Source organism: Physella acuta, unplaced genomic scaffold (assembly GCF_028476545.2).
Source record: "Physella acuta isolate Inbredline_101_S28 unplaced genomic scaffold, ASM2847654v3 ptg000249l, whole genome shotgun sequence".
In the NCBI taxonomy this organism is placed as follows: Eukaryota; Metazoa; Mollusca; class Gastropoda; family Physidae; genus Physella; species Physella acuta.
In genome coordinates this window covers 374-144,552 of record NW_026731768.1, presented here as the reverse complement: position 1 = coordinate 144,552, position 144,179 = coordinate 374, and the positions used below count along the sequence as shown (strand labels likewise).

Here is a 144,179-nt window from a genome sequence, read left to right as displayed (position 1 = left end):
CAATGTTTTGAAATGAAAACAAACACAATAGAACATACCCAATTTTTTCAAGCCTCAAAAATAATTACTTCGTTTAAATTGGTTCCAACAAAATTGGCTTTTCTCACTCTTTACTTTCTCGTACATAGGAAGTATAGAGAAAGTCTTGTAATCGTGCAAAAAAAAACCCAGATTTTTGCAAACCTCGACTTTTTAGGCTCCCTGAGTGGAAAAAACATAGTTTTGCAATCTTGTATGTGTGTGTGTGTAAACACGACAACTTGAGTACTGTTAGCTAGGTTGATGAAATTTCATATATCAGTATATATATATATATCAAAATCGTAGATCCGTATCAACTTTTGAGCGATGTCCGATAACCGGAAGTGGAACTTTTTTTTACTTTGAATTTTTCAGAAGCCTATACCATAAAATGAGTACTATTTCAGATAGATAAATGAAATTTCACATGTAAGTAAAAGTTCTAATTCTCTGCCTTCTTTCAAATTTTGAGTAATTTCCGTCGACCGGAAGTATTAATTTACGCTATTTTCGATTTCTAAAAAAAAAAAAACGCGTGTGAATTTATAAAGTACTAATAATATCTCACACTATTATGCACATTTTATTTGGCGTTCACTTGGTGTGCAATTCTTTTTTTTTACGAGATTCTATTCTATTATAAAAAGTTTAAGTAATTAAAAATGTATTTAAAATATTGTCTATGTTCCGAGTTGCTTTTCCCCGTAGTGTTATATTAGAGTATTCGAGAAAGTTTTGGGGAGATCACTCCCGGTTTATTTTTTATAAAATTAAAAAGTGGGTTAAAAGTACACGTAAGATGTTCTGATTCAAGTACGAGCATACAGTTATATGCAAGTTTAGGGGACCCAGAGATGTAAGTACCCAATTTTTCCTTGGAAATCTATCTTATTCCATCTGAGAAAAAGTTTCCGGCGAAAATAAAAATCGATACTTTCCCGTCGATGGACTTTATGAAAAAAAAAAACGTCCGAAATCTTATCAGCCGATCCATTTTTCCTTTTTGATACCCATATTCCAGTGGTCGCATCTTGCCCTCCTGCTTTATGACAGTTTTACTGTTTACATACAAATACCGTTCACTCTGTAACTAGTCTATGTCATTCTGGGATGTCTTATAGTTGGTTCCCAGAAAAATGCGCAAAGAGAAGAATGCGCAGCCAGAACATGCGCAAACAGAACATTTCGCACACAGAAAAATGCGCAAAGAGAAATGCACACACAGAAAAACAGGCAAATTAAAAAAAAACTGCGCACATAATCCTCACCAATGAGGATTAAGGCAATGTGTGTGTGGTTATGCGTGCATGATTGAGTTTTCACGTGCATATGTGCATACATAGACAGATATATTTTATTCCAATGTCTGTTTATTTTTATAGAATAATGAATGCGTACTCACTTTCTAAAATAAATAGAATCATGAATTGCTGAGGTTTTCTTATTATTTTATAGATGTTTTTTGAAGACAGCCAGTTGTTGTCCGCGTGTGTTGATCACATGTGATTTGACCATTGGTGATTTGCATGATTAAGCCTGCACCTACACTTACCTATATACCTACACAGCTAAACGTATACTGACAACTACCGCCTACCAAAGGACCAAATAATTAATCCACCCTGTGTACCTGGCTGTCTGTCTGTCCATACGTCCGTCAATACATCTAGATATCATGCACATTCTATTGTCATTGGAATAACAGTTTTTTTTGTTAACTAAAAGAGAGATGTGCTATTGTACACAAAGATATCAGTACCTCTATTTGAACATATGTCTAAAAATAACCAGGATGGACTGATGGTTAGCTCGTGTAATAACTAGCAGGGACCCTTACTAATGGGTGACTTGAGTGTTCTAGAGACCGCAGTCTGTGATACAATTCTTAGAGAAAAAAAATGTTGTTCGTTCTGCTCCACAGTCACCCACCTCCAAGACTCCCTGTGATTTTGACTTTGGTACAGTACCGAATTTACGTATAAATTTAACAAACTCTTCCTTAGTGCCCTTATTTTCTTAACCCCCCCCCCCCCCCCCCTGGCGAATTTTTTTTTAGCGGTGAAGAAAGAGAGAGTATGGAGAGAACTGACGGACAGGCCGGCGGGTGGTCTGTCGGTCGATGGTCAATGTGGTGTAGGCGTAGTCGTACAAACCACGTTTGTTCATATTCGTGATTACAAACTGCCTGTGAAAAACCCTTCACTCTTTTCAAACGTGTCCGCCAAAAATCTATGGTCGAAGCAACTTCGGTCAACAGCATCTATAAATGTATAATCGGAAAATCTTAGCAATTTATGTTTCTATGCATTTTAGAAAGAGCGGTGGTATTTTGTTGTTGTTGTTTTTTAAATTATACAAAAATGAGAAAAAAAAATATATTTATATTAATAAACATACCAACTTAAACATGAAGCGTAAACACACATTGTCATATTCTTAATTGTGTGAGAAATCTGTGTCCTTTTCTGTGTGCGTAATTTTCTTATTTGCGCATTTTTCTGTTAGCGCACTTTACTGTTAGCGCAGTTTACTGTTAGCGCCTTTTTCTGTGTAAGCTAATTTCTGTTTGAGCATTTTTCTGTTCGCGCATTTTCCGTTGTGCATTATTTTGTGTACATTTTTCCGTTGCGCATCTTTCTGGTCACCGTAATAGTTAGTATACGGCGTTTAAACTGTGTTCGTGTGAATGTGCTTTAGCTAGGCCCTATATATATATAAGTTATTTATTGAAAGATTGATCAAGCTCTGTGTACCTCTCGATTTTACCCACTATTTTTTCATGAAGCTATTCTGAAGTTGCAGGCAGTGCTGAAAACAAAAATTATTGGAGACGTGGGTGGGGCTAAAGACCGAATTTTTATGCCATTTGTTTGTGGCTGCCCAGCTGTTAATGACGATATAGTTTGGGATAAAATTCGGCTCGTTAATGTGACGTCATTTATGTACGACCGCTTGGCTTAACCAACGTGGTTCTTTATAAGATTATCTCCAGCAGAGATATAACTTTTCCGTTTTACGGCATAAAAGAAAAACGGCGGAAAACTTTTTCGCCGACCTAGACTATTAGATTCGTGGTTGCGCTGACCGTGAGCACATACTACAAGCGCTTTTATTCATCTAATTTTAACGTGGTTATTTTTTAGTTTTTTTTTTCTTAAAATTAATTGGATGTAGGCTTACTATAGTGTGGTTACGGGGCCTAAAGCTAATGGCCTTTAAACTTTTGTAAAAAAAAAATTAAAAAAAGAACATTGAATTATATGCTGCCGTCACTGCGCAGGGATAGCGGTTCTTTGACTTTTAATTGCCCTTATGCTTACAACATCAGACGTTCATCAGAACTATAATAGTTAGTAGTTACTTAGGTATATACCTTGTAAAAATATGCAATCAATATTATTGAGACCACCGTAATGGTGGACATCATTTTATGAGGACAGTAATGTGAATTAAAAGGATGGTTTGCAATGTCAAATCGAGGCGGTAAAAGTTATTCGATAGACAGACCTACGTGTACATATTGTGGACAACACCACATTATTATGAAGGAGCAATTCCTGGTTGGTATGGGGTCAAACTTGTAACCACCGTGAAAAGAAAAACCATTTTACGACCAATTGCAATTCAAAGAATGGATGTAAAGTATGCTGCTGCTAACAATGGCGACTGTTGGTTTTTAACATCCGACGATAACATTTTGCTAGCGGTCACTGGTGAGCAACACAAATGATCAGAGCATACATTTCAATTGCTGGAGAGAAAATTGTGTGCAAATCGATTATGGAGTAAGTGTGAATGTTATCCCAGTTAAGTACATACACAATGTAATGACTATAACGGAAGCCCACTTTTGCCAAGAGAGAAGGTGACACTGGTTTATTTTTAAAAGATTCATTTAAAAACTTGCATTAACAAGCTTTTGCGTAATGTCTTTAGCACAAAATTAAACTGGTGCTTATAATACGATCATATTGGTTATAATTGATAAGAATTTTTTTTAACAAAGCTATCCGTTTATAATTAGGTTGATTGATTCCCTCATAATTGAATCTTCCAAATTGTAAGATCTTTTTATTAATTTTAACTCATTTGAATGTTTACTGTTTCAAAAGAATCTTCCCAAACTGATAACAGTGGGGGACGACAAAGAAGGAGGAATGTTTGTCTTTGCAGGACCCGACCACCTAGTTCAAGATTTAGGGAAACAGTAAGCTTTATTCCCTCGCTGAAATTAGTCTAGTTGTTGTCATATGTAGTAAATTTGTTTTGTTCCTACTAATTTAGTTGTGCCTTCAAGTTGAAGTTGTAATCTTATTGACGCAATTCAATACTTACCTTCTGCTAATACGCTTCTATTTTTTTTAATTTAGGATTTGTGATGTGTTTGAAGGCAAAGGTGCTCCCAGCAAAAGCATGTTTCGAGGCAAAACTTCCAAATTGGCTAACAGAAAAAAAGCTGAAAAGCTTATTCGAGAATATTTAAAACTTGAATAGATGCCTTCACCTGTTAACGACTTTTTAAAACATAATCAAATAAAGCATCTGACTAGTCCAGAGGAGGACTAAACCAACCCTTAATATACTTTTTTTTAATCAACTGTAGCTTATTTTTACTTTCCCGTATACAGAGTTAAGAGAAGGTATTGTAATCGTGCACAAAAATCACATGAAATTTTGACAGTTTTCACCGCTTTACACCTCAGTCCTTCATCACATCCGGAGTCTAGAGGACTTATTTTAATCGTGCATAAATTATAAATCCAGATATATCAAAATTTTGGCGTTTTATGCGTAATCCAGTCAGAAAAACTGGACTTTGCAATTGTGTATGTGTATCTGTAAACACGATAACTTGAGTACCGTTACAGTTAGGTTGATGAAATTTCATATATAAGTATTATATCAAATTTGTAGTTTTGTATCAAATTTTCAGCGATTTCCGATAACTGGAAGTGGAATTTATTCTACTTTCAATTTTTCAAAAGCCTAGCTATAACTTGGGTACTGTTTCATATAGATAAACGAAATTTCACGTGTAAGTAAAAGATCTAATTCTCTGCCTTCTTTCAAATTTTGACTAATTTCCGTTAACCGGAAATAGTAATTTACGCTATTTCCGATTTCTAAAAAATAAAAACGCGTATGAATTTATTAGGTGCTAATAATATTCCGCACTATTTTGCACATACTGTTTTTCGTTCACTTGGTGTGAAATAATTTTTCTACGAGATTTTATTCAATTTTTAAAAGTTTAAGTAATTAAAAATCATGTCTATATCGTGATGTGCCATCTCCCTTAGTGTTATATAAGAATATTCGATAAAGTTTAGGGAAGATCACTCCCGGTTTATTTTAATCAGTGGCGTAGCCAGGAATTGGTCATGGGAGGGGTTCAAATATTTTTTCCACATGTATAAAATCATATATATAGGGGTGTGAGTCCATCGGAGGGGTTCTAACCCCCCCCCCCCCCCACCTTTGCCTACGCCACTGATTTTAATGAACCATAACAATTTTTTTTTAGTTTGTAGGCCTACTTGAACAGGTATAAGATTTTTGAGATACTGCTAAAAGAGGTATTATTTATAAATTATATTTATAAATACTTGACCAGGCCGTGTACTAGCCTCTGTGAAAAACCTATATGTAAAGGGCAAAGACTTGTGTGTTTATTAAGCTGGTATTGCCCGGGTTTAGGAAATATATTACTTTTCAAATGAACCCTAACTACAACCAACCGAAACGCAAACAAAAACACACACACATGTATATAGGAAATATTACAAATTCGGCACCTTTTGTTTTTGCTATTTTCGCTCCCCCTACACCGAAAACCTGGATACGCCTCTGCTGGGATTGTCTGGGGGCCATTTTGAATTTGTCGATTCATAATTTTGACGTGATAGTCTAGATAAACATTATTAATACGATTATACTACCCTTTCATCAATCCCATTTGATATATTTTAAATAATTAGTAAACAGTAGCAAATAAGGAGAAAATGGCGCTGGGTGGGTCACACACTGCGAAAGGCTCACCCAAATGTTACACGCCAAGCGCTTGAGTGGAACGTTAGGGTTAGGGGGAGCGGTAGAGAGGGTGCCTAAGACAGACCTGGAGGCGGAGTCTTCTTGAAGAACTGAAGCCAACATAGATGTCTTGGGAGATGGCAAAATTAATAGCCGGGGATCGGAAGAAATGGTGGAGGCCCTATGTTCCATAAGGAGCTAAGAGGATCAAGTCAAACAATAGCATCTAATCTAATTAGGTAATCTATCGTTTTAGCGTAATCAATTCGGCGGCAGTAGTAATGTGCCGGGTAAAACCTGGGTGTGGGGAAAAGCGAAATGGCGAGGCGAAAACGGTCGGTCACGTGACTTCTGCGAAAAATTTACCGCACTCGATTTTCAGTGGTATTTGGTCCAGACTTGAAAGACGTTTCGTTTACATTTAAAACTTCCGATTTTTCCGTCGCTAGACATACTGATGATTTGTGAACTCCCCCCATCTTCATATTCGTGTTCTGTGTTAGCACAGTATAAATGGGAGTCTAATGAACTGGGTTGGATGTACTATGTGTGAAAGATTGTGTGACGATGTGTGTTTGATTAGTGCTAGGACTGTTTCAGAAGATTTTGTTTGTAAATTTTGTTTGTAATTAAAATTACTTAATAAAAAAATAAATTACACTTTTTTAAATTGTTTATACTTTTATACGGGTTAGATTTTTAAAATTTATGTCGACTGAGACGGGATTTCCCTCTCGCTAAAGAGAGCGGGCGATGACAGTAGCACAGCAACGATGTTAGGATTTTTTAATAGATCTAGATCTATCTATCTTCTTAGTATATATATATATATATATATATATATATATATATATATATATATATATATATATATATATATAATATCTAGGTAAAAAATAACAACATACAACATTCGTGTTAAAGGGTATGGCTACATGCTAGTTTATTTTTTTTAAAAATAATAATTTAAATAAATAAAGATGAAAAAAGCTTTTTTCGCAAAAAGTGTCACGCTATTTACCATTGATTCCGCAGGTATGTCTCGCATTATCTTCTCGCATTTTCCCGCCTCGCCATTTCGCTTTTCGCGTCTCGCAATTTCCCAACGCCCGTAAAACCTTAGTTTAGCTTCGTAAATTCCAACGTGAATAGTAATGAATATTTCTTTCATTTGGCCATATTCATGACATATTTTACATAATATAACAGATAATTAAATAATAAATCACAATCCATGACCAAACCAGTCAAAAATATTCTGGAATAAACTTTAAACTACCCTGTTCGTGACAACGATGAGTAAATACAAGCAGCGGCCACGTTTCAAAAACAATAATAGAGTAGTTTTCCTTGAAAAATTGTCTATTCGCATGTTTGTTGTGTTGATTTTGTGGTTTAATATGGCTTTGTATTGTTTTAATATATGCATGGTAAGTAATTTTTCTTTTTTTTTTTCAATATATTTAAAATGAATGACTAATAATAGACCTTTTCAGACTTAATAGTGTGCATCCTAGACCACAAAAAATTGTTGGGAGGTCGAACTTTTGACACATTTTTGCAGTAATCAAATCAATATTAGATAGCCCATAAATGACGGCGCTTTTACGGCGTAAGAGCGACGTTATGGGGTTAAGATAGTTATGACAGCGTACACTATTACTATTACAGAACAAATATAATGATGAACATATTAATTTAGATAGAAATTGTGGTGGGGAGATGTTGAGTAAAATTCAACGATGTGATTTTGAGACGGGTCAGGTTTTTTTGGTGAAACTAAACTGGGTATGGTTGTGGGAGAAAGACCAGCTGTAGAAGTATGACGCGTCATTCATTGGTGATCCATTTTCTCAGTGGGGACGATAGAACTATCAAGAAGGGTCAAGAAACGTAAAAAAGCATGCTGAGTCGTATTTCTAGAACCCCGCCTTTTCATTCCCCCACTTAGCACATCGTCACAGAGTTAACGCTCGCGTGTGACGTCATGTACCGGTACTGCCGACCGTTTAGCTAACTTTAAGGGGGTGGAAAAAAAAACCAAGAACTGCCGTTTTGACACTTATGCGACGTTTAATTTGATTACTTATGTTGGTGTTCAATAAAACAGCCCCTAACCCATCCTTCACTCGTCCATCACGTTTAATTTTATTACTTATGTTGGTGTTCAATTAAACAGCCCTCACCCATCCATCACTCGTCCATGACGTTTAATTTGAAAACTAGAGATTTGTGATAAGATAACACGCTTTGGGATAAGATAACACGCACTGAAAGGGTGGAGTGGCTGAAAAATTTAGATGATGTTTTACGAGGGAATATGGTGGATAATACATTTTGTCTATTAGAGCGCTCTCCCCAAAACTTTCTCGAATATTCTTATATAAAAAAACAGGGGATGGGAACTCGGGATATAGACATGAATTTTAATCCATTTTAAATACTTAAACTTTTAAAAATAGAATAAAATCTCGCAGAAAAAAGAATTGCACACCAGTGATCGCCAAATAAAATGTGCATAATAGTGCGGAATATTATTAGTACTTTATAAATTTACATTCGTTTTTTTTGTTTGTTGAGAAATCGGAAATAGCGGAAATTACTCAAAATTTGACAGAAGGTAAGAGAATTAGATCGTTTACTTACATGTGAAATTTCATTTATCTAATTGAAATAGTACTCAAGTTTTAGGCTTTTGAAAAAGTCAAAGTAAAAAAAGTACCACTTCCGGTTATCGGAAATCGCTCAAAAGTTGATACGGATCTACGATTTTGATAAAATACTTATATATCAAATTTCATCAACCTAGCTCTAACGGTACTCAAATTATCTTGTTTACAGACACACATACATACGGACAAGATTGCAAAATTATGTTTTTCCGTATCAGTGAGGTGTAAAACGTCGAGATTTGAAAAAATCTCGATTTTTTTTTTGCACGATTACAAGACTTTCGCTATACATCGTATATACGAAAAAGTAAAAATGAAAAACCTTTATTTTTGTCAAAATTATGGCGAGAGACTTAGATAAAGGCAGAGTGAAACGTAATTTTTTACATTATGACTTTTTGAGACATTGACAACGAAAATATGATGGAGGTTGGTGTTTAATTAAGGTAAAGAGAAGTAATTTTTAATAAAACAGTCAGAAAAGGCAGAAATAAAAAAAAATGCTTTGCAGGCCGATGTAAATACAAGACAATCATAATTAAATATATTTCCATACGAATAGAAATGAAAGGGACACTACTCTAAATAATATTTTCTTAATATGGCTGCTGTTTTTAATAGCAAATTTATTATCTCAAACAGGGTTGATGAAAATTAATTTCAGGATATTTAAATTGATTTAACCATCAAATGATCAATGGTGATCTTTTGTTCAATTATCTATAATACTTAATTAAAATATACTAATATTTAAAGTATATTTATGTCAAATTTTACAAAATATTGATTTTTACAAAATCGATTGAAAATAACAATCAATGACTAAAACAATTTAAAATTCCATGAAACTAACATTAAACAAGATGTTTGAGATCAATAATAGTAACTAAAACAGCGGCCATCTTTCCCAACAAAAATTAGAGTAGTTTCCCTTGATAAAAATATCTATCCGTATGTATATTGTGTTGACTTTGTTGTTTAATATACATGATAACTGTCTTGTTTAATATAAGTATGACAGTGGGCCGCCTGCTTGTCTTTTATTTCAATTTAAATGAAGGCAATACATTTCAATACAAATAGAAATGAAAGGGAAATGACTGAAAATAATCTGGAACATCATTTTCAAACGTTAATTTAATGACATTTTTTAAATATTCAATTATCTTTAGTATTTTAGTACAATCTGCAAAAATATATTCTTATTTATGCCATATTCATTAGTTACCTTATTTAAACCTAATTAAACCAAACGAACATTAAAACGTAAAATTTATTTATTAAAATGGAAATGAAACTTTAAAAATGGTACTTACAATTTGTTTGAAGGCTCTAGTAAGGGTAAAATCCGTTTAGCATCATCGGTCGTCATCCCTTAAAGCCAGGGGCGGAACTACAGTGCCGCCAGACCCCGCAATGCGGGGGGGGGGGGGGCACGTCATTTAGGGGCCCAAAGCCGACCATAATACATTTTTTGTAGTTAAATTTTTTAAAAAGTTCTTGCATTTTTTACTTGATGGTTGTTTTGTAAAAAGATTACCGTAGCTGCGCTTAGATTATCTTTATTCTATAGACACCACCCCACGCTCTTGTATATTGTTTTATTCTTTGTTTTTAAACCACTGTGAAAGGTCGAGGCCTTTCTCTCCTACAATCAAACTTATCAAAGATAAGCAAACGTTCAAATCACTTCCATGACTTATTTCCCTTCTTTAAATTGTCAAATAGGGGTGCTCATAAGCTCCTTTTAATAGATTTGTCCTAAACAAATAAAAAAGCAATTACTTCTCTTAATTATTATTGTTTTACTTACCAAAGAATGACATTGTATAAAAAGGAAATGTATTTATAATTAATAATATAAATACATAAAAATAAACATAACACAAGACACGATTACTCATACAAAGCTTTTATGTTTTATATTCCTTTGACCGACTAGAATAAAGTTAAGAGATTTGTAGCAGAGATAATAAAACTGATTTTCTAAACTTACTAATGCACTTACACACATGCCAAGTTGTTGTAATTTGTTTCAATTGAAAAATAAAAAATTATTCAAAACCCGAACAGGCTAGCACTGAGTATTTTGTGTTCGTATTTTGTGTTCGTACTTTGTGTTTGTATATATATATATATATATATATATATATATATATATATATATATATATATATATATATATATATATATTGTTACGACCCCCTTCTCTAATCCTTTCGAATTAGTCAGGGAATCGTAAACAAGAAGAAGAAAATAAAAATAAATAAATGCCAACTTCAGTGATCTCTATTTATTGCCACAAATTAAAACACTTAAAATTAACCCGCCACCACATGGAACACAATAAGAAAAATACACAACTATCTACAACAACTAAAGTCCTTCATTCGAATGCCCTACTTGTCCCTAACTATCAAGCCGAGCCTAGGTCTAATACATGTCGTGGCTTTCCACTAGCCCACAGAGACGACCCATGTCTGTCTCCTCTACACCTAGCTATCCGAGACGAGTCCGTCCGTCTCCGAGTGTGTGAGTGTCCGTGTGTCTCCGTGTCCCCCTGGTCTGCCGTCTACCCTCCTAAAGTACTCGTCCCCCGTGCTTCACCGTGGGAACAATTTTAATTATAGCTGACCCTAGGTCAGATCCGTCCATGACCATCCACTAGGCCCCCTCCGATCTGGAAGGTTTTCCAGCCGTAAATCACGGACTGTTGGCCACGTTAATAGCCGAGTCCCAAAGACTACAATTCTGCCACGCCCACCGCGTGGAACCTAATCCGTGGTATGGCCGTCAACTGCCTCAAGACCCCTAGACTCTCACGGCCTATACTTGCCAGTGCATTAACATGCCTAGGCATTTCATTTTAATTACCTGGCCCTCCTCGATGGGGCCAAACACAGGTAAAGATCCCTTGGGATCGTAACAATATATATATATATATATATATATATATATATATATATATATATATATCATTGGTGTCTTCAACATGTACAGTAAGGCTGTATCAATTCGGGGAAATAGTGTACGAATTTAGTATTCTAAGTGTTCGAAAACTTTTCCTCCAATTTGTAAAAGTGGTGCTTTTTCTTCTTCTCAAAGCGAATTAATATTATGACGACGATATAATCATATCGTTTTCCTTTCATATTAGCTTCATTATCATATCTCTGACCTCGACATTCACCAATCTCTAAGCCATATTTCTTGAGTGCTGCTGACAGTCAAGCTAAGTATCTTTGCCTGTTGTGTCTTTAGTGATACAAAAGTTCTATGAAATATTCCACAGGTTAAAAGTTATAGGTAAGGTATTCTTTGTTGAATTAAATTGGGGAAAAACTAAAGGTCAAAGTTCACCATTGTTGATTGTTACAACTGAGACCACAATTGATGTGAGTTATCACCCACCTGAACTGCGATAGGAAGACATTAGTGTCACACCTCGACGTGTGCAGGGAAAATTAGTACGGGTCGCCTGGTAATTGTTTGAAATGGATGGCGATGGGTGGACTTGAGTGAGGGAGCCATCCCTCCCACCTTAAGCTTGGTATGTAAATTTGCGAAAACACGTAATGTGATACCCTACTGTATTCGGAACAATGTAGAAGTTTTTTGTTTTTTTTGGATGCCTGTACTAGGTACAGACCTTAGAAATGCTAGTCTTGTCTCGTACGTCGAAGTAGTCGGATACGTAGGAATAAAGCGTCACTGTTTCCGTCGAGTCTAGTAGTTTTTTTTAATCTTTTAAAAAAAATGTGTTTAATCTACCTATGAATAAATCAATAAATTAATTAACGTCTTTAAATAAATTTGTGATTAACAGTCTGTCTTAAAACAAAAATTGTTCTCTACCTACATACTATTTTACAGCTGTCCACGATGAACAGAACCATTGACAATAATCGATCAGACAAACAAACAAACAAACAAATAAATATTCAAACATGTAAACAAACTTGAGTTTTAGTAGTATATAGATTTCAAAATCGTAGATCCGAATCAATTTTTGAGCGATTTCCGATAACTGGAAGTGGAACTTTTTCAAAAAGCCTATAACTTGAGTACTATTTCAGATAGATAAATGAAATTTCACCCGTAAGTAAAAGTTCTAATTCTCTGCCTTCTATCAAATTTTGAGTAATTTCCGTCGACCGCAAGGACTAATTTACGCTATTTCCGATTTCTCAAAAAAAAAAAAAAAAACACAAAAAAACGCATGTGAATTTATAAAGTACTAATAATATCCCGCACTATTATGCACATTTTATTAGGCGTTCACTTGGTGTGCAATTATTTTTTTTACGAGATTCTATTCTATTATAAAAAGTTTAAGTAATTTTAAAAAATTCATAAAAAAACGTTTTAATAACAAGCTTTTATGCAATAATGCACTAAAAAGTAGAAAATAAATTATAGACTATTATTTAAATAACTATTAAGTAAAGCGTGGGTCACTTTAGTATTTATTGGACACCTTTACTAATGTTAAGGAAGACACCCACGCTTTTCTTTATAGTTATTTAAATAGTAGTCTAGGATGATTATAGATACCGGTGTCCTATAATAGATTCTTCCATAAAATAGGTGTGTTGGTTTGTTAGTAGTATTGTAATCTGGACTAATTTTATTGTTAGAAATTAGGGTTAGGCGTATGTGGTAGGTCCAAGGTTGGGGTAGGTACAGGGTTAGCATTGACATTAGCCAGCCATGTGTGTATTTAGTTAACTACCAGTTAGATATCACCCCTTTTTAAAGAAGATTCCATAATCGGACACCGGTGTAAATATTCTCCCACTAGATCTAGATACCTAACGTAGCAAAAGTCCACTAATATTGTGAACAATTGTTCCTAGGTTTCTAGATCTATGCTCAGGTCTAGCGGGATTCAAGCCATGGTAGGCCTAGCCTAGCTTACTTGGCGTACTGCATAATAATTTGTGGTAATCTCGCGAGAATGAGAAGCTACAACCACTTTAGGAATGGTGCAAATCTGAGCCTAGGTCAAAGTGTTTTCTTTTTTATTTAGAATTTATGAAAAAACTGCTTTAGGCCTACGGGTTTAAAACGAAATACATATCTAGCACATTGCACGCGGTTAAAGTTATTTGCATATTACATTAACGACCACATACATTTGTGTTATGATTAAAGTGAGCGATTAACCTTCGTTTTGTTTTATTATTATTAGTTCTACTTCTTAAAGAAATGGGATATGATACAGATCTAGATATCTAGATCTAGGCATAAAACTTACATTAAGAGTGATTATTATTTGTTTTGAAAAAAATCGTATTCAATACAACAAACTTAATAGGTTCTGTAACATATTCAGGTAAAAAAGGCCAGTGTTGGTAGTTAATCTTCTAAGATTCAAACTCCATTCCGGTAACTCACATTTTCATCGTAACACTGAATCTAAAATTAATTAATAATTAGGTAGAAACATAATTGTGTGATTCAAATATTAGAGTGTGATGGGCCAAGCGTTAGGCCATTTTACTATAATATGATTTTTAAAAAAGATAATGCCTTTATTTGATTATTATTAAAATATTGGCATTAAAGAGCTTGGCCTGAAGGTAGGCCTAACAATCTGCATAAAAAATGCCTCTTGGACCTTTGTAATTAGGCCTCCTAGGCCTAGGGGGCCTATGCTATCAACCAATATTCCCAGATTTTCAATTTTTACTTGGAGCAATTTCTTGATCTCATTTGAATATCCACGTTTAGCCCGTATAGGAATCCTCTTTCACAACTGGCGTCATTTCTTAGGGTCGCTTCTTTTTGAATAACTAATTATTGTATCTTTTAAAACCATGCCGGGTGTAAGTATTTCTTTTGAAAAAGAATATGCATTGCATTTTTTAGTTAGTGAGCATATTATATTTAGCAATAATTTTGTTGGGAATAGAAATTTATTTAGAAATCTTAAGTTTTGAATGCTGCACTACTGCACGCGTGGTTTACTTGAGGTCGTCGCCATATTGTTTGCAACTTACCGCGTCGGGGAGGTCACTCAAGAACATGCTGACCTTATTTATTATTACTTTAAGAAAATACTAGATCTAGATTCTAGATCTAATTACTTTAGTAATTCAGAAATAAATCTTACATCTAACATCTTGAAAGTATAGTATTAGGCCTACTCGTAATAGCCCGACAATAGACTCTTAAAATAGGTGTTTGGTTGCCATTAATTAATAATTATTTAATTATGACTAAGGCGTCACTAAGGGTTAGGGTTAGTGTGTTAGCATGTGTAGGGTTAGCACAGACTAGATCTAGAAGAGTCTAGAATCTCTAGATCTAGTACCTAGAGTAACTCTGCCTGGCCCGACTATGCGCCTCGAAACGAACAACAACTCTGTAACTCTCACTTTGAATACTAATTACTAATTATTGCACTGTTATTTGAATGTTTTATAGAGAAACATAATTGGTAGCAAATATGTCCATTTATAAGTCCATTTATATCAAACTTTGATCCATTGAATTACCCGCAGTGGGATATGAGCAATTAAAAGCAACCCCTCATGTAGGCGGCCATTTTTGTTTCCGGGACAAGCAAAGCCTCCTCCCGACTTAGCATCTGTTTTAAACGTTTATTTTTTTTTCAGAAAAACTGAAATTGAATGGGATAGGCTACAGGGTAAAACTCCATTTTAGCGTATTTTATTCCGCGCTTCACGTTCACCTCCAGTTGAGCGTATTTTATTATAAACACAACCGAAACACACAAAAACGTCAGAAAAACACTAGATCTACTTATTTTTTTCAATGAATGTGATTTTTAATTAGAAAAGATAAAAAAAACAACATAAAAAGCATTAGAACTGTTCCAATTAAATATCGAATCTCGTATAATCGTCAGCGGGAGAAAAATCCTTACACGGTCGCGGGTTCACTGTGAGCTCACATTGACATTGAATTATCAGCATACGTCATAGCTCGGGCAATTGCTATTTGAAATTGTGTGTTGGCCTCAGTTTTGGGATCATTGTAAGTTCATTAATGTTTATTTATAGTATCATGCCCTGGGAGATACTTGTAACAATACAAACTTAACCGCCTTGCAATTGTGAGCTACGTTTATGTACTTCACCCATTGCCATGAAAATTCTGACACACGAACATTGCACATTCAATATTCTAAGTTTGGATTTTTCTCAAGTTTTAACAAAACTAAATTATCAAAATCTAAAACAAAGTCACTCTCTTTATTTTTTTTATTCATTTTTATTAATTTGTTAAAACAAAAATACAATACAAATAAACGAATCGTGTTTTGGTTGTTTCGGTTGTTATAATAAAATACGCTCAACTGGAGGTAAACAAGCAGCGGAGAAATGAAATACGCTAAAATGGAGTTTTACCGGCTACAGAACATAGATCTATATGTTTATAGAAAATGCTTTTTTCTTTACTAAATACATTTTTTTGGGGTTAGTCGTAAGGAGGGTGAAAATTTATGTGTTTTGCCTGGACCCAACCACCTATAGTAAACCATGACACAGTAATAACTCTAGCATTTTATTAGAAAGAGTTATCTCCCCTATTATTTTTTGAATGATTATACATGCCGGTGTCCGATAGTGGAATCTTCTTTATAAAAGGTGTGTTGGGTTGTTAGTAGTAACTGTAATAGTATTGTAATCTCGACTAATTTTATGGTTAGAAATTAGGGTTAGGCGTATGGTTGGACCAGGGTTGGGGTTAGGGACAGGGTTAGCATTGCCATTACCCAGCCATGTGTGCATTTAGTTAACTACCAGTAACCTAACACCCCTGTTTTAAAGAAGATTCCATTATCGGACACCGGTATAAACATTCTCCCGAAACGGAGACTCCTTTCCGGTTCGAGACACCTAATTCCGTTACTATTTGACATAGAATGAAAACCAAAGCATAGAAATACTCTCCAGCAATATAACTTTTAAATATATGCCCTCGAAACAGACGACCCAGTCGTCCTGGACCCGAATACAATTTTCCCGGTTTTGCCTCCAAACGACTGGTCTTTCCTCCATCCGACCAAGTCATATTTTTGCTGTTTTTTTTTTCAGCTCAGATGAATAAATAATCTTGTACTATTAATATTTTATGTGTGTAGTTTTGTGTTTCAGTGTGTGATTGTTTTAAAATGCCAAGAATAAAATAATTTATAAACAATTGGAAAAAAAATAATAGGGGAGATAACTCTTTCTAATAAATTCTAGAGTTATTACTGTGTTATGGTTTAATATAGGTGATTGGGTCCAGGCAAAACACATAAATTTTCATCCTCCTTACGACTACCCCCCAAAAAAATGTATTTAGTAAAGAAAAAAGCATTTTTTATAAACATATGTTCTGTAGCATATTCCATTCAATTTCAGGTCATTTTTTCTGAAAAACAAGTTAATAAAAAGTCTAGTGACAATTTAAGCGCTATTTCCTTAATTTAAAAAAAAATGATTAGGCCTAGCGAAACAAAACCTTGTAATTGTAACTCCCTATCACTCTCATATAAATTACAAATAAATTAATAGGGTACAAAAATAACGTTTGAATTAATAAGTAAAAAAAAAAGACAACTATACAAACCTATAACAACGGAAATAGTTTTATTTTAACGAGTAGGCCTACAAGATGCTCAGCTTAAACAAGTTAATTAAAAGTCTAGTGACAATTTAAGCGCAATTTCCTTATGTTATCCATAACAATTTTACATCGAGATAAATCATAGCTCCTCCTCCTTCGCCTGCGTCTCGTACAGTTCGCTGCTAAGCCAGCCAGGTCCTTCGCCTTCCACTGCATTCTTTGCTATATAGTACTGTAATGTATTATGTATAATGTAATTTTAAATAATGCGGACGGGTAGGGGGTGTTTAGTTGTCGCACTTTTAAAAAAATTTTGTGACCGAACCCCTAACCCCAAGGATATTTTTGAAAACTTTCTTCAGCAATATTGTTCTAAATTATGGCAGGAATCGATTGGTAAATGTTTCAAGTCGCTAAGTGGTCTGGTTGCCGAGATATGGGCCAAAAACTGCATTTTTTCGAGGTTTTTTGGCTTTTCCGGGAAATCCAGGAAGGAATTCCGGAAATTTTTTTTTCCTATGTTCATCCTTGGAACTTGCTTAACATATTTGCTTTTGGAACTAGTCCTCGATATTGCTTCGTTGAGGAGGAGATACGACTTAAAGGCTGCGTACACGCATCCATCCAGAAATGACGAGTTAATAATCGCAATCCCAGTATGGAAATTGCGCTAAAAACTAAACATTTTTTAAAAAGACGCTATGACGGGATGAGGCTTCGCTTGTCCCGGCAACATAAAAAAAGCCGCCTACATGACGGGTTGCTTTTAGTTGCTCATATCCTACTGGGTAATTCAATGGATCAAAGTTTGATATGAATGGACTTATAAATGGACATATTTGCTGCCAATTCTGTTTCTGTATAAAACATTCAAATAACATTTCTATTACTATTCAAAGTGAGAGTTACGGAGGTGTTCAGGTAGAGGCGCTGACTAAATATTTCACCTAAATCGTGGCCATTGTTATTATTCTGGTTTGTTATAATTTTAATATCACGCGCTAGTAAATTTACAGCAATACCAAATTAGTTTGTATTCAATGGTATTAAATACTTCAGTAAGTGTAATTCTGAAAACTTAAAAATAAAATGTAAGTTTTTCAATATTTGCAATTTTTTAATACAATAATATATAAGAAAATATAGCTCAAGGTCATAATTAAATATCTATAAATACTACTTAACACCCCAAAGTCAACAATTGTTTCACCATAAATAACCATTTAACATAAATATTTGCATCTGTGTTTCTCACTAGTGTCCAATAAATGTGACGTTTGTGTAACAATCTGCATAAATATAGGTCAAGGTCATAATTAAATATCTATAAATACTACTTAACATCCCAAAGTCAGCAGTTAACAAAGTCAACAATTGTTTCACCATAAATAACCATTTAACATAAACATTTGCATCTGTGTTCTCGCTAGTGTCCAATAAGTGTGACGTTTGTGTAACAATCTACATGGGGACATTCGTTGCTAGCGTCCCACTTATGGGACGCTTGTTGTACACGATATAACAAAGTTGTTAATTTTTATCAAATAGAAATATGGTACTGCTAAAAGTTTCAAATGTATTTTGCACTTAAAATGCTAATATTTTAGAAGATATGCATTTTCCTGTGCGCATGTTTTCTTTTTTCCGCCATTTTGACAAGTCCTGCAAATCCGGCACTATAACATTTTTCTTAATTAATTTTTTTCACAAAACACATACAAATTCAATAGTCTAGCCATTTTCAAATACAATGAAACATAATTTTTGTTTTAACTAGTTTTTAATAAATTTTAGCAATTTTTTTAACAAGCGTCCCATAAGTGGGACGCTAGCAAAATATGGGTTAAGATAAACTTAGTAAAATTCCGGACAAAACCGAGATATCATTATTGTTCATGATAACTCACGTCAATCTGTGCGTGACAATGACTCCCGTCATTAATGAATTATTCCCACATCAATTGACGTGACAATGACTTCCGTCATTAATGCTCACGACAACCGGCAATACAGCTCTATCTCTCGTCAAAATGGCTCTACAAATAAACGCCCGTGGATATAGAACCAGATGCTAATTTTGTTAGCACTCACGGTACATGAAGTCCACAACATTAGTCTTAAATAATTCATATAGACAGAACTGCGATTACAATCAGAACAGAGCATTGACAACGTTAATGTTTTAAATCCTTCATAATAAACTACCGTAAAGAATCTTCCATACGTGACTCATTACCCCTCCCCTTATCCTCATAGGTACACTACATCACCTTTCTTAACCCCAACCCTCAAAGCTCATGTACATCAGTCAACCTTGGGTCAACGCGTCGTTCCGTGACGTCAGTGGACTGAGGACAGATTCCGGGTGAACGCAGTTAATTTTGGAGGGGAAAAACAATAACCATCAATAATAATGTCAGTTTTGCTTGTTGGTTTAGTAGTGGGCCATCCATACAATAGATCTACATGACGTCATGGAACTGGAGCCTAATAAATAACTAAATATCTAAAATTCCGACACATTTAAAATAAGTCTACCAATACCTATTAGATAAACCAAATTATTTACATTATTAGTCAACACAACACCATTTTAAATGCACACTGATTGTCTTAAATGATTCCTTTAAAAACTCGGCTGTTCAATGGTATTCGTGTTATTTTAAAAATATGTATTGCTCTTGGCTGAGAAAATAGTATACATTTCTTAGCGTACGTCTTGATAAGTAGATCTAAATAAGATTTGAATGAAATAGTTCATTTCTTTATATTCTACAATTGGAAGATCAACACCATTAGTTTTGTGTCCTCTTCTAGTTTAAACATGTGGCATGTGACGTCATTGTTTATTGTGTTCTTGTCATGACAATAAACACTTTTCCGGCTGCATAGTTGAAAATGTGTTTCTACATTCGAATATGACTTTTTTATTTTCCTTCTTTAAATAAAATTTAGTTAATACATTTATAACATCCACCATATTATTTTCAACAATAGTCGTATCTTCAAGTTCTCCATATATCGCTGAACATAACAATCACATCGCCTAAAAATGTTGCGGACATAGAGAGAAAGCAGTGCGCACATGGGCTTTTATAGATTAGGATATATATATATGTACTTGTGTATATGTATGTACTTGTGTATATATACATGTACTTGTGTATATATATACATATATCTGTGTAAAATAAATGTAAATTTAAATGTGTACACCAAAATAAGCCCACTGAACAAGCATTGTCTAAAATACAATTTTATTTCATATAGATATATAAATGTGTAGGCTATGCATCATTAAGCTCAAGGTCAACACCTGTTATATTAGATGAAACTGTCGTGGGGGGGGGAGACTGGAATAGCATTTTATTTAGATCAACAGTATTCTGGAACAGTATTCTAGCGGTAGAGAGCTGGACGGCTAACCTATTAGTCTCTAGTTCGAATCCGGGTTCAAGTCAGTATACCGTACCAGAGTCCACCCAACTCTATAAATATATTATTACAGCAAGTTTGGTATTTTGACTGTTACTTGCTTACTTCACGGTTTGGGTTATACTATTGACGGGTAGGCAAGTTTCCCTCAGCTTAATGTTTTCACTATATGGAGCAGCCAGGAACAGGGCATTTCCCCCCTGTCAATTACCCCCCGGATATTTCCCCCCCCCGACATTACCCCCCCCCCCCCCCCCCCCCCCCCGGACAGGGTTAGGGTTAGGTTTTAGGGCTAGGGTTAGGGTTAGAGCTAGTTTTAGGGTTAGGGTTGTGTCTAGCTTTGGTTTTGGTTTTGTGTGAAGTTTTAGGCTAAGGTGGATGCTTAGGTGTTGGTCTTTTTCTTAAGGTTTGGATTAAAGTAGTATATAGGTATAAAATTCTAGTTAGAGTTAGGATTTTGACTTGAGAGGGGGGGGGGTAATTCCCTGGGGTGGTAATTGACAGGGGGTAATAGCTCCGGGGGGGGGGTAAATACGGGGGGGTAATGTCCTGTAGCCGGAGCTGCCATGGAATGAGCTTATTTCAGAAAGTCTTATTTTGGCTTTTTTGCTTCAAATTCCTTTTTTATGTAGGATTTTCTACTTTTGTTCACCAGCAAATAGTATATCCTAAATCCATTTCAATACTATTTAAAACAGCTATCCCAAAAAGTAGTCCCTGTGATACTAAAAAATTAATTACTGGATGGGTATATTTTAAAATAATTATTAAAGCGGTTTAAGATAATTTTAATTACATTACATATTATTTTAATAAGCATATCTGCCTTCCTGTTACTTCAATAATTGTTCTCATTGTTTGTAATGTATTTGATTTCAAACCTTACAGTACCAACAGAGAGGTTATGGTGGTCCTCCAGCCAGCGGATTTAGGAATCAAAATCGTTATGGAGGTGGTGATGGTGATCCTGACCCAAATTCTGAACAGTTCAGAAAATTGTTTATTGGTGGTCTCAGCTTTGATACTGATGAAAATAGCCTAAAACAGTATTTCTCAAAATGGGGTGAAATTGTTGACTGCATAGTCATGAGAGATCCAAACAGTAAACGGTAATGTTTCAAAGTTCTTTTGATAATACATAGTTACTAATTTCTGCTAGATAAAACTGTCGCGTAAAAAATGATTGGCACCAGTTTTTTCTAGTTCGACACTCAGATTACAGAATGACTGTTCAGCAAAGCTTACGTTGTTGTCTTAATCATCTGAAAATGTTGGTTAGCGTAAATTTGTTGGTTTTTCGTGTTAACATTTGTTATCTGGTTTGTTTTGCATTTAAGCTGTGTAATATGTCCAATGTCATCGCAGATGGGAGTCATTAGGTCTCTGTTGTGAACGTTCCGCTGTTAATGATAAATATTATAATTTCAGTTGCGCTTGGATGATAGCTCTAACAAAATTTTAAGTTCGTTTACTCTTTTTTCAAGAAAAATAGTCCAGAGGTTTAAACCATAAAATACACTGAGAGCGTATATGTTTATAAATTTATCAGGGTGTGGATCTTCTAGATATGCTAGAAGAAAAGTTTCAACTAAACACAGCCCACCTAAATCATGAGTGTTTAAAAAAATCTTTCTTGATCTAGATATTCAAGAAATATGCAAATTCTAAATAAGTTATACATATTTGTGGCAGAAAAAAGGCAAATTCAAAGGGTCACTGGGAGTATACATTGGTTTTGCAGACATGCCTACCGTCCCGCTTTTTCACCTCAAAAAGTAATTTGTTCTGTCATTCCGATTTTGACTCGGTTTGTTAAGATTATTTTTGAAGAAAAAAAATTAATAAAGACAGGTAATAAAGTAAATTGAAAAAAAGGCAGGGAAAAGCGATTATTTCCCTTTGGCATATGTTTCTGTTTTCTAGTTTACTTACAATATTTACAAGTATCATGTAATACTAGATCTAGCTAGTAGTGTATCTACTATTTATTACTACTGGATCTAGAATTGTAACTAGATCTACTAGTAGATACTGAAATAGTGAATACGGATCTTTCTTGTCAGTTGTAACTTAACTAGTAACTACTATTATGACGAACTTAGTAGGAAGTAACTAGGACTTTTACTACAATCTATGTAGATCAAGGATCTTTGCTCTTAACTTAAATATTACATATTAAGCCTTCAGCATTTGTTATTCCTATAGATTATAACATAAATAATCAAATCAATAATGTTATGTCAAATGTATGGTGTGGGGGGGGTCTCTGGTTACTGGCTAACTTTTTTTTTTTTTTAAATGTAAGCTGACATTAAGCAGTATTTAAATCCAGCCTAGACTAGAGACTAGTTCCTACTAATGTCATTAGAGTAATTTTTAATTGATTATTTTTAATTTTGACTTAGTAAAGTAGCATCCACGGGTATGTTCCTCTTTTAGGCTACAAATTTCTCTTTTTAGGCATGACTGTTCCTACTTTTGGCTGACAGGGGTAGGCATGTCTGGTTATGATATCAGAAAAATGCTTTTTGTAACACTTTTTCAAAAATTCTACAAGGATCCAGCTAGATTTAAATCACAATTAGTCCGTTTCTTTACAATCCTGGTTTGAATAATGTAACTGGTTGTAATAGTTATGCAAGTTTTGTGTTATGTTTTTAAAGATTGTTACATAGATAATTCTACTGAAGGACAGTATATTGTACAATTATGAGTCCAATGTCCTGATTCAATAAAATGTTAATTTTATAAATATTACTCCTCCGACGTCAAGTTTCAGGGTTAAAAAATTTCAAGTTTGTTTCAGGATCGTAAAAATTTTGGGATTCACTTAAAAATGACAGGCATCCCTGTCTTTTTAAAACTTTTGTTTATGTAGTAGTCTTTTGTTCTGTTCTAATATTATGTAAGTAAAGTTAGATTTCTGAAAGCTTATCAATTTGTAAACATTAAAATTTTTAAACTTCAATTAAATCTATTTTTAATGAAAGTGGTTCAGTGAAAGTTAATGAAAGAATAATATGGCCTAGTTTAGAATGAGCGATACACATTGATTTAAATGTTATATTTTTTTAATATAGATCAAGAGGTTTTGGTTTCATTACATACAAAGACAAGGACAGCGTAGACAATGTCCAGAAGGATAGGCCACACAAAATTGATGACAGAGAAGTTGAAACAAAAAGAGCAATGCCAAGAGATGTAAGCATATATTTTTAAAAATAACAAATAGTATTACTTTTCTTTGACAAGTTACTTAACATAACTGGTATTTATTTCAGGATCCCAGCATTAACAATCAACAAACTGTTAAAAAAATGTTTGTTGGTGGCTTAAAAGAGGATACAACAGAAGACATGATAAGAGATGTATTTTCAGAGTATGGTGACATTGAACTTGTTGACCTTATTACTGACAAAAACACAGGAAAAAGCAAGGGCTTCTGTTTTGTTACCTTTAAGGACTATGATTCTGTTGATAAGTGTGTTTGTAAGTTATTTTTACACATACCTGTTCAGTAATTTCAATTATACCAAGTTCATTTTTAAAGTATAGCATATTTATTTCATGTTTGGAGAGCAATACTTTTGCTTTATTTCAGTGAAGAAACGTGTCAACTTAAATTCAAGAAAAGTTGAGGTGAAAAAAGCCTTTGCCAAAGGTGAAATGGATGCTCGTGGTCGAATGCCAGGAATGAACATGGGAATGGGAATGGGTCTGCCTATGGGCCGTGGAGGTATTTAGTTTTTACTATCATTCCAATGCTGAGCATTCTAGCCAGGGGTGCCACTTCTCCGGGATATCCCGGATTTGAGAATCATATTTTTTCCCTTTGGGTTAGGGTTATTTGAGTTTGAAAATTTCCGGGTTTGCAGTTTTAAAAAAAATTAAGATCGTTTTAAGCTTTAAAAATTTTTCATGGTTAAAATTGTTTTATCTTCAAGACTCGCTAACGGCCCTTTCCGCCTTTCGCGCATGCGTCGAAGGTACATATCCACTTCTGTATAAACCTAGAGTCAACATTGTTACGCTGTCACTTTTGTGGCCTTTGTCTACCCGACATCAGCAGACGTTTTTGTCACTGCGACCTTAGAGGGTCTTCTAAGTCTATCCTAACTTACCGTGACCTTGCAGTATAGTATAGTGGTGGATCTAGACTAACTATTAACCAACAAGATTTCCTAATACTACTAGGCCTATTTATTACGTTCGTGAAAAAAAAAACTAACAGCAAATGACGTCACAGACAATCTCAAATACAAATCGGCTGTATCAGATGGGTGAGGCTGTGGATGGAGCTTTTTGATATTATTAAAAGAAAAGAAAAACATTTAAAAGACTGTTTTATGTATGTTAATGTTTTATGTGGCTGTTAATAATTAACGCCCTGAATAACTACAGTAAGTCAACCCTGTAGTGACAATCTTATCATGGGTCATGCATATAACGGGCTTATTATTCAATAACAACACTTAGAGGTTAGCAAAATATTTGTTACTTAACAGTTGACTGACTTCACACTTTAAATCAAGCTAGGAAGTTCTAAAAAATTAAATACTTATAACAGCAGGCATACAACTGTACATTTGTATTGTAGTAGGTACTCCAAATTGATTTTTCAAATCAGTCACACAATAATGGCTTTGGTTTTTCTGCATAGTACTAATTATTCTAAGAACATGGATACCAACTTTATGTCTGTAGGACAATTAGAAAAAAAGTTATGCGCTTAAGAAATATGTTTTTTTTTTACCTTTTTCGGCCTCATGAGAACCAGACTGTAGCACAGATTTTCTCAAAATCTATAACAGCTATACCCATTCTCTAACTTCATTCCAATAAAAGAGTAGATAAATTGAAGTCTCATTTTTTTAAAAATTAGTATAACAAGTTAAAGATCAACATTTTTTGTCTTAAAAATCGTACTACACCATATTTACCAAAAATTTGACTGGGCGAAGAAAACTAAAAAATCACCAACTTTCATAAAACCACTAGAATTCTTCTATTGCATGCACAATAATCACCTTTATATCGATTTAAAAGGGAAAATGTCACCTAATTATGTAAATTAAATTGAGTGCTATAAATCATGCAGTTAAATGTCCAGATTCGAGGAAATGAGGTGGGGGTGAACATTTTATACCTCAACACGGCTTTAAGTCACTATTTTAAAATTGAGAAAGAATTACTAAAACTTTACGGATATATAGAAAAAGTTATTTATTTGTAACTACAGTTAATCTACATTTAAAAAGAAACATTCTCAGTAAAATAATTTAGTGTTAAGATCGCTGAAAAATGTTAATAAAAATGCACGATTTCAGGATAAAAATCGGGCCAAGATTAAAAATAGAGACCAATTTAAGACCCGTAAATGAAGAAAAAAGAAACACAGGGTGATAAAGTTTACCCATAACTGTAAAGACTAATCGAATTATATATTTAGCAGATAGTTTGGACATTTTAAATCGGATAATCAGTTCTTTTTTGCGTTTTTTTATCGCAATTTTCTGTAGTTTTCTCTCGAAATGTTGCTGGTCGAAAAACTAGGTCAGCATGACATTTTACTAAATATATTCAAATTTTACAGATAAAGTTTAGTTTTAAATTATAAATACTTAAATATTTTCATATTTAATTATATTCTTTTTAATATTGAACTGTTTTTATTGTGATATAATGCGTAAGAAAAAATAGATTTCTATTCAAACACGTCAGGGGTCTGATCCGGGCCGGGCTTATATTTTCTTTGTAAAAAATTTCGTGATCGCGTCTGCGGACAGAAGTTACACATGGTTTCGTTATCGCGCTTTGCCATTCATGCCATCTTTGCTATTGTAAAGATATTTTCGCATTTAAATAGAAAAATGGACGATATTTCTAACCATGCTAGTAGAAAATTTGTATTTTTAGTGAATTTTGGTGAAAATTCAATTTTTGGTAGAAAATTTGGGAATTAAACCGTTTTTACTAAAATAATTTAACATTTTATACGAGACTAAAGGTCATTCAAGCCTGCGTACGATAAGCTATGTTAAGAATTCATACGTCACGTGGCGCTGAAGCGCAAAGCGTCAGAATGCGATAGGGGTAAAAACGAGTCTGTCATTTTGCCGACAAAAATCGCTGCGGTGATGTTTTTCAAGCTACAAAAAACATGTATTCTTCCTTTACCAATATAAAAACAAACAACACATTATTGTAGAGCTTAAGTTAAGCTCTCTAACCATACCATTTTTATTAGTATACGCTTAATTTTTATGGGAGAACTTAATGATGGAAAGTAGTGAAAAAGTAAAGAAAATGAGCAGAAACCTCGATTTTCGGCAGTTTGGAGTACCTAATTGTAGGTCTACCACTTGTTGAAGTTCAGGCCTACTAAAGTAGTACTTAGATATTTCTACACATTTCTTTATTACCATCCAAAAACAAAGTGTGACTACTGTCACTATACTATAAACATAGTATTAGTAACATAAACGGGTGTTATGTATTGTGGCTTACATACATGGGGGAGTTCTACAATAACACATTATGGGGTAGGCCTAGAGATGGGACTAACATTGTAAACTAATTTTGTTGTATGACAATCCTTTAAATATCAATTTTCATTTGAAGCAGCTTACAAAGAAAATAAATCCATGTTAAAGGAATGTAGATTGAACATGATGTGAAACAAATCTTTCAAAAATTAATGAAATAATAGTCTTTTATTTTGAAATTCTGCGCAAAATTAAGTTTCAGGGTTTTAAAAATTTCAAATTTTAGTTTCAGGATTGGTAAAATTTTGGGATTGATTTTCAGGATTCACTTAAAAAATGAGTGGCACCCCTGATTCTAGCTTTACCTTAAAATTTGTAAACCTGCTTTTGCCCAAGTGTTTTTAAGTTGAAAATATGGTATTTGGGGTAAAGCAGACATGCCTAGTCAAGAGCAGAATAGCTTCATGCTTTTTTGCAAAGGAAAGTTTAAAAAAAAACAATTCCAAACTTTGTGCGACACATTTTTCAAGGATGTGACTTTACCTAAATTTTGTGCTGTATTCAGTTAAATATTTGCCAAAAACAGTCAGTATTAAAGTCCCTGTTCTTTGAAGGAACACTGAAAAGGACGTCATGTCTAGGCCTATTATAATTTGACCTCAAGTGAACTCCCTGTGACCTTTCTACAGTGGGGTGGGGGGGGGGGGGGGAGAAAACTACCAATGGAAATTAGTAATAGCAGTCTTACTACTATTAGACAAAGAGCATGAGTAATGATGCCGCTTGGTTGCTATCGAGATGGTTCTTTTATGGCTCAAATGTTTTTTCTTGCGTTAATTCCAAAACTATGTTTAAAATAGATAGTAGACCCCATCTAATTTAAGCTCATCTGGTCTAGATCTATTTCATTTTCCATCACATGAACTAAAACTTTTAGGCAAAAAATATTTGAGCTCGACAAACAGTAATTATCTGAAAAGCCTGTTTTCCAGTCAGTATTAAAAATACCAACGCCATTGCACTTAATCAATCCCCGCTAATAATTGTTTACAATCGTAGAGCCGGGTTTAGTGACGGCTATTAGGGGCAGATAATGTAGTTTGAACTATTTTAAACTTAGGGGAGGTAACTAAGAGAAGTTTGCTTTCACAGGGGGGGGTGTAGGGGTTGGGGAAAGGAGCGGGGGGGGGGGGGGAGGTGGTTATTGTCCTTAACGAGCTACTGATAGTGTTTTAAAGCAAATATTTTCAGTGGCAGCATTAGTACTGTAGAATTCACAATTTATGAATTACCGAAAAGTAGAAAATAAAACAACTAAATAGCGGCGTATGATAACGGCGCGGATCGGCTCGTATTTTATATTACATATGATGAAGCCTTCAGCATTTGTTATTCATATGTCAAAGCTGTAGTTATTTTGGGGGGGGGGGGGCTCTGGTTACTGGTTAACTTTTTTTTTTTTTAACTGTAAGCTGACATTAATAAGCAGTATTTAAATGTAGCCTAGAGACTAGTTATATATGACTAGAAGCCTACTAATGTCATTAGAGTAATTTTTAATTAATTATTTTTATTTTTTACTTTATTTTTTGAGTAGCGCCCGCGCATAGCGGCGCATATGTTCCTCTTTTTGGCTACAAATTCCTCTTTTTAGGCAAGACTGTTCCTACTTCTGACTGACAAGGGTAGGCATGTCTGTGATTAAGATTGAATATAGGTTAAGATTCAGAATATCTGCAGATTTCCAAATTTAGCGGATTGTAATCAAACTTTTATAAGCATAAAGTTTATCCTTAAATTGCTGTTTGTTGTCCAATAATAATTTATTTGAGACAACTTTAAGAAATTAGTTTCTGATTATTCATTAACCTAGTATACTCAACCGTGATGTCCTTGGTACATTGATTTCTTAGCCTAAGTAACAAGTTAATGTGACCTCGCAGGTGGTTGGATCTAAAATATACCAATTCCCTAAAAGCCAGACCAAATAGTAGGCTAAAAATAGGGGTCCGGTTGGATCAGTAAAGCTTATGGTTGCTAAACTGAATGTCAAGCTGCTGAGGCTCCCTAGCTTGGGACAACAACCTAGAGAAAACTCAAAAATCAAACAGCTGTTGCCTTGTAGTTTGTTCTTGGAGGGACATACGTTATGGAAACAAATCCAAAAAGAAAAGCAGGCCTAAATAACAGTGTTGACAGATAATTGGGTTGGATGAAATCAAATCGGACATTACAATTATGAATGCAGAAAAAAAAGAGGCCTAAATGAAAATGGGCCACCTACAACATAAGATGGATACCAATATAATAATGTTGACAATATTCATTCTGATATCTATTATAGACTTTAACATTTCCATTTCACCATAATTATTGAATCTCAAAAATTTCAGGTCGTGGTGATTTTGGATTTGGTGGACAAGGCTATGGCGGTAAGGGTAAATAAAACATTTTCCCATTTGAATCTACTCACATCTTAATAAACTTTCTATCTTGGAGCTATTTATTTTCCAACCTCTTGGTTTCTATATTTCAATTATCCTAAATAAGGAGACTGATGTCTCATTGCATTTTGTGTGCAATGACATCAGCCTAGTTATTATTGACATGGGTTTAGAAATGGGATCAAAGCTTAATATAAATAAAGAGGGAGTGATCTCCCCTAAACTTTCTTGAATGTTCTTATGTAATGCTACAGGGATGGCAACTGGGTATATAGACAGGATTTTTAATATTTTTTAAAATACTTTAACTTTTATTTTAAAAAATATAGAATCTTGATAAAAAAAGAATTGCACACAAGTGAACAGCAAACAATGTGTTTATAATAGTGCGGAACATAAGCACTTGCAAAGCCCAGTTTTTCCGACTCGATTACATGTAAAACACCAAAATTTTAATAAATCTGGATTAAGAATTTTGGCCCGATTAAAATAAGTCCCCCTATTCTCAGTGTATGATCAAGTACTGAGGTATACAATTGTGAAAACTGTCAAAGTTTCATGTAATTTTAGTGCACAATTAAAATACTTCCTCTATACGAGAAAGTAAAAAATTTAGAATTGATACTTTTAAGTTTTAACAGTTTGCTAACTCAGGTAACTTAGTGTTTTTTTATACATAAAGGCTACATTTGGATGTACCTTATAAAAATACTTACAGGGGTGCCACTTCTCCAGGTTGTCTCAGAATTCTAGAATCCAGTGCTATATCATTTTACTTAATTGCATTCACAAACCTAAGACTAAAAATTTCTGGGTCTTCAGCTTAAAATAGTTTTAAGTTTAAAAAGAATTTTTATTACGGATTAAGTTTTAAAGCTTTCAGGGATGCCACTTTTCCAGGATTTGCAAGATTTGAGTTTTATAATATCCAGGTTTGGAGGAATAATAAGGGGTCATCCATTTATGACGTCCACGGGGAGGGGGGGGGGTCGTCCCGAAAAATATTGACTTTTAGACACTGGAATTTTGTTGAAGTGGGGGGGGGGGTTCCAAAATCCAAAAAAATGTGGATGTCATAAATGGATGACCCTTAAACAAATTAAAGACCAATTTAGATGTGAAAATCGTTTTTATCAAGACTTAAGACAGTTTTTACAGCTTATGGCCATTTCAGACATGCCTACCGTCCCGCCAACATCGGAACCGTCCCGCTTTATGTTAGTAAGGTAATGTGTTCCGATTTTGACTCAGTTTGTTCAGATTTTTTTGAAAAAAATACTTAATAAAGAAAGTTAATAAAGTGTATTGAAAAAAAGGCAGGGAAAAGCGATTATTTCCCTTTGGCATATGTTTTCGTTTCCTAATTTACTGACAATATTTACAAGTATCATCTAATACTAGATCTAGCTATACTAGATCTAGATTCTACATCTACTAATAAATGTGGACCATCTAGCTACTGAACGTTCTTTTTAGTATTTGCAATGGAACTGTAGATTTAAATTATGCCTTAAATAGCGTGTAGGGAGAAAAATACAATACAATCTTGATGAACACGCTAATTTCTAGATCTAGATAAGATAATTGTTGTAAGTAGATCTAGTAGTAGTAGTAGTATATTTTAACTAGATCTACTAGTAGATACTGAAATAGTGAATGCTGGTAACTTAACTAGTAACTTCTAGTAAGAAGGAACTACGACTAGGTAGATCAAGGATCATAGCTCTTAACTTATATTTTACATTACAAATGATGAATGCTTCAGCATTTGTTATTCATATAGCCTAGAACATAGTAAGGTACAAATAATCAAATCAATAATGTTAGTCAAAGCTATGGTTTTTATTGAGGAGGGGGGTCTCAGGTTACTGGTTAACTTTTTTTTAATGTAAGCTGACATTAAGCTGTATTTTTATGTAGCCTACTAATGTCATTAAACCATTAGAGTAATTTTAAATTAATTATTTTTATTTTTGACTTAGTAAAGTAGCACTCGTGTGTATATTCCTCTTTTTGGCTACAAATCCCTCTTTTTAGACTGTTCCTACTTTTGGCTGACAGGGGTAGGCATGTCTGCCCTTTCTGCTATTCGCACATGGATAGATGGTACAATAGCCACTGTTGTGTAAACCTCGAATTTTATATAATCGTTATTACGCAGCTACATTATTTTTCTTAGCTGACACATGAACTTAGTAAACAGAATCAGCTGACAGTAATGTTTAGAATGCAACTGTTAAGCTGGATTAAAACATTTATTAATGCTACTCTGGCCATGACTGACTTGCTTACAGCTAGGTCACTGCAACCTGAGATTTTCAGCTGAACCTACCGTGACCTTGCAGTGTAGTCTAGTGGTAGATCTAGATCTGTGTAAATAACTATTAGTTAAAACAACAAAATTTGCTAATGGCCAGTGTGTGATGCATTTGTTAAGAAGCTACATGACATTAATGGGAAATCTTTAGTCTAGGCTTGTAAACTTCATGTGAATATGCTATGACTATTTTAAATTTTTTTTTATTCTTCTTGATAGTGATCTCGCATGGACACTACCTCTAGATTTTACCTAAAATAAAAGTTGAAATAATGTAATTTAGTGGTCAGAGGTAGCTGGCAGTGGTTAAAAAAATAATTTTTTGTTGGTGAGAGGGGGGATCAGTGGGGCTGTAAGAGTAAGTGTAAACAACTTTTTCATGTTATTCTTGTTGTGACTGTCTCACAGTCTGGCTATTAATGACAATTTGATTCGGGGTAAAATTCACTTTACTTTAATAGATGACTTTCTTTTCAATCTACAAAGTTTTTTTAAAACAAAAAAACTTAGGCCTACAATCATTTGGTTACAGGATCTATTAGATCTAAATTTGTTTCTTAACTTATGGTTCAAGTGTTATTAAATTTCCTTAACTACCTTAAAATGCTGTCACTGCCCCCTCTAAAATTTGCTTTAATTTACATGATGTTCTTAATGGACTACAGCTAAGGCTGTTGACAGCCTTTTTACTTTCTCATATCTAATTCTCTGCGTTCTATGAAATTTTAAGTTTACCGTAAGTAGTTATTTACGCTATTTCCGATTTATCAAAAAACACATGTACTAATAATATTCCGCGCTATTATACTCAGTTTGGCGTACACCTTGTGTGCAATTCTTTTTTACTTTCTCGTATATACGAAGTATAGAGAAAGTCTTGTAATCGCAACCTTGTAAACTCACTGATACGGAAAAACATAATTTTGCAATCTTGTCTGTGTGTCTGTCTGTCTGTGTGTGTGTGTAAACACGATAGCTTGAGTACCGTTACAGCTAGGTTGATGACATTTCATATATAAGTATTTTATCAAAATCGTAGATCCATATCAACTTTTGAGCGATTTCCGATAACCGGAAGTGGTACTTTTTTCACTTTGATTTTTTCAAAAGCCTATAACTTGAGTACTATTTCAGATGGATAAATGAAATTTCAAATGTAAGTAAAAGATCTAATTCTGAGAAATTTTTTGAGTAATTTCCGTTGACCGGAAGTAGTAATTTACGCTATTTCTGACTTCTCAAAAAATGCTTGTAAATTTATAAATTACTAATAATATTCCGCATTATTATGCACATTTTTTTTTGCGTTCGCTTGGTGCGCAATTCTTTTTTCTATGAGATTCTATTCTATTTTAAAAAGTTTATGTATTTAAAATGGGTAAACTCTTTAAGACCGTAACAACGCTCCCAGCGGTCGGTCCGCCTTCCTGCCATACCGTAACGACGCTCCCAGCGTCCGATAAAATTGTCTCTATTTAATTCGTTGTTTTTCAGAATCCAAGTTTTGAATCGTAAATCTAGGTCATGATAATGCTAGAGCGGCCATTTTTCATTGTATTTACTTCTTGTAGTTTTCTCGTTACATCGATTATGTATTTTATAGAATTTTTTTTGTAAAACAACTCGAAAAACTGCATTTTTTAACACTGCGGATTGCCGTTCAGCGGCCGCGTCTAAACGTTTACGTCGCCGCATTATAAAATTAACGAAAATTAAAGTATTTATACTAAGACTAATCCGATCCATGATTTTTGTAGATAAATGGACGTACTTTCGTTTTCTATGAATAAGAACTCATGAAAAGTTATTCTTATTATTAATTTTCCCGACAGACGCGTAATTTTTGCACGAAAAAATCAACTCTTTATTTTTTCTTCTTTAAATCTAAGTAATTACCTTTCTTCAATAAATAAATAATTCCGTAAAGTTTATATCAGTGTGTAGGGTATTCTATTACGATTCATTTCAATCAATAATGTGTGGTGTTTAAATTAACAGGTAAAAAGATATGGGTCATTTAGCCGCAGTGGTGCTGAAAAAAATGAGGGGAAAAAAATAATTCCGGTATAAACGTGAAAATAATTACGGGCTTAAAGAGTTAAATCATAACTATATTCCGAGTTCCCATCCCCTGTTGTTTTATATAAGAATATTCGAGAAAGTTTAGGGGAGATCACTCCTAGTTTATTCTGAGATTTCATTCTATTTTAAAAAGTGTATGTAATTAAAAATGGATTAAAAATCATGTCTATATCCCGAGTTGCCGTTCCTTGTGTTATATTAGATTATTCAAGAGATCAGGGGAGATCACTCCCGGTTTATTTTGTTTAACAAAAAAAGGCAACTCATACATTGATGATATAGTTGTATATTCCTCTAGTTTTTCACATTTGTCCCAACTCCATAAATTGTTTACTGAGTTAAGGTTGAAGGTTGACCAATTTAACTATTAAAGTTTGCAAAAGAGAGTTTTGTTAAGTCACATATATAAAAAATTAAATAACTATACTTTACTAAATTTATAAACTATACTAAGGATTTTCAAATATAATTTCAAATATACTGACTTGTATAACTTCATACCAACTTAGATACCATTATAAATAATAGCGTATCATACGCCGCTATTTAGTTGTTTTATTTTCTACTTTTCAGTAATTCATAATTTGTGAATTCGACAGTACCAATGCTGCCACTGAAAATATTTGCTTTAAAACAATATTATGGACGATACCCCCCCCCCCCCCCTCCCCCAACCCCTACCCTATCCCCCCCCCCCCCCCCCCTGTGAAATATTCTAGATCTAGGCTAGATATATGCAAAAAAACTTTCATGTCTCATAAGGTGCCTAAATAGCTGAGATGATAGTGTAATTGATTTAGAATATAAAGAAAGGAACTATTTCATTTAAATTTGATTCATAGTTCTATAGATCTACTCATCAAGATGTACGCTATGAAATATATACAATTTTATCGGTCAAACTAATACAAATTACTTAGATTTTTAACGGAATCATTTAAGTCTCTTAATCAGTGTTTGCATTTAATACGGTGTTCTGTTGACTAATAATGTATATAATTTGGTTTTAATTTTTCGAATACGTATTGGTAGTCTGTGATTTTAAATGTGCCGGATTTTTAGCTATTTAGTTATTTGTTTTGTCACTAATATCTCAATGTGTAGTGTTGCATTTTTGATCAATAACTATTTTATAATTTACGAGCCAACCCGCTGCGTATCATACGCCGCTATTTAGTTTTTTTTTTTTTCTACTTTTCAGTAATTTATAATTTGTGAATTCGACAGTACCAATGCTGCCACTGAAAATATTTGCTTAAAAACACTAACCCCCCCCCCCCCCCCACGTGAAAGCAGCCTCCTCTTAGTTACCTGTAAGTTTAAAATCGATTCAAACTAAATTATCTGCCCCTAATAGCCGTCACTAAACCCGTCTCTATGATTGTAAAATGTAGACAGCGTGAACCACAGCTCACCAGAATATGTAAGGGGATGGGGGTCGTAGCGATAGAGAGGAAGAGAGGGGACTGTAAGGGGCGCTTGCAGCTTGTTTTCTAACGGCTCCCAGAATAGAATTATATATATAGATTATTTCCAAATATGTATAACATTAAAAATATATAGGCCTATTATTCACGTGAAACGAGTACCGATGGCTAGTATATATAGATAAGCAAAGTGCATGTAAGGTTTCCTTCAAAAGTATTTAGGAGTCCTGTTGTTGCTTACACAAACAATACATATTTTTGGCAGGCCTTTCTTTCTGTTTCCACTTTCTTTTATGCTAATATCTTGCTCTGTAAGTAGAATATTAAAAGTAAGGCTACTCAATGCTTTTTAGATATAAATGTAAGCTATAGTTCTACTACTAAATATCAACATGAAAGCAATAGGGATCTAATTTTCTAAGTAGATTAAGAATCTAGATCTAGAAACAATTTTAGACTAAACTATTATTGAAGGGGGGCTACATTTTATTTTAAGTCATCAGTTCAATAAAGCTAGCGATAAAAAAATTTAACGATCATAATATTCTAAAATTTAATGTAATTACTGCATTTATATAGAATAGTTAACCATTAAATTAGGAAAGACAAAATAAACAATGCTACAATAAATTAAAAGTAAACTGTTACCTGCTTTGGTAATATAATAGTTAAACCCAACACTATGAGAAAGTTAAAAAAAAAACAAAACAATGGTCATGTTTTCTTTGGTGTAATGTATACATATGCTTGACATGAATATATTTTAATACTTACCCTTGTTGAAGCTTTTTAAATCAACAGCTTTAGAGACATTATAGGCAGCTTAATGAAAAGAATATTAAATTTAATTTTGCAGGTGGTTATGGTGGGGGATATGGACCAGGTTATGGTGGAGGCTATGGTCAAGGAGGGTGGCAAGGAGGCTACAATGATTATGGGAATTATGGCCCTGGGGTCAACCCTGGTAACCCACGTAAGTTGTTTTAAAAATCTTTAATCTTCTGCTTGCTTGTTGTCTGACCATCCTGGATGATTTTTTCTTTCTGTCAAAATGTTTTAGGTTATGGTGGCAACAATTACAATGGAGGTAATGGTTATGGAGGGCATGGTGGATTTAACAGACGATGATGAGCAGTGCTCGTCCTTATTTTTCTCAGGTATCTACAACATTATTTCACTTTACATACTGTTGCATTTTAAAGCAAATCTTTTCTTTTGTTTAGTACATGCTTAAACACTTAAAAATTAAAAATGGGTTTTCTACGCAGTCTGGAATTTAGAAAAATTAATTCAATACTTCAAAAAGTCAGGAAAATTGCTAGGTTTTGGGCTGGATTTTTAAAAAAGTCTGGAATTTTATTTTAGAAACAGTTTCCACAAGGTCCATATTTTTCGACTAACAAAATTCTTTAGGGTATTTTAATTTTTTACCTGTGCGACACTCATGACCTAGCAGGTTTGCACTCATTTACATCTTTAAGAGATGGGCAGGGGAGTGTAAGACTTTTTTTTTTTATTGCTGTTGTCTGGGTTTGGTATTTAAAAATGTTTAATGAAAGAATAATGCATGGAAATGTTTACCTTGATTTCACCCGCTTCTTTTCATTAAGTTCGTGCAGGAAGTCAAAACAAAAAATTATGGGGGTGGCGTGTGAGTTGTATTCGAGGTATAATTTATTTTTAATCCATTTTCTGTTAAATTTAGCTATCAATTCTACCAGTTCCCGCTGCTTTCCATTTAATTTCAGAACCTCAAATTTAGTTTTAAAATCTTAGCAAATGATTACGATTAGGACTAGACTTATCCGCCCCTCCTTGTTACTACGGTCACTGAAGTCTAAGCAAGTGTGAACTCACCTTGACATTGAGTATGTGTTTGATACTGCTTGTTTGGGGGGAAGTTAGAGGTGACATCACAGTCTATGCTATGACCTATTTTACAGTCTTACTGTGACAAAATGGTGACAATTTTTAATTGCACCCCAGTTTCTCAGCTTTGAGTATATTGATGTCGTTAAGGCCTGCAGAATGTTTATTTCTGCTCAAATATGCTTTTTGCAAGTAGCCTAGTATTTCCGAACACGCTAGGTTGAATCATCTACGCCATTTATGTGACATGACTACTATTTTTATAATAATTAAATTGGAAATGTTGCAAATATATAATAAATTACATTAGCTAAATGTCGGAAACAAGATAGTTTTATGTTAATCAATTGTTTTAATATTAAGCTTTGGAGGGAGGCATCATTAGAAAAGTTAATTAATAAATGTTAGCTAAAAATAATTGTCATTATACTATAATTAAAATTAGTGTACAAATACACTGTTTAATAAATTAGTCGCTAAAACACTTGTTTAACCCATTCAATCCAGTAACGGCAGTATCCGTCCGCTACCGTGTCAATCCCGCAACTGCCAAATCCGGCCGCAAAATATATGGCTCTGAGATGATAAATAGCAATGGAACTGTAGCCTATAAATCTCACGTCTGCGAGACTGGGCGAGGCCAGGGGAGATAACTAACAAATTTAGTAGCGATTGCATTGATCCATGCCGGTGATACCGTAGTTTTAAAATTTTCTAAAAAGTTAGATAAATCATGGCTCTGGACCCTATCATTTGGGTAAGGATATTGATCAGTATGATAGAGTCTGATGTAGATTTAAATAATAAATGATGAATAAAGTGGCAATGTGTGTTTTAGTGATGAAGATAAGCACTAGGCCAAGAACGAATGAACAATTCAATGAAGATGGTGATCCAGGCCGGTCAACGAGTTTGACTGAGGTACAGCTTCCAGGGTTCCCACGCAGCCGGGAAACCGGGAAAAAACCGGGAATTTCAAGATTTAATTTCCCGGTCGTGAAAACCGGGAATTTCGATGAATAACCGGGAAATATCTTTAAAAACCGGGAAATCTTGCTTCCCATGGTTTTTTCTTTCGTGTGTCGCGAGATTTGAACCGGGTTTAGGCCTATCCAATCGCTAGTCTCGCCACATCTCGTGACCTAGTTTTGGCGTACAAAACTAGTCTTGCCGGTTCTCGTGGTGCCTCTTTACCGTTGATCTGTTTTCCGCCCATCACACATGTGTACATGGTACATCTACTGCTATGCTTCAACATGTAGGACCATGCACTACAATAAATGCTGATGATTCTTTCACAGCATTTGTTTACTTTTCAGTATTTATTCCTGAAGAGTTTTATGGACACTGTGTTTCTGAAACAAAACCGCTATGCATTGGAACGGGCTTTTATAAAGCCAGATACAACATGGAAGCCTGTGGACATTGCAGACATCAAACTGTTTATGTATATAAACTTTATGTTTGACATTCATAAGTTGCCCCATTATAAACTCTATTGGTCTACAAATAAACTACTAAATGCTCCAGCGGCGTCCAACGTTTGAAGCCAGAGAAGGATATTTCTATTGATGAAGAGATGGAAGCCTACACTGGAAGACTTGTGTTCAAGCAGTACATTAAAAAATAAGCCAAGTCCCTGGGGCATCATGTAGTGGTGCCCCCCCCCCCCCCCCCCCACAAAAAGGCCCATACAAACCTCTAATGGATGCCTTTTTTGCGAAGTTCATTTATGTAAAGGACATTGCTTTGCTGTACTTCACAACAATCTATAACTAAAATAAAAATGTTCTTGTGACTTTTTACTTCAAATATTTGCTCCTCATTTTTGTCATTACATCATTTGATTGCCTGGCACATAAATTACTGCAAAACAAAATTATCCAATGATAATCTTTCATGTGGAGCAAACAATACTTAATACATAACTTCTTGTATTTATGATGCAAGGTAGTTGCTATTAATTTTGTCCTGAACCAACCAGTGTAAATTGCAGAGTTATTTCCCTTTGGGATTTTAGAATATATTTTGGAGTGTCCGGGATTGAATGGGTTAAAGTCTGAAATTTTTCTGCAAATTCTTGAATTACATTTTTTAAAATTTGTACTAACCCTGTAAATCAGTAGGCCCTACTCTCGTTCATTTTTTAAATTAATCCCCAATGGCTTTAATTTTAGCCCTTACTTTCCTGTGCAACCAAAGAACATTTAGAAGCCTGACAGTTAAGGTTTGATGATTTAAAATCAGAAAACGAGGTTTCTGCTTATTCTCGTTACTTTTTCACTACCTTCCACACCAAAGTTCTCCCATAAAAATGAGGCGAATAGTAATAAAATGGTATGGTTAGAAAGCTTAACTAAAGCTATACAATAATATGTTGTTTGTTTTTACATCTAGCGACAAAAACAGACCTGTCTTTACCCCATCCCCCATTCTGACGCTTTGTGCTTTGGCGCAATGCGACCTATGCCTACTAAACTTAGCTTAACGTATGCAGGATTGAATGACCTTTACTCTTGTATAAAATATTTATAAATCATCATGGTAAAAAGGGCTTATTTCTTAAATTTTCTCGGAAAAATTGAATTTTCACAAAAATTTACTTACAATACAAAAATTTGACTAGCATGGATAGAAAGATCGTCTATTTTTCTATGTAAATGCGGAAATATTTCCACAATATCAAACATGATGTGAATGGCCAAGCTGGATAATGGAACAATGAGTACAGACGTGCGATCACAACATTTTTACAAAGGAAATGTAAGCCCGGCGTGGTTGAGATCCCTGACAACTTCCAATAGAAATCTAGTTTTTCTTACGTATTATTTAAAAATAAAACTGTTAAATAATTAAGAGATTATATTAAAATAGTTTATATTTTTAATTTTAAACTAGTTTTAAATGTGAAATTTGAATTGTAGAAGGTCACTGTGACCTAGTTTTTGATGTTAGTGTGGCGAGAGAAAAGTACAGGAAATTGCAATAAAAACGGTATTAAATATCCAAACTAACAGCTAGATAAATTATAGTCTATATGTTTTCTTCATTTGGAGGTTGTAATTTGCTACAAGTTATAGTCAAAAATAGGTCCTCACTTTTAAACTCTACCGTGCTGCGTCGAAACTGCCCCGCCGAAAGGGCCAGTGACATATGGGCCCCGTCATATAGGTTCCTGACAAATTGGATCGCATTTTTTAGGCTCCCAATGTATAGGCTCCAGTCATATAGGCTCCTGACTAAAGGGTTCCAGTCACTGAGCTCTTGAAAAAACAGGCTAACGTCATTTTGACTCCCGACAAATAGGCTCTAGTCAATTTGGTGGTTGTAATTTGCTACAAGTAACAGTCAAAAATAGGTCCTCGCTTTTAAACTCTGTCGTGCTGCATCAAAACAGCCCCGACATAAGAGCCCCGCCAAATAAACCCGGCCAAATGGGCCAGCGACATATGGGGCCCATCATATAGGCTCCCAACAAATAGGCTCCACTCAGCTCCCGACTAAGGGGTTCCAGTCATTGAGCTCACGACAAAATGGCTAAAGTAATTTTGACTCCCGACAAATAAGCTCCAGTCCATTTGGCTCCCGATAAAAAGGTGAAACGTCCTCATTGAATAAAAACCAGCCAGTTTCACCCCTTTATCAATACTCTTAAGAGTTATCTTAGCCAACACTCTTAAATAATACAGTGTATGCATCTCTTGTTCAGCAAGCTTATTTAATTTTATATGGAGTATAAGAAATAGCATGTTTTAAATTTAAGGGTCTTCTACCTATATGACTTTATTAAATGAGTTTGTTGTAGACTGTTCCGACTCAGCATGTGAGAAGACAGCTCCATGCTGTACATTCCTACCTGCTGTATGCTTGTAGGTTATCAAAACAAAATGCCGTTATTCTGTAAACATCATGTATATCATACATTTAAACTTCTGCGCTCACTTTTAAGCAACAGATCTTTACTGTTATAAATTAAACATCAAAATTTTATAATTGTATGGACTTGATCTGTTAAGGGCTCGATTTTTTTTTTTTTTTTAATTGCTGTTTGTTTATAGTTTTAGTGGAGGTATGACAAAATGCCAATAGTGGTCATACAATTCATTTGTCTGGAGCCAATAGGTTGGGAGCTAATATGTCCTAATTCTATATGTCGTGAGTCATTATGACGGGAGCCCATTAAGTCAGGGCCCGTTTGACAAGCCTATTTTGACTGTCGTTTTATTGGGGGTCATAATATCGGGCCGTTTTGCCCCGGGCCATTTTGACCGTGCACCGAACTGCCTGATTTCAATTCAGAAATGGTGCATCTTAACGTTCTTTACCAATCTAACACTTAATTATTGTACACAGAATATTTTTTAAGTAGGTTAACCATATTTTTAAGTAAATAGCTTTTTTTTACATATATGTATTGTTCTAGTAATTTTTAATGTTTTATAACACTGACTAAAAGCCATGTTCAGGCATACAAGTTCCAGCTCCACCTTATTTTCTTAAACCTAGACATTTAACTGCATGATTTATAACCACTCATTTCAGTTTATATTAATAAATGATGTTTTCCTCTTCAAATCAATATAAAGTTGAATAATGTGGAGGCAATAGAAGAATTATAGTAATTTTGTGAATGTTGATTATAACGTTTTTTTTTTTGGTCCATTCAAAATGTTGATGCAAATGGTGAGGTACGATTCTTAAGACAAAACATTTATGTCAAACTTGTGATATTTGTTAAAAAAGTTGGGTCTTCAGTCCATCCATTTAAGTTAAAGAATTAAGTTAATGAATGGGTACAGCGTTTATAGATTTTGAGGTTATTGGTGCTAGAGTCGGGCCCTTACGAGGCAGAAAAAGGTTTTAAAAAAAACTACCAGTTTCTAAAGCGCACAACTTTTTTCTAATTGTCCTATAGACATACATTTGGTATCCATTCTTATAATCATTAGTACTATGTAAAACAAACTAAAGCCATTATTGTGTGACTGATTTGAAAAATCAGTTGAGTACCTAATATAAATTCCAATAAATGTGTAAGCAGCCAGAATTCCAAGTTTTTTTCAAGCAGATAATTAGATAACTTAGACTTTAAGAAATGGCATCAATGGCATTCTTAATATTCAAACCCACGTTTTAATATTTGTGTTTGTGTTTACATTAAATTGGATACATCAACAGCTTAATTTATAGGCTTAAGAAAAAAGTTGGACTGGAATTTTAATACCTGTTAAGTTTGTTTTAAAATTAGCAGAAATAATACTGATGTTTATATTAAATCAATTTTTGTAATTACTAATGTGAACTTTTATTTTCAGGCAGGTTCAATGGCATTTATGCGAGAAAGGCAGGCAGGCGGGAAAGCTAGTGTGAGGTCTAGTTTCTAGTCTGGACTTGTGAAGTTGTTTGCTTAAATGTTTTGGTACTACAATTGCTGAGTGATTAAATGTAACTGTATGATGTGAGTGTAAATGACTAGAACTCAGGGGGATTTTGGATCTCCCTTAATACCCAAAGGCAGCAGCGCAGAACTAGACTAGCCACCCGTGGAAGAAGGCCCCGTCAGAAAAAAAATGTTGGATGGATAAAGGGTTGACCAGGTGTTCCTCATCCTTCTGCAACACAAAAAAAAAATCTATGCAGGCTGGACCACCCTTGAGTGGACTTCTTAACTCCATAATGCTGGTTCATCAAGTACAGGTTGCAAAAATGGCATGAAGGAGCAACTACATGAAATCTTTAGACCTAAGCCCTAGATCCACAAGGTCTTGATGAGCTTACTCAGGTCACTGCAAGAAGATGAGCGCTACGGTCAAGAGGAAAGAAGTATCATTCATTCAAATCATGTCTAGGTATTTTTTGTTCTGGGGAGTAAGATCTAGAGCAGTTTTCTATCAGGTCCTATTGATTTCTATGGGGATTTATGCAGGGCAATTCTAGGACATTATCTTTCAAGTGGGGATGCAAGCTTAGGAGCTCATAAAGAAGTGGGCATTATTTTTGTGTGTGGTTGATTGACATTCCGTTGCTTTCACCCTTCATCTAATAGTCAATTATCATGCAAATCATTCATTAACATTGTGTTTATATATTTTACATGCTTAAGATTTTTGGTCCGGTCCAGGTTTAGTTTTTGAAAATATAAAACGTTATGAGCTTCAAGGTCTTGCATCCATTCATTTGAACTGACTAGATCATTCTCAAGCTAATGACTTTAAGGTTGACCGGGCGATAGGATTATGCCAATGTGGTTATAGTTGTACAGGCTAAGAATAATTTATTTGCCTGTATAACTAACTGCTTTTTATATTTAAATTCATTGGATGGGTATAGTGATGGTCATCTGCCACTACTAACCCCATCTAAATACCAGAGGATCTAGTTTAGCTTATGGAGCCATTGCCTCCCCTCCACCTCCAGCCTCTACTACCGGTCTGCCAACCTCCATAGGGTGTGAAGGAAACGGAAAGTGAACAGACTTAAGTTTTCCATATATAATCAAGAATTGCAACATGCTCAACTTGACATGTACATGAAATGTTACACCACCATTAAGGCCAGTTGATTTTGTTTAACTGCAATGAAATTCAAAATTGTCTAGTATTAGTAATGAATTTTATAAATTAAGTCACATTGACATAAACAGTGCTTGGAATTAAATACCATTGCACAATCTTGGTTTTGCAGATCTATTTGTCATTGTAAATATTGGGCAGTTGTAATGTTGCTTGCTTTCTTGTTTCCCTCATAGATAGGGTAACATAGTTGTATTGTTAGGCTGAATTTGCTTGAGAGAAAACGACTTGTAATGTAACTAAAACTATCAGGTAGCAGTAGATGTATTCATCAGTCGTTCACTTTTTTTTTTTTAGTGTCAGTGTTTTCTTTTATTTGTCATGAGTTTGTAGTAGAGATAATTGTCACGTCTGTCCATAGGGGCACACGGAATAAAGGAGCGCAAAATACTTCTGGCTCACTGGCGAAAATGTCTTCCTTTTTTTTTGTTTGTTATATCATTCTTTTAGCATGACTTAATATTTTAATTTTATTATGAAAGTGAAAGTTTGGGGGATTTTTTTTTTTTTTTTTTTTTTGGTAAACTGCATTCCCCCATAAAACATTAAAATTATTTTCTAACTTTAACCTTGCTGTTTCAGAGATTGTTGAGGCCAGTTATGGTTAGTGCAAAAAAAAAAATTGACATTTTTGCAAATGTTGACGTTATACACCTCCCTTAGTCTGAAAAACCGTTTTGCAATCTTGTCCGTATGTGTCTGTTTGCCCTCCGAACGAAATAGACTATTAATCGCAGAAAACTTTAAAGGAGTCAAAAGAGTTTCTATCTGGCTTCTCTTTGAGGGAGAGACTGCTCCTCGTGAGTGGGGTTCTGAAGGAAATTTCACGGTCAGTTGAAGTATTCTAATATTCAGTTTTGTATTAAAATTAATGCATAAAAATAAAAGAGACGTATTATGAAAGATAAATTAGATCAACAAAAAAGTTATTAAAATTAAAGCTAGTACTAGTAGAAAAACATTGACAAATATTCGACTTAGCTTTCTTGTTGAAAAAACCCCAGCTATTTAAATAAACCGGGAGTGATCTCCCCTAAACTTTCTCGATTATTCTTATTTGAAACAACAGGGAATGGCAACTCGGGATATACTATGATATAGACTTTTAATCCATTTTAAATACTTAACTTTTTAAAATAGAATAAAATCTCGTAGAAAAAAGAATTGCACACCAAGTGAACGTCATATAAAATTTGCAAAATAGTGCGGAATATTATTAGTTCTTTATAAATTCACATGCGTTTTTTGAGAAATCGGAAATAGCGTAAATTAGTACTTCCGGTCAACGAAAATTAGTCAAAATTTGATAGAAGGCAGAGAATTAGATCTTTTTCTTTTACTTACATGTGACATTTCATTTTTCCATCTGAAATAGTACTCAAGTTAAAGGCTTTTGAAAAATTCAAAGTAGAAAACGTTCCGGTTATCGGAAGTAGCTCAAAAGTTTATACGGATCTACGATTTTGATGTAATACTTAATAACTTATATATGAAATTTCATCAATCTAGCTGTGACGGTACTCAAGTTACCGTGTTTACACACACCGACACAAACACACATATACACACACAGACATAAGGACTAGATTGCAAAACTTTTTCCGACTCAGGGAGGTGTAAAACGTCGAGATTTAGAAAAATCTCGATTTTTTTTTGGTACGATTACAAGACTCTAGTCCTACTTCCTATATACGAGAAAGTACAAATTTAAAGTACTGACATTTTTTAATATAAAAAACGTTTTAGTTTTAATAACCAGCTTTTATCTAATAATGCACTAGTATCTCTAGGATACCTTTAGTCTAGTATCTCTTGGATACCTTTACTAATATTTAGCAAGAGACCAACGCTTTTCTTTAAAGGTATTTAAATAGTAGTGTATTTAGTCAATTCATGTTCTACATTGCTTACTTTTTAGTGCATTATTACATAAAAGCTTGTTATTAAAACGTTTTTTATGAATTGTTTTTCAGTACTTTTAAATTTTTAATTAACTGCATTGAAATTGGCTGTACTCACTTTTTGATAAAATAAAAAGGGAAGTAAAAACACAGGTGACGGGGTGGTCTAGCGGTAGTGATCTGGACTGCTAACCCGTAAGTCACAAGTCCCTGAGTCCACCTAACCCACGTTAGGGAAAGTCAAGGCGGCTGGACATAATGCTGACCACACTATCTCTCCATATGCCGAGGTCACAGAAACAAGTGAACTCTACTTCACTTGCCATATAGACCGTCAGGTTTGAAAAGGGAACTCTACTATTTTTAAAAATGAAAAACACATTTTGTTCATTTTTAAATAATCACCAAAAATATCAGATGAAAGAGCATACTCGAAAAGTTAATTATATATTAGATCTATAAGTATATCAAAATGTAGGGGAACAACGCTTCTTAAGTAACGTGTATGACTATACAACAAGTACGTTTGAAACACGTTTGATCAGAAGAGTGCAGGGGTTCAAAATCTTGTCGAAAATGCGTCATTTAAAAAAAAAAATTAAAAATAAACAAATTACGACACCTATAGTAGAGCTGACTATATCGAAATACAGAATAATCAAAGCTCTTAACGGGTGATTAGTTTTTGTGTATGTGACTAATTTATTTCCAATGCAATGGTGGCTAGAACTAGAACAGTGCAAGGGTCACATAAAGAAAATATTTTTTGTCGAAATAATTATTAGTCTCTAGAACTAGAACCAGTTTTGCATTTAAAAGCTCATTTATTTAGAATGCCTCAGTCGGCGTACCTATATGTTAAATGTCATAAATATGTATTTATACATAGCTGGTTCTACAATTCTCGCGAGATTGTAGGGCTACACCAAAATACACTTGAGATTATTAAATCCACCTACGTAGGCAAAATAGATTGCTAGTCTTGAATTCTCACCCTTAAACTTAAAATCTTAAGAGTTGCTTTTCACAATTATAAAAATATGTAATCAATAATCACGGTCAACATAGAGGGCTTAGGCCTAGCAAAGTTCTTTTCGTAGACTTTCTTTTTTAAGGGCTTAAATAAGGGTTTATTTCCAAGCTGAATGCTAAGTGCAAATACATCTGCACACGAACACTGACCATTAATATATGTGCACAATGATAATAAGCATCTCACATCCACCGCTTCCACTTATCCTGGTAGGTGTAAGACTAGCCATTTATTTGTCATAACTTTTAGCCTTGTTAAAGTTGAAATTATTCACAAAATATAGAGTTAAGGAACACTAACACCAGAGGCGTAGCAACCCCTCCCGGCGCTCGGGGCCAACTATATATATATATGTATGTATGTATATATATATATGTATGTGTGCGTATATATATAAATAAATATATGTGTGTAAGCGTGTGTGCGACAGTCTGGAAAATGTTTAATAATTACAGCTTATGATTTTCGTTCCTTAAAACTTTACTCGACGCCAATTAACTTCCCATTAAGATGCGTTTTTTTTTACAAAAGATTATTAATTAATGTCAGAAAAAAATTATGCCTAATCTGAGTTAGAGTGTGGTTTGTATTTAGGGCTATTTTGTTTAGACCAGCAAGTTTTATCATTGGAACAGTGTATGTTGTGATATGGTACAAAGTTGGATTATAAGTTTGCTAGAATAAGTACATATAAGTGACATCCAAGACCTCATAATGCCGAGCTACAGAAACAAGTGAACTCTACTTCACTTGCCCCACAGACCGTCATGTTTGAAAGGAAACTTTACTTACAAGAGCAACTTATCAGAAACATTTATTGTAAGCATTGGAATACGACATGGGTATTTCGTTGACTGGTTGATGGTATAACGAAACAAGCTAAAGAAAACACTGGAATTCAACGGATGTTAACAATAACAGCTCGAAGTCTTGGATTTATCAGATGTGCACCGTCTTCTCATACATAGTCAACAACATATGCAGAACTAATTGTACTGGTTGAAGAAGCTGTAATAACCAGTTTAATGATAGTAGCTGACGCCCATGACGTTCTGATTTGAAACAGCAGCGGTAAACGCGTTTTAACATTCTAAGACAATGTGGAATTCAAATGCATTGTAAAAAAAATTCAATCAGGATCTATAGCTAAATGTGAAGTCGATTTTACTGTATGGCACGGAAAGAGAAAAGATCAAATTATTAGTTACGAAGTAGGGGGAGGCTGGATTTTAGGGTTCGATCTTTATAAAAATCAAGTGGGTCGACGAAAGTTGCCTTACTACGCCTATGCTCCCTCGCTACGCCTCTGTTCGTAGCCGGTTAAAAAACCGACTTGGTCAGTCCTTCCGTGGCCAGTTAAATCACTTTTCATATTGAGTTCATTTTTTTTTCGCTGGCACGTGGTCTGTCGTGTGCGAAGCGACCATGATGGATCAGCTGTCTGGTAGACCGGTTTGATTCATCGTGTGTAAAGATTGGCTTAGAAAAATGTCCAGCAATCTGGGGTATAGTTAGTGCACAAACTAGTGGCGCAACTAGAAAAAAAAACGCCCTCACCCCCGAAATACATTTGCAGCAACCCTCTAATAAACATACATACATATATATATATATATATATATATATATATATATATATATATATATATATATATATATATATATATATATATATATATATATATGGCGTCACATGGAACATATAGTAGGAAATATTCTAAAGTAGGAAATATTATAAAAGTACACACAATAATATGACGTCATTGATTCTAGAGTAAACAAAATTAAAAGCCAATGCCGAGAAAATACGCAATGCTGAGGTCATCGATACCCGATAATAAAAACATTGACATTGTCGCCTAAATCATTTGTCTATTCAAATCTTAAAAGTGATTTACGTGCAAAGTTTCTTTCATGCATCTCTTCGGTTGAACGTCTATCCTCACCCGCCTCCGCACCAAACGAAATATAATGTAGGCCTATATAGAAAATATGTATTTTTTCCCCGCTCGGAGAATTTTATTGCCCCTGCAAAAATTCAAGTGCTCCATCCCGAGAAAAATGTCTGAAAGAAACACTTTCTGCGGGAGTGAAGTTTTGCAGCCAAGTAGGAAACGGGTCTAGATTATAGAAATAGGATCTACAAATTCTACAAGTTATTCTTTCTGTCTTTTTTTTTACCCTGGAGAGGGGGAAGGGCATACGGGGGAAGGGGGCGGATATTGGTAAAAGTATATTAACACGTTTTTCTTAACTCAGCTTCGCGTTTGTTTGGTTGTTTGGATGTTTGTTGTTAAAATTGACATCGAAAATTAGCCCACTTCTGATTACTCTATAGATCTGAAATTTGGCATGCAGGCTACTTTCGCCTAACAATTTCAGATGCAATCATAAAAACTAGCAATTAGAGACCGTAATTAGCTTAATTTAATTACGCCCTAAGGACCATACAATTGAGGACATGATTTCTAAAGATACCAACAAGACTGAAGGCCTATTGACACAGTTACTTCGGCCCCAATCGATGTGAGCGCGCTGGCCGTGATCGTATAGTGGTTAGTACTTCGCGTTGTGGCCGCGACAACCCAGGTTCGAATCCTGGTCGCTCAAGATTTTTAGTCCGTGTATTTATAAACACTTAGTCAAGTCATACTTAATCAAGTCATTGGATAAAGTAGAAAATAAACTATATAAAAAACTTTTTAAAAAAACCACGTTTTTCATGTGTAGCAACGGACTAAAAAGGAGAAAATAAAATACTTTTTTCAGGGGTCTCAAACGCCTGTTTTATTGTTAGAAAATTATAATTTATATTATAATTTTATTTATTTTATTCACTGAACGTACTGTTTACTAATTAGAATTTTTATCAACTATTCCGCACTGTTATAGACGTGTCATCACGTTCATTAGGTGCGGCATGGTTTCAGTCATGAAACTCTATTATAAATTTTAAAAATTTAAAGTACTGGGAAAAAATGCATGAATTGATAAAGAGCAATATGGTAGGTAAAAACGAATATTTTAAATACTGCCTTTTATTTTATACACTGAACGTACTGTTTTCTAATTATTATTTTATCTTTCGGTTTGCGGACAAAGTAAACCAAGACATGCGTCATTCGTTCAATTTTCAAGGGAGGTAACTTTTTAAAAATAATTATTTTTCAAACATAAACAGAAAATGATGAAGTATAGCATTTGTTTCTCAGTAAAAAATTAAGTTGTTAATTAAGGTACGTATCCTAATTAAATAAAGAAATTAATTTTAAAAGTCAATGTAATATAAATTATGAGATATACTGTTCATGGAACCTCTGTAACTCTAATTCCATTTTTGTCATACATTGCGAACTTTTCAATATTTTCTTTGAAAACAACCAACAACAACAACATTTTCTCTAAATTAATTATTAGATCTACTCCACATTGCAGTTGTGAAAAACATTGGAGAATCAAAAGGAAGAGCATAGCAAAGAAAAACAAGAGCAAACAAATATGATGATGCCTAAATTGGCTCAGATAGCAGATAGATTTGGTAATGTCATCCTATTTGGCAATGCTGGAGACCCCTGGCAAGTTTCCAATAGGAGCTGAAAATGACGTCAGAACTCCGCAGAACACGAGATTTGGAAATAAGAACAGATGATGTTTTGATTTGTTCTTATCCTAAATCAGGCTAACACTGGCAGCAGAACGGATGATGTTTTGATTTGCTCTTATCCTAAATCAGGCTAACACTGGCAGCAGGAGATCATCAACATGTTGATAAAAAGACATCAACAATTACAGATGGAGAAACTTCCCTTGGACATGACGCCCATTGAGCATTTCAGTCAATTACCTTCTCCAAGATTATTGGTTACACATGTGCCGTATAGATATGTTCCAAAACAAGCATGTGAAAAAAAAAGATCATTTACTTGGATAGAAATCCTAAAGACGTTTTTGTGTCATTTTAAAATCACACGCATAAGAATATTCCCCTATTTAATTATGCTGGATCATTTGAACAGTTTTTTTTTAAATTTTTTTTTTTTACCTTAATATAGAGGCTGCATAGATGTATGGGGATCTGTTTGACTACAGAATGAAATGGCAGAGAGGAATAGAGTCTCATCCGGATGGTTCAGTTTATAGATGTATGGGGATCTGTTTGACTACAGAATGAAATGGCAGAGAGGAATAGAGTCTCATCCGGATGGTTCAGTTTTTACCCCCATCTATGAAGAGATGATTTTGTATCCCATTGGTGGAGAGCTTGAATAGATACTTGGATACTGGCTGTTCAGATGAGTTATGTGAAGAAATAGCTTTAGACTGTAGCTTTGACAATATGAAGCAACACAAAGAAAAAACAGCCTGAATTACAAGCTATGTTTCAAGAGAAAAAGATTTGATAGAACAGGTGGTGTAGGAGATTGGGAAAACTGGTTCACTCAAACTATGAATGAAGATTACGATAGGGAGTACAAGAAAAGAATGTCAGAATATAAAACTGTTTACAAATATACTTTAGACCAAATGTAGAGTGAATAATAGATTAGATCACAAAGTAATGACACAATAATTCATATTAAATAACATTTTTAATTCCATCAAAACTTGATGCATATAAAATCCAACAAATCAAAATTATCACATCATGACCTGTTATAAAATTAACATTGTTCTTCTTATTACTCTATTTTAACCAGTGTAACTTACTTTCAATATATACAACTCTCGTACCCAAAAAAAAAAATAAAAAAAAATTCAATAGTCCTATTCCACTGGACATACCAGCCTCACTTGTGTTATACAAGAATGTACGAACAAGTTTAGGGGAGATCACTCCCACATTCTGCTTAAAAAATATTCTGTTTGAATAAAACGTAAACTTCCCTTTTCAAACCTGACGGTCTATAGGGCAAGTGAAGTAGAGTTCACTTGTTTCTGTGACCTCGGCATATGAAGAGATAGTGTGGTCAGCACTATGGCCAGCCGCCCTTACTTTCCCCTAACTGAGTTAGGTATCCATCAGAGTTAAGTGGACTGAGGGACGGTCTACTGACTTGAACTTACGGCTTAGCAGTCCAGCTCTCTACCGCTAGACCACTCCGTCCCACGATTGATTTGAATAGGTGTAAGTGAAAAGTAATCCCCCCCACCCCACGCCCCCATCCCCCCCCCCCCACCCATGAGCACGCGTCAACAGATCTCCATTTGATTTCGCACCAAAGTCCAAAGTGTATACAGGGGAGTGGCTGGGGATTGGGGTGGGGATTGGGGTGGGGATTGGGGCTGGGGCTGGGGTCGGGGCTGGGGTGCATCTAGTTGGTGTTTTGGTGTGATGAATGACAGCTTGGTTAAGTAGCAACATATTAAAGCATCTCCTATACAACAATTATATATTTGAATGTCTTCTGACAACATGGTTAGTTTCTTTATTGCTCTACCAGGGGAGGTCAATGCCGCCGTCCCCTGCCACTCTCACAAGATCTGTCGAAGACAACTCTTGTTCTGGAAGGCTTCGCTCCAAGTTGGGTTAGTCATGAGAAACTCAGTCAATCAACGTAGACACAAACTCTGCGCTCAATGAAGGAGAGTAGACACATTGTACAGTCTACCCACAAAGTAGTAACTGCGAGCACCAAGCGACTAAGCTATGTACCACACGACACCAAGCTATGTACCACACGACACCAAGCGACTAAGCTATGTACCACACGACACCAAGCGATCAATCTATGTACCACACGACACCAAGCGACCAATCTATGTACCACACGGCACCAAGCGACCAAGCTATGTACCACACGACACCAAGCTATGTACCACACGACACCAAGCGACTAAGCTATGTACCACACGACACCAAGCGACCAAGCTATGTACCACACGACACCAAGCTATGTACCACACGACACCAAGCTATGTACCACACGACACCAAGCGACCAAGCTATGTACCACACGACACCAAGCGACCAAGCTATGTACCACACGACACCAAGTTATGTACCACACGACACCAAGTTATGTACCACACGACACCAAGCGACCAAGCTATGTACCACACGACACCAAGTTATGTACCACACGACACCAAGTTATGTACCACACGACACCAAGCGACCAAGCTATGTACCACACGACACCAAGTTATGTACCACACGACACCAAGCGACCAAGCTATGTACCACACGACACCAAGCGACTAAGCTATGTACCACACGGCACCAAGCGACCAAGCTATGTACCACACGACACCAAGCGACCAAGCTATGTACCACACGACACCAAGCTATGTACCACACGACACCAAGCTATGTACCACACGACACCAAGCGACCAAGCTATGTACCACACGACACCAAGCTATGTACCACACGACACCAAGCGACCAAGCTATGTACCACACGACACCAAGCGACCAATCTATGTACCACACGACACCAAGCTATGTACCACACGACACCAAGCGACCAAGCTATGTACCACACGACACCAAGCGACCAAGCTATGTACCACACGACACCAAGCTATGTACCACACGGCACCAAGCGACCAAGCTATGTACCACACGGCACCAAGCTATGTACCACACGACACCAAGCGACCAAGCTATGTACCACACGACACCAAGCGACCAAGCTATGTACCACACGACACCAAGCGACCAAGCTATGTACCACACGACACCAAGCGACCAAGCTATGTACCACACGGCACCAAGCTATGTACCACACGACACCAAGCGACCAAGCTATGTACCACACGACACCAAGCGACCAAGCTATGTACCACACGACACCAAGCTATGTACCACACGGCACCAAGCGACCAAGCTATGTACCACACGGCACCAAGCTATGTACCACACGACACCAAGCGACCAAGCTATGTACCACACGACACCAAGCGACCAAGCTATGTACCACACGACACCAAGCGACCAAGCTATGTACCACACGACACCAAGCGACCAAGCTATGTACCACACGGCACCAAGCTATGTACCACACGACACCAAGTTATGTACCACACGACACCAAGCGACCAAGCTATGTACCACACGACACCAAGCTATGTACCACACGGCACCAAGCGACCAAGCTATGTACCACACGGCACCAAGCGACCAAGCTATGTACCACACGACACCAAGCGACCAAGCTATGTACCACACGACACCAAGCGACCAATCTATGTACCACACGACACCAAGCTATGTACCACACGACACCAAGCTATGTACCACACGACACCAAGCTATGTACCACACGACACCAAGCTATGTACCACACGACACCAAGCGACCAAGCTATGTACCACACGACACCAAGCTATGTACCACACGGCACCAAGCTATGTACCACACGACACCAAGCGACCAAGCTATGTACCACACGACACCAAGCGACCAAGCTATGTACCACACGACACCAAGCTATGTACCACACGACACCAAGCGACCAAGCTATGTACCACACGACACCAAGCGACCAAGCTATGTACCACACGACACCAAGCGACCAAGCTATGTACCACACGGCACCAAGCGACCAAGCTATGTACCACACGACACCAAGCTATGTACAACACGACACCAAGCGACCAAGCTATGTACCACACGACACCAAGCGACCAAGCTATGTACCACACGACACCAAGCTATGTACCACACGACACCAAGCTATGTACCACACGACACCAAGCGACCAAGCTATGTACCACACGACACCAAGCTATGTACCACACGACACCAAGCTATGTACCACACGACACCAAGCTATGTACCACACGACACCAAGCTATGTACCACACGACACCAAGCTATGTACCACACGACACCAAGCTATGTACCACACGACACCAAGCTATGTACCACACGGCACCAAGCGACCAAGCTATGTACAACACGACACCAAGCGACCAAGCTATGTACAACACGACACCAAGCGACCAAGCTATGTACCACACGGCACCAAGCGACCAAGCTATGTACAACACGACACCAAGCGACCAAGCTATGTACCACACGGCACCAAGCTATGTACCACACGACACCAAGCGACCAAGCTATGTACCACACGACACCAAGCGACTAAGCTATGTACCACACGGCACCAAACTATGTACCACACGACACCAAGCGACCAAGCTATGTACCACACGGCACCAAGCGACCAAGCTATGTACCACACGGCACCAAGCTATGTACCACACGGCACCAAGCGACCAAGCTATGTACCACACGACACCAAGCGACCAAGCTATGTACCACACGGCACCAAGCTATGTACCACACGACACCAAGCGACCAAGCTATGTACCACACGACACCAAGCGACTAAGCTATGTACCACACGGCACCAAACTATGTACCACACGACACCAAGCTATGTACCACACGGCACCAAGCTATGTACCACACGACACCAAGCGACCAAGCTATGTACCACACGACACCAAGCGACCAAGCTATGTACCACACGACACCAAGCGACCAAGCTATGTACCACACGACACCAAGCGACCAAGCTATGTACCACACGACACCAAGCTATGTACCACACGACACCAAGCGACCAAGCTATGTACCACACGACACCAAGCGACCAAGCTATGTACCACACGACACCAAGCGACCAAGCTATGTACCACACGACACCAAGCGACCAAGCTATGTACCACACGACACCAAGCTATGTACCACACGACACCAAGCGACCAAGCTATGTACCACACGACACCAAGCGACCAAGCTATGTACCACACGGCACCAAGCGACCAAGCTATGTACCACACGGCACCAAGCGACCAATCTATGTACCACACGGCACCAAGCGACCAAGCTATGTACCACACGGCATTAAGCGACCAAGCTATGTACCACACGGCACCAAGCGACCAATCTATGTACCACACGGCACCAAGCGACCAAGCTATGTACCACACGGCACCAAGCGACCAAGCTATGTACCACACGACACCAAGCTATGTACCACACGGCACCAAGCGACCAAGCTATGTACAACACGACACCAAGCGACCAAGCTATGTACCACACGGCACCAAGCGACCAAGCTATGTACCACACGACACCAAGCGACCAAGCTATGTACCACACGACACCAAGCGACCAATCTATGTACCACACGACACCAAGCGACCAAGCTATGTACCACACGGCACCAAGCTATGTACCACACGACACCAAGCGACCAAGCTATGTACCACACGGCACCAAGCGACCAAGCTATGTACCACACGGCACCAAGCGACCAAGCTATGTACCACACGACACCAAGCTATGTACCACACGGCACCAAGCGACCAAGCTATGTACCACACGGCACCAAGCGACCAAGCTATGTACCACACGACACCAAGCGACCAAGCTATGTACCACACGACACCAAGCGACCAAGCTATGTACCACACGACACCAAGTTATGTACCACACGACACCAAGCGACCAAGCTATGTACCACACGACACCAAGCGACCAAGCTATGTACCACACGACACCAAGCGACCAAGCTATGTACCACACGACACCAAGCGACCAAGCTATGTACCACACGGCACCAAGCGACCAAGCTATGTACCACACGACACCAAGCTATGTACCACACGACACCAAGCGACCAAGCTATGTACCACACGACACCAAGCGACCAAGCTATGTACCACACGACACCAAGCTATGTACCACACGGCACCAAGCTATGTACCACACGACACCAAGCGACCAAGCTATGTACCACACGACACCAAGCTATGTACCACACGACACCAAGCGACCAAGCTATGTACCACACGGCATTAAGCGACCAAGCTATGTAGCACACAGCACCAATCTATGTACCACACGACACCAAGCGACCAAGCTATGTACCACACGACACCAAGCTATGTACCACACGACACCAAGCGACCAAGCTATGTACCACACGACACCAAGCTATGTACCACACGACACCAAGCGACCAAGCTATGTACCACACGACACCAAGCTATGTACCACACGACACCAAGCGACCAAGCTATGTACCACACGGCATTAAGCGACCAAGCTATGTAGCACACAGCACCAATCTATGTACCACACGACACCAAGCGACCAAGCTATGTACCACACGACACCAAGCTATGTACCACACGACACCAAGCGACCAAGCTATGTACCACACGACACCAAGCTATGTACCACACGACACCAAGCGACCAAGCTATGTACCACACGACACCAAGCGACCAAGCTATGTACCACACGGCATTAAGCGACCAAGCTATGTAGCACACGACACCAAGCGACCAAGCTATGTACCACACGACACCAAGTTATGTACCACACGACACCAAGCGACCAAGCTATGTACCACACGACACCAAGCGACCAAGCTATGTACCACACGACACCAAGCGACCAAGCTATGTACCACACGGCACCAAGCTATGTACCACACGGCACCAAGCTATGTACCACACGGCACCAAGCGACCAAGCTATGTACCACACGACACCAAGCGACCAAGCTATGTACCACACGACACCAAGCGACCAAGCTATGTACCACACGGCACCAAGCTATGTACCACACGACACCAAGCTATGTACCACACGACACCAAGCTATGTACCACACGGCACCAAGCGACCAAGCTATGTACCACACGACACCAAGCTATGTACCACACGGCACCAAGCTATGTACCACACGACACCAAGCGACCAAGCTATGTACCACACGACACCAAGCGACCAAGCTATGTACCACACGGCACCAAGCTATGTACCACACGACACCAAGCGACCAAGCTATGTACCACACGGCACCAAGCTATGTACCACACGACACCAAGCTATGTACCACACGACACCAAGCGACCAAGCTATGTACCACACGACACCAAGCGACCAAGCTATGTACCACACGGCACCAAGCTATGTACCACACGACACCAAGCGACCAAGCTATGTACCACACGACACCAAGCGACCAAGCTATGTACCACACGACACCAAGCTATGTACCACACGGCACCAAGCTATGTACCACACGGCACCAAGCTATGTACCACACGACACCAAGCGACCAAGCTATGTACCACACGACACCAAGCGACCAAGCTATGTACCACACGGCACCAAGCTATGTACCACACGACACCAAGCGACCAAGCTATGTACCACACGACACCAAGCTATGTACCACACGACACCAAGCGACCAAGCTATGTACCACACGACACCAAGCTATGTACCACACGACACCAAGCTATGTACCACACGACACCAAGCTATGTACCACACGACACCAAGCGACCAAGCTATGTACCACACGACACCAAGCGACCAAGCTATGTACCACACGACACCAAGCTATGTACCACACGGCACCAAGCGACCAAGCTATGTACCACACGGCACCAAGCTATGTACCACACGACACCAAGCGACCAAGCTATGTACCACACGACACCAAGCGACCAAGCTATGTACCACACGGCATTAAGCGACCAAGCTATGTAGCACACAGCACCAAGCGACCAAGCTATGTAGCCTACCACACGAATCCTCACATGCTGAAACCACGAGAGTAAAAAAAAATAAAGAAATAATTTTAGTGTCGTTGTAAGATTTCAAGCTGCTCTTCCTTCCTTCAGCCCCAGTTAGAACTGGCCAGTCACATAAATGTCGGCCGCTTCCGGTGCTAGGTTGTTAAACCTAGAACGGAGGGGGGGGGGAGAAGGGGTGTTGCGTATATTGCGCTTGACGTAGCATCGCAAGGGGTTAGGGTAAGCTGCCACATCCAGGCTTATTAGCTGTTAAGATTTGGCTAGAGTTAGCTAAGATTTGGCTAAAGTAAGCTGTTAAGATTTGGCTAGAGTTAACTAAGATTTGGCTAGAGTTAGCTAAGATTTGGCTAAAGTAAGCTGTTAAGATTTGGCTAGAGTTAACTAAGATTTGGCTAGAGTTAGCTAAGATTTGGCTAAAGTAAGCTGTTAAGATTTGGCTAGAGTTAACTAAGATTTGGCTGAAGTAAGCTGTTAAGATTTGGCTAGAGTTAGCTAAGATTTGGCTAGTGTTAGCTGTTAAGATTTGGCTAAAGTTAACTAAGATTTGGCTAGTGTTAGCTGTTAAGATTTGGCTAAAGTTAACTAAGATTTGGCTAGTGTTAGCTGTTAAGATTTGGCTAAAGTTAACTAAGATTTGGCTAGAGTAATCTTTTAAGCTTTGGCTAGAGTAAGCTGTTAAGATTTGGCTAAAGTTAACTAAGATTTGGCTAGAGTAATCTTTTAAGCTTTGGCTAGAGTAAGCTGTTAAGATTTGGCTAGAGTTAGCTAAGATTTGGCAAAAGTTTACTAAGATTTGGCTAGAGTAAGCTGTTAAGATTTGGCTAGAGTTAGCTAAGATTTGGCTATAGTTAGCTAAGATTTGGCTAGTGTTAGCTGTTAGGATTTGGCTAAAGTTAGCTGTTAAGATTTGTTGGTGTTAACTGTTTGTGAATTTTTATCTTTGTGAGGTTTTTAAAACTTGATTGATTTAAAACGTGTAAACAGCGCGGGCATTGTATCTGATTTTAGTTGTGGGGACACCTGTTTGTTGACTGACCACTGGGGCGCCTGTTTGTTGACTGACCACTGGGGCGCCTGTTTGTTCACTGACCACTGGGGCGCCTGTTTGTTCACTGACCACTGGGGCGCCTGTTTGTTCACTGACCACTGGGGCGCCTGTTTGTTGACTGACCACTGGGGCGCCTGTTTGTTCACTGACCACTGGGGTGCCGGCATATGCGCCTGGTACTGTTTGACCGTTTCAATCAACATTTCGCAAGTGCTAAGATAACCTCCGGGAAGCTAAGGGCGCCCATTTGAACATATATACTAGCTGCATACCCGTGCTCCGCCACGGTGAATCTTTTTAAATGTACCAACTTGGGAACAGAACAAAACTAAGCACAAACACAAAAGAAAGCACAAACTCAAGTACAAACACAACGCAAACACAAACAGAAAAGAAAATTCAAACACAAACACAATGCAAACACAAGCGCAAATGCAAACGCAATAAAATACAAACGAAATCGCAAACACAAACGCAACACGGATCCATCTATCTGTTTTGGAACGCTTTTACTATAGAGAAAACACAAGCAGAGTAAAACATTCATAGTAATACGAAAAACGTGGAGCATATAATAGGACATTTTCTAAAGCCGGGAATAATATAATATGACGTCATTGATTCTCTAGTATACATTGAATTAAAAAGCCGATTTTGTCTAATCTTTTAAAAGTTGTTTGCGTGCAGAGTTTCTTTTATGCATCTGTCGGGGTACGAGGCAAGGCCCCTTCCCCCCCCCCCCCTTCGGTAGATCGTCTAACCCCCCCCCCCTCCAAAACAAAATATGATTTATTTAGAAAATATATACCTTTACCAGTGTCGGAGACTTTTATGCGCCCCTGCAAAATCCTAACCCTAACCCTAAGTGCCCCACGGGTCTATTTCATAGAAGTAGGCTCGACTTATAGTCTGTATGATCCAGTGCTTCTTTCAGACTTGTTCCTTCCCGGAGTGGGTGGGGATACTTGAAATTTTCGGAAGGGGGAGGGGTGGTTTAAATTTTCTGGGAGGGGTCGGGCCCGGGTAAAAGTATATATTTTCTATACAAGTTGTATATATTTTCTATACAAGTTGTATTTCGCTGAAAAGGACGTCCTTCAGGATAGGTGGTGGGGGCCCGCCCCTCAGAGTCGCATGAAATAAACTCTAAATGCGACTTTAGTCAGGTTTGAACTTAGGTGCAAGGTTTAGGGTATGACTACGGCTATATGTAATATCAATGTGCAGTAATTACATGTATGCCAAGGTTAAATCCGGTTGTAAATGCCGTTTCTGGATAATCCGTTTTCATTGAAGTATTTCGTTTCCGGTTAAATTTGAGGTTGAGATCGTGATTTAGGTTTAGGTAAAAAGACAAGACTATCAACTTAGCGCCCGTTGTATATCTGCCTCAACTGGCATATTTATTTAGTTTAAAATAGTATTCGTTGTAATTTTACTTTATGGTGAAGAGTGGTATCAGAGTGCATAAAATAATGTTTCACTTATTGGTGTGTCTAGCTGGTTGAGATGACAATGCAATAGTTACCCTGTAGGTGGTGTGGGTTCAAAACAAATCCTTTCAATGTTAATTTTTGTTTTCATTCAATTTTCCTTCATAGTGGGAAATCAGAAATCACACGAATGGTTGTTGTAAATGATTACTAGCTTGACGTCCGATTTAACAATTTATTAATTTGTTATTCATATGAGGGCTCCAGCTGGTACCCCAGGCTATCCAATGAGTGCTGTGGAAACATTGCTATGGACTATGAATATGATGGGGTATTTCGGTCGTTCACTAAATCACAAACTTGTCCGTGCATGATAACTTGCCAGATAAATTGTCTCATAAGTTGTTATATAGCTTGAATACTATTTCAGCAGAGTCGTAGCGACCCATTCCGGCGCCCGGGGCAGATGTTCAACTTTGACCCCTGTATATATATATATATATATATATATATATATATATATATATATATATATATATATATATATATATATATATATATATATATACTTTGACCCCTTCCTATTGTGAAAATCGCCCCCCCCCCCCCTCCAGTCGGAAAGGTTTGTGGCTTTTCTTACTAACTCGTAACATTTTCTAGTTTGGTGCCACAAGAACAGCTGAATAAGTATGTAAAGCCTATTAGTCAATTATTTTCGTAACTTCGATTATGTAAAATTCAATTTTTCAGCTCAAAATGAGCATTGTTAAAATTATTTTTTAATCTCTTTGGCGCCCCCTTTGTGTCGCCGCCCGGGGCGGCTGCCCCACCCACCCTCCCCTAGCTACGCCACTGTATTTCAGTTAGGCCTACGTTGACGAAATTCGAAATATAAATTTTATATCAAGTTTGTAATTTAGTTTAAATTTTCAGCGATTTCCAATAAACGGAAGTGAAACTTCCTCTAGTACTGGTTTCTGTAACCATCTGAGTAAAGTTTGACCATGGAAGAAATTTTAAGTGTATTCGATCGCTAGCAAACGTTTCTATATAGAATGGAATGATTTTCGGTACACAGAAGTGTCACTTTATTCTATTTCCTTGGTAATACATCATTTTGAGTGCTGTTGCTGAAAAAGAAACAACAATTTTATATAAAAGCATCATATTTCATAATGGGATTACTCTCAAATTTTGAGTGACCTCTGAATTCAGGAAGTGGTGCTTTACTCTGCTTTCGGTTTTTAAAATACCGATAACACAATTACTATTTCACTTGTGTTGAATAAATTTCTAAAATAGGTATGGTAAGGTCTGGGACATTAGCCACCCCCCCCCCCGTCAATTACCACCCGGACATTTCCCCCTGTCAATTACCCCCTGAAGAATTACCCCCCTCCCTCCCTTCTTCCCCAAGTTCAAGCATCCTGAAGCTTAACTCCAACTTTGTACCTATATTATTATATTACCTTAATCCTAACCTTAAGATAAAGACAAAAACCTAATCAGGTATGATTAACAGATATCCTCTATATAATAGATTCATGTTTAATTACATTTTATTTATTTAGCATGAAAAGGGGAAGCACTAATTTATTCTTGAACTTCAAATAGAGGCCAAATTGTTCAAAGAGGCCAAATTGTTCAAAGAGGCCAAATTGTTCAAAGAGGCCAATGGCCCAGAAAATGCGTGAGCGAGTCTCGGCCAATTATCAGTTGGGTCAGAACTTGAGTGCTTGGCCCGTCAGATAATGGATGGCTGGTGCCGGCTTTCACGCCGCTACACGCAAACCGCTCGTTAAGTGGACGGGTCAGGGAACCGGCACAAGCCGGACCGTCAGGGACCGGCAGAAGCCGGACCGTGTATGACGCTACTGCTCTCAAATGTACCCAGACAAAATAACCGCACATATACAGACAAAAACACCGGCCTCACAACACATATACTTTGTTGTATGTCAATTATCAAACATCACATATACTTTGTTGTATGTCAAATATCAAACATCACATATACTTTGTTGTATGTCAAATATCAAACATTACATATACTTTGTTGTATGTCAAATATCAAACATCACATATACTTTGTTGTATGTCAAATATCAAACATCACATATACTTTGTTGTATGTCAAATATCAAACATCACATATACTTTGTTGTATGTCAAATATCAAACATCACATATACTTTGTTGTATGTCAAATATCAAGCATCACATATACTTTGTTGTATGTCAAATATCGACCACAGACTAGGTTTGAGCGAGATTTGTTCGATCAAAAGAAAAAGAATTCCTTTAAGAAATAATGGTCCTATTCTAACCCTAACACAATACCTTCAAAAAGTAATGGTCCTATTTTTTGGCACCCACGGCCCTAGGGTCTTGATTCCCCCCCCCCCCCCCCCTGACCCAGACCTGTACGTCTGTATGGTCACTGTCCAATTTCTGTCTAGTCCTATTGCCCGTGACTTGCGCTGATCAGCCACTATAAAACCATGGGATGGTTGCACGGGATGGTTGCACTGGATGGTTGCACTGGATGGTTGCACTGGATGGTTGCACTGGATGGTTGCACTGGATGGGTTGCACTGGATGGGTTGCACTGGATGGTTGCACTGGATGGGTTGCACTGGATGGTTGCACTGGATGGTTGCACTGGATGGTTGCACTGGATGGTTGCACTGGATGGTTGCACTGGATGGTTGCACTGGATGGTTGCACTGGATGGTTGCACGGGATGGTTGCACTGGATGGTTGCACTGGATGGTTGCACTGGATGGTTGCACTGGATGGGTTGCACGGGATGGGTTGCACTGGATGGTTGCACTGGATGGGTTGCACGGGATGGGTTGCACTGGATGGTTGCACTGGATGGTTGCACTGGATGGTTGCACTGGATGGTTGCACTGGATGGTTGCACTGGATGGTTGCACTGGATGGTTGCACTGGATGGTTGCACTGGATGGTTGCACTGGATGGTTGCACTGGATGGTTGCACGGGTTTGTCGTGTTAGGATATTCAGACGAGGGAAAAGATTCGTTCAGTTGATGTTTCTTACAAATCAGTTGATGTTTCTTACAAATCAGTTGATGTTTCTTACAAATCAGTTGATGTTTCTTACAAATCAGTTGATGTTTCTTACAAATCAGTTGATGTTTCTTACAAATCAGTTGATGTTTCTTACAAATCAGTTGATGTTTCTTACAAATCAGTTGATGTTTCTTACAAATCAGTTGATGTTTCTTACAAATCAGTTGATGTTTCTTACAAATCAGTTGATGTTTCTTACAAATCAGTTGATGTTTCTTACAAATCAGTTGATGTTTCTTACAAATCAGTTGATGTTTCTTACAAATCAGTTGATGTTTCTTACAAATCAGTTGATGTTTCTTACAAATCAGTTGATGTTTCTTACAAATCAGTTGATGTTTCTTACAAATCAGTTGATGTTTCTTACAAATCAGTTGATGTTTCTTACAAATCAGTTGATGTTTCTTACAAATCAGTTGATGTTTCTTACAAATCAGTTGATGTTTCTTACAAATCAGTTGATGTTTCTTACAAATCAGTTGATGTTTCTTACAAATCAGTTGATGTTTCTTACAAATCAGTTGATGTTTCTTACAAATCAGTTGATGTTTCTTACAAATCAGTTGATGTTTCTTACAAATCAGTTGATGTTTCTTACAAATCAGTTGATGTTTCTTACAAATCAGTTGATGTTTCTTACAAATCAGTTGATGTTTCTTACAAATCAGTTGATGTTTCTTACAAATCAGTTGATGTTTCTTACAAATCAGTTGATGTTTCTTACAAATCAGTTGATGTTTCTTACAAATCAGTTGATGTTTCTTACAAATCAGTTGATGTTTCTTACAAATCAGTTGATGTTTCTTACAAATCAGTTGATGTTTCTTACAAATCAGTTGATGTTTCTTACAAATCAGTTGATGTTTCTTACAAATCAGTTGATGTTTCTTACAAATCAGTTGATGTTTCTTACAAATCAGTTGATGTTTCTTACAAATCAGTTGATGTTTCTTACAAATCAGTTGATGTTTCTTACAAATCAGTTGATGTTTCTTACAAATCAGTTGATGTTTCTTACAAATCAGTTGATGTTTCTTACAAATCAGTTGATGTTTCTTACAAATCAGTTGATGTTTCTTACAAATCAGTTGATGTTTCTTACAAATCAGTTGATGTTTCTTACAAATCAGTTGATGTTTCTTACAAATCAGTTGATGTTTCTTACAAATCAGTTGATGTTTCTTACAAATCAGTTGATGTTTCTTACAAATCAGTTGATGTTTCTTACAAATCAGTTGATGTTTCTTACAAATCAGTTGATGTTTCTTACAAATCAGTTGATGTTTCTTACAAATCAGTTGATGTTTCTTACAAATCAGTTGATGTTTCTTACAAATCAGTTGATGTTTCTTACAAATCAGTTGATGTTTCTTACAAATCAGTTGATGTTTCTTACAAATCAGTTGATGTTTCTTACAAATCAGTTGATGTTTCTTACAAATCAGTTGATGTTTCTTACAAATCAGTTGATGTTTCTTACAAATCAGTTGATGTTTCTTACAAATCAGTTGATGTTTCTTACAAATCAGTTGATGTTTCTTACAAATCAGTTGATGTTTCTTACAAATCAGTTGATGTTTCTTACAAATCAGTTGATGTTTCTTACAAATCAGTTGATGTTTCTTACAAATCAGTTGATGTTTCTTACAAATCAGTTGATGTTTCTTACAAATCAGTTGATGTTTCTTACAAATCAGTTGATGTTTCTTACAAATCAGTTGATGTTTCTTACAAATCAGTTGATGTTTCTTACAAATCAGTTGATGTTTCTTACAAATCAGTTGATGTTTCTTACAAATCAGTTGATGTTTCTTACAAATCAGTTGATGTTTCTTACAAATCAGTTGATGTTTCTTACAAATCAGTTGATGTTTCTTACAAATCAGTTGATGTTTCTTACAAATCAGTTGATGTTTCTTACAAATCAGTTGATGTTTCTTACAAATCAGTTGATGTTTCTTACAAATCAGTTGATGTTTCTTACAAATCAGTTGATGTTTCTTACAAATCAGTTGATGTTTCTTACAAATCAGTTGATGTTTCTTACAAATCAGTTGATGTTTCTTACAAATCAGTTGATGTTTCTTACAAATCAGTTGATGTTTCTTACAAATCAGTTGATGTTTCTTACAAATCAGTTGATGTTTCTTACAAATCAGTTGATGTTTCTTACAAATCAGTTGATGTTTCTTACAAATCAGTTGATGTTTCTTACAAATCAGTTGATGTTTCTTACAAATCAGTTGATGTTTCTTACAAATCAGTTGATGTTTCTTACAAATCAGTTGATGTTTCTTACAAATCAGTTGATGTTTCTTACAAATCAGTTGATGTTTCTTACAAATCAGTTGATGTTTCTTACAAATCAGTTGATGTTTCTTACAAATCAGTTGATGTTTCTTACAAATCAGTTGATGTTTCTTACAAATCAGTTGATGTTTCTTACAAATCAGTTGATGTTTCTTACAAATCAGTTGATGTTTCTTACAAATCAGTTGATGTTTCTTACAAATCAGTTGATGTTTCTTACAAATCAGTTGATGTTTCTTACAAATCAGTTGATGTTTCTTACAAATCAGTTGATGTTTCTTACAAATCAGTTGATGTTTCTTACAAATCAGTTGATGTTTCTTACAAATCAGTTGATGTTTCTTACAAATCAGTTGATGTTTCTTACAAATCAGTTGATGTTTCTTACAAATCAGTTGATGTTTCTTACAAATCAGTTGATGTTTCTTACAAATCAGTTGATGTTTCTTACAAATCAGTTGATGTTTCTTACAAATCAGTTGATGTTTCTTACAAATCAGTTGATGTTTCTTACAAATCAGTTGATGTTTCTTACAAATCAGTTGATGTTTCTTACAAATCAGTTGATGTTTCTTACAAATCAGTTGATGTTTCTTACAAATCAGTTGATGTTTCTTACAAATCAGTTGATGTTTCTTACAAATCAGTTGATGTTTCTTACAAATCAGTTGATGTTTCTTACAAATCAGTTGATGTTTCTTACAAATCAGTTGATGTTTCTTACAAATCAGTTGATGTTTCTTACAAATCAGTTGATGTTTCTTACAAATCAGTTGATGTTTCTTACAAATCAGTTGATGTTTCTTACAAATCAGTTGATGTTTCTTACAAATCAGTTGATGTTTCTTACAAATCAGTTGATGTTTCTTACAAATCAGTTGATGTTTCTTACAAATCAGTTGATGTTTCTTACAAATCAGTTGATGTTTCTTACAAATCAGTTGATGTTTCTTACAAATCAGTTGATGTTTCTTACAAATCAGTTGATGTTTCTTACAAATCAGTTGATGTTTCTTACAAATCAGTTGATGTTTCTTACAAATCAGTTGATGTTTCTTACAAATCAGTTGATGTTTCTTACAAATCAGTTGATGTTTCTTACAAATCAGTTGATGTTTCTTACAAATCAGTTGATGTTTCTTACAAATCAGTTGATGTTTCTTACAAATCAGTTGATGTTTCTTACAAATCAGTTGATGTTTCTTACAAATCAGTTGATGTTTCTTACAAATCAGTTGATGTTTCTTACAAATCAGTTGATGTTTCTTACAAATCAGTTGATGTTTCTTACAAATCAGTTGATGTTTCTTACAAATCAGTTGATGTTTCTTACAAATCAGTTGATGTTTCTTACAAATCAGTTGATGTTTCTTACAAATCAGTTGATGTTTCTTACAAATCAGTTGATGTTTCTTACAAATCAGTTGATGTTTCTTACAAATCAGTTGATGTTTCTTACAAATCAGTTGATGTTTCTTACAAATCAGTTGATGTTTCTTACAAATCAGTTGATGTTTCTTACAAATCAGTTGATGTTTCTTACAAATCAGTTGATGTTTCTTACAAATCAGTTGATGTTTCTTACAAATCAGTTGATGTTTCTTACAAATCAGTTGATGTTTCTTACAAATCAGTTGATGTTTCTTACAAATCAGTTGATGTTTCTTACAAATCAGTTGATGTTTCTTACAAATCAGTTGATGTTTCTTACAAATCAGTTGATGTTTCTTACAAATCAGTTGATGTTTCTTACAAATCAGTTGATGTTTCTTACAAATCAGTTGATGTTTCTTACAAATCAGTTGATGTTTCTTACAAATCAGTTGATGTTTCTTACAAATCAGTTGATGTTTCTTACAAATCAGTTGATGTTTCTTACAAATCAGTTGATGTTTCTTACAAATCAGTTGATGTTTCTTACAAATCAGTTGATGTTTCTTACAAATCAGTTGATGTTTCTTACAAATCAGTTGATGTTTCTTACAAATCAGTTGATGTTTCTTACAAATCAGTTGATGTTTCTTACAAATCAGTTGATGTTTCTTACAAATCAGTTGATGTTTCTTACAAATCAGTTGATGTTTCTTACAAATCAGTTGATCATAATTAATTCAAAGACCTTAACTAATTTGTTCTTCACTACAACCCTAGAACAACCCTAGAACAACCCTAGAACAACCCTAGAACAACCCTAGAACAACCCTAGAACAACCCTAGAACAACCCTAGAACAACCCTAGAACAACCTAGAACAACCCTAGAACAACCCTAGAACAACCCTAGAACAACCCTAGAACAACCCTAGAACAACCCTAGAACAACCCTAGAACAACCCTAGAACAACCCTAGAACAACCCTAGAACAACCCTAGCAATAACTCGATCCTTATCATAAACCAGACCACGTGACAATATCAAGCAAGTCACAACCCACACAAATGTCACACACAACCCACACAAATGTCACACACAACCACACCAATATCACACACAACCCACACCAATATCACACACAACCACACCAATATCACACACAACCACACCAATATCACACACAACCACACCAAAATCACACACAACCACACCAATATCACACACAACCACACCAATATCACACACAACCACACCAAAATCACACACAACCACACCAATATCACACACCAATATCACATAACCCACAACAAATATTCAGAAAAAAAGATTGAAATAAAAACAGGCCAGGATTTTTAAAGAAAACTTTTTTAATCACAAAACATTTTAAAGCTTAAACTGTTTCACCCAAGTTTTTATACTTATATTGTGGCACAGGATATTTAACTGTGTTTTCAGATTCTTGACAGATAACTCGCTAACACTTGCCAGATAACCAACACTGTCCAGATAACTCACGAATATTGGCCAGATAACTTTCTAACACTGAAATATTTTCTCCATTCAGTTCTCACCATCGTGTCCAACATCGTCACACCGCGTGTGCTATTTGGTTTCCTTGTACACGTCACAGGTCATTTCCTCTTCACCAGTCTGTTTGTGTATCTGTCTGTAGGTTTAGCTGCTTGTATGTCGGTCTCATACAAGATACAAACATTTCAACTCTTGCACAAATAAACGAAGGTTTGATACACACTCAAGGTTATAATACCCATAGATCATACACACTCCACGTTATAATACCCATAGATCATACACACTCCATGTTATAATACCCATAGATCATACACACTCCACGTTATAATACCCATAGATCATACACACTCCACGTTATAATACCCATAGATCATACACACTCCATGTTATAATACTAGTAGGTCATACACACTCCACGTTATAATACCCATAGATCATACACACTCCACATTATAATACTAGTAGGTCATACACACTCCACGTTATAATACCCATAGATCATACACACTCCACATTATAATACTAGTAGGTCATACACACTTCACATTATAATACTAGTAGGTCATACACACTCCACATTATAATACCCATAAGTCAAACACACTCTGCGTTATAATACCCATAGGTCATATACACTCCACTTTATAATACTGACCACTAAATTTATTACAACATCCATATCTCGAGCTTAGGCTTCAGATATCCCAACTATAACATCAGATATCCCAGCTATAACATCAGATATCCCAGCCACTAGATATCCCAGCCACTGGATATCCCAGCTATAACATCAGATATCCCAGCTATAACATCAGATATCCCAGCTATAACATTAGATATCCCAACTATAACATCAGATATCCCAGCTATAACATCAGATATCCCAACTATAACATCAGATATCCCAACTATAACATCAGATATCCCAACTATAACATCAGATATCCCAACTATAACATCAGATATCCCAGCTATAACATCAGATATCCCAACTATAACATCAGATATCCCAGCCACTAGATATCCCAGCCACTAGATATCCCAGCTATAACATCAGATATCCCAGCTAACATCAGATATCCCAGCCACTAGATATCCCAGCTATAACATCAGATATCCCAGCTAACATCAGATATCCCAGCTATAACATCAGATATCCCAGCTAACATCAGATATCCCAGCTATAACATCAGATATCCCAGCTATAACATCAGATATCCCAGCTATAACATCAGATATCCCAGCCACTAGATATCCCAGCCACTAGATATCCCAGCCACTAGATATCCCAGCTATAACATCAGATATCCCAGCTATAACATCAGATATCCCAGCTATAACATCAGATATCCCAGCTATAACATCAGATATCCCAGCTATAACATCAGATATCCCAGCCACTAGATATCCCAGCCACTAGATATCCCAGCCACTAGATATCCCAGCCACTAGATATCCCAGCTATAACATCAGATATCCCAACTATAACATCAGATATCCCAGCTATAACATCAGATATCCCAGCCACTAGATATCCCAGCCACTAGATATCCCAGCTATAACATCAGATATCCCAGCTATAACATCAGATATCCCAGCTATAACATCAGATCTATAACATCAGATTTCCCAGCTATAACATCAGATATCCCAGCCACTAGATATCCCAGCCACTAGATATCCCAGCTATAACATCAGATATCCCAGCCACTAGATATCCCAGCTATAACATCAGATATCCCAACTATAACATCAGATATCCCAGCTATAACATCAGATATCCCAGCCACTAGATATCCCAGCCACTAGATATCCCAGCTATAACATCAGATATCCCAGCTATAACATCAGATATCCCAGCTATAACATCAGATATCCCAGCTATAACATCAGATATCCCAGCTATAACATCAGATATCCCAGCTAACATCAGATATCCCAGCTATAACATCAGATATCCCAGCTATAACATCAGATATCCCAGCCACTAGATATCCCAGCTATAACATCAGATATCCCAGCTATAACATCAGATATCCCAGCCACTAGATATCCCAGCTATAACATCAGATATCCCAGCTATAACATCAGATATCCCAGCCACTAGATATCCCAGCCACTAGATATCCCAGCTATAACATCAGATATCCCAGCCACTAGATATCCCAGCCACTAGATATCCCAGCTATAACATCAGATATCCCAGCTATAACATCAGATATCCCAGCTAACATCAGATATCCCAGCTATAACATCAAATATCCCAGCTATAACATCAGATATCCCAGCCACTAGATATCCCAGCTATAACATCAGATATCCCAGCTATAACATCAGATATCCCAGCTATAACATCAGATATCCCAGCTATAACATCAGATATCCCAGCTATAACATCAGATATCCCAGCTATAACATCAGATATCCCAGCTATAACATCAGATATCCCAGCCACTAGATATCCCAGCTATAACATCAGATATCCCAGCTATAACATCAGATATCCCAGCTATAACATCAGATATCCCAGCTATAACATCAGATATCCCAGCTATAACATCAGATATCCCAGCTATAACATCAGATATCCCAGCTATAACATCAGATATCCCAGCCACTAGATATCCCAGCTATAACATCAGATATCCCAGCTATAACATCAGATATCCCAGCTATAACATCAGATATCCCAGCTATAACATCAGATATCCCAGCTATAACATCAGATATCCCAGCTATAACATCAGATATCCCAGCTATAACATCAGATATCCCAGCCACTAGATATCCCAGCTATAACATCAGATATCCCAGCTATAACATTAGATATCCCAGCTATAACATCAGATATCCCTGTAATAATCTCATTCTCATACAGGCTTCTAATTATCGTACAGGTCTGTATGTGACGTCACAACAGGTCTGTATGTGACGTCACCTATAACCGTACTCAGACTGTCAAACAATATGAAATAATGTTCATAATGAAAATGTTCAATCAAATGAGCTGCTATGAACGACAAATCGCAATTATACACTGGATATTTGACTTTAAAGCAGCGAGATGTAACTTGTGACAAAAATTGGTCAATGTTTGAAAGATATAATGTCACTTGCAGTTTTGAATATAGGCTAGTGTGTTTTAGATTTGGTGAGAATCTTTTGTGTTTCAAAAATCGTTGGGGATCGATCAATAAACTACAAATACAAGGACACTAATAAACAAAATATTATTAAAAACGTGCATTGACACACAGATCCCTACATAAGTATATATATATATATATATATATATATATATATATATATATATATATATATATATATATATATATATATATATATATATATATATGTGTGTGTGTGTGTGTGTGTGTGTATATATATTGTATATATATGTAAGTATATGTATATATACGATATATATATATACGATATATATATATATATATATATATATATAAATATATATATATATAAATATATAAATATATAAATATATATATATATATATATATATATATAACAGCGTGTGTTTAAATATATATATATATATATGTATATATATATATATATATATATATATATATATATATATATATATATATATATATATATATATATAGAATGTTTTGGACCGAACCCAACTGTGTCGTGACCTAACCCAACTATTTTGTGACCCAACCCAACTGTGTCGTGACCTAACCCAACTATCTTGTGTCGTGACCTAACCCAACTGTGTCGTGACCTAACCCAACTATCTTGTGTCGTGACCTAACCCAACTGTGTCGTGACCTAACCCAACTGTGTCGTGACCTAACCCAACTGTGTCGTGACCTAACCCAACTGTGTTGTGACCTAACCCAACTGTGTCGTGACCTAACCCAACTATCTTGTGTCGTGACCTAACCTAACTGTGTCGTGACCTAACCCAACTGTGTCGTGACCTAACCCAACTGTGTCGTGATCTAACCCAACTGTGTCGTGACCTAACCCAACTATCTTGTGACCTAACCCAACTGTGTCGTGACCTAACCCAACTGTGCCGTGACCTAACCTAACTGTGTCGTGACCTAACGTAATTGTGCCGTGACCTAACCCAATTGTGTCGTGACCTAACCCAACTGTGTCGTGACCTAACTCAACTATCTTGTGACCTAACCCAACTGTGTCGTGACCTAACCCAACTATCTTGTGACCTAACCCAACTGTGTCGTGACCTAACCCAACTGTGTCGTGATCTAACCCAACTGTGTCGTGACCTAACCCAACTGTGCCGTGACCTAACCTAACTGTGTCGTGACCTAACTCAATTGTGCCGTGACCTAACCTAACTGTGTCGTGACCTAACTCAATTGTGCCGTGACCTAACCCAATTGTGTCGTGACCTAACCCAACTGTGTCGTGACCTAACCCAACTATCTTGTGACCTAACCCAACTGTGTCGTGACCTAACCCAACTGTGCCGTGACCTAACCTAACTGTGTCGTGACCTAACTCAATTGTGCCGTGACCTAACCCAATTGTGTCGTGACCTAACCCAACTGTGTCGTGACCTAACCCAACTATCTTGTGACCTAACCCAACTGTGTCGTGACCTAACCCAACTGTGTCGTGACCTAACCCAACTGTGTCGTGACCTAACCCAACTGTGCCGTGACCTAACCTAACTGTGTCGTGACCTAACTCAATTGTGCCGTGACCTAACCTAACTGTGTCGTGACCTAACTCAATTGTGCCGTGACCTAACCCAATTGTGTCGTGACCTAACCCAACTGTGTCGTGACCTAACCCAACTATCTTGTGTCGTGACATAGCGCCATGCTGGGTACCGCTAGCCCCTCTAAGCTCAACTGTTGGCAGCTGTCGCCGTTGACCTTCTCAAACTGAATCTCCCTCATCCGTTTCTTCTGCTTCATCCTCCTGTTCTGGAACCAGATCTTGACCTGCGTCTCGTTGAGTCCTAGAGCTGCAGCGATCTCGATCCTGCGAGCACGGGTTAGGTACTTGTTAAAATGGAATTCTTTCTCCAGCTCCGTTAGTTGTTTGTTTGTAAAGTTTGTTCGCCCTGAGCCGGCTAGAGGACCTGAGCTCACGTGGTTCCCGTGGTTTGACTGATTGCTCGGGTTATACGTGTTGCCTGAACTTGAATACTCGTTCGTTTTTCCCGCTGAAATAAAAGGTAGATATATGTAGCAGCTTTAGCAGTATGTCTGCATTATGTAGCAATATGTGTGCATTATGTGTGCAGTATGTAGCAGTATGTGTGCATTATGTGTGCAGTATGTTTAAAGTCAAATATCTAATGTGTGTGAAACAAAATTGACTTGAACTGCGTGTGAAATAAAATTGACTTGAACTGTGTGTGAAATAAAATTGACTTGAACTGTGTGTGAAATAAAATTGACTTGAACTGTGTGTGAAATAAAATTGACTTGAAGTGTGTGTGAAATAAAATTGACTTGAACTGTGTGTGAAATAAAATTGACTTGAACTTTGTGTGAAATAAAATTGACTTGAACTTTGTGTGAAATAAAATTGACTTGAACTGTGTGTGAAACAAAATTGAACATGGCCATCTCTGGATTTTGTTGATAGATCTGGCGTCAAGTTTTGGGACACGCGAATCGTTCATGGAGAACCTCATGGTGTCACCTCCCTCCCCCACACCCGAGAAGTCATTTGGTTTGGTGTGGTACCAGTCACATAAAGGCTAAATTAAATGCTATTTTAAAATACACACTATTGAAAATTAAAAATATTTCAGAATGTTTTGTGTTAAATAATTTAGCCAGAGAACTCTATAAGAGTTAGTAAAAGAAGGAGCAATGATCATATGATCAACATACACGTTCGCTCCCCGAGACCTCCCAAAAAACCCCTTAACACTTTTTTGTATGTTGCTTACTGAACGCACATGGTTATGTATGTGTGTATGTATTTATGTATGTGCGTATGTATATATGCAGTGGCGTAGGCAGGGGTGGTTAGGGGGGACACCCCCATGGACCCCTCTGTACATTTTTAAATTGTTATTTTTTTTATTAATTGTTATTAATACCACTGCTATTTATTTAAATCTATATCTGAATCAGTATACATGTATAATTGAATATGTATGTTTAGAAAAGTCATCTAAAAACTGACGCCATGTTTACTCTGAGTTGGTTATCCCCCCCCCTCCCCACCTCACCACCACAATTGTGTACAGCGACTTTAATGTCACACCTAGGTATACGCTAGGTTGGATAATTGACCTAAAGTGACCGGACAGTGTTGAATGAAGTTGAACGCACTCCCCCCCCCCCAGCCCACCCCGAACTGATCTGTTAAGTACTTTTGGGAAAACGCGTAATGATGTACCAAAGTACCATGCCGCCAGAATCATAGCTTTTGAAACGTAAAAGTCTGTGAATATTGTTTTTACAACTAGGCCTACCAGTAAAAAGGTGTACGTGCAATTCAGTGATCTAACCCATACCTTATCAATATGTTAAAAAGTGATCTTTAAAGAACACAAAAAGTCAGTAGCTAATTAAAAAAATGTATGATCTGAACTGCACATTTTTTCCCGCCTCAGACATGTAATTTACAGTTTCAGTTTGCCTTGCATGTTCGCTTTAGTATTACAGTTTTCATCATCGGCTTAGTTATATGTAGGCTATTATTCCGAACGAGCTGACCCGCGACGTAGCATACGCCGCTATCTAGTTGTTTTATTTTCTACATATCAACAATTCATAATTTGTGAATTCCCCCCCCCCCCTCAAATCGTTTAATACTAAATTATCTGCCCCTAATGACCGTCACTAACCCGGCTCTACGATTGTAAACATTCGGGGTGAACCACAGCTCACCTGACGGGTGGGGATGAGGATGGTGGCTAAGCTGCGTGGTGTTTTCTTTAGTCCTAATGAAGAGAATTATATATACGACCCGACCCGCGGCGTATCACACGCCGCTATTTAGTTGTTTTATTTTCTACTTTTCAGTAATTCATAATTTGTGAATTCGACAGTACCAATGGTGTCACTGAAAATATTTGCTTTAAAGCACTAAAACCCTCCTATCCCCCCCCCCCCCCCCGTGAAAGCAGCCTCCTCTTAGTTACCTCCCCTAAGTTTAAAATAGTTTGAAACTAAATTATCTGCCCCTAATAGCCGTCACTAAACCCGGCTCTACAATTGTAAATATTTAGCGTGAACCACAGCTCACCAGACCATGTGGGGTGGGGGTGGTTGCGATATGCCTATAGAGGAAGAGAGGGGACTGCTAGGCGCGCTAACAGCTTGGTGTTTTTTAACGTCTCCAAGAAAAGAGTTATATATATAGATAGATAGATCTAGATGTTTCTGAATGTTATTGAGAAGCGTGGTTTCATATCATCTCTGATTTCAAAAACTTTCATTATGCTGTAATACTTTAGCATTTATGGTGATAATATATTTAATTCTGATTGTAGACAACACATTTGTTTTTGTATAATCGAATAGTGTTAAGCGACTTTATTACATTCTAAAGTAATTATTGATTTGTTTTGACATTTATAATTAAATGTGAAGACATATACATATTTATATTAAGAGAGTGATTATTTACCCTATTTCGCTTGACTTAATTAATATCCCCGGAATTATTGTGTATATTTTTTTTACAAGGATTACAAAACAGATTGTGTAGCTCTCATAGTTTTAGATTGTAGTGTATGTATATATATACATATATATATATATATATATATATATATATATATATATATATATATATATATATATATATATATATATATATTTGTTTTGTTTAGAGTGATACATTTTTTGTTTTGTCGGCCCACATGGTGTTTTTTTCTTATTTCTTAAGAGTACTACTTTCAATTTATTTTATATCATAGCGAAGCAATGACATACAGCTAGAATATATATATATATATATATATATATATATATATATATATATATATATATATATATATATATATATATATGTATATATATGTATATATATGTATATATATGTATATATATATGTATATATATATATATTGATGGAAAAAAATTACCCCCCCCCATGAGACGATCCTGGCTACGCCACTGTATGTATGTGGACTCTACTTGATTTCCCTTTTACTCACCAGGCCCAAATGGGCAACTAAGAAACTAATCTATGGAGTTTGAATCCAAATAACCAGATCTGGATATCATGTACCTAAAAAAAATGAATATCCGAAACCTCCCTTCCAATAACAAAAATGTAAATCACCTTTCATACCTTTCTAGTGTAGGCGGGTAAGCAAAGACGGTCCGGCAGTTTTTCATTGATTGCTAAGGCTAGTCAATAATGTCTTGGATGCTAGCTAGTGAGATCTAATTCAGAATGTAGACCTTATGCCAAACATTTGTATTATTTTAATTTTGGTTACAACTTCACTTCACGATCTGACTAAATAACTTTCAAGTGCTGTGCATTTTTCAAAAGGCGTCTATCATAGACTCATTTGTCAGAATTAGACCGCTGTTTGTGTAGATTTAACTCTAAAATCAACCCATTTTATTGTCATAAGCCACGGGTTCCCAACCTGGGGGTCGCGACCCCCCTTGGGGGTCGCGAAGGGCTTTCTGGGGGGTCGCCAACTGGTAGACTAAAGGGGTCGGCGTGGTCGAGTCGGTAAAGCTCATGGTTGCTAAACCGAAAAGTCTCGAGTTCGAACCCCCGGGCAGATGAGGCTCGTTAGCTGGGGACAGCAACTCTTCTAGGAGAGACAACTCCAAAATTAAACAACTGCTGCCTTGTAGTTAGTTCTTGGTTGGACAAAGGCTATGTAAGCAAATCCAAAAAGAAAAGCAGGCTGAAATCGGAGTCAATGGCCTCAATGGCGCATAACCAGTTGACACGTAACGCTTAATTGTGTTGGAGGCGTGGTCGAGTCGGCAAAAAGCTCATGGTTGATAAATTTGAACAAAGTCTCGAGTTCAAACGCACTGGCAGATAATTCTCGATCCCCTTCAACACTAATAATTAAGAACGAAGAAGAAGAAGAAGAAGGTAGACTAAACTCTAGCAATGAATAGAAAACATAAATATTTAGAAAAATATTGAAATTCGGCATTACTAACATCACTGGAAATGGAATAGAGAATAAACAATTTGTACTGTGCAAAGTTGTTCTTAGTCAGGAGTCTATGAAAACTTCCAAACGTCAATTTGAGACGAGTCATTCGGAACACACAGATATGTAGCTCTTTCGTCGGCATAAAGCTAGTTGCAAACGTCAGAGACTTGATCGAACAGAACGTTTTCACCAAGAAAGCACAGCATTAGTGCAAGCATCATATGAAGTAGTGTTAGAAATTGCCAAGCAAAAATCCTCTCACAAAAAAGGAGAAAATCTCATCAAACCATGTATGCTGAAGATGGTAAAATTAATTCTTGGGGATTCCAGTGCAGTAAAGATGCAACAAATATCTCTGTCTAATAATAGAGTCCTTTCATATGACGTCACGTCCGTTCGTGATACCTACGCCCGCCGCCACAGTGGTGTACACAAGACGTAAACACAATCAGCTGTTCGCCAGCGCTGGACGTGTTCACCAGCGCTGGATGCGTTCACTGTATGTAAAGAACCGCACCCGCGGAAAAGGAAAAATACGTTAAAAAACTTGAACTCTTAGGAATTGAAGATCCTTATACTGTTATTGACAGTTTCGTATAAATAAATATGTGGACAAAATTTCTAAATAAAAATACTGTTAGTAATACTGTTTGCGTTTAGAGTTAAAGTAGCCGAATCTGATCAAATGCAGTTCTCGATACTTTGTTTCATGTAAGGACAGTAAAATAATAAACTTCATTTTAATTATAAAAGATAACTATTAATAAAACAAATATGCTCGACCTTCACAAATACTAATAGTAAAAGACAAAGTCAAAAGTAATAGGCTAATAAGAATAATAAGATCTAATAGTAGGCCTAATACCTGGCTCCGCTGGGTAGACATAGAATCTAGAATCTACTTCTTTACTTAAATTTAATTACTTTAGATCTACATTCGATTCAAAATACACCCATAATAAATCAAAAGTAGTCATAATAGGCCTAATAAAGCATTTAATTGTCTCTAAGATCTAAAATCTCGCTCTATTATCTAATCATTTTTTTAGCAAACGAAATTTTCTGAAATTGAAATAGATTATATGACTAGACTTAGATCTAGAATCTGCTACTTAAATTAAATTGTATAAACTTTATACAAGCATGTAGTTGATATTATTGTAGTAGAAGGCTTTAATAAATTACTAAGGCCTACCTACTTTGTTGTCTTTTTACAGCAATATGTATCTGATACTGGACTGAGTTTAATTAATTTCAAATTCATATCTAGTAATTGGTCTACTAAGTTTTTGTAGCCTAGTAGTACAATCTAGATCATACCAGCCAACAACAAATAACCACATTGTTATTATTTGGTTAATGATTAGGCTAAATTTTTTTTTAAATCCACTGTTTATAAAAGAAACAAATCAAGCTAGAAACATTATAAGTGAGATGGTTTAGAATAATAACAATGGACCCAGTCTACAATTGATACAATTGCAGGTCTACATAGGGCCTACAGTCTAGTAGTTTACAGTAGGCACCTAGTGTGTAGCTAGTATACTAGTGTGTAGCTGTCCAGAGTTAAGATTCTTAATGCCTTAATGCTTTCCCCTGATAAGCCGTGTGTGCTATAAATGACATAACATGACACCGAGGTGAGAAGTGTTGAGGGGAGAGTAGTGGGACTTTCCCCTTTGTTCTCCCTGCTGGGCCCTGAGGGTCAAAATTATATAAGAAATACTATCTCTGTGGGGCTGGGTATCACGGAGGTGAGACATTTTCAGGGGAGGGCAGGGCAGACTCCTCTTTGGTTTTATTGTGGGCTAGATACAGGTGGGGGCAGCCATCATGAGGGTTGAACGTCAGTATTAATGTGTCTGATTACTTCCCTGCTGGATTATAAGGGTCTTAAATTGTATAACATGCTACCCAGATTGGTTATTACCCATGGATTATATTAGCCGTTGTAGTGTGGGTTTTGTAGGAGTTAAGTGGTCTCACGTTTGCTACAGTAGATAACCTCTAATATATTACAGCATTTGATCAGCTTCGTCTACTTAAACTCTAAACGCAAACGGTATTACTAACAGTATTTTTATTTAGAAATTTCGGCCACATATTTATATTATCCACGAAACTGTCAATAACTGTATAAGGATCTTCAATTCCTAAGAGTTCAAGTTTTTTAACATATTTTTCCTTTTCCGCCGTCGCGATTCTTTACATACGGTGAACACGTCCAGCGCTGGTGAACACGTCCAGCGCTGGCGAACAGCTGATTGTGTTTACGTCTGATGTACACCACTGTGGCGGCGGGCGTAGGTATCACGTGATTTAGGTCACGTGTTTGCAAGGACTCTATACTATGCAGCAGCTTATGTTAAAAGACAAATTTAGAATGAAATCAAGCTTTCCACCATTGTTGGATTTTCAAGTTGACGAATCGACAGACGTGAGTTCGTGTTCGCAGTTGCTTGTCTTTGTGAAATATATTCATTCAGATGTTAGCAAATAAGAGTTGATGTTTTGTGAAGATATCATGGAGAAATTAAATACGTTTTTTGAAACTGGAGGATTAAAATGGGAAAACGGCTGTGGGGCTTGTACGGATGGTGCGTCATGTTTCAGTACGCTGGCTGTCAATAGGAAATGTCAATCGTGTTTTTAAATTGAAAGATGAAATCAAGATGTTCTTGGAAGTGCAAGGAAACAAGACCTTTTGATATACTTTAACGACATGGTGTGGTTGGAGAGAGTATCATACCTAGCAGATATATTTGAACACGAACATAAGCTTAACCTGATAAAGGAACGAATATTATCTCTTTTCATGATAATCTCTTGGCATTTTTATCAAAGCTGCAAAATTGGCGAGGAAAAATAAATATTTGAAATACTGCCATGTTTGAGAAACTCTGCAGTGTGGTGTGATAGATACAAATACAATTTTTAAAGGATTCTGTGCATCTTGAATCTCTTGACAACGAACTGCGGCGTTATTTTCCCCGAGCTGAAAGAAGAAGAATCTGCATTGTCACCCATTCTCTGCTTTCCTTGATGTTACCAGCATTGCCGATGAATAACAAGATGAATTCTTAAATTTGCAAAATTTAATTGTTAATGCTAGTTAATGCTTGTTAATAGCATGTAATGTTGCTCATCGTATTAAAACAGTTATCAAGAATAATTCTTATTGAAAGTCTACTAGAAAATATTAATTTAGTGCTTATTATTTTCTTTACTAATTTCGACTTGTTAATTATATGGGGGTCGCGGGTCACTTACGTTTTATGAAAGGGGGTCGCCACTCGAAAAAGGTTGGGAACCACTGTCATAAACGAACTCTGTTCGGGCTATTTATTTTAGCGAGCGTCGACTTTATATAAACAATGTATGGGTAGCAGGTGATGACAGCTGCTATTTATGCTAAAGTGTGTGCTTGAGTTTGATATTTTGAATAAAAATTTAAATAAGCTTGTTATTCAAATATTAAAACATTGGGTTTTAAAGTAAAAAAAAAAATAACCTAACAATTTCGCTTTAAAAGTAATTTTACTATGATTGGAAAAAGAAATTTGGAGGCCCCTAAAATTGGGGGCCCCTAAAAATTGGGGGCCCCTAAAAATTGGGGGCCCCAGACCGCAGCCCTCTCAGCCCCCCTCTCCCTTAATTCCGCCTCTGGATCTGTTGTAGTTTTCTGTGTGCGCTAAATTTTATTTTTGTGGTTTTCTGTGTGCGCTAAATTTTATTTTTGTAGTTTTCTGTGTGCGCTAAATTTTATTTTTGTGGTTTTCTGTGTGCGCTAAATTTTATTTTTGTGGTTTTCTGTGTGCGCTAAATTTTATTTTTGTAGTTTTCTGTGTGCGCTAAATTTTATTTTTGTGGTTTTCTGTGTGCGCTAAATTTTATTTTTGTGGTTTTCTGTGTGCGCTAAATTTTATTTTTGTAGTTTTCTGTGTGCGCTAAATTTTATTTTTGTAGTTTTCTGTGTGCGCTAAATTTTATTTTTGTAGTTTTCTGTGTGCGCTAAATTTTATTTTTGTAGTTTTCTGTGTGCGCTAAATTTTATTTTTGTGGTTTTCTGTGTGCGCTAAATTTTATTTTTGTAGTTTTCTGTGTGCGCTAAATTTTATTTTTGTGGTTTTCTGTGTGCGCACATTTCTCTTTGCACATTTTTCTGCGAGCGCAATTTTCTGATTTGCGCCTTTTTGTGTGCGTACTTTTCTGTTTGCGTATTTTTCTGTGTGCGTTTTTTTTTGCGCATTTTTCCGTTGTGCATCTTTCTGGGAACCGTCTTTAATGTCTCTGGATTCTAACGTGACTATTTGCACTGCGGCCAGCAGTTATTTTGTTAACCCTAGACCTAATCAATTTTCTGAAACAAATATCCTAATATATAAAAGCCCATGTGCTCTCTCTCTCCGCTATATTTTATGGCAAACGTCTTCAGCATGTTCAGCGATATATGGAGAACTTATAGATAAGGACTTTTATTGAAAATATTATGGTGGAAAGTATAAATGTATAAACTAAATTTTATTTCAAGGAAGAAAATAAAAATAAAGGCATATTCGAATGTAGAAACAGATTTCTAACTAAAGCGTTTATTGTAGAAACAGATTTCTAACTAAAGCGTTTATTGTCGTGACAAGAACGCAATAAACAATGACGTCACATGTCACATCTTTAAACTAAGAAAAGAACACACAACTAATGGCATCATCTTCCAGTTTTAAATATAAAGAAATGAACTATTTCATTCAAATTTGATTTACATCTACTTATCAAGAGGTACGCCAATAATAAGTTTCTATACTAAACTATTTCAGGCCTTGATTATTTAATACAAAACTTTGTTTGCCTAGCTATGGAATAGGCTAATTTGGGATAAAATTTCATTTGAAATAATGGGGCCTTTTCGCGTAACTTAAGTTTCCTAAATACCCCATTTATTCAGCATCGAAGCCAGAGGCGTATCCAGGTTTTCGTTGTAGGGGGAGCAAAAAGAGCAAAAAAAGGCGCAGAATTTTTAACACGTTCTATATACGTGTATTATATATATATATATATATATATATATATATATATATATATATATATATATATATATATATATATATACATATATATATATATATATATATATATATAATTACTAGCTGTATGTCATTACTTCGCTATGATGTAAAATAAATTGAAAGTAGCACTCTGAAGAAATAAGAAAAAACACACAATGTAGGCCGACAAAACAAAAATTGTATCAATCTAAATAAAATAAAAATATACACACACTACAACCAAAAACAATGAACGTAACACAATCTGTTTTGTAATTCATGTAAAAAAAATTTCTTACATAATAATTCCTGGGAAATTATTTAAGACAAGTGAAATAGGGGAAATAATCACTCTCTTAGTATAAATATGTATATATCTACAAATTTAATTATAAATGTCAAAATAAATAAATAATTACCTTAGAATATAATGAAATTGTTTAACACTATTCGTGTTTACAACATGTTTTTGTCTTTAATAAAAATTTAATATATCGTCATCATAAATGCTAAAGTATTACAGCATAATGAAAGTTTTTTAAATCAGAGTTGGTATAAAAATACGCTTTTCGATTGATTAGAAGAACATTCAGAATAACAGCCTACATTTAACTAAATATCAGTCTTTTAGTTCGGATCATATATTTTAAATTAACTACTGTTTCTATGTGTTCTTTTAAGATAATTTTTAACATAGTGATAGGTATGGGTTAGATCACTGTATTGATCACACACCTTTTTACTGGTCATTGCAAAAAAAACAATATTCACAGTTTTACGTTTAAAAAGCTAATTTTCTGGCGGCATGGTACTTTGGTACATCATTACGCGTTTTTCTACATGTACTTAACAGATCAGTTCGGGGTGGGTTGGGGGGGGGGGGGCGGAGTTTCAACTTCAATCACCACTGTCCGTTCACTTTAGGTCAATTATCCAACCCAGTGTATACCTAGGTGTGACATTAATGTCGCTCTACACTATTGTGGTGGTGAGGTGTATGTGTGGGGGGGGGGGGGGGGAGATAACCAACTCATAGTGAACATAGTGTCAGTTTTTAGATGACTATTCTAAACATGCATATATATTACACAAATATATATTACAGAATACATTATGGTATTATGACAATATTTGTTTTTACTGAGGGGTCCATGGAGGAGGGGGGTTGTAACTGTTTCATATAATTTGTAATCGTAATCACTATCGCCCAAACTGTAAGAATACTACTACTTCATCGTGATGATGTTGTTGACCTTGTCAAAATTTCCCCACCACTACGCAGTTTGCTCATAAGTAAATTTAAATAGAGGTGTCACATCAGTTGTATTTGTTTCTGTATTGTAATTTTTTAAAAATTAATCACACGATTCAAACTGTATATATAAAGTAATTATGTGTGAAGTTTTATGTATAACATTTTCTAATTCAATTATTCGTAAGCAAACACACTATACAGTTGCCTTAAACTTAACACCCCTCTTGCCAAGTGGTACTACCCGTAGAGGTTTTTTAAACATTGCAATGCATCGTAATGGTTATTTTTAGAATGGCAAACTGATGCAGCTGTTAATACGTGTTGTAAACGTAGACACTACTAGACTAGTACAATAATGCTTAATTGCTGTATGAAAAGAAATCTTGTGCTTTACATAGATGTGCCGACCAAAAATATTTTTTTAACAAATATCATTGTTTAAAACTTTGAGTTTAAAAAGTTTCCAAAAAGGCGCCACTTTGCTGAAAATGGCCAGAGGGGGAGCGGCCGCTCCCCCTGCTCCCCCCCTGCGTACGCTACTGATCGAAGCTAAAGTGCTTAAATAGCTGAGATGATATTGTAATATTTACCACGCGGGTGGTACGGGTTCGAAACGCACCAAGTCAATCTTTAATTTTTTTATATTTTTAAAAAGAAATTTGAATGATAAAGTTGCCTATCGGGACTTGGCGGGACACGGGGCAGGTGAAGTAGAGTTAACCTGTTTCTGTCTTCTCAGCATATGAAGCGATAGCGTAGTCAGACCCCCTGCTCAGTCGAAACATGTGTTTTTAAAAGACAAAAGCAACATAACTACATTGAACAGCCGGGTTTTTAAAAGACAAAAGCAACATAACTACAATTGAACAGCCGGGTTTTTAAAAGACAAAAGCAACATAACTACAATTGAACAGCTGGGTTTTTAAAAGACAAAAGCAACATAACTACAATTGAACAGCCGGGTTTTTATCAAAGTCATTTAAGTCTTTTAATTTTAAGTCTCTTAGTCAACGTGTGCAGTTAATATGGTATTGTGTTGACTAATACTGTGTATAATTTATTTTTATTTTTTCTAATATGTATTGGTAGTCTATGCTATTTTAAATGTGTCGGATTTTTAGCCATTTAGTTATTTCTTTGCTTTGTCACTAATATCGTTCAATATAGCGTTTTGACCAATAACTTTTTTACAAAACATTTTTCTCAAAAAGTATAACATTAAAATATATTAAAATCTATAGGCCTATAATTCACGTGTAACGGGTACCGACGGCTAGTTGTGAAGTAAACGTAGGGCGTGCAAGCTGTGTTGTGTGGCTAATTTAATGTAACGTAGGGCGTGCAAGCTGTGTTGTGTGGCTAATTTAATCTAACTTAGGGCGTGCAAGCTGTGTTGTGTGGCTAATTTAATGTAACGTAGGGCGTGCAAGCTGTGTTGTGTGGCTAATTTAATCTAACTTAGGGCGTGCAAGCTGTGTTGTGTGGCTAATTTAATGTAACGTAGGGCGTGCAAGCTGTGTTGTGTGGCTAATTTAATGTAACGTAGGGCGTGCAAGCTGTGTTGTGTGGCTAATTTAATGTAACGTAGGGCGTGCAAGCTGTGTTGTGTGGCTAATTTAATCTAACTTAGGGCGTGCAAGCTGTGTTGTGTGGCTAATTTAATGTAACGTAGGGCGTGCAAGCTGTGTTGTGTGGCTAATTTAATCTAACTTAGGGCGTGCAAGCTGTGTTGTGTGGCTAATTTAATCTAACTTAGGGCGTGCAAGCTGTGTTGTGTGGCTAATTTAATGTAACGTAGGGCGTGCAAGCTGTGTTGTGTGGCTAATTTAATCTAACTTAGGGCGTGCAAGCTGTGTTGTGTGGCTAATTTAATCTAACTTAGGGCGTGCAAGCTGTGTTGTGTGGCTAATTTAATGTAACGTAGGGCGTGCAAGCTGTGTTGTGTGGCTAATTTAATGTAACGTAGGGCGTGCAAGCTGTGTTGTGTGGCTAATTTAATGTAACGTAGGGCGTGCAAGCTGTGTTGTGTGGCTAATTTAATGTAACGTAGGGCGTGCAAGCTGTGTTGTGTGGCTAATTTAATGTAACGTAGGGCGTGCAAGCTGTGTTGTGTGGCTAATTTAATCTAACTTAGGGCGTGCAAGCTGTGTTGTGTGGCTAATTTAATGTAACGTAGGGCGTGCAAGCTGTGTTGTGTGGCTAATTTAATCTAACTTAGGGCGTGCAAGCTGTGTTGTGTGGCTAATTTAATCTAACTTAGGGCGTGCAAGCTGTGTTGTGTGGCTAATTTAATGTAACGTAGGGCGTGCAAGCTGTGTTGTGTGGCTAATTTAATGTAACTGCTAAGCTAGAAAATCTTACTCGGCCAGCACAGTATTTAAATCAGAATTTATGGCCGGTAGTAACCGGAAGTCGACCGGAAGTCAAGGCGACTGTGGGTAAAGTGCGACCGTGAGTTTCCATTTTGTAGCTAAGATCCGGAATACAGATGGGTGAAAGAAAAATGCTAATGCTGGTATTATGCAGGCACGATGATTCCAATTAGACCATTAACAGTTTTTGTTGAACCAACCATTGTTCGACTTGCAAGGCGGGAGGCGTTCAATCGGTTCATCAAGCTAGCATGCACCAACACTATACACCATATAACACCATACCACAAAAAATACCCAACATCCACACCACCCCCACCATTAAGCGTGTGTGTGTGTGTGTGTGTGTGTGTGATGGGCTTCCCATCTCATCATCTTGACCTATCCCCACTTGGTGTGTGTGTGTGTGTGTGTGTGTGATGACCTATCCCCACTTGGTGTGTGTGTGTGTGTGATGACCTATCCCCACTTGGTGTGTGTGTGTGTGTGATGACCTATCCCCACTTGGTGTGTGTGTGTGTGTGATGACCTATCCCCACTTGGTGTGTGTGTGTGTGATGACCTATCCCCACTTGGTGTGTGTGTGTGATGGCCTATCCCCACTTGGTGTGTGTGTGTGTGTGATGACCTATCCCCACTTGGTGTGTGTGTGTGTGTGATGACCTATCCCCACTTGGTGTGTGTGTGTGTGTGATGACCTATCCCCACTTGGTGTGTGTGTGTGATGGCCTATCCCCACTTGGTGTGTGTGTGTGTGATGACCTATCCCCACTTGGTGTGTGTGTGTGTGTGTGTGATGGCCTATCCCCACTTGGTGTGTGTGTGTGTGATGGCCTATCCCCACTTGGTGTGTGTGTGTGATGGCCTATCCCCACTTGGTGTGTGTGTGTGATGGCCTATCCCCACTTGGTGTGTGTGTGTGTGATGGCCTATCCCCACTTGGTGTGTGTGTGTGTGATGACCTATCCCCACTTGGTGTGTGTGTGTGTGATGGCCTATCCCCACTTGGTGTGTGTGTGTGTGATGGCCTATCCCCACTTGGTGTGTGTGTGTGATGGCCTATCCCCACTTGGTGTGTTGTTGTGTGATGGCCTATCCCCACTTGGTGTGTGTGTGTGTGATGACCTATCCCCACTTGGTGTGTGTGTGTGTGATGGCCTATCCCCACTTGGTGTGTGTGTGTGTGATGGCCTATCCCCACTTGGTGTGTGTGTGTGTGATGGCCTATCCCCACTTGGTGTGTGTGTGTGTGATGACCTATCCCCACTTGGTGTGTGTGTGTGTGATGGCCTATCCCCACTTGGTGTGTGTGTGTGTGATGACCTATCCCCACTTGGTGTGTGTGTGTGTGATGGCCTATCCCCACTTGGTGTGTGTGTGTGTGATGGCCTATCCCCACTTGGTGTGTGTGTGTGTGTGATGGCCTATCCCCACTTGGTGTGTGTGTGTGTGATGGCCTATCCCCACTTGGTGTGTGTGTGTGTGATGACCTATCCCCACTTGGTGTGTGTGTGTGTGTGTGTGATGGCCTATCCCCACTTGGTGTGTGTGTGTGTGATGACCTATCCCCACTTGGTGTGTGTGTGTGTGTGATGGCCTATCCCCACTTGGTGTGTGTGTGTGTGATGACCTATCCCCACTTGGTGTGTGTGTGTGTGTGATGACCTATCCCCACTTGGTGTGTGTGTGTGTGTGATGGCCTATCCCCACTTGGTGTGTGTGTGTGTGATGACCTATCCCCACTTGGTGTGTGTGTGTGTGTGATGACCTATCCCCACTTGGTGTGTGTGTGTGTGTGATGGCCTATCCCCACTTGGTGTGTGTGTGTGTGTGATGACCTATCCCCACTTGGTGTGTGTGTGTGTGATGGCCTGAGGCGAGACTTACGTGCCGATACCTGTCATGTTTGACGTGATTTGCTGTGGACGTCAGCGCAGACGTCACTCACCCAGGGGCTAATGCTTGTCCATGGGATGAGTTATGGCAGGCCACGTGACAACAAGGTGACACACGACAATTTACGAGAGTTGAACACACGGCAATTTACTTGAGTTCAACACACGATAAGTTACGAGAGTTGAACACACGACAATTTACTAGAGTTGAACACTAGTCCCACATTAGACTAAAAGTTACAGAATTGAAGGAAATTCAAAAGTTTGAACTTTCGACCCAAATGTTAACAAAATATGTTAACAAAATATGGCTTATTTGTATTTTACAAACTTCATTTGACTTTCCCAACCCAAACCTCAGAAGAAATAACCCAACCCTCAGAAGAAATTACCCAACCCAACCCAACCCTCAGAAGAAATTACCCAACCCTCAGAAGAAATTACCCAACCCAACCATCAGAAGAAATTACCCAACCCAACCCTCAGAAGAAATTACCCAAACCAACCCAAACCTCAGAAGAAATTACCCAACCCAACCCAACCCTCAGAAGAAATTACCCAACTCAACCCAACCCTCAGAAGAAATTACCCAACTCAACCCAACCCTCAGAAGAAATTACCCAACTCAACCCAACCCTCAGAAGAAATTACCCAACTCAACCCAACCCTCAGAAGAAATTACCCAACTCAACCCAAACCTGCGAAGAAATTACCCAACCCAACCCTCAGAAGAAATTACCCAACTCAACCCAAACCTGCGAAGAAATTACCCAACTCAACCCAACCCTCAGAAGAAATTACCCAACTCAACCCAACCCTCAGAAGAAATTACCCAACTCAACCCAAACCTGCGAAGAAATTACCCAACCCAACCCTCAGAAGAAATTACCTAACTCAACCCAAACCTGCGAAGAAATTACCCAACTCAACCCAACCCTCAGAAGAAATTACCCAACTCAACCCAACCCTCAGAAGAAATTACCCAACTCAACCCAACCCTCAGAAGAAATTACCCAACTCAACCCAAACCTGCGAAGAAATTACCCAACCCAACCCTCAGAAGAAATTACCCAACTCAACCCAAACCTGCGAAGAAATTACCCAACCCAAACCTGCGAAGAAATTACCCAACCCAACCCTCAGAAGAAATTACCCAACCCAACCCTCAGAAGAAATTACCCAACCCAACCCTCAGAAGAAATTACCCAACCCAACCCTCAGAAGAAATTACCCAACCCAACCCTCAGAAGAAATTACCCAACCCAACCCTCAGAAGAAATTAGTTTCAAACCCATCATGTTACTGGGTGAGATGTTATATTTCCACCTTGCCCAGAATCTATTTAATACATGACTATATAGTTAATTTACACTTAGCATAGCCAGTTCACCCCCGCCTTATACCACCCCCAACCCCCCCCCCCCCCCCAAGCCTAAGAGTTTTCTCCTCCTTTGTTTGCCAACTCTCCGCCTGAAGCTGGAAGTAAAAATCTATCAAATCCTTCTTTCCGCTAGCTGATGCACAAGTCAATTGATGGACAGATCCGGCCAATAAAGATTGATAGAGGGGAAGGGGGGGAAGGGGCTAGTTGAATTACACATCCCAAGTGGGACAACATTTGATAGAGGGGAAGGGGGGGGGGGGGGGGGGCTAGTTGAATTACACATCCCAAGTGGGACAACATTTGATAGAGGGAAAGGAGGGGGGGGGGGGGGCTAGTTGAATTACACATCCCAAGTGGGACAACATTTGATAGAGGGGAAGGGGGGGCTAGTTGAATTACACATCCCAAGTGGGACAACATTTGATAGAGGGGAAGGGGGGGCTAGTTGAATTACACATCCCAAGTGGGACAACATTTGATAGAGGGGAAGGGGGGGGGGGCTAGTTGAATTACACATCCCAAGTGGGACAACATTTGATAGAGGGGAGGGGGGGGGGGGCTAGTTGAATTACACATCCCAAGTGGGACAACATTTGATAGAGGGGAAGGGGGGGGGGGCTAGTTGAATTACACATCCCAAGTGGGACAACATTTGATAGAGGGGAAGGGGGGGGGGGGCTAGTTGAATTACACATCCCAAGTGGGACAACATTTGATAGAGGGGAAGGGGGGGGGCTAGTTGAATTACACATCCCAAGTGGGACAAAGGGGGGGGGGGTAGTTGAATTACACATCCCAAGTGGGACAACATTTGATAGAGGGGAAGGGGGGGGCTAGTTGAATTACACATCCCAAGTGGGACAACATTTGATAGAGGGGAAGGGGGGGGGGGGGGGGCTAGTTGAATTACACATCCCAAGTGGGAAAACATTTGATAGAGGGGAAGGGGGGGGGGGGCTAGTTGAATTACACATCCCAAGTGGGACAACATTTGATAGAGGGGAAGGGGGGGGGGGGGGGCTAGTTGAATTACACATCCCAAGTGGGACAACATTTGATAGAGGGGAAGGGGGAGGGGGGCTAGTTGAATTACACATCCCAAGTGGGACAAAGGGGGGGGGGGTAGTTGAATTACACATCCCAAGTGGGACAACATTTGATAGAGGGGAAGGGGGGGGCTAGTTGAATTACACATCCCAAGTGGGACAACATTTGATAGAGGGGAAGGGGGGGGGGGGGCTAGTTGAATTACACATCCCAAGTGGGAAAACATTTGATAGAGGGGAAGGGGGGGGGGCTAGTTGAATTACACATCCCAAGTGGGACAACATTTGATAGAGGGGAAGGGGGGGGGGGGGCTAGTTGAATTACACATCCCAAGTGGGACAACATTTGATAGAGGGGAAGGGGGAGGGGGGCTAGTTGAATTACACATCCCAAGTGGGACAACATTTGATAGAGGGGAAGGGGGGGGGGCTAGTTGAATTACACATCCCAAGTGGGACAACATTTGATAGAGGGGAAGGGGGGGGGGCTAGTTGAATTACACATCCCAAGTGGGACAACATTTGATAGAGGGGAAGGGGGGGGGGGGCTAGTTGAATTACACATCCCAAGTGGGACAACATTTGATGGAGGGGAAGGGGGGGGGGGGGGCTAGTTGAATTACACATCCCAAGTGGGACAACATTTGATAGAGGGGAAGGGGGGGGGCTAGTTGAATTACACATCCCAAGTGGGACAACATTTGATAGAGGGGAAGGGGGGGGGTGGCTAGTTGAATTACACATCCCAAGTGGGACAACATTTGATAGAGGGGAAGGGGGGGGCTAGTTGAATTACACATCCCAAGTGGGACAACATTTGATAGAGGGGAAGGGGGGGGGGGGGGGGCTAGTTGAATTACACATCCCAAGTGGGACAACATTTGATAGAGGGGAAGGGGGGGGGGGCTAGTTGAATTACACATCCCAAGTGGGACAACATTTGATAGAGGGGAAGGGGGGGGGGGGGGCTAGTTGAATTACACATCCCAAGTGGGACAACATTTGATAGAGGGGAAGGGGGGGGGGGCTAGTTGAATTACACATCCCAAGTGGGACAACATTTGATAGAGGGGAAGGAGGGGGGCTAGTTGAATTACACATCCCAAGTGGGAAAACATTTGATAGAGGGGAAGGGGGGGGGGGGGCTAGTTGAATTACACATCCCAAGTGGGACAACATTTGATAGAGGGGAAGGGGGGGGGGGGCTAGTTGAATTACACATCCCAAGTGGGACAACATTTGATAGAGGGGAAGGAGGGGGGGCTAGTTGAATTACACATCCCAAGTGGGAAAACATTTGATAGAGGGGAAGGGGGGGGGGGGGCTAGTTGAATTACACATCCCAAGTGGGACAACATTTGATAGAGGGGAAGGGGGGGGGGGCTAGTTGAATTACACATCCCAAGTGGGACAACATTTGATAGAGGGGAAGGGGGGGGGGCTAGTTGAATTACACATCCCAAGTGGGACAACATTTGATAGAGGGGAAGGGGGGGGGGGGCTAGTTGAATTACACATCCCAAGTGGGACAACATTTGATAGAGGGGAAGGGGGGGGGGGCTAGTTGAATTACACATCCCAAGTGGGACAACATTTGATAGAGGGGAAGGGGGGGCTAGTTGAATTACACATCCCAAGTGGGACAACATTTGATAGAGGGGAAGGGGGGGCTAGTTGAATTACACATCCCAAGTGGGACAACATTTGATAGAGGGGAAGGGGGGGGGGCTAGTTGAATTACACATCCCAAGTGGGACAACATTTGATAGAGGGGAGGGGGGGGGGCTAGTTGAATTACACATCCCAAGTGGGACAACATTTGATAGAGGGGAAGGGGGGGGGGCTAGTTGAATTACACATCCCAAGTGGGACAACATTTGATAGAGGGGAAGGGGGGGGGGGGGCTAGTTGAATTACACATCCCAAGTGGGACAACATTTGATAGAGGGGAAGGGGGGGGGGGCTAGTTGAATTACACATCCCAAGTGGGACAAAGGGGGGGGGGGGGTAGTTGAATTACACATCCCAAGTGGGACAACATTTGATAGAGGGGAAGGGGGGGGGCTAGTTGAATTACACATCCCAAGTGGGACAACATTTGATAGAGGGGAAGGGGGGGGGCTAGTTGAATTACACATCCCAAGTGGGAAAACATTTGATAGAGGGGAAGGGGGGGGGGGGGCTAGTTGAATTACACATCCCAAGTGGGACAACATTTGATAGAGGGGAAGGGGGGGGGGGGCTAGTTGAATTACACATCCCAAGTGGGACAACATTTGATAGAGGGGAAGGGGGAGGGGGGCTAGTTGAATTACACATCCCAAGTGGGACAACATTTGATAGAGGGGAAGGGGGGGGCTAGTTGAATTACACATCCCAAGTGGGACAACATTTGATGGAGGGGAAGGGGGGGGGGGGGCTAGTTGAATTACACATCCCAAGTGGGACAACATTTGATAGAGGGGAAGGGGGGGGGCTAGTTGAATTACACATCCCAAGTGGGACAACATTTGATAGAGGGGAAGGGGGGGGGGTGGCTAGTTGAATTACACATCTTAAGTGGGACAACATTTGATAGAGGGGAAGGGGGGGGGGCTAGTTGAATTACACATCCCAAGTGGGACAACATTTGATAGAGGGGAAGGGGGGGGGGGCTAGTTGAATTACACATCCCAAGTGGGACAACATTTGATAGAGGGGAAGGGGGGGGGCTAGTTGAATTACACATCCCAAGTGGGACAACATTTGATAGAGGGGAAGGGGGGGGGGGGGGCGCTAGTTGAATTACACATCCCAAGTGGGACAACATTTGATAGAGGGGAAGGGGGGGGGGGGCTAGTTGAATTACACATCCCAAGTGGGACAACATTTGATAGAGGGGAAGGAGGGGGGGCTAGTTGAATTACACATCCCAAGTGGGAAAACATTTGATAGAGGGGAAGGGGGGGGGGGGCTAGTTGAATTACACATCCCAAGTGGGACAACATTTGATAGAGGGGAAGGGGGGGGGGGGCTAGTTGAATTACACATCCCAAGTGGGACAACATTTGATAGAGGGGAAGGGGGGGGGCTAGTTGAATTACACATCCCAAGTGGGACAACATTTGATAGAGGGGAAGGGGGGGGGGGGCTAGTTGAATTACACATCCCAAGTGGGACAACATTTGATAGAGGGGAAGGGGGGGGGGCTAGTTGAATTACACATCCCAAGTGGGACAACATTTGATAGAGGGGAAGGGGGGGGGCTAGTTGAATTACACATCCCAAGTGGGACAACATTTGATAGAGGGGAAGGGGGGGGGGGCTAGTTGAATTACACATCCCAAGTGGGACAACATTTGATTGAGGGGAAGGGGGGGGCTAGTTGAATTACACATCCCAAGTGGGACAACATTTGATAGAGGGGAAGGGGGAGGGGGGGCTAGTTGAATTACACATCCCAAGTGGGACATTTGATAGAGGGGAAGGGGGGAATGCTAGTTGAATTACACATCCCAAGTGGGAGAACATTTGATAAAGGGGAAGGGGGGGGGGGGGCTAGTTGAATTACACATCCCAAGTGGGACAACATTTGATAGGGGGGAAGGGGTGGGGGGGTCTAGTTTAATCCCACATCCATTTGATAGAGGGGAAGAATCACACATCCATTTGATAAAGGGGAAGAATCATCCATCCATTTGATAGAGGAGGGTGTATACGTGGGGGGGGGGGGAGCAGTTGGGGTAGACTTTAGTTACAACTAGCGATTGTAACGGAAGTTTCACATCATAAATACAGCATGAAGACAACATGAAGTCAACATAAATACAACATAAATACAACATGAAGACAACATAAATACAGCATGAAGACAGCATAAATACAGCATGAAGACAACACAAATACAGGATGAAGACAACATAAATTATATAAATACAGCATAAATACAACATAAATACAGCATGAAGACAACATAATTACAGCAACATAAATACAACATAATTACAGCATGAATATTACATAATTACAGTATAAATACAACATAAATACAGCATAAATACAACATAAATACAGCATGAATACAACATAAATAGAACATAAATACAGCATGAAGACAACATAATTACAGCATGAATACAAAATAAAAACAACATGAATACAACATAAATAGAACATAAATACAGCATGAAGACAACACAAATACAGCATGAAGACAACATAAATACAACATAAATAGAACATAAATACAGCATGAAGACAACATGAAGACAACATAAATACAACATAAATACAACATGAAGACAACATAAATACAACATGAAGACAACATAAATACAGCATGAAGACAACATGAAGACAACATAAATACAGCATGAAGACAACATGAAGACAGCATGAAGACAGCATGAATACAGCATGAACACAACATAAATAGAACATAAATACAGCATGAAGACAACACAAATACAGCATGAAGACAACATAAATACAGCATGAAGACAACATGAAGACAACATAAATACAACATAAATACAACATGAAGACAACATAAATACAACATGAAGACAACATAAATACATCATGAAGACAACATAAATACATCATGAAGACAACACAAATGCAGCATAAAGACAACACAAATATAGTTTGAAGACAATATAAATACAACACAAATACAGCATAAAGACAACACAAATACAGCTTGAAGACAACATGAATACAGCATGAAGACAACATGAAGACAGCATGAATACAGTATGAAGACAGCATGAATACAGCATGAAGACAACATGAAGACAGCATGAATACAGTATGAAGACAACACGAAGACAGCATGAATACAGTATGAAGACAACATAAATACAGCATGAATACAACATAAATACAGCATAAATAGAACATAAATACAGGATGAAGACTACATGATTACAGCATGAAGACAACATAAATACAGCATGAATACAGCATGAAGACTACATAATTAAAGCATGAAGACAACATAAATACAACATGAAGACAACATAAATACATCATGAAGACAACACAAATGCAGCATAAAGACAACACAAATATAGTTTGAAGACAATATAAATACAACACAAATACAGCATAAAGACAACACAAATACAGCTTGAAGACAACATGAATACAGCATGAAGACAACATGAAGACAGCATGAATACAGTATGAAGACAGCTTGAATACAGCATGAAGACAACATGAAGACAGCATGAATACAGTATGAAGACAACACGAAGACAGCATGAATACAGTATGAAGACAACATAAATACAGCATGAATACAACATAAATACAGCATAAATAGAACATAAATACAGGATGAAGACTACATGATTACAGCATGAAGACAACATAAATACAGCATGAATACAGCATGAAGACTACATAATTAAAGCATGAAGACAACATAAATACAGCATAAAGACAACATAAATACAGCATGAAGACAACGTAAATACAGCATGAAGACAACATAAATGCAGGATGAAGACAACATAAATACAGCATAAATACAACATAAATACAGGATGAAGACTACATGATTACAGCATGAAGACAGCATGAAGACAACATAAATACAACATAAATACATTATAAATAGAACATAAATACAGCATGAAGACAACATAAATACAGCATGAATACAACATAAATACAACATAAATAGAACATAATTACCTCATAAATACAGCATAAATACAACATAAATACAGGATGAAGACTACATGATTACAGCATGAAGACAGCATGAAGACAACATAAATACAACATAAATACATTATAAATAGAACATAAATACAGCATGAAGACAACATAAATACAGCATGAATACAACATAAATACAACATAAATAGAACATAATTACCTCATAAAGACAGCATGAAGACAACATGAAGACAACATGAAGACAACAAAACTATTTAATATTTAGTTGAGTTACTCAAGAGGGGTTTCGGTTTATCGACAACTGGTTACTTGAGATGTCACGTGATTGTCCTTGTGTCACATGATAATCCCTGTGTCACTTGATGGTCTATATTTTGAGGGAGGTTAGTGTTGGAGGATGATTGCTAAGAGGGACCGCCGTGGGGCGACTCATGAACTAATTCTGGCAACAAGACATGCAGCCATCTTTTTGGATTACCTGACGCGAGTTGTCGGACATGGCATGCTGACAGTATTGTGTTGTTCGCACGGCCTGCCCCGCCCACGTCTAATGTTGTTTGCACGGCTTGACCTGTCTCAGACTGAAGTACAAGTTCCATACAACTGACTCGGGGGTTGGCGGGGATAAGTAACGGGGTGGGTGGGGTAAGGGGGTGTTAAGTTCTTAATTTGAACCGGCCCGATAGGTTAGGGTAACCCGATGGTTTAGGGTTAGGGTAACCCGATGGTTTAGGGTTAGGGTAACCCGATGGTTTAGGGTTAGGGTAACCCGATGGTTTAGGGTTAGGGTAACCCGATGGGTTAGGGTTAGGGTAACCCGATGGTTTAGGGTAACCCGATAGGTTAGGGTAACCCGATGGTTTAGGGTTAGGGTAACCCGATGGTTTAGGGTAACCCGATAGGTTAGGGTTAGGGTAACCCGATGGTTTAGGGTAACCCGATAGGTTAGGGTTAGGGTAACCCGATGGTTTAAGGTTAGGGTAACCCGATGACATGCTGGTCAATCAACCTGAGACCAGTTGTCATTTCAGGTCGATTTCACGAAAGATAGCACAAACAGCACTTAGACAGCTTAAAGAAAACACTTTGATAGCACAAACAGCACTTAGACAGTTTAAAGAAAACACATTGATAGCACAAACAGCACTTAGACAGTTTAAAGAAAACACTTTGATAGCACAAACAGCACTTAGACAGTTTAAAGAAAACACTTTGATAGCACAAACAGCACTTAGACAGCTTAAAGAAAACACTTTGATAGCACAAACAGCACTTAGACAGTTTAAAGAAAACACATTGATAGCACAAACAGCACTTAGACAGTTTAAAGAAAACACTTTGATAGCACAAACAGCACTTAGACAGCTTAAAGAAAACACTTTGATAGCACAAACAGCACTTAGACAGCTTAAAGAAAACACTTTGATAGCACAAATCCGCCTCCACCCTCCACAACCCGCCTCCACCCTCCACAACCCGCCTCCACCCTCTCCCGTACTCAACCCGCCTCCACCCTCTCCCGTACACAACCCGCCTCCACCCTCTCCCGTACACAACCCGCCTCCACCCTCCACAACCCGCCTCCACCCTCTCCCGTACACAACCCGCCTCCACCCTCCACAACCCGCCTCCACCCTCTCCCGTACACAACCCGCCTCCACCGTACACAACCCGCCTTCACCCTCTCCCGTACACAACCCGCCTCCACCGTCCACAACCCGCCTCCACCGTCCACAACCCGCCTCCACCCTCTCCCGTACACAACCCGCCTCCACCGTCCACAACCCGCCTCCACCGTCCACAACCCGCCTCCACCGTCCACAACCCGCCTCCACCGTCCACAACCCGCCTCCACCGTCCACAACCCGCCTCCACCGTCCACAACCCGCCTCCACCGTCCACAACCCGCCTCCACCGTCCACAACCCGCCTCCACCGTCCACAACCCGCCTCCACCGTCCACAACCCGCCTCCACCCTCTCCCGTACACAACCCGCCTCCACCGTCCACAACCCGCCTCCACCCTCCACAACCCGCCTCCACCGTCCACAACCCGCCTCCACCGTCCACAACCCGCCTCCACCGTCCACAACCCGCCTCCACCGTCCACAACCCGCCTCCACCCTCTCCCGTACACAACCCGCGTCAACCCTCTCCGTTTCGCCTAACACCTATCCCAGCTTTGCATGCATCGTACATTGATGAAGGGAGACAATTATCATGGCCTAGCATTTCGAATAACTCAGGCTCCAACATTATCGAAAAATGTCTTCAGAATCTCAGCTAGCTTTGTGGGGTACATTTGATCCTCAAGGGCAACAACTTTACCGTATTGCTCTACCTAGATCAAATTATCCCCCTTTGATACTGAAAGGAAATAATCCGGAACTAATCGACTCAAGTTCGGGGAAATCCCGATGGCGGGGCGAGAAAAGATGTATCATAGGGGGCAAAACAATGTGCAATTAAAATACCGGTAGCAGAGCTTGGGGGAAGGAGATGGGGTCTAGGTGGAGGGGATCTAAGGGGGAAGGGGTATAAGGGGGATGGGGTATAAGGGGGAGGGGTTTAAGGGGTAAGGGTATAAGGGGAAGGGGTTTAGGAATCTTTACGTCATAGACCAAATGTAATAGACCTTCACGTCAAAGACCAAATGTAATAGACGGTTATTGAATGACAGTTGTTACAACGATGTTTGTCAGATGTTGGACGGTTATTGAATGAAGATTGTTGGATGGACGGCAGCGGGTTGGCACCAATTGGATGTTGAAGGCTACACCCAAGCCAACCATGGCCAGCCCGTTCCTCCTCTTGAAACCGTAGGGGCCCCGTCCTTAATGCTAGGCTAGCAGCGGGGGCCCCGCGTAAGAAACGAGAGTAAGTATCGCCGGGAATTATGCGCGGAGGAGAGAAGGGGTTGCTAATGAAAGCAACGTGTCGACTGTACCGTGTTCACCTCACTCAGTTGCTGGCTTAGGACAAGGGCTAGGTTTTATGGTTAGGGCTAGGGTTTGGGTTAGGTCTAGGGTTTGGGTTTGGTTTATGGTGAGGGCTGGGGTTTGGGTTAGGTCTAGGGTTTGGGTTAGGTCTAGGGTTTGGGTTTGGTTTATGGCGAGGGCTAGGGTTTGGGTTAGGTCTAGGGTTTGGGTTAGGTCTAGGGTTTGGGTTTGGTTTATGGTGAGGGCTGGGGTTTGGGTTAGGTCTAGGGTTTGGGTTAGGTCTAGGGTTTGGGTTTGGTTTATGGCGAGGGCTAGGGTTTGGGTTAGGTCTAGGGTTTGGATTAGGGCTAGGTTTATGGTGAGGGCTAGGGTTTGGGTTAGGGTTAAAGTTAGGGTTAGGGCTAGGGTTTGGATTAGGGCCGATAAATAAAAACTGGAAAATAAAACATACGAAAATCTTTATAAAAAAAGTTTTAAATCCCCTGTTGTTTTAAATAAGAACTAGGCATACTGCCTAGCTTCGCTTAGGTTTTCAAAAACATTTGAGAATTTGAATACTTAATTATTTAGTGATGGATGAGGTGTGGAATGCTTAAATTTAAACAGTTATACTAAATTTAGAGAAACTGTTGCTGTTGTTTGTTGTACAAAATCTGTTTTCAGAGAAAATATTGGAAAGTACGCAATGTATGACTAAAATGGAATTAGAACTACAGAAGTTCCATGAACAGTATATCTCATAATTTATATTACAATGACTTTTAAAATTAATTTTTTTATTTAATTTGGATACGTATCTTAATTAACAACTTAATTATTTACTAAAACGAATGCTATACTTCGTCATTTTCTGTTTCTGTTTAAAATAGAATACAATTTTTTGAAAAATAATTATTTTTAAAAAGTTAACTCCCTTGAAAATTGAACGAATGACGTATGTCTTTGTTTACTTTTTTTTAAACAAACAATTGCCATGCTTTTTTAAGAAAATACAATATCTGAACATATTTTACGACTATAATGGCTTTTTCCGACAGGAATAAAGTTTTTTTGTTACCCTCCATGGTCGGTCTACCACCTCACATAATATTAAGGGGATCGTTCGTCAATTACTTTATATATATCTCATATAAGGAGAAATTCACTCGCGGTCATCTTTTAGCCCTCGTCGAGGGCTTTGAGTCAAACCGACAGTTTTCTCAAAAGGCCAAGCCATTTACACAGGTGCATGCAAAAAATTAGCTAGACATACAAAAGCTAAGTGCCCAAAAACTTTGTTGAAATCACCCTCTGTTTTTCCCATAAAATACAAAGATTATATAGGGAAATACGACTGGTCAGTTTTGACCCATTCTCCGTAGACTTTTCGGCGAACCGTCACCGGCCCTCGTGTTCTATCGCCCCAAGGCATTATCGTGCCAAATTTGACGCGCCAGCGGCGCCGGGAAGTGCACTATTGGGCACTTGACCACTTTGCTTTATATATATATATATATATATATATATATATATATATATATTATATATATATATATATATATATATATATATATATATATATATATATATATATATATATATATATAGATATTCGAGAAAGTTTAGGGGAGATCACTTCCGGTTTATTTTATGTGTAGTTAAAAGTTTATAATTTGTAAAGGTTCATCTAAAAATGTGTTTTATTTAACCCTCTCTATGATATAATCCTAACAAAATCTTGACAGTTTGTGTCGTGACAGTTAAATGTGGTTGGGGATGCTAGTTACTGCACAGAGGTCTGTAACGGCATCAGTAACTGCCTCTAGTGACGTCAGTAACGGCATCTAGTGACGTCAGTAACTGCCTCTAGTGACGCCAGTAACGGCATCTAGTGACGTCATTCTAACTGCCTCTAGTGACGTCAGTAACGGCATCTAGTGACGTCATTCTAACTGCCTCTAGTTGTTACAAATTGGCCGGCACACCAGGGAAGGGTACTGCGTCCATTCACGCCGTGGGGCGCTGGCTAAATTTAGCAGACGACACCCACTAGTTCAGATTGAAGCGAGGGAGAGAATGGCTCAGCTAACTTTTGCACTTTGAAATTTCCAGCACCGCTAAGCGAAAGATCTGTCTAGTCAGCGTCTGACTAGGGTAAATTAATTACTTTAATTAGTCCTAAGTCATACACCCAGCTGGGTACAAGTGGGGAAATGAAGAAACCATTCAATGGGCTAGATTAGGATAAGGGTTAGGGAAAGGTGAGGTTAGGGAAAGGTGGGGTTAGGGAAAGGTGGGGTTAGGGAAAGGTGGGGTTAGGGAAAGGTGGGGTTAGGGAAAGGTGAGGTTAGGGAAAGGTGGGGTTAGGGAAAGGTGGGGTTAGGGAAAGGTGGGGTTAGGGAAAGGTGGGGTTAGGGAAAGGTGGGGTTAGGGAAAGGTGGGGTTAGGGAAAGGTGGGGTTAGGGAAAGGTGGGGTTAGGGAAAGGTGGGGTTAGGGAAAGGTGGGGTTAGGGAAAGGTGGGGTTAGGGAAAGGTGGGGTTAGGGAAAGGTGGGGTTAGGGAAAGGTGGGGTTAGGGAAAGGTGGGGTTAGGGAAAGGTGGGGTTAGGGAATGGTGGGGTAAGGGAAAGTAGGGAAAGGTGGGGTTAGGGAATGGTGGGGTAAGGGAAAGTAGGGAAAGGTGGGGTTAGGGAAAGGTGGGGTTAGGGAAAGGTGGGGTTAGGGAAAGGTGGGGTTAAGGAATAAATCACACACATCACTATATCTTTTCACCCTAAACCTCAGGTGAGACAAAGAACGTTTGATCCACACAGAGAGTTCCCTCAGTGTCCAACCTCACAACTAATATAATGCTGTTATCCTTATCCCACAACTAAAGATAATGCTGTTATCCTTATCCCACAACTAAAGATAATGCTGTTATCCTTATCCCACAACTAATATAATGCTGTTATCCTTTCCCACAACTAATATAATGCTGTTATCCTTATCCTACAACTAATATAATGCTGTTATCCTTATCCCACAACTAATATAATGCTGTTATCCTTATCCCACAACTAAATATAATGCTGTTATCCTTATCCCACAACTAATATACAGCTGTTATCTTTATCCCACAACTAAATATAATGCTGTTATCCTTATCCCACAACTAAAGATAATGCTGTTATCCTTATCCCACAACTAATATAATGCTGTTATCCTTATCCCACAACTAATATAATGCTGTCATCCTTATCCCACAACTAAATATAATGCTGTTATCCTTATCCCACAACTAATATAATGCTGTCATCCTTATCCCACAACTAATATAATGCTGTTATCCTTATCCCACAACTAAAGATAATGCTGTTATCCTTATCCCACAACTAAATATAATGCTGTTATACTTATCTCACAACTAAATATAATGCTGTTATCCTTATCCCACAAGTAATATAATGCTGTCATCCTTATCCCACAACTAATATAATGCTGTTATCCTTATCCCACAACTAAAGATAATGCTGTTATCCTTATCCCACTACTAATATAATGCTGTTATCCTTATCCCACAACTAAAATAATGCTGTTATCCTTATCCCACAACTAATATAATGCTGTTATCCTTATCCCACAACTAATATAATGCTGTTATCCTTATCCCACAACTAAATATAATGCTGTTATCCTTATCCCACAACTAAAGATAATGCTGTTATCCTTATCCCACAACTAATATAATGCTGTTATCCTTTCCCACAACTAATACAATGCTGTTATCCTTATCCCACAACTAATATAATGCTGTTATCCCTTTCCCACAACTAATATAATGCTGTTATCCTTATCCCACAACTAAATATAATGCTGTTATCCTTATCCCACAACTAATATACAGCTGTTATCCTTATCCCACAACTAAATATAATGCTGTTATCCTTATCCCACAACTAAATATAATGCTGTTATCCTAAGCCATCTAACGGTATGCCCCTAATACTATCTAGTTGTATGCCTCTTAGTCTAACCCCATCTAAGTGTATGCCCCTGTGAACGACTTATTTGTTTGAAATGAAACAAAAACACAAGTTGAGTCTCCCGTTTCTAGCCACGCATTCATTACAGATCGTCTGCCCCTGTTGTCATTCAAACATTTTTCTGGCCAACGAGCGGGACTGACGTCTAGTGCGGGACTGACGGCCCATCAAGCGGCGCAGATCGCTTCACGGTACAGCTAAAAGAAAGCGCCATCAAAATACCGCGTCTTGTTGTCATGCAGTCGTGTAGCGTGCGTACACCTAACCCTAGCCCGAACACCTAACCCTAGCCCTAACCCGAACACATCACTAGACCGCGAGTCCAACAGAAAAATTTCAAGTATTTCTGCTCTCAGTAATTTCTCCATCACGAGAGGTTTTTTTTTTTTACCTCGCCTCGCCATGGTTTCAATTCAATTAGAAAAATGATTGTTTCGTTTATTAAGAGCCTGCATGTGTGACTTAGCACATGAACGGTTGCTGTCTCAACTAATTAGTTTAGGTGTAAGATAGTTAGGGTTTAGTAAGGTTACATGCAAACCAATTAGCCTGTTTTAATAATAATATGTGGGACCATGATGTGGACCATGATGTGGGACCATGATGTGGGACCATGATGTGGGACCATGATGTGGGACCATGATGTGGGACCATGATGTGGGACCATGATGTGGGACCATGATGTGGGACCATGATGTCGGACCATGATGTGGGACCATGATGTGGGACCATGATGTCGGACCATGATGTCGGACCATGATGTGGGACCATGATGTGGACCACGATGTGGGACCATGATGTGGGACCATGATGTGGGACCATGATGTGGGACCACGATGTGGGACCATGATGTGGGACTATGATGTGGGACCACGATGTGGGACCATGATGTGGGACTATGATGTGGGACCATGATGTGGGACCATGATGTGGACCACGATGTGGGACCATGATGTGGGACCGTGATGTGGGACCATGATGTCGGACCATGATGTGGGACCATGATGTGGGACCATGATGTGGGACCATGATGTGGGACCATGATGTGGGACCATGATGTGGGACCATGATGTGGACCACCATGTGGGACCATGATGTCGGACCATGATGTGGGACCATGATGTGGACCACGATGTGGGACCATGATGTGGGACCATGATGTCGGACCATGATGTGGGACCATGATGTGGGACCATGATGTGGGACCATGATGTGGGACCATGATGTGGGACCATGATGTGAACCATGATGTGGACCACGATGTGGGACCGTGATGTGGGACCATGATGTGGGACCATGATGTGGGGCAGATGTGGGACCATGATGTGGGGCAGATGTGGGACCATGATGTGGGGCAGATGTGGGACCATGATGTGAACCATGATGTGGGACTATGATGTGGGACCATGATGTGGGACCGTGATGTGGGGCAGATGTGGGACCATGATGTGGGACCATGATGTGGGACCATGATGTGGACCACGATGTGGGACCATGATGTGGGACTATGATGTGGGACCATGATGTGGGACCATGATGTGGGACCATGATGTGGGATCATGATGTGGACCAGATGTGGGACCATGATGTGGGACCATGATGTGGACCATGATGTGGGACCATGATGTGGGATCATGATGTGGACCAGATGTGGGACCATGATGTGGGGCAGATGTGGGACCATGATGTGGGGCAGATGTGGGACCATGATGTGGGACCATGATGTGGGACCATGATGTGGGACCATGATGTGGGACCATGATGTGGGACCATGATGTGGGACCGTGATGTGGACCATGATGTGGGACCATGATGTGGGACCATGATGTGGGACCGTGATGTGGACCATGATGTGGGACCATGATGTGGGACCATAATGTGGGACCATAATGTGGGACCATGACGTGGGACCATAATGTGGACCAAATGTGGGGCAGAATTTAATGTTTTAATCATCAGTGTTTACTCTCTTGTAGTAGCTATGTAAACAGCTACTAACAAAGGTGCCATGATTTAGCAAGTGATTTGTCAAGTCATTTGTCAAGTTATTAGTCAAGTCGTTTAGCAAGTCATTTGGAAGCAAGAAGAAGATTTAACGAGTTTGTATGCACCCACCTTTGGCGATCATGTCACGTTGACTTGAGTTGACTGAAAGAAAAAAAATTAATTATCCACACCATCCTTCATGTGATTATCTCCTTTGTTTTGTCCCCTCTCTTCAAATTTCTTAAATCTGAATACAATACCTTTATGTAGAGTAACATTTTCTTCATTCAATAAACGGTTACTTTTTTTACAGTAACTTTGTTTACATTGATTTTACTATCAGTTTTTTCCTTCATAGTCACTTTCTTTACAGTAATTATCTTAACAGTAACTTCAAAAATAAATTCAGTCGGATTCTTTAGGTTTGTGTTATTTATTATATATTATCCTAATATATAAAAGACCATGTGCGCACTTCTCTCTCTCTGTCCGCGAAATATTTTTCGCCGGATATCACATCAGAATCTTAAGCGATACAATGAGAACTTGATACGGATTTTTGTTGAAAATAATATAATAGATGTTTTAAATGTAAAACCACAATTTTAGTTAAAGAAGCAAAATAAAAAATAAAGGCATATTCGAATGTAGAAAAAACAGTTTTAATTATGCAACGGGAAAAGTGTTTATAGTTGTGAAAAAGAACGCATAAAACAATGCCGTCACTCGCCAAATGTTTACACAAAACTAATAGACTTTCAATATGAATTATTCTTGATAACTAACGATGAGCGAAATGACATGATATTAACTAGCCTCAACATGCGCAGCTGAGATTTTGTTAACGGCAAACTCATGTCATTCTCAACATTTAATTTAATGGGGTCGGGACCCACAGTTTGGGAACCCATGACTTAGAGAATCCGCGTACGAAACGTGAGTTACGCGAATAGGCCCATTATTTCAAATTAAATTATATCCCAAAATTTGGCAATTTCATAGGTTAACGAACAAAGCTTTATATAAAATAATTACGACCTGAAAATAGTTTAGTATAGAAACTCATTATTGGCATAAATCCTATATCTAGATAGAGCTAGATCTAGATCTAGAATCCAGAGGCGTCGCGAGGGGGTGCGGACCGCACCGGGTGACACTATTTAGGGGGCGACACCATGACGAAAAATTACAAAATATATAGAAGAAAAATGCTTTATATATATATATATATATATATATATATATATATATATATATATATATATATATATATATATATATATATATATATATAATTATATATATATATATATATATATATATATATATATATATATATATATATATATATATATATATATATATATATATATATATATATATATATATATATATATATATATATATATATATAAAACCGGTTTTTTTCGGGTAGGGGGGTGACACCAAACCTCGCGACACCACTGTTATAATCTACGGCTGGCATTAAGTCTAGTTTTTCCGTAGCTCTAGATCTAGATAGATAAATCTCGAATTTGATGATCATCTATATACTACTTAAACTCAAGTTTGTTTATATGTTTGAATATTTATTTGTCTGATTGACTATTGTAAATGGTTCTACTCTATGTGGAGAGCTGTAAAATAGTATGTAGGTAGAGAACAATTTTTGTTTTCAGACAGACTGTTAATCACAAATTTATTTAAAGACGTTAATTAATTTATTGATTTATTCATAGGTAGATTAACCACATTAATTTTAAAGTTTTAGAACAATGGCTTAACTTTGACTGAATAGTGACGTTTGATAACTCATTTTTTTGTTTGTTTGTTTTTCTGATTTGTTATTGGGGAGAATCTGCATTATGTGTAGAGCTGTAAAATAGGATTTTGGGTGGTAAATATTGTTCCTTCTTAAACACACTGTTAATTACAAACTAATTTAAAGCCGTTAATTAATTTATTGATATATTCATTGGTAGATTAACCACATTAATTATAAAAGTTTAAAACAATGACTTTAGTAATAGTAAAAAGATTTATTTCCTTTTTACAACAATGTTTTCAATTATCTTTTCTTATGGCCTATATGTGAATGATAAGGTTGACTATCAGGACCTCGCGGGGCACAGGGCAGGTGAAGTAGCGTTCACCTGTTTCTATGTTCTCAGCATATGAAGTGATAGTGTGGTCAGAGCCATGCTCGGCCGGAATCGTTTTGTTTTTAAAAATACAAACATGTCTGAGACTTGGCGGGGCACTGGGCAGGTGAAGTAGAGTTTAGTAGAGTTTATAAAAAAAACGTCTTTTTGAATGCGGGGTCTGGTTATTTTGGAATGAAAAGTGCTGGCAGACGTGATGTCATTTATGGATGACCCCCCGAAACCCACAGTTATCTAACTAGATAACCGGTAGTCTAGTTGAAGCTAAAAAGCAAAGATTTATTTCAAATATTTTAGGACTAAAATAGTTTAATAAAGAAATTCAATTATTTATTTTGTTTTTTTTGTTTGTAACCAATTAATTTAGGTTTGGCCTATCTATGATCTCTAGATCTAGCCGGAATAGGCCAGATAAATTTATTGTATAGATCTAGTCAAATCTGAAGAACTGCCCAGAGTATCTTAATGAAAATTGATAATATTGTTGGAACATAATAAAAATAGCAAACGGACGTATCGTTAAAGTTATAGCCGACAGAAAATTTAGCTTTATAATGCGTTAAACTTTTGAATCGGCAACATGACCTTCCATGGAAGTCGCCATCTTTATTGTAAAAAGTAAATGAATTACTATAAAGAAAGTAATTGTTGTGAATTTTTATAATTAAAGTGGTGTTTTTATCAATGAATATATCAATAAATTAACTAACATCTTTAAATGAATTTGTGATGATCAGTTTGGTAAAAACGAACTCTCTACATAAATACGTATTTTACAGTTCTACACAAAACTCATGTTACCAAACTGGCAAACAGACAAAATAGAAAACAATAAATAAATATACAAACTTGTAAACAACTTTTTGTAAGATATATAGATAAAGAAACTATAATTCGTTTTTTTTTCAAAATTAATTAAACATCTAATTAAGTCACATTTTATTTCACGGTGCGTTGTCATCGAGTCTTGACCTATATGGAAAAGTTTTTAGAAGTAATGTTTTTACTTTCTCGTATATACGTAGTATAGAGAAAGTATTGTAATCAGTGTTCCCTCTAAGCTGCGCGGCTGCGCGGCCGCGCAGTACTTTCAAATGTGCCGCGCAGACATTTTCTGACCCCGCGCACAGATTATCAGAACGTCGGGCAAGCCTGATTTACTAGAAAAATTGTGGCCAGTGGTTTGAATTAAGCGACATTTTTAGTGCCTGTTTTGTTAAACGAACAGTCTTTGTGTTTTGGGGTATAAACAGAAACTACGGTTATCACTGACGGGGGGGGGGGGAAGTGACCTCGGTTGTCATAGCACAGGTCTAGTTTATGACTTAACTCTCACCTGAGCAGGGTGTGACACTCCCATTGCTTGATTTAATGGTTTACCCAAAAACTGACCGGAGCTGACATCTAATACCTGCATTGTATTGTGAATTGAAGCTGACCCTGCAAGTTTTTTTAATCGCCCCTTGCCCCCGACCCCCCCCCCCCTCATCTTGAAACTTTGACGATTAAGTCAAGTCAGATGCAAGTTTTACGTTACTTAAGGTGGATGTTTTTGCTGTGTTTGGTTTAAAGATTTATATATTGTATATCCGATTCTTGGGATTATTACGTGCATGTGGATCGAAATGTTTTAGTACGCACACACTGCTTAGGTAAATCAGGAATAAATGTCCACTACTGTGTGTTATTTAAAAATGTTGAGGAAAAAATGTGTGTAACAAGCAGTACAACAATGTGGCACCAAAAAATAGCGATAGATTCGTTTAAACTGGAATGGCTCAAAGTTAAAGTAACAACCGATACGCCAGATCAAAGAATGTTTCGGTTGAATTAGAAAGCATCTACGAATATTTCGATGAGATTGGACTGAAGTGTAAGTTCTGTGCTGCTACTACTTGTAACAAAACCAACATAAACAACGAATTGGTCACAGGAAAGCTCTGGGAATCATGGGCGCTTGACTACTGAAAACGTCATCTATTGTCTCCTGTTTACGTAGGAAATGTTGCGATTTCGTACAACCGCTCACATGGAACTGACCTTAAACGTCTGCTGGTTGAAACTTACACTGAGCGAGGAAAACTAATTGAGCAAAACGAGCGCCAGCGGTCAAACGAGGATCAAGTTCAAATCCTAACGGATAATGTTCTTCTTACTATAAGGATGAACGCCTCGATGCTGTCGGTACAACTGATTCATAAACACATGGGGAAGTATGTTTCTATACCAGACAGTTGGCGAAGTAAGAAATACGACTTTGAGTTTGTTCAAGTAATCAACGATGTTGTAAAGAACATGCTGACAGAACTTCGAGCAGCATCATTCCACACGCTTATAGTTGATGGCATAACAGTACATACAATGCTAATCCTTTATTTTAAATTTCGTCCAGTCAATTCTGTATTCTACAAAACCGTTTTTAGTGGAATAACTCAGCCTACTGTAAGTGATGCCTTAGCTCTGGAGACAGCCGTAACACAGCACTACACTGAACATTAAAACCAAGAAAAGTAATCGACACAAGGCAAACCACACAGTACATACAATCAGTCTGCGACCATTTAAATGTTAGGTTTCCAGGAGATGAACTGCAGTTTTGGTCATCTTTTTTATTCTACAGGTTTAAAAAAATGTGCATTTGAGTTTGGCGTCAAAGATATCAAAGAACTGTGCGTAAAGTACAAAGACGGGTTACGTACAACAAATGATCAGTTAATTACCACCCAATACAACGACTTCAAATTTCGATAAAATGAAAAACTCAGATCTGTGTCTATAAATTATATGTCTGAATATGCAAGATTTGTCAAAACAAAGAACAATTTAGCTCACTGGCAAAGTTAAGTGACATTATTGTACCTTCCAAGCATGCAGTGCTGATTACGAACACGGTTTTAGCCTTATTAACATAATAAAAGTGCAAGCACGAAATATACTTGAAGCCACACATTTGGAGAATCTAATGCAAATTAAATTATATCTAAATGCTGGAAAGGATGTGGATTTAAACAAAGCATATAAGGTGTGGAAGCAATGCAAGGTTAGACGCGAGAAATTGCAATAAATGCCCCTGAAAGGTTAGCTAATATTTGTTTTTAAATCAGCTTTATTAAATGTTGCATATGTTAAACTATTGTGTTTGTATTACCGTTATGGTATTAGCATTATTACCATATGACTGTCTTACTTTAACATAGTAAGTCGACCATATAACTTGTTGTCTAAGTATAACTCTGAAAGTATTTATTAGTTGTTTTTTTTATTTTGATGGTATTCGTATCTCTAGTTAATTGCATACGTTTCATTAGTTACACACATTATACTATTAATTTATCAAAATGCATGCCTTCATTATTATGCTTAATTGCAAGACTAAAAATACATATTAACTTGCCCAAGTTATTTTTAGCACCGCGCATACTACATATTTTTTGCACACACACTCTTGGTCCTTAGAGGGAACATTGATTGTAATCGTGCAAAAAAAAAATCGAGATTTTTACAAATCTCGACGTTTTACACCTCACTGATACGGAAAAACATAATTTTGCAATCTTGTCCGTATGTCTGTGTGTGTGTGTGTCTGTGTGTGTGTCTGTCCGTGTGTAAACACGATAACTTGAGTACCGTTACAGCTAGGTTGATGAAATTTCATATATAAGTATTTTATCAAAATCGTAGATCCGTATCAACTTTTGAGCGATTTCCGATAACCGGAAGTGGTACTTTTCCTACTTTGAATTTTTTAAAAGCCTATAACTTGAGTACTATTTCAGATAGATAAATGAAATTTCACATGTAAGTAAAAGATCTAATTCTCTACCTTCTGTTAAATTTTGAGTAATTTCCGTTGACTGGAAGTAGTAATTTACGCTACTTCCGATTTCTCAAAAAACTAATGTAAATTTTAAAAGTACTAATAATATTGCGCACTATTATGCGCTTTTTTTATTTGCGTTCACTTGGTGTGCAATTAATTTGTCTACGAGATTTTATTCTATTTTTAAAACTTTAAGTATTTAAAATGGATTAAAAATCATGTCTATAGCCCGAGTTTCCATCCCCTGTTATTTTATATAAGAATATTCGAGAAAGTTTAGGGGAGATCACTCCCGGTTTATTAGAAATCGAAAATAGCATAAAGTTGGACTTTCGCTCACTAGAAATCATTTAGAATTTGAAAGAATCAAAGGAATAAAATCTAATACCTACGTTTCAAATTTCGTCCACGTAATTGAAACGACTCTAAAGTTATAGATATTTTAGAATCCAGAAATAAAGTACAACTTCCATTTATTTTAGGTCACTACAAATCTGGCCGTAATCCAAATAAAAAATCTTGTACTTATTTACTACTTGGAACAGTGCTCATATTTTAACCTTCACATACACACACACATACACCCACAAACACACACCCCAAACACACCCACAAAGACACATCCACAAACACACACACACAAACACGCATTGTTTTGTTTTTTTGTTGTTGAGTTCTAATGTTTTGCATTCTTCAGATTTAAATCTTTTAAAAATGTATACATCGTGTCAAAGCCCAACTCGTTAGCTTTGGTTTTGTGTTGACATAATACCTTAGGTCAACGTACAATGGAGCACATCTAACTCAGTATCAATACATTCTGATTATCTGCAGTTGGATTGTAGTTAAGTCAAGACAAATTGAGGCTAGTTCTAGTTAAGTCTAGCATTAGCATGGCCCGTCAATTGCGGCTTTCTATACCCGCTCATAACACCAGCCCTCGGTGGAGGCGATGACTGATGGAGGCCATTTGTCATGACAACCCTCAAGGGGAATAACTGGCAACCACGAGGCTAGGACCTCACTTCCGGAACTCCCCACTCTAGGAAATTTCAGATCGGGGTTAATGTCGGGAGGTGCAGATGGGAATGGTGAGTTCTCTCATTCACACACACACACACACCTATAGACAAGCAGATGGTTTCTTAATGGTGAGTTCTCTCATTCACACACACACACACACCTATAGACAAGCAGATGGTTTCTTAATGGTGAGTTCTCTCATTCACACACACACACACACCTATAGACAAGCAGATGGTTTCTTAATGGTGAGTTCTCTCATTCACACACACACACACACCTATAGACAAGCAGATGGTTTCTTAATGGTGAGTTCTCTCATTCACACACACACACACCTATAGACAAGCAGATGGTTTCTTAATGGTGAGTTCTCTCATTCACACACACACACCTATAGACAAGCAGATGGTTTCTTAATGGTGAGTTCTCTCATTCACACACACACACCTATAGACAAGCAGATGGTTTCTTAATGGTGAGTTCTCTCATTCACACACACACACCTATAGACAAGCAGATGGTTTCTTAATGGTGAGTTCTCTCATTCACACACACACACACACACCTATAGACAAGCAGATGGTTTCTTAATGGTGAGTTCTCTCATTCACACACACACACACACCTATAGACAAGCAGATGGTTTCTTAATGGTGAGTTCTCTCATTCACACACACACACACACCTATAGACAAGCAGATGGTTTCTTAATGGTGAGTTCTCTCATTCACACACACACACACCTATAGACAAGCAGATGGTTTCTTAATGGTGAGTTCTCTCATTCACACACACACACCTATAGACAAGCAGATGGTTTCTTAATGGTGAGTTCTCTCATTCACACACACACACACACCTATAGACAAGCAGATGGTTTCTTAATGGTGAGTTCTCTCATTCACACACACACACACACCTATAGACAAGCAGATGGTTTCTTAATGGTGAGTTCTCTCATTCACACACACACACACCTATAGACAAGCAGATGGTTTCTTAATGGTGAGTTCTCTCATTCACACACACACACCTATAGACAAGCAGATGGTTTCTTAATGGTGAGTTCTCTCATTCACACACACACACCTATAGACAAGCAGATGGTTTCTTAATGGTGAGTTCTCTCATTCACACACACACACCTATAGACAAGCAGATGGTTTCTTAATGGTGAGTTCTCTCATTCACACACACACACACACCTATAGACAAGCAGATGGTTTCTTAATGGTGAGTTCTCTCATTCACACACACACACACACCTATAGACAAGCAGATGGTTTCTTAATGGTGAGTTCTCTCATTCACACACACACACCTATAGACAAGCAGATGGTTTCTTAATGGTGAGTTCTCTCATTCACACACACACACACCTATAGACAAGCAGATGGTTTCTTAATGGTGAGTTCTCTCATTCACACACACACACCTATAGACAAGCAGATGGTTTCTTAATGGTGAGTTCTCTCATTCACACACACATGCCTATAGACAAGCAGATGGTTTCTTAATGGTGAGTTCTCTCATTCACACACACACACCTATAGACAAGCAGATGGTTTCTTAATGGTGAGTTCTCTCATTCACACACACACACCTATAGACAAGCAGATGGTTTCTTAATGGTGAGTTCTCTCATTCACACACACACACACACCTATAGACAAGCAGATGGTTTCTTAATGGTGAGTTCTCTCATTCACACACACACACCTATAGACAAGCAGATGGTTTCTTAATGGTGAGTTCTCTCATTCACACACACACACCTATAGACAAGCAGATGGTTTCTTAATGGTGAGTTCTCTCATTCACACACACACACCTATAGACAAGCAGATGGTTTCTTAATGGTGAGTTCTCTCATTCACACACACACACCTATAGACAAGCAGATGGTTTCTTAATGGTGAGTTCTCTCATTCACACACACACACCTATAGACAAGCAGATGGTTTCTTAATGGTGAGTTCTCTCATTCACACACACACACCTATAGACAAGCAGATGGTTTCTTAATGGTGAGTTCTCTCATTCACACACACACACACCTATAGACAAGCAGATGGTTTCTTAATGGTGAGTTCTCTCATTCACACACACACACCTATAGACAAGCAGATGGTTTCTTAATGGTGAGTTCTCTCATTCACACACACACACCTATAGACAAGCAGATGGTTTCTTAATGGTGAGTTCTCTCATTCACACACACACACCTATAGACAAGCAGATGGTTTCTTAATGGTGAGTTCTCTCATTCACACACACACACCTATAGACAAGCAGATGGTTTCTTAATGGTGAGTTCTCTCATTCACACACACACACCTATAGACAAGCAGATGGTTTCTTAATGGTGAGTTCTCTCATTCACACACACACACCTATAGACAAGCAGATGGTTTCTTAATGGTGAGTTCTCTCATTCACACACACACACCTATAGACAAGCACGCACATACGCTCGCCATCTTACACACACGCGCAAAAAAAGTGCGCACACACATGTTTCTACTGTCTGTCTCACACTAACCATAACCCACACTAACCATAACCCACACTAACCATAACCCACACTAACCATAACCCACACTAACCATAGCCCACACTGCCCATAGCCCACACTAACCATAACCCACACTAACCATAACCCACACTAACCATAACCCACACTAACCATAACCCACACTAACCATAACCCACACTAACCATAACCCACACTAACCATAACCCACACTAACCCTAACCCACACTAACCATAACCCACACTAACCATAACCCACACTGCCCATAGCCCACACACCCCGTGCCCCTACACACCCCGTGCACCTACACACCCCGTGCCCCACACACCCCGTGCCCCACACACCATGTCCCCCACACCATGTCCCCCACACACCCCGTGCCCCTACACACCCCGTGCCCCACACACCATGTCCCCCACACACCCCGTGCCCCACACACCATGTCCCCCACACACCCCGTGCCCCTACACACCCCGTGCCCCACACACCCCGTGCCCCTCACACCCCGTGCCCCACACACCCCGTGCCCCACACACCCCGTGCCCCACACACCCCGTGCCCCTCACACCCCGTGCCCCACACACCCCGTGCCCCTACACACCCCGTGCCCCACACACCCCGTGCCCCACACACCCCGTCCCCCTCACACCCCGTGCCCCACACACCCCGTGCCCCTACACACCCCGTGCCCCTACACACCCCGTGCCCCACACACCCCGTGCCCCTACACACCCCGTGCCCCACACACCCCGTGCCCCACACACCCCGTGCCCCACACACCATGTCCCCCACACACCCCGTGCCCCTACACACCCCGTGCCCCACACACCCCGTGCCCAACACACCCCGTGCCCCTACACACCCCGTGCCCCACACACCCCGTGCCCCTCACACCCCGTGCCCCACACACCCCGTGCCCCACACACATCATACCCTACAATTGCTCATGACTCTCGTGGCCCAGGAATGGCCCTCAACTCTCCGGGTTGGCCACATGACCCCGGGTTGGCCACATGACCTCTGGCTGTCTGCTCCAAGATGGACGAGCAGACATTCATTTATGCTCAAGCTAACGCCTGAAAATGGCTACCAATCAAAATTTGTTTTAGGAAAACTGGCAATGTGAGCCTCGATTGCGTCATCCATCTTATCTGAGTCGAGCGGTTTAGAGAAAAATTTAATTTAGTCACATGATTTAGTCACATCCAACACCGTGGGGTTCAACATCTAACCAACTGTATATATATATATATATATATATATATATATATATATATATATATATATATATATATATATATATATATATATATAACATTGCAGATTTAATATATAAATATACAAATACATATAGAAATAAACACATACATATACTCAAGCTAAATATAGCTATTTCAGTAATTATTTTGTATCATTCCTACCGCATTGATTATTATGTTAGGGCTCATTATTATAATAGATTAATATAAATATAATTTATATTATTTTCTGATTAGTCAGCACAGAATTTTATAGTTTTTTACTTTCTCGTATACAGAGTAAACATAATTTTGCAATCTTGTCCGTATGTCTCTCTCTCTCTCTCTCTCTGTGTCTGTCTGTAAACACGATAACTTGAGTACCATTATAGCTAGATTGATGAAATTTAATATATAAGCATTTTATCAAATCTGTAGATCTGTATCAACTTTTGAGAGATTAACTATAACCGCAAGTGGTACTTTTTCTAATTTCAATTTTTCAAAAGCCTATAACTGGAGTACTTTTTCAGATAGATAAATTAAATTTCACACGTAAGTAAAAGATCTAATCCTCTGCCTTCTATAAAATTTTGAGTAATTTCCGTTGACCGGATGTAGTAACTTACGCTATTCCCGATTTCTAAAAAAACGCATGTGAATTTATAAAGCACTAATAATTTTTCCGCACTATTATACACATTTTGCTTGGCGTTCGCTTGGTGCGCAATTCTTTTTTCTACGAGATTTTATTCTATTTTAAAAGTTTAAGTCATTAAAAATGGATTTAAAATCATGTCTATATTGTGATGTGCCATCTCCCGTAATGTTATATAACAATATTCGAGAAAGTTTAGGTGTGACAACTTTTAACTCGACCCCTGACAAATTTTAACTCTACCCCTGACAACTTTTAACTCTACAGCTTTATGTGACAACTTTTAACTCTACACCTTTATGTGACAACTTTTAACTCTACACCTTTATGTGACAACTTTTAACTCTACACCTTTATGTGACAACTTTTAACATTACCCCTGACAACTTTTAACTCTACAGCTTTATGTGACAACTTTTAACTCTACACCTTTATGTGACAACTTTTAACTCTACACCTTTATGTGACAACTTTTAACTCTACACCTTTATGTGACAACTTTTAACTTTACCCCTGGCAACTTTTAACTCTACACCTACAGTTGAGAGAAAAATACAACGGGCGCTAGGTTGATAGTGTTGTCTTTTTCTCAAAACCAAAATCACCTCCTCAACTTCAAATTTAACCTGAAACGAAAAATTCATCGAAAACGGATGTTTATCCAGAATCGGCATTTTAACCGGATTTAACTTTGATCTACACGTAGTTACTGCACATTCATACTAAATATAGTCGTAGCCCCCCCCCCCCCATCCCCCGAAGAACGTCTACCGCCCCCTATACCGAAATATAATTTATACAGATAATACACTGTTACCACTGCCCGCTCCCCTCACCGGAAAATTTAGTCCATACCCCCCCCCCCCCGGAAATTTCAAGTACCCCCCTCCCCCTCCTCTGGGAAGAAAAAAAGTCTGAGAGAAACTTTGGTCATACCGACTAAAGGTAGACCCTACCTCTATAATCTACACCAGGTTCTTACTTTAGGCCGCTTAGCGACTGCGGGGTGGGGGGGGGGGGGGGGAGGAGGAGAGAGACTCTGCACTCCTACCCAAAGAGATGCCTGAAAGAAACTCTACAGACCACTTATAAATAAGATTAGACGGATACATTCAGCGGTAATGTTAGTGTTTTTATTATCAAGTATCGATGATGTCATTGTCTTTGTGGCTTTAGATTTATTTACTCTAGAAACAATGACGTCATTCTTTTTCGTGTAGCTTTTAAAGAAACACTGGTCTAGACCCGTTTCATACTTTAGGCTGCTAAACTCTTCCCGGGGACAAACTTTCAATTTTCGATTTGCACCCCCACCCCCTCAAACTTTCGATTTGCACCCTCCTCTCAAATTTGTCTCTATATATTTTACTATTTATTGCCTTGGTGTCACACCCCTAAATGGTGTCACCCGGTGCGGTCCGCACCTCCCGCCCCCCCCCCTCTCTACGCCTATGTATATATATATATATATATATATATATATATATATATATATATATATATATATATATATATATATATATATATATATATATATATATAGTTGACAACATTTAAGCTCAACCGATCCACACAGATTGTGTAGCTTAACATACTTAGATCGCAGCACTACGCCCATTTTTAATACTAAAATTAAAGATTCACCGGTTCTATTAAGCTATTAAAATGCTCAAGAGATCTATTTTCCATTAAAATCTTCAGAAAATTAGATCGCTAGTGAACAGCATCCTTCTTTCTGTGTTTGCGGGAATCCTAAAATCCGAATTTTCATTGTTATCGCCCCTGTGCCGCCCTAGCGCCGCGGTAGGCTCTCACTGATGGACCAATCGCGTGAGAGAACGAGGGCCAAAATGGCTTGTCACCTTAAATGATAAATTGCCAATTTTCTGTTTTCTCGATTGTGAAGAATAGCTCGTATAATCGCTCATGATGGGAGACTCTCGCGAGAGCTAGGCCGGCGCGAGACTTTGAGCAATCGGCAAGCCGGAGCAGGAAGATTGAAAAAAAACATTTTAAAAGCAAAAAAAAAAAAAAAAAAAAAACTAAAAAAAAATTATTACTTAAAAAAACTGATTTAAATTTTTTAAAATAAAAATAAATAAGTAACTAAAAAAATAAATAGAAAAAGGCGAATTCCTTTTAAAGGCATTTTAATAACAAAACAATAGAAAATAGAGTAGAAATAATGGGATGTATCTTGTTTATTGTATTAAACTAAGGGGGGTGGGTGGGGGGAATCGTTTATTTTTTTTAATCAGCCTTTTCTTTTTTATTTATTTAAATATACTTTTATATATATATATATATATATATATATGGCCATGATTTGGGCATGACTACGGCCATTACTTAAGCTATCACCATTGCCATATAACGAATTTGCTATCGAGACCGCGGCAGGATAATTTTTCACTTCATAAAAAGAAAAAAAAGACAATTCTCATTTCATCAACGACGTGTGACTAGGATTGGTGAGACAGATTTGAGCGTCTTTAAGTTTTCTCTCAATTCAAGTCTCATTTCTCTCATCAGATCTCGCGAGCTTCCCGTTTAGCCAAGCCGCGCCTCAACGCTATCTCCACAACAACGACCCCCCCCCCCCCTACGCTCACAAATTTGTTTTCGAAATTCCCGTCTCTACAAGATGGTGACATAATCCTTCCGCCGTCATGGCTCCAGCCAGCGCTGATATTTCATGATGGAGGCGCAAATGGAAAATTCGAGAACCGGCAGGTTTCTATTGTAGGGGTTTTTAATTAGTGGACCCGCGGGTAGTTGACTGTACGGGTTGGGTTGGGGCAAGGGTTCATTCAAATGTATTGGCGAACATACGCTCGTGTCTTCTTGCCAAAAGATAGGATTAAAATCAATTAGGTGCCCCTCCCCCTCCCCACTGTTCTTGTCTACATGCCCCCACCCCTAATGTAAACAACCGGTACCAAAAGTAAAGCTTTTTAAACCAATCATGTTACTATAAATAGAAGCGGTGAGTAAGAAATAATCTGAAGACATCAGTCATTGTGTGCCAGAACCAAAGAACTGCCCATGCACCAGCCCGCGACACCCCGCGACACCCCGCCACCCCCAGCACGCGTCATTCTTCTGCTGGAGAATTCCCCAACGTTAGGGCCATCGGCCACAAGTTGCGGCTAAATTAATACCCTCTAGACTTAACCGCCGCTTGACGAGACGAGCAGGCCACTCTCTGGTGGCTTCGTTAGCGCTTTTTTAATGCTCAGCACTGGACAAGACACCAGACAAGAGTTGACTAGACAAGACACCAGAGAAGACACCAGGCAAAAGTTGACTAGACAAAACACCAGACAAAAGTTGACAAGACACCAGACAAAAGTTGACTAGACAAGACACCAGAGAAGACACCAGGCAAAAGTTGACTAGACAAAACACCAGACAAAAGTTGACAAGACACCAGACAAAAGTTGACTAGACAAAACACCAGACAAAAGTTGACAAGACAAGACACCAGGCAAAAGTTGACTAGACAAAACACCAGACAAAAGTTGACTAGACAAGACACCAGACAAGACACCAGACAAAAGTTGACCAGACAAGACACTAGACCAGAGGCGTGGCGACGAAGGGGGAGGGCGGTGGGTACATATGACCCCGGGCGCCGACAATAGGGGGCGCCAAAATGGGTTGGAAAAAAAATTAAAAGCTCATTTTAGCTGCAGTTTTGCATTATAAATATAAAAAAATATATGGAGGGGGGGGGCGCTAAATTGAAAGTTTGTCCCCGGGCGCAGGGAAGGGTCGCTTCGCCTCTGCACTATACAAGACACTAGACAAGACACTAGACAAGACACTAGACAAGACACCATACAAAAATTGACTAGACAAAAGACAAAACTTGACGAGACTTGGTTGAATGCTGTGAAAATATGGAGGGTGATTTTTTTTTTCAAGGCGGAAATGACAAATGTATCAGCGGCAAGATGATAAATGATGTCTTCCCTCCCGTGGGGTAGGGGTGGGGGGTCGAGGTGGGGAGGAGGTGTCATGTGATTGAAGGAGGCCACTAGAAAGTCGAAGCTACAGCCGACAGTAAACTCACGTCGGTGGAAGCTATAGCCGACAGTAAAAACCCTAACACTACAGCCGACAGTAAAAACCCTAACCCTGTAGCCGACAGTAAAAACCCTAACCCTGTAGCCGACAGTAAAAACCCTAACCCTGTAGCCGACAGTAAAAACCCTAACCCTAACCCTGTAGCCGACAGTAAAAACCCTAACCCTATAGCCGACAGTAAAAAACCCTAACCCTGTAGCCGACAGTAAAAACCCTAACCCTGTAGCCGACAGTAAAAACCCTAACCCTGTAGCCGACAGTAAAAACCCTAACCCTGTAGCCGACAGTAAAAACCCTAACCCTGTAGCCGACAGTAAAAACCCTAACCCTGTAGCCGACAGTAAAAACCCTAACCCTAACCCTGTAGCCGACAGTAAAAACCCTAACCCTATAGCCGACAGTAAAAACCCTAACCCTGTAGCCGACAGTAAAAACCCTAACCCTGTAGCCGACAGTAAAAACCCTAACCCTGTAGCCGACAGTAAAAACCCTAACCCTGTAGCCGACAGTAAAAACCCTAACCCTAACCCTGTAGCCGACAGTAAAAACCCTAACCCTATAGCCGACAGTAAAAACCCTAACCCTATAGCCGACAGTAAAAACCCTAGCCCTGTAGCCGACAGTAAAAACCCTAACCCTGTAGCCGACAGTAAAAAACCTAACCCTGTAGCCGACAGTAAAAACCCTAACCCTGTAGCCGACAGTAAAAACCCTAACCCTGTAGCCGACAGTAAAAACCCTAACCCTGTAGCCGACAGTAAAAACCCTAACCCTGTAGCCGACAGTAAAAACCCTAACCCTGTAGCCGACAGTAAAAACCCTAACCCTGTAGCCGACAGTAAAAACCCTAACCCTGTAGCCGACAGTAAAAACCCTAACCCTGTAGCCGACAGTAAAAACACTAACCCTAACCCTATAGCCGACAGTAAAAACCCTAACCCTATAGCCGACAGTAAAAACCCTAGCCCTGTAGCCGACAGTAAAAACCCTAACCCTGTAGCCGACAGTAAAAACCCTAACCCTGTAGCCGACAGTAAAAACCCTAACCCTGTAGCCGACAGTAAAAACCCTAACCCTGTAGCCGACAGTAAAAACCCTAACCCTGTAGCCGACAGTAAAAACCCTAACCCTGTAGCCGACAGTAAAAACCCTAACCCTATAGCCGACAGTAAAAACCCTAACCCTATAGCCGACAGTAAAAACCCTAACCCTGTAGCCGACAGTAAAAACCCTAACCCTGTAGCCGACAGTAAAAACCCTAACCCTGTAGCCGACAGTAAAAACCCTAACCCTGTAGCCGACAGTAAAAACCCTAACCCTGTAGCCGACAGTAAAAACCCTAACCCTAACCCTATAGCCGACAGTAAAAACCCTAACCCTATAGCCGACAGTAAAAACCCTAACCCTATAGCCGACAGTAAAAACCCTAACCCTGTAGCCGACAGTAAAAACCCTAACCCTGTAGCCGACAGTAAAAACCCTAACCCTGTAGCCGACAGTAAAAACCCTAACCCTAACCCTATAGCCGACAGTAAAAACCCTAACCCTATAGCCGACAGTAAAAACCCTAACCCTATAGCCGACAGTAAAAACCCTAACCCTAACCCTATAGCCGACAGTAAAAACCCTAACCCTATAGCCGACAGTAAAAACCCTAACCCTATAGCCGACAGTAAAAACCCTAACCCTAACCCTGTAGCCGACAGTAAAAACCCTAACCCTATAGCCGACAGTAAAAACCCTAACCCTGTAGCCGACAGTAAAAACCCTAACCCTGTAGCCGACAGTAAAAACCCTAACCCTGTAGCCGACAGTAAAAACCCTAACCCTGTAGCCGACAGTAAAAACCCTAACCCTGTAGCCGACAGTAAAAACCCTAACCCTGTAGCCGACAGTAAAAACCCTAACCCTAACCCTGTAGCCGACAGTAAAAACCCTAACCCTATAGCCGACAGTAAAAACCCTAACCCTGTAGCCGACAGTAAAAACCCTAACCCTGTAGCCGACAGTAAAAACCCTAACCCTGTAGCCGACAGTAAAAACCCTAACCCTGTAGCCGACAGTAAAAACCCTAACCCTAACCCTGTAGCCGACAGTAAAAACCCTAACCCTATAGCCGACAGTAAAAACCCTAACCCTATAGCCGACAGTAAAAACCCTAGCCCTGTAGCCGACAGTAAAAACCCTAACCCTGTAGCCGACAGTAAAAAACCTAACCCTGTAGCCGACAGTAAAAACCCTAACCCTGTAGCCGACAGTAAAAACCCTAACCCTGTAGCCGACAGTAAAAACCCTAACCCTGTAGCCGACAGTAAAAACCCTAACCCTGTAGCCGACAGTAAAAACCCTAACCCTGTAGCCGACAGTAAAAACCCTAACCCTGTAGCCGACAGTAAAAACCCTAACCCTGTAGCCGACAGTAAAAACCCTAACCCTGTAGCCGACAGTAAAAACACTAACCCTAACCCTATAGCCGACAGTAAAAACCCTAACCCTATAGCCGACAGTAAAAACCCTAGCCCTGTAGCCGACAGTAAAAACCCTAACCCTGTAGCCGACAGTAAAAACCCTAACCCTGTAGCCGACAGTAAAAACCCTAACCCTGTAGCCGACAGTAAAAACCCTAACCCTGTAGCCGACAGTAAAAACCCTAACCCTGTAGCCGACAGTAAAAACCCTAACCCTGTAGCCGACAGTAAAAACCCTAACCCTATAGCCGACAGTAAAAACCCTAACCCTATAGCCGACAGTAAAAACCCTAACCCTGTAGCCGACAGTAAAAACCCTAACCCTGTAGCCGACAGTAAAAACCCTAACCCTGTAGCCGACAGTAAAAACCCTAACCCTGTAGCCGACAGTAAAAACCCTAACCCTGTAGCCGACAGTAAAAACCCTAACCCTAACCCTATAGCCGACAGTAAAAACCCTAACCCTATAGCCGACAGTAAAAACCCTAACCCTATAGCCGACAGTAAAAACCCTAACCCTGTAGCCGACAGTAAAAACCCTAACCCTGTAGCCGACAGTAAAAACCCTAACCCTGTAGCCGACAGTAAAAACCCTAACCCTAACCCTATAGCCGACAGTAAAAACCCTAACCCTATAGCCGACAGTAAAAACCCTAACCCTATAGCCGACAGTAAAAACCCTAACCCTAACCCTATAGCCGACAGTAAAAACCCTAACCCTATAGCCGACAGTAAAAACCCTAACCCTATAGCCGACAGTAAAAACCCTAACCCTAACCCTGTAGCCGACAGTAAAAACCCTAACCCTATAGCCGACAGTAAAAACCCTAACCCTGTAGCCGACAGTAAAAACCCTAACCCTGTAGCCGACAGTAAAAACCCTAACCCTGTAGCCGACAGTAAAAACCCTAACCCTGTAGCCGACAGTAAAAACCCTAACCCTGTAGCCGACAGTAAAAACCCTAACCCTGTAGCCGACAGTAAAAACCCTAACCCTAACCCTGTAGCCGACAGTAAAAACCCTAACCCTATAGCCGACAGTAAAAACCCTAACCCTGTAGCCGACAGTAAAAACCCTAACCCTGTAGCCGACAGTAAAAACCCTAACCCTGTAGCCGACAGTAAAAACCCTAACCCTGTAGCCGACAGTAAAAACCCTAACCCTAACCCTGTAGCCGACAGTAAAAACCCTAACCCTATAGCCGACAGTAAAAACCCTAACCCTATAGCCGACAGTAAAAACCCTAGCCCTGTAGCCGACAGTAAAAACCCTAACCCTGTAGCCGACAGTAAAAAACCTAACCCTGTAGCCGACAGTAAAAACCCTAACCCTGTAGCCGACAGTAAAAACCCTAACCCTGTAGCCGACAGTAAAAACCCTAACCCTGTAGCCGACAGTAAAAACCCTAACCCTGTAGCCGACAGTAAAAACCCTAACCCTGTAGCCGACAGTAAAAACCCTAACCCTGTAGCCGACAGTAAAAACCCTAACCCTGTAGCCGACAGTAAAAACCCTAACCCTGTAGCCGACAGTAAAAACACTAACCCTAACCCTATAGCCGACAGTAAAAACCCTAACCCTATAGCCGACAGTAAAAACCCTAGCCCTGTAGCCGACAGTAAAAACCCTAACCCTGTAGCCGACAGTAAAAACCCTAACCCTGTAGCCGACAGTAAAAACCCTAACCCTGTAGCCGACAGTAAAAACCCTAACCCTGTAGCCGACAGTAAAAACCCTAACCCTGTAGCCGACAGTAAAAACCCTAACCCTGTAGCCGACAGTAAAAACCCTAACCCTATAGCCGACAGTAAAAACCCTAACCCTATAGCCGACAGTAAAAACCCTAACCCTGTAGCCGACAGTAAAAACCCTAACCCTGTAGCCGACAGTAAAAACCCTAACCCTGTAGCCGACAGTAAAAACCCTAACCCTAACCCTGTAGCCGACAGTAAAAACCCTAACCCTATAGCCGACAGTAAAAACCCTAACCCTGTAGCCGACAGTAAAAACCCTAACCCTGTAGCCGACAGTAAAAACCCTAACCCTGTAGCCGACAGTAAAAACCCTAACCCTGTAGCCGACAGTAAAAACCCTAACCCTGTAGCCGACAGTAAAAACCCTAACCCTGTAGCCGACAGTAAAAACCCTAACCCTAACCCTGTAGCCGACAGTAAAAACCCTAACCCTATAGCCGACAGTAAAAACCCTAACCCTGTAGCCGACAGTAAAAACCCTAACCCTGTAGCCGACAGTAAAAACCCTAACCCTGTAGCCGACAGTAAAAACCCTAACCCTGTAGCCGACAGTAAAAACCCTAACCCTAACCCTGTAGCCGACAGTAAAAACCCTAACCCTATAGCCGACAGTAAAAACCCTAACCCTATAGCCGACAGTAAAAACCCTAGCCCTGTAGCCGACAGTAAAAACCCTAACCCTGTAGCCGACAGTAAAAAACCTAACCCTGTAGCCGACAGTAAAAACCCTAACCCTGTAGCCGACAGTAAAAACCCTAACCCTGTAGCCGACAGTAAAAACCCTAACCCTGTAGCCGACAGTAAAAACCCTAACCCTGTAGCCGACAGTAAAAACCCTAACCCTGTAGCCGACAGTAAAAACCCTAACCCTGTAGCCGACAGTAAAAACCCTAACCCTGTAGCCGACAGTAAAAACCCTAACCCTGTAGCCGACAGTAAAAACACTAACCCTAACCCTATAGCCGACAGTAAAAACCCTAACCCTATAGCCGACAGTAAAAACCCTAGCCCTGTAGCCGACAGTAAAAACCCTAACCCTGTAGCCGACAGTAAAAACCCTAACCCTGTAGCCGACAGTAAAAACCCTAACCCTGTAGCCGACAGTAAAAACCCTAACCCTGTAGCCGACAGTAAAAACCCTAACCCTGTAGCCGACAGTAAAAACCCTAACCCTGTAGCCGACAGTAAAAACCCTAACCCTATAGCCGACAGTAAAAACCCTAACCCTATAGCCGACAGTAAAAACCCTAACCCTGTAGCCGACAGTAAAAACCCTAACCCTGTAGCCGACAGTAAAAACCCTAACCCTGTAGCCGACAGTAAAAACCCTAACCCTGTAGCCGACAGTAAAAACCCTAACCCTGTAGCCGACAGTAAAAACCCTAACCCTAACCCTATAGCCGACAGTAAAAACCCTAACCCTATAGCCGACAGTAAAAACCCTAACCCTATAGCCGACAGTAAAAACCCTAACCCTGTAGCCGACAGTAAAAACCCTAACCCTGTAGCCGACAGTAAAAACCCTAACCCTGTAGCCGACAGTAAAAACCCTAACCCTAACCCTATAGCCGACAGTAAAAACCCTAACCCTATAGCCGACAGTAAAAACCCTAACCCTATAGCCGACAGTAAAAACCCTAACCCTAACCCTATAGCCGACAGTAAAAACCCTAACCCTATAGCCGACAGTAAAAACCCTAACCCTATAGCCGACAGTAAAAACCCTAACCCTAACCCTGTAGCCGACAGTAAAAACCCTAACCCTATAGCCGACAGTAAAAACCCTAACCCTGTAGCCGACAGTAAAAACCCTAACCCTGTAGCCGACAGTAAAAACCCTAACCCTGTAGCCGACAGTAAAAACCCTAACCCTGTAGCCGACAGTAAAAACCCTAACCCTGTAGCCGACAGTAAAAACCCTAACCCTGTAGCCGACAGTAAAAACCCTAACCCTAACCCTGTAGCCGACAGTAAAAACCCTAACCCTATAGCCGACAGTAAAAACCCTAACCCTGTAGCCGACAGTAAAAACCCTAACCCTGTAGCCGACAGTAAAAACCCTAACCCTGTAGCCGACAGTAAAAACCCTAACCCTGTAGCCGACAGTAAAAACCCTAACCCTAACCCTGTAGCCGACAGTAAAAACCCTAACCCTATAGCCGACAGTAAAAACCCTAACCCTATAGCCGACAGTAAAAACCCTAGCCCTGTAGCCGACAGTAAAAACCCTAACCCTGTAGCCGACAGTAAAAAACCTAACCCTGTAGCCGACAGTAAAAACCCTAACCCTGTAGCCGACAGTAAAAACCCTAACCCTGTAGCCGACAGTAAAAACCCTAACCCTGTAGCCGACAGTAAAAACCCTAACCCTGTAGCCGACAGTAAAAACCCTAACCCTGTAGCCGACAGTAAAAACCCTAACCCTGTAGCCGACAGTAAAAACCCTAACCCTGTAGCCGACAGTAAAAACCCTAACCCTGTAGCCGACAGTAAAAACACTAACCCTAACCCTATAGCCGACAGTAAAAACCCTAACCCTATAGCCGACAGTAAAAACCCTAGCCCTGTAGCCGACAGTAAAAACCCTAACCCTGTAGCCGACAGTAAAAACCCTAACCCTGTAGCCGACAGTAAAAACCCTAACCCTGTAGCCGACAGTAAAAACCCTAACCCTGTAGCCGACAGTAAAAACCCTAACCCTGTAGCCGACAGTAAAAACCCTAACCCTGTAGCCGACAGTAAAAACCCTAACCCTATAGCCGACAGTAAAAACCCTAACCCTATAGCCGACAGTAAAAACCCTAACCCTGTAGCCGACAGTAAAAACCCTAACCCTGTAGCCGACAGTAAAAACCCTAACCCTGTAGCCGACAGTAAAAACCCTAACCCTGTAGCCGACAGTAAAAACCCTAACCCTGTAGCCGACAGTAAAAACCCTAACCCTAACCCTATAGCCGACAGTAAAAACCCTAACCCTATAGCCGACAGTAAAAACCCTAACCCTATAGCCGACAGTAAAAACCCTAACCCTGTAGCCGACAGTAAAAACCCTAACCCTGTAGCCGACAGTAAAAACCCTAACCCTGTAGCCGACAGTAAAAACCCTAACCCTAACCCTATAGCCGACAGTAAAAACCCTAACCCTATAGCCGACAGTAAAAACCCTAACCCTATAGCCGACAGTAAAAACCCTAACCCTAACCCTATAGCCGACAGTAAAAACCCTAACCCTATAGCCGACAGTAAAAACCCTAACCCTATAGCCGACAGTAAAAACCCTAACCCTAACCCTGTAGCCGACAGTAAATACCCTAACCCTGTAGCCGACAGTAAAAACACTAACCCTAACCCTGTAGCCGACAGTTAAAACCCTAACCCTGTAGCCGACAGTAAAAACCCTAACCCTGTAGCCGACAGTAAAAACCCTAACCCTGTAGCCGACAGTAAAAACCCTAACCCTGTAGCCGACAGTAAAAACCCTAACCCTAACCCTATAGCCGACAGTAAAAACCCTAACCCTGTAGCCGACAGTAAAAACCCTAACCCTATAGCCGACAGTAAAAACCCTAACCCTGTAGCCGACAGTAAAAACCCTAACCCTGTAGCCGACAGTAAAAACCCTAACCCTAACCCTGTAGCCGACAGTAAAAACCCTAACCCTAACCCTGTAGCCGACAGTAAAAACCCTAACCCTGTAGCCGACAGTAAAAACCCTAACCCTAACCCTGTAGCCGACAGTAAAAACCCTAACCCTGTAGCCGACAGTAAAAACACTAACCCTAACCCTATAGCCGACAGTAAAAACCCTAACCCTGTAGCCGACAGTAAAAACCCTAACCCTGTAGCCGACAGTAAAAACCCTAACCCTGTAGCCGACAGTAAAAACCCTAACCCTATAGCCGACAGTAAAAACCCTAACCCTGTAGCCGACAGTAAAAACCCTAACCCTGTAGCCGACAGTAAAAACCCTAACCCTGTAGCCGACAGTAAAAACCCTAACCCTGTAGCCGACAGTAAAAACCCTAACCCTGTAGCCGACAGTAAAAACCCTAACCCTAACCCTGTAGCCGACAGTAAAAACCCTAACCCTAGCCGACAGTAAAAACCCTAACCCTGTAGCCGACAGGTAAAAGTCTTACCCTAACCCTATAGCCGACAGTAAAAACCCTAACCCTAACCCTGTAGCCGACAGGAAAAAGTCTAACCCTAACCCTAGCCGACAGTAAAAACCCTAACCCTAGCCGACAGTAAAAAGTCTAACCCTAACCCTGTAGCCGACAGGAAAAACCCTAATCCTAACCCTATAGCCGACAGTAAAAACCCTAACCCTAACCCTATAGCCGACAGTAAAAACCCTAACCCTATAGCCGACAGTAAAAACCCTAACCCTAACCCTATAGCCGACAGTAAAAACCCCAACCCTTTAGCCGACAGTAAAAACCCTAACCCTAACCCTATAGCCGACAGTAAAAACCCTAACCCTGTAGCCGACAGTAAAAACCCTAACCCTAAAGCCGACAGTAAAAACCCTAACCCTAACCCTATAGCCGACAGTAAAAACCCTAACCCTATAGCCGACAGTAAAAACCGTAACCCCAAACCCTAACGATAAAAACAAACCGATGCTCAATCCGTTGAGCCAATCGCGACAAAATCCCCGCTGTTAACTATAAAGTCCATAAAAAGCTTTCTGTCTGTCCGTCGGTCTATCAGTCTGTGTGTCGGTGTGTCTGTGTGTGTGTGTGTCAGTCTGTCAAATTATCGGTATCGGCATTAGTCTGGAGATAATTCTCCACATGGAAGCGGATTAACGATCTGGTCTGTTATATGATAGGGGGGTGGGGTTGGGGTGGTGTGTGGTAGGGTGGTGGGGTTGGGGTGGTGTGGGGTAGGGTGGTGGGTTGGTTGTATGTGTGGATGGCGTGTGGCGAGATGGTGTGGTGTGCTATTGTGGTGAGTGGGTGGTGGGATATGAGGTCGGGGTGAGTATGGACGTGCGGTCTCTGCTCAAACTAAAGACGAGAGGTGGGTATCACGTGACCACACCTGCCCTGCACCCACGTGCCGCTGTGAGGGTAAGGGGGCTGGTGGTGGCTTATCTTTGTGTCAAGGGTTGAATCAAAGCTGATGGTATTTTCAAACGGTCATCTTCTGGTAGTTCCTCACAGTCAGGTAGCACATGACAGACAGGTAGCACATGACAGTCAGGTAGCACATGACAGTCAGGTAGCACATGACAGTCAGGTAGCACATGACAGTCAGGTAGCACATGACAGACAGGTAGCACATGACAGACAGGTAGGTAGCACATGACAGTCAGGTAGCACATGACAGTCAGGTAGCACATGACAGTCAGGTAGCACATGAGAGACAGGTAGCACATGACAGTCAGGTAGCACATGACAGTCAGGTAGCACATGACAGACAGGTAGCACATGACAGACAGGTAGGTAGCACATGACAGACAGGTAGGTAGCACATGACAGACAGGTAGCACATGACATACAGGTAGGTAGCACATGACAGTCATGTAGCACATGACAGTCAGGTAGCACATGACAGTCAGGTAGCACATGACAGTCAGGTAGCACATGACAGTCAGGTAGCACATGACAGACAGGTAGCACATGACAGACAGGTAGCACATGACAGACAGGTAGGTAGCACATGACAGTCAGGTAGCACATGACAGTCAGGTAGCACATGACAGACAGGTAGGTAGCACATGACAGACAGGTAGGTAGCACATGACAGTCAGGTAGCACATGACAGACAGGTAGCACATGACAGTCAGGTAGCACATGACAGACAGGTAGCACATGACAGACAGGTAAGTAGCACATGACAGTCAGGTAGCACATGACAGTCAGGTAGCACATGACAGTCAGGTAGCACATGACAGTCAGGTAGCACATGACAGTCAGGTAGCACATGACAGTCAGGTAGCACATGACAGTCAGGTAGCACATGACAGTCAGGTAGCACATGACAGTCAGGTAGCACATGACAGTCAGGTAGCACATGACAGTCAGGTAGCACATGACAGTCAGGTAGCACATGACAGTCAGGTAGCACATGACAGTCAGGTAGCACATGACAGACAGGTAGCACATGACAGACAGGTAGGTAGCACATGAAAGTCAGGTAGCACATGACAGACAGGTATCACATGACAGTCAGGTAGCACATGACAGACAGGTAGCACATGACAGTCAGGTAGCACATGACAGACAGGTAGCACATGACAGACAGGTAGGTAGCACATGACAGACAGGTAGGTAGCACATGACAGTCAGGTAGCACATGACAGACAGGTAGCACATGACAGTCAGGTAGCACATGACAGACAGGTAGCACATGACAGACAGGTAAGTAGCACATGACAGTCAGGTAGCACATGACAGTCAGGTAGCACATGACAGTCAGGTAGCACATGACAGTCAGGTAGCACATGACAGTCAGGTAGCACATGACAGTCAGGTAGCACATGACAGTCAGGTAGCACATGACAGTCAGGTAGCACATGACAGTCAGGTAGCACATGACAGTCAGGTAGCACATGACAGTCAGGTAGCACATGACAGTCAGGTAGCACATGACAGTCAGGTAGCACATGACAGTCAGGTAGCACATGACAGTCAGGTAGCACATGACAGTCAGGTAGCACATGACAGACAGGTAGCACATGACAGACAGGTAGGTAGCACATGAAAGTCAGGTAGCACATGACAGACAGGTATCACATGACAGTCAGGTAGCACATGACAGTCAGGTAGCACATGACAGTCAGGTAGCACATGACAGACATGTAGCACATGACAGACAGGTAGGTAGCACATGACAGTCAGGTAGCACATGACAGATATGTAGCACATGACAGTCAGGTAGCACATGACAGTCAGGTAGCACATGACAGTCAGGTAGCACATGACAGTCAGGTAGCACATGACAGTCAGGTAGCACATGACAGTCAGGTAGCACATGACAGTCAGGTAGCACATGACAGTCAGGTAGCTTCAGACCTGAACCCAACCACCCCCGCGCCCTTTAGTCCTAAGTCAACGAAAAGATTATACACAGCGCAGAACGGCTAAGTGGAGTGATAGTGTGTGTGTGTGTGGGGGGGGGGGAATGGGAGGATGGTGTGGTGGGGAGAGGGGAGGGGTGGGGTAGTAGAGGAAATAAACGATGAAATAAAAATGCAGGGAAATTCCCAGTCTAATTTTAAATGCTTGTGGTGTTAAAATATGTCATTGTTTTTGGTGTAGTGTCATTATGTGTGGTGTAGTGTCATTATGTGTAGTGTAGTGTCGTTATGTGTGGTGTAGTGTCATTATGTGTGGTGTAGTGACATTATGTGTGGTGTAGTGACATTATGTGTGGTGTAGTGTCATTATGTGTGGTGTAGTGACATTATGTGTGGTGTAGTGACATTATGTGTGGTGTAGTGACACTATGTGTGGTGCAGTGACATTATGTGTGGTGCAGTGACATTATGTGTGGTGTAGTGACATTATGTGTGGTGTAGTGTCATTATGTGTGGTGTAGTGTCATTATGTGTGGTGTAGTGACATTATGTGTGGTGTAGTGACATTATGTGTGGTGCAGTGACATTATGTAGTTGGTAAATCTTGTTAACATCAATATATCCTAATCAAATTGTAAAGGAAAAGACATCCTTAAATATGCTGTGCATATTAAAGATTTTGTAAATATGAAGACACTTTAGCCTAAAGATAATTAAATTAGAAATGTTTTTTTTTAAACTTTGAAAAAAAAAAGATGATGGCCCAACGTGTGAAAAAGATGGCGCAAATATATTTACTACATCTATTAAAATGGGCCTAACATTTATGACAGCTAAAAATGGGTAAAGTAAAAAATGCCGCGTTGATTTTGTGTTTTCTTAGTTTGATGTTTTTCAATTTCGCTGGATTAGCGAATATTTGGACTTGTCTCGACATCATTCATCAGGCTGTTTGTTTTTATAAACCCCAGTTCAATTCTGCTCCAATTTTCTGATGGAATGACGAAAGGCTTTGTTGGGGTCGTGTACACGCGGATCTACCCCCTCCCTCCCCTCACCTGGGGCGGCACGCGGATCTACCCCCTCCCCTCACCTGGGGCGGCATCAGGTGGTCTAGATGAAAGGCAGTTCGTGGAGGGGGGGCGGCGTGGGGTGGGGTGGGGTTTACTTCATACAAGGGTAAGTGACATAACACTGGTAGTGACACAGGACGACAGCACAGGTACATGTGCAGTTATTGGTGACACAGGACAGTACAGGTACATGTGTAGTTATTGGTGACACAGGACGACAGCACAGGTACATGTGTAGTTATTGGTGACACAGGACGACAGCACAGGTACATGTGCAGTTATTGGTGACACAGGACAGCACAGGTACATGTGTAGTTATTGGTGACACAGGACGACAGCACAGGTACATGTGTAGTTATTGGTGACACAGGTCGACAGCACAGGTACATGTGTAGTTATTGGTGACACAGGACGACAGCACAGGTACATGTGTAGTTATTGGTGACACAGGACGACAGCACAGGTACATGTGTAGTTATTGGTGACACAGGACAGTACAGGTACATGTGTAGTTATTGGTGACACAGGACGACAGCACAGGTACATGTGTAGTTATTGGTGACACAGGACGACAGCACAGGTACATGTGTAGTTATTGGTGACACAGGACGACAGCACAGGTACATGTGTAGTTATTGGTGACACAGGACGACAGCACAGGTACATGTGTAGTTATTGGTGACACAGGACGACAGCACAGGTACATGTGTAGTTATTGGTGACACAGGACGACAGCACAGGTACATGTGTAGTTATTGGTGACACAGGTCGACAGCACAGGTACATGTGTAGTTATTGGTGACACAGGACGACAGCACAGGTACATGTGTAGTTATTGGTGACACAGGACGACAGCACAGGTACATGTGCAGTTATTGGTGACACAGGACAGTACAGGTACATGTGTAGTTATTGGTGACACAGGACGACAGCACAGGTACATGTGTAGTTATTGGTGACACAGGACGACAGCACAGGTACATGTGCAGTTATTGGTGACACAGGACAGCACAGGTACATGTGTAGTTATTGGTGACACAAGACGACAGCACAGGTACATGTGTAGTTATTGGTGACACAGGTCGACAGCACAGGTACATGTGTAGTTATTGGTGACACAGGACGACAGCACAGGTACATGTGTAGTTATTGGTGACACAGGACGACAGCACAGGTACATGTGTAGTTATTGGTGACACAGGACGACAGCACAGGTACATGTGTAGTTATTGGTGACACAGGACGACAGCACAGGTACATGTGTAGTTATTGGTGACACAGGACGACAGCACAGGTACATGTGTAGTTATTGGTGACACAGGACAGCACAGGTACATGTGTAGTTATTGGTGACACAGGACGACAGCACAGGTACATGTGTAGTTATTGGTGACACAGGACGACAGCACAGGTACATGTGTAGTTATTGGTGACACAGGACGACAGCACAGGTACATGTGTAGTTATTGGTGACACAGGACGACAGCACAGGTACATGTGTAGTTATTGGTGACACAGGACGACAGCACAGGTACATGTGTAGTTATTGGTGACACAGGATAGCACAGGTACATGTGTAGTTATTGGTGACACAGGACGATAGCACAGGTACATGTGTAGTTATTGGTGACACAGGACGACAGCACAGGTACATGTGTAGTTATTGGTGACACAGGACAGCACAGGTACATGTGTAGTTATTGGTGACACAGGACGACAGCACAGGTACATGTGTAGTTATTGGTGACACAGGACGACAGCACAGGTACATGTGTAGTTATTGGTGACACAGGACGACAGCACAGGTACATGTGTAGTTATTGGTGACACAGGACGACAGCACAGGTACATGTGTAGTTATTGGTGACACAGGACGACAGCACAGGTACATGTGTAGTTATTGGTGACACAGGACGACAGCACAGGTACATGTGTAGTTATTGGTGACACAGGACGACAGCACAGGTACATGTGTAGTTATTGGTGACACAGGACGACAGCACAGGTACATGTGTAGTTATTGGTGACACAGGACGACAGCACAGGTACATGTGTAGTTATTGGTGACACAGGACGACAGCACAGGTACATGTGTAGTTATTGGTGACACAGGACGACAGCACAGGTACATGTGTAGTTATTGGTGACACAGGATAGCACAGGTACATGTGTAGTTATTGGTGACACAGGACGATAGCACGGTACATGTGTAGTTATTGGTGACACAGGACGACAGCACAGGTACATGTGTAGTTATTGGTGACACAGGACAGCACAGGTACATGTGTAGTTATTGGTGACACAGGACGACAGCACAGGTACATGTGTAGTTATTGGTGACACAGGACGACAGCACAGGTACATGTGTAGTTATTGGTGACACAGGACGACAGCACAGGTACATGTGTAGTTATTGGTGACACAGGACGACAGCACAGGTACATGTGTAGTTATTGGTGACACAGGACGACAGCACAGGTACATGTGTAGTTATTGGTGACACAGGACGACAGCACAGGTACATGTGTAGTTATTGGTGACACAGGACGACAGCACAGGTACATGTGTAGTTATTGGTGACACAGGACGACAGCACAGGTACATGTGTAGTTATTGGTGACACAGGACGACAGCACAGGTACATGTGTAGTTATTGGTGACACAGGACGACAGCACAGGTACATGTGTAGTTATTGGTGACACAGGACGACAGCACAGGTACATGTGTAGTTATTGGTGACACAGGACGACAGCACAGGTACATGTGTAGACATTGAAATAGGGTGTGAGGTTGGTATAATTCTTCTGATGTTAAAACAAAAACATGCATGCTGGTTAGCTGTTTATGAGCTGACAGCATTAACCCTAATCTTAACTCCTTATTTCTTCTGTCTGTCTGTATATTTGTCCGTCTGTCTGTGTGTATATTTGTCCGTCTGTCTGTATGTATATTTGTCTCCTGAATATTTATACACGCCCATCAATACTGGTCCCTTACTTAAAGGTTTGGTTTGAACGTTCAGTGTACTGGGTTATGGTTAAGACGGCTATAAGACGGGCATAAGACGGGCATAAGTGGGCATAAGACGGGCATAAGACGGCCATAAGACGGGCATAAGACGGGCATAAGACGGGCATAAGTGGGCATAAGACGGCCATAAGACGGGCATAAGTGGGCATAAGACGGGCATAAGTGGGCATAAGACGGGCATAAGACGGGCATAAGACGGGCATAAGACGGGCATAAGACGGGCATAAGACGGGCATAAGACGGCCATAAGACGGGCATAAGACAGGCATAAGACGGGCATAAGACTGCCATAAGACGGCCATAAGACGGGCATAAGACGGGCATAAGACGGGCATAAGACGGGCATAAGATTGTGCATTAGGATTAGATTTAGTGTTCACTTATTGCGTAATGTAACAGATCAGGGCGTATACATTCTTGTACACACTGTTACATTCTTGTACACACACTAGCAATCATGTACACAATGTAACATCATTGTACACACTGTTACAATCTTGCACACAATACTGTAATCTTCTTGGACAAACTTATATTCTTGTACACAATTCTGTAAGCATCTTGTACACATACTTAAGTATGTCTTTAGTTTGCACAAGTCACCATTAGAATTAATTAAATTTTTTTTTCTGATTTCTGTAATTATATATCAGCTATTACATAATTATCAAAGGTCAAATCAAAAACTTCTTAAAATAATAGCTTATTATATAATACTTTCAGATTTGGTCTTAAAAATATGTCCCTAAACATTTGGCCGTAAAAATGTCTCTAAACATTTGGTCGTAAAGATGTCCCTAAACATTTGGTCGTAAAAATATGTCCCTTAACATTTGGTCGTAAAAATATGTCCCTTAACATTTGGTCGTAAAAATCTGTCCCTAAACATTTGTCCGTAAAAATATGTCTCTAAATATTTGGTCGTAAAGATGTCCCTAAACATTTGGTCGTAAAAATATGTCCCTTAACATTTGGTCGTAAAAATATGTCCCTTAACATTTGGTCGTAAAAATATGTCCCTAAACATTTGGTCGCAAAAATGTCTCTAAACATTTGGTCGTAAAAATATGTCCCTAAACATTTGTCCGTAAAAATATGTCTCTAAACATTTGGTCGTAAAGATGTCCCTAAACATTTGGTCGCAAAAATGTCTCTAACATTTGGTCGTAAAAATATGTTCCTAAACGTTTGTCCGTAAAAATGTCCCTAAACATTTGGTCGTAAAAATATGTCCATTAACATTTGGTCGTAAAGATGCTGTGCTCAACGACTAGACGAAATAGTTTAGTGCGATCTTACACTTGTCTTCATAAACACCCTGCCATATTTTGTCCTAAAGATTTGGTCCTAAAGATTTTGTCCTAAAGACTTGGTCCTAAAGATTTGGTCCTAGAGATTTGGTCCTAAAGATTTTGTCCTAAAGACTTGGTCCTAAAGATTTGGTCCTAAAGGTTTTGTCCTAAAGATTTGGTCCTAAAGATTTGGTCCTAAAGATTTTGTCCTAAAGACTTGGTCCTAAAGATTTGGTCCTAAAGGTTTTGTCCTAAAGATTTGGTCCTAAAGATTAGGTCCTACCTGGCTTGGTTGGGTTCCGTTTGATGGTCATCCACCGGAACGGCTTGCCGTGTATTGCCGGCTGGTTACTGCAGCCTTCAGCCTTCAGGGGAGCTGGAGGTGCCGGCGGATATCCATTTGTCATTTGTGATCCGGTTAAATGAGCCGGACCTGGACTTCCGGCTCCATATTTGACCGGCTCACCGGTACCGTATTTGTCAACAGTGGTTTGGTATCCAGAGCGTATGGTTATGTCTAGGAAGTTTGGCGTGTGTTGGGTGTGTTGCGTGTGTTGGGTGTGTTGCGTGTAGCAGTCAGTAGCCAAATCATGGCCCGAGTAGGTATTCCCCGTGGCCACACTGGCTGTGTGCTGGGGTGTGGCCTGCTGCTGATGGTGGTGGTGGTGGTGGTGAGCGCTGGGGATGTGGTAGCCGTGGGGAGCGGCTCGGTTGGTCAGACGGAGAGCTCCAGGAGAGCCGTAAGCTCCGAGCTGTTGGTTGCCGGCTGCCGGCAGCTCTCCGGCGCTACCCAGCTGAGGCGACAAGGACGAGTCACCGGTGTAGTAGCCGGCACAGCCTTGACCCGTGTCCAGGCTCCGGCCGTTGATGCCGTGAAAGCCGTAGATGTCGGGACTTGAACTGTAGGTGTTCTGGTAGCCGTGGTGTGAGTCAAGGTTACACAGCGTGTACTCAGCCTCACTGTGCATGCTGAGCAATCTTTTCCCCACCTGTTCCAATGTGCCGATGCTCTTGTCAATGAAAGCCAAGAGAAATCACCTGTCCTCGCTGGAGACAAATCTAGAATAAATGAAAGGAGAATTGGAGAAGGGAGGAATGGCAGGGCGGGACCACGTGATGATGGCGACCAATGAGAGAGCGAGTTGTCAGGGGGCGGGACCTGACAATTGACTGACGGCTAGGCGGATGTGGGAGCGACGGGTCGGGGACGAATGGTTCAGCAGGCAGTCAGATGCCGCGCACCCACCGGGGACTTAGGATAATTTATATCCCAACACCAGTATACTATACAGCTGCTCTGTACAGCTCATCTATACAGTAGCTCCATACAGCTCATATATATGTAAGTTGTGCATGCCAAATCAGTTTATGTACTATGCTATAATATATGTTCTAGAGAATTCTTCAAATTACAGTCGTTTATTGACTTGATTTAGTTCAATTTAAAACTTTGATTGAATTAGGTCTATAAATTGTATAGATTAAATTGGACTTTTATAGGCATATTGATTTTATTTTATAGATTTAATTGTAGACCTTTCAAACTATATCGAATTTGTTAATGTAATTTCGGGGCCAAATTGATTGATCTAATAGATAATTAATTAGATTAATTTTCAAGATATAGCCTGGTCAATCCAAAATGAAAGTTTAAAAAATATATCCTACACAGTTCTACTTGAGATCATCAGGCTTTTCTCACTAGCGAAGTCCCGTCATCTTAATTTGTAAGTCAGTTTCTTTCAGGCATCCGGGGAAGGGGACTCCCCCCCCCCCCCTCCCATCACGCCCGTGGAAGTTACAAAATAAATGTAGAAAAATAAAACATACTTTTAAACAGAGTCCCTTCCCCTCAAAGTCATTTTAACTACAAGACACCATTAGATGAAGTGTTTAGCTTACACAAGTCACCATTAGATGTCTTTAGCTTACACAAGTCACCATTAGATGAAGTGTTTAGCCTACACAAGTCACCATTAGAAGTCTTTAGCTTATACAAGTCACCATTAGATGACTTTATCTTACACAAGTCACCATTAGATGATGTATTTAGCTTACACAAGTCACCATTAGATGAAGTGTTTAGCTTACACAAGTCACCATTAGATGTCTTTAGCTTACACAAGTCACCATTAGATGTCTTTAGCTTACACAAGTCACCATTAGATGTCTTTAGCTTACACAAGTCACCATTAGATGTCTTTAGCTTACACAAGTCACCATTAGATGTCTTTAGCTTACACAAGTCACCATTAGATGAAGTATTTAGCTTACACAAGTCACCATTAGATGAAGTGTTTAGCCTACACAAGTCACCATTAGATGAAGTGTTTAGCCTACACAAGTCACCATTAGATGAAGTGTTTAGCTTACACAAGTCACCATTAGATGAAGTGTTTAGCTTACACAAGTCACCATTAGATGAAGTGTTTAGCTTACACAAGTCACCATTAGATGAAGTGTTTAGCTTACACAAGTCACCATTAGATGAAGTGTTTAGCCTACACAAGTCACCATTAGAAGTCTTTAGCTTATACATGTCACCATTAGATGACTTTATCTTACAAAAGTCACCATGAGATGTCTTTAGCTTACACAAGTCACCATTAGATGTCTTTAGCTTACACAAGTCACCATTAGATGTCTTTAGCTTACACAAGTCACCATTAGATGTGTTTAGCTTACACAAGTCACCATTAGATGTCTTTAGCTTAAACAAGTCACCATTAGATGTCTTTAGCTTACACAAGTCACAATTAGATGAAGTGTTTAGCTTACACAAGTCACCATTAGATGTCTTTAGCTTACACAAGTCACCATTAGATGAAGTATTTAGCTTACACAAGTCACCATTAGATGAAGTATTTAGCTTACACAAGTCACCATTAGATGAAGTCTTTAGCTTACACAAGTCACCATTAGATGTCTTTAGCTTACACAAGTCACCATTAGATGTCTTTAGCTTACACAAGTCACCATTAGATGAAGTATTTAGCTTACACAAGTCACCATTAGATGTGTTTAGCTTACACAAGTCACCATTAGATGAAGTATTTAGCTTACACAAGTCACCATTAGATGTGTTTAGCTTACACAAGTCACAATTAGATGTCTTTAACTTACACAAGTCACCATTAGATGAAGTCTTTAGCTTACACAAGTCACCATTAGATGAAGTCTTTAACTTACACAAGTCACCATTAGATGAAGTGTTTAGCTTACACAAGTCACCATTAGATGAAGTCTTTAGCTTACACAAGTCACCATTAGATGAAGTCTTTAACTTACACAAGTCACCATTAGATGAAGTGTTTAGCTTACACAAGTCACCATTAGATGTCTTTAGCTTACACAAGTCACCATTAGATGAAGTCTTTAACTTACACAAGTCACCATTAGATGACTTTAGCTTACACAAGTCACCATTAGATGAAGTATTTAGCTTACACAAGTCACCATTAGATATCTTTAGCTTACACAAGTCACCATTAGATGTCTTTAGCTTACACAAGTCACCATTAGATGAAGTGTTTAGCTTACACAAGTCACCATTAGATATCTTTAGCTTACACAAGTCACCATTAGATGTCTTAAGCTTACACAAGTCACCATTAGATGAAGTGTTTAGCTTACACAAGTCACCATTAGATGTCTTTAGCTTACACAAGTCACCATTAGATGTCTTTAGCTTACACTAGTCACCATTAGATGACTTTAGCTTACACAAGGCACCATTAGATGACTTTAGCTTACACAAGTCACCATTAGATGTCTTTAGCTTACACAAGTCACCATTAGATGTCTTTAGCTTACACAAGTCACCATTAGATGTCTTTAGCTTACACAAGTCACCATTAGATGAAGTGTTTAGCTTACACAAGTCACCATTAGATGTCTTTAGCTTACACTAGTCACCATTAGATGTCTTTAGCTTACACAAGTCACCATTAGATGATGTGTTAAGCTTACACAAGTCACCATTAGATGAAGTGTTTAGCTTACACAAGTCACCATTAGATGTCTTTAGCTTACACAAGTCACCATTAGATGTCTTTAGCTTACACAAGTCACCATTAGATGTCTTTAGCTTACACAAGTCACCATTAGATGTCTTTAGCTTACACAAGTCACCATTAGATGTCTTTAGCTTACACAAGTCACCATTAGATGAAGTGTTTAGCCTACACAAGTCACCATTAGATGTCTTTAGCTTACACAAGTCACCATTAGATGTCTTTAGCTTACACAAGTCACCATTAGATGTCTTTAGCTTACACAAGTCACCATTAGATGTCTTTAGCTTACACAAGTCACCATTAGATGAAGTGTTTAGCCTACACAAGTCACCATTAGATGTCTTTAGCTTACACAAGTCACCATTAGATGAAGTGTTTAGCTTACACAAGTCACCATTAGATGTCTTTAGCTTACACAAGTCACCATTAGATGTCTTTAGCTTACACAAGTCACCATTAGATGTCTTTAGCTTACACAAGTCACCATTAGATGAAGTGTTTAGCCTACACAAGTCACCATTACATGAAGTCTTTAACTTACACAAGTCACCATTGGATGTCTTTAGCTTACACAAGTCACCATTAGCTGTCTTTAGCTTACACAAGTCACCATTAGATGAAGTGTTTAGCTTACACAAGTCACCATTAGATGTCTTTAGCTTACACAAGTCACCATTAGATGTCTTTAGCTTACACAAGTCACCATTAGCTGTCTTTAGCTTACACAAGTCACCATTAGATGTCTTTAGCTTACACAAGTCACCATTAGCTGTCTTTAGCTTACACAAGTCACCATTAGATGAAGTGTTTAGCTTACACAAGTCACCATTAGCTGTCTTTAGCTTACACAAGTCACCATTAGATGAAGTGTTTAGCTTACACAAGTCACCATTAGATGAAGTGTTTAGCTTACACAAGTCACCATTAGATGTCTTTAGCTTACACAAGTCACAATTAGATGTCTTTAGCTTACACAAGTCACCATTAGATGAAGTCTTTAGCTTACACAAGTCACCATTAGATGAAGTGTTTAGCTTACACAAGTCACCATTAGATGTCTTTAGCTTACACAAATCACCATTAGATGTCTTTAGCTTACACAAGTCTCCATTAGATGAAGTGTTTAGCTTACACAAGTCACCATTAGATGATGTGTTTAGCTTACACAAGTCACCATTAGATGTCTTTAGCTTACACAAGTCACCATTAGATGTCTTTAGCTTACACAAGTCACCATTAGATGTGTTTAGCTTACACAAGTCACCATTAGATGAAGTATTTAGCTTACACAAGTCACCATTAGATGTGTTTAGCTTACACAAGTCACCATTAGATGAAGTGTTTCATCATTAACACACCGAGATCAATCAACCCACTCACCCACCCACTCACTCACCCACTCACTCATCCACCCACTCACTCATCCACCCACCCACCCACTCACCCACTCACTCACCCACCCACTCACTCACTCACCCACTCACCCACCCACCCACTCACTCACTCACTCACTCATCCACTCACCCACCCACTCACTCACCCACCCACCCACTCACTCACCCACTCACCCACCCACCCACTCACTCACCCACTCACTCACCCACCCACCCACTCACTCACCCACCCACCCACCCACTCACTCACTCACCCACTCACTCACCCACCCACCCACTCACTCACCCACCCACCCACTCACTCACCCACTCACTCACCCACCCACTCACTCACTCACCCACTCACCCACCCACCCACTCACTCACCCACCCACCCACTCACTCACCCACCCACCCACTCACTCACCCACCCACCCACCCACCCACTCACTCACCCACCCACCCACCCACCCACCCACCCACTCACTCACCCACCCACTCACTCACCCACCCACCCACTCACCCACCCACTCACTCACTCACCCACCCACCCACCCACTCACCCACCCACTCACCCACTCACTCACCCACCCACCCACTCACTCACTCACCCACCCACTCACTCACCCACCCACTCACCCACCCACCCACTCACCCACCCACTCACTCACCCACTCACTCACTCACCC

The 144,179-nt window shown here is 39.2% G+C and overlaps 3 protein-coding genes across 10 annotated transcripts in view; 2 read left to right on the top strand and 1 right to left on the bottom strand.

The window, feature by feature from the left end:
- Window positions 1–4,593, top strand: part of LOC131938574 (alanyl-tRNA editing protein Aarsd1) — a 42,775-nt gene extending 38,182 nt beyond the window's left edge. For all 6 annotated transcript variants that reach the window (XM_059296667.1, XM_059296665.1, XM_059296668.1 and 3 more), the window contains 2 exons: window positions 4,134–4,228; window positions 4,392–4,593. In XM_059296667.1, the coding sequence (XP_059152650.1) occupies window positions 4,134–4,228; window positions 4,392–4,515 (219 nt within the window). In that variant the 3' untranslated portion in view covers window positions 4,516–4,593. The remainder of the gene's footprint in view (window positions 1–4,133; window positions 4,229–4,391) is intronic.
- Window positions 4,594–14,442: 9,849 nt separating this feature from the next.
- LOC131938573 (heterogeneous nuclear ribonucleoprotein A3) lies at window positions 14,443–44,348 on the top strand. 2 transcript variants are annotated; one of them, XM_059296663.1, is made up of 9 exons: window positions 14,443–14,551; window positions 21,630–21,850; window positions 23,822–23,942; window positions 24,023–24,230; window positions 24,343–24,477; window positions 29,620–29,658; window positions 36,353–36,469; window positions 36,557–36,653; window positions 42,681–44,348. In XM_059296663.1, exons 1-8 carry the CDS (start codon window positions 14,543–14,545, stop codon window positions 36,622–36,624), a joined length of 918 nt encoding a protein of 305 aa, XP_059152646.1. In that variant the 5' UTR covers window positions 14,443–14,542; the 3' UTR covers window positions 36,625–36,653; window positions 42,681–44,348. The 2 variants fall into 2 exon arrangements, with proteins under 2 accessions (XP_059152646.1, XP_059152644.1); XM_059296661.1 differs by having other exon boundaries at window positions 29,620–29,664.
- A 29,628-nt stretch (window positions 44,349–73,976) lies between these two features.
- Window positions 73,977–139,143, bottom strand: LOC131938576 (homeobox protein Hox-B1). 2 transcript variants are annotated; one of them, XM_059296670.1, is made up of 3 exons: window positions 138,385–139,143; window positions 106,058–106,090; window positions 73,977–74,401 (listed from the first exon to the last, which is right to left on the bottom strand). In XM_059296670.1, the coding sequence occupies exons 1-3, from the start codon at window positions 139,067–139,069 to the stop codon at window positions 74,028–74,030; spliced, it is 1,092 nt and encodes a 363-aa protein (XP_059152653.1). In that variant the 5' UTR covers window positions 139,070–139,143; the 3' UTR covers window positions 73,977–74,027. The 2 variants fall into 2 exon arrangements, with proteins under 2 accessions (XP_059152653.1, XP_059152654.1); XM_059296671.1 differs by lacking the exon at window positions 106,058–106,090.
- Between the last annotated feature and the right edge of the window lie 5,036 nt (window positions 139,144–144,179).

Bases quoted from the DNA above. Each gene is read 5' to 3' on its own strand.
- LOC131938573 (XM_059296661.1), top strand. The intron at 24,478-29,619 runs GTATTTAGTTTT...CAAAAATTTCAG, and splicing joins TCTGCCTATGGGCCGTGGAG to GTCGTGGTGATTTTGGATTT. The intron at 36,470-36,556 runs GTAAGTTGTTTT...AAAATGTTTTAG, and splicing joins GGTCAACCCTGGTAACCCAC to GTTATGGTGGCAACAATTAC.
- LOC131938576 (XM_059296670.1), bottom strand. From the start codon at position 139,069: ATGCACAGTGAGGCTGAGTACACGCTGTGTAACCTTGACTCACACCAC. The intron at 106,091-138,384 runs GTAGGACCTAAT...TTTTTCTTTCAG, and splicing joins ACGGAACCCAACCAAGCCAG to TCAACTCAAGTCAACGTGAC. The intron at 74,402-106,057 runs GTGGGTGCATAC...CTTTTATTTCAG, and splicing joins ACGTGACATGATCGCCAAAG to CGGGAAAAACGAACGAGTAT.